General features: G+C 50.8%; 1 protein-coding gene, 3 long non-coding RNA genes and 11 other non-coding genes across 15 annotated transcripts; 10 read left to right on the forward strand and 5 right to left on the reverse strand.

The window, feature by feature from the left end:
* Positions 1-5,678: 5,678 nt before the first annotated feature.
* Positions 5,679-5,760, reverse strand: TRNAS-GCU. The gene has a single exon. It is a non-coding gene; the product is annotated as a tRNA-Ser (tRNA).
* A 4,054-nt stretch (positions 5,761-9,814) lies between these two features.
* TRNAS-UGA lies at positions 9,815-9,896 on the forward strand. The gene has a single exon. It is a non-coding gene; the product is annotated as a tRNA-Ser (tRNA).
* A 22,524-nt stretch (positions 9,897-32,420) lies between these two features.
* TRNAK-UUU lies at positions 32,421-32,493 on the reverse strand. The gene has a single exon. It is a non-coding gene; the product is annotated as a tRNA-Lys (tRNA).
* A 17,210-nt stretch (positions 32,494-49,703) lies between these two features.
* Positions 49,704-49,776, forward strand: TRNAR-UCU. The gene has a single exon. It is a non-coding gene; the product is annotated as a tRNA-Arg (tRNA).
* A 5,012-nt stretch (positions 49,777-54,788) lies between these two features.
* On the forward strand, positions 54,789-55,005 carry LOC120389509. Its single transcript, XR_005590981.1, has one exon. It is a non-coding gene; the product is annotated as a small nucleolar RNA U3 (small nucleolar RNA).
* Positions 55,006-57,534: 2,529 nt separating this feature from the next.
* Positions 57,535-57,607, forward strand: TRNAK-UUU. Its single transcript has one exon. It is a non-coding gene; the product is annotated as a tRNA-Lys (tRNA).
* A 2,423-nt stretch (positions 57,608-60,030) lies between these two features.
* Positions 60,031-60,103, forward strand: TRNAK-CUU. The gene has a single exon. It is a non-coding gene; the product is annotated as a tRNA-Lys (tRNA).
* Positions 60,104-73,628: 13,525 nt separating this feature from the next.
* TRNAN-GUU lies at positions 73,629-73,702 on the reverse strand. The gene has a single exon. It is a non-coding gene; the product is annotated as a tRNA-Asn (tRNA).
* Positions 73,703-76,133: 2,431 nt separating this feature from the next.
* TRNAN-GUU lies at positions 76,134-76,207 on the reverse strand. The gene has a single exon. It is a non-coding gene; the product is annotated as a tRNA-Asn (tRNA).
* A 3,607-nt stretch (positions 76,208-79,814) lies between these two features.
* On the forward strand, positions 79,815-79,908 carry TRNAI-UAU. Its single transcript has 2 exons — positions 79,815-79,852; positions 79,873-79,908. It is a non-coding gene; the product is annotated as a tRNA-Ile (tRNA).
* Positions 79,909-85,973: 6,065 nt separating this feature from the next.
* Positions 85,974-86,046, reverse strand: TRNAK-UUU. Its single transcript has one exon. It is a non-coding gene; the product is annotated as a tRNA-Lys (tRNA).
* A 19,858-nt stretch (positions 86,047-105,904) lies between these two features.
* On the forward strand, positions 105,905-110,022 carry LOC120389035. Its single transcript, XR_005590720.1, has 3 exons — positions 105,905-105,979; positions 108,934-109,001; positions 109,677-110,022. It is a non-coding gene; the product is annotated as an uncharacterized LOC120389035 (long non-coding RNA).
* A 1,294-nt stretch (positions 110,023-111,316) lies between these two features.
* On the forward strand, positions 111,317-112,204 carry LOC120389052. Its single transcript, XR_005590735.1, has 3 exons — positions 111,317-111,457; positions 111,635-111,706; positions 112,094-112,204. It is a non-coding gene; the product is annotated as an uncharacterized LOC120389052 (long non-coding RNA).
* A 47-nt stretch (positions 112,205-112,251) lies between these two features.
* On the forward strand, positions 112,252-113,497 carry LOC120389064. The gene is made up of 4 exons (XR_005590745.1): positions 112,252-112,326; positions 112,644-112,750; positions 112,968-113,136; positions 113,234-113,497. It is a non-coding gene; the product is annotated as an uncharacterized LOC120389064 (long non-coding RNA).
* A 254-nt stretch (positions 113,498-113,751) lies between these two features.
* LOC120389378 (putative ubiquitin-like-specific protease 1B) lies at positions 113,752-116,815 on the forward strand. The gene is made up of 8 exons (XM_039511907.1): positions 113,752-113,869; positions 114,032-114,147; positions 114,241-114,288; positions 114,749-114,817; positions 115,046-115,111; positions 115,420-115,508; positions 116,117-116,225; positions 116,741-116,815. The coding sequence occupies exons 1-8, from the start codon at positions 113,752-113,754 to the stop codon at positions 116,813-116,815; spliced, it is 690 nt and encodes a 229-aa protein (XP_039367841.1).
* Positions 116,816-141,878: the final 25,063 nt, after the last annotated feature.

Raw genomic sequence — 141,878 nt, forward strand, 5'->3', positions numbered from 1 at the left:
AGAGAAGCCTCCAGCTGCTATGATATTCCAGGCAGGACTGAATCTCCATTAGACAAAGCTTAAAGAAGAGAATTACCTGAGAATCATTCCCATTTTTGCCCAGGCACCCCCAACTGACCTCACCAAGACCTGCCAGGAGCACTCATGGGACAACGATGAGGGATATCAGCCCTACCATACCATCTAGAGAAGGGAAGGGGACACTGCTGTGTAGTGCTGCAGCACCACATCTGCCAGCACCATCCAGTAGACATACAGCGACATTGGAAAAAAAGGCAAGAAATGATTTTTTTCCCTTTGCTTTCATGGGGAGGGAGGGGGACAACATATACCCTGAACCACCTGCGACAATATTTTTGACCCTTCAGGCTTTGGGAACTCAGCCAAGAATTCAAATTGTTTTCGGAGAGTGCAGGAACTGTGGGACAGCTACAGACGTCAGTTGCCCCTCCCTCCATGAGCGTCCATTTCATTCTTTGGCTTTCTGGTACGCTTGTCTCAGCTCCTTAAGTTTCAGCACTGTGTTGAGTCCCTGCTGTGGCTTCTGTCTATCATGGCCTTGGAGATTTTTTCAAATGCTTTGGCATTTTGTCTTTTGGAACGGAGTTCTGATAGAACAGATTCATCTCCCCATACAGAGATCAGCTTCAGTATCTCCTGTACGGTCCATGCTGGAGCTCTCTTTTGATTCTGGGACTGCATGGTCACCTGTGCTGATCAGTGCTCCATGCTGGGCAAACAGGAAATTAAATTCAAAAGTTCACGAGGGTTTTCCTGTCAACCTGGCCAGTGCATCCGAGTTCAGATTGCTGTCCAGAGCGGTCACAATGGTGCACTGTGGGATAGCCCCCGGAGGCCAATACCATTGAATTGCGGCCACACTAACCCTAATCCGAAATAGCAGTACCGATTTCAGCGCTACTCCCCTCGTCGGGGAGGAGTACAGATACCGGTATTAAGAACCCTTTAAATCGATCTAAAGGGCTTCATTGTGTGGATTGGTGCAGGGTTAATGCGATTTAACGCTGCTAAATTTGATATAAAATCGTAGTATTGACCGGGCCAGAGAGAGCAGCAGGTTTCCCCTATTGTTTCCCGCTCTTGTTTTCTTGATTAGTTTCTCCTCTGCACCAACTTGTGTGGGCTCTTTCTCAGCCTGGCTAGCTCAGTTGGTAGCGCATCAGACTTTTATTCTGAGGGTCCAGAGTTCAAGTCTCTGGTCAGGTGAAAAACTACTCCCAAAGATCTTAAACTGTCTTTTTCATGTCCTCTTTGTTACTTTTTCTCTTCAGGATTTTCCCTTTCCTCAGAAGGGCCTTTTTGTGTGTGGGTTTGAAGGGGCAACTTCCTGACAGCCCCTCTGTCCTTGCAGCCTGGAGGAATAAAGGCCTCTGGGCATAGAGCATGTTCTTTCCCCCCCCCCCCCACACACACACCTGAAAATCCCTAAGGAATTAGAATCACCTGCTGCCTTCCCCTTTCCTGTTGGATCCCCAAACAAGGATGCTCTTCAGCCTAAACCCATGTCCCCTCTTTTCCCAGTGCCCCTCAATCCCAGCCCTCAGTCCCTCCTATGCTCACTGCTCCTCACTCCCAACCAGAGCCTGCTCCTCTTCACCCTTCTCCTCTGTCCCAACCCACAGCCCCCTCCTATTCCCAGTGCCCCTCAATCCCCATCCACAGGCCCTCCTCCTCATGCTGCTCCTCAATCCCAACCCACGGTTCCCTCCTTCCCTCCAGCAGCAGGTGCTTCAGACCCCCTCAGGAAGATTTTCTTGCAAGGTTTCGTGTAGGAGTCTGCATGTGGATTTTACAATATGTTGGAAATCTGTTCGGTTGCTTGCCGAAATGATCACTTTGGCTGGTGTTGGATTCCCAGTCTCCATGTTACAGGGGCAGGAGAAATAAAGGGTTTTTATCCTTGTTGTGTGAATCAAGGGCAGCACAACTGTGCTTGGCAGACCCCGATTGAGGGACTCACCCTCAATTCAATAGCACTTGCTAGGCAGGGGACAGGGGTTCCAAAGCCAAGTGGGCCAAGCTCTGGGTCTCAATACTAAAATTGAGGTGTCAGACCAACGTTAGGACAGGGTGGCTGTGGAGGGATGAGTGAGTCCCTAGACAACATAGTGAGTATGGAGCCTTCTTATTTCCCCCCTTTTCCACCCAGGATGGCAGGTGAACTCTACAGAGGCACCTCTGGGCTTGCACTGACTAAGGACAACAGCTGTGAGTGGGGTGCAGAGCGGGGATGGCTCATGTTAAAGGACTTTTGGTTGCTGGACTTACGAATCGTAGGGAGAAGGACACTGCCCAGCTTATTTGGGGGGGGGTGGGTCTTTCCCTCATGGTTTACGTTTATGTGTTGGGGCTGCTGACATGACTTCTGCTAACCCTGGGCTTACATTGCAGTGTAGACATACCCTGAGAGGGCATCTATACTGTGACAAAATCCCGCTGGCCCGGCTGGCCTGGATGAGCTGATTTGGGATCCTGGAGCTCATACTGGAGCCCAGGCTTGGAGACCCTCACCCCTTGTGGGGTCTCGGAGGCTGGGCTCAAGCCCAATTCTCTACACTGTAATTTTATAACCCTGCAGCACAAGCCGCACAAGCCTGAATCAACTGACCCAGGGCTTGAGAATAGTGACGTGGGTGTGTTAATGGCAGTGTAGACATAATGCTAGGCTATGTCCACACTGCAATGAAACACCCATGGCTGCCTCGTGCCAGTGCAGGCTCCCAGGCTAGGGCTGTGGGGTGGTAAATTTGCACTGTAGACATCTCAGATCAAGCTCAATACTGGGCTCTGGGACCCCACGAGGTTGGGAGGGAGTTTAGCAAGCAAAAAAGGTAAAATGTCAGTGGAGTATTACCCTGGACTCAATGGCAGTTCTCCATTGGTCTGTCTGCTTTGGGGCAGGGACAATAACACGTCCTGCTGCATTCGTTATTTCAAAGGGCGGTTTAGGATTTTCTTTCTCACACACGGTGCAGGAAGCAGGACTCAATCCTTGGTGTAAACTAAATGAGCCGCTCACAGATTCTGGCAGCCACAATGAGCATTTGCTGTGAGAGCCCAGACCTGCCCCTGTCCCAGAGGGAGGGGGGTCATCTGTGAGAAGCTGGACCACTGACCTATCAGCTCTTAACTCCCAAAATTTCAGTAATTCTGTTATCAGTGCTTGTGAGTATAATCTAAACAGCCATACTGGGCTGGACCAAAGGCCCATCTAGCTCTGTGTTTTGTCCTCTGACAGTAGCCAATACCAGGTGCCCCACGAGTTACACAACAAGTCACCACTGGGAGTTGAACCCAGGATTTCCTGTTTACAAGGCAGGCACTTTAGGCAGCTAAGCCATGGTGCCTGCCTGTGGCTAAACTACCGTGTCTGCCCACACCGGACTCCCTGCCATCCCCACCGGGGCCTGACAAGCTTTGCTTGTGTTTGGATTCTGCAAAGCAGAGGAGCAGGTGAGGTTTTCCTTGCAAGCTGTGTGTGTGTGTGTGTGTGTGTGTGTGTGTGTGTGTGTGTGTGTGTGTGTGTGTGAGAGAGAGAGAGAGAGAGAGAGAGAGAGGGAGGGAGAGATAATCTTTGGCTAGGTCTGCACTACAAAGTTATTTCAGCATCATTATATTGCTCAGGTGTGTGAAAAACACACAACGCTCCCTCGGTCAGCAGCTTGTGGCTGGTGCACACACTGCAATGCCACGTCTGGTGACAAAACTGCCCTCTTTTGGTGACAAAATAAAACCACCTTGACAAGAGGTCTAGAGCTTTTTGCAGCAAACTCAAAGTGACAAATTGTCAGTCTAAATGCTGCTGGTCATTATATCACCATAGCTGGCCTCCACCAGTATCCCACCATGCCTGCCGTGAAATCACCTGCCCTGCATTCCTGTTACAGAGGTTGGGTCCCTCCCCTTTCATAGCTCCAGAAAGTTCTGACAGCTGAGCTGCTATTTACACTGGAATTAGATTAATATAACTGCATTGTCAGCCTAAGTAATGTAATTACTCCAACCTAATTTTGTAGTGTAGACCTGTCCAAAGAATCACACACACACCTTGGGACCAAAACTTCACCTACTCCTCTGCTTTACAGAATCCAAACATGAGCAAAGCTTGTCAGGGCCCAGTGGGGATTGGCAGAGATTCAGGTGTGGGCAGACACAATGGCTTAAATAACCACAGGTGTCATAGTTTAGCTGATTAAAGCACCTGTCCTGTAAACAAAAGATTCTGGGTTCAACTCCCAGTGGTACCTTGAGGAGTGGCTTTTGGGGCACCTGGTATTGGCTACTGTCAGAAGACAAGATTCAGAGCTAGATGGACCTATGGCTTAAATTACACTCACAGGCACTGATAATAGAGTTACTGAAAGTTTGGGTGTTAAGAGCTGATAGGTCAGTGGTCCAGTTCCCTCAATGTGGTTTTACCATTTCCACTTACTAAACTCCCTCCCAACCTCTATAAAATTACAGTGCAGACATATGGGCTTGAGCCCAATCTCTGAGGCTCCATGAGGGTTTCTGAACCCAGGCTTCAGTGTGAACACAAATATCTGCACCACAGTTTTTAGCCCCTCAGCTTTAGCTCCAGGAGCCCAAGTCAGATGACCCAGGCCAGCCCTGCTGCCATCTTTATCCCAGGAGAGATGGACTCTACGGGTACGTCTCCACTGCAATGGAAGCCCAGGTGTGGCACGCTGTGCTCAAAGCAGCACCCTGCAAGCCCCATATTCACCACTCTCATATAATGATGGGATGGTTTGTACAAAGTCTGCCTGGTGAGGTGTCATTTCAAAAGTCTTGATCTGTTGAACATTAATATTGTGTTGGATTGTGTGTGCTAGCATTGGTTGGGAAGTTATGAAGTTTTGCTCTGTGTGTGTTACTGAGATATGTTATGAGGTTGGGAAATGCCCCCCACCAGCCTTTCAGGTGCGACAAGGGAGGAGCCAGACTCGCTGCTGGCCCATTGAAGGGATCCACACTCCCAAGGACTATCCCAGGAACCGTGTACAATGCAGACTTCTCCGAGATAGCACAGAGACAATAGACACGGCTTGAGTCACATTGTAGCAAAGGAGCTTCCTAGCAAGTTGGAAGAAACTATGAAAGGGAGGAAGAGACATCATGACTTGGCCTCTCTCCCCCACACCTCAATACCTGTAAACACATCTGGAGGACAAACACTGAACTGAGATGAATCAGAAGAGAATAATAATAATAGATTCAAATCAACGTCCCCAAACAGACTAGTATGGGTGTTTCAGCAGAAAATTTTCAGTCTGGGGAATTTTGTTTTCTCAGTCAGACCTTGCCAAGGGAAGCAGGGAGAAAATGTTTGAGTTGCCTCCTTCAGAACAGCTTGGTCTAGACACTAGCTCTGGTTCACTGCTCTGGCCTTGCTCGGGTTGAGGATATTTTAATAATTTGGGGAGGTGCCAGGGTGGTTGAGGGAGATGAGGAGGATGTTCCCTTTTGAGATAAAAACTAAGAAATACAGAACTAGAGAATTTTTTTTTTTTTTTTAGAAATCTGGGATTTAGACATTTTATTTAAAGAAAGGGCGTTCTGAGTTTCTGTTTGCAAGAAGTACCATTGTTTGATCTGTCATTGTACCAAATGGGGAGATGGTTGTCTATAAAGGATGGGTGAAGACTCAATGCATCCGATGAGGATGGGATTCAAACCCACGGGTGCAGAGCACAATGGATTAGCAGTCCATCACCTTAACCACTCGGCCACCTCATCAGAACTGTAAAGAAAAGGACAGGAGGAGAAATCTAAGGCCGGCAGAGACAGGGGCAATAAGGCATTTTTAAATACTAAGCGGAAGCAGGGGCTGAATGAGCTCCCTCCTCACATCTAGTGAGGAGCTGGGGGAAAGACTTCAGGAACAGACGATGTTTGCATAGACAAACCTACTCTGCCTAGATATGCAGCATGATGGGGCCACTTTCCCAAAAATGACCAGTTTTGGCTGGTGGCAGGTTACAAATCACTTTAGGATTGAGTGGAATGAAATTTTATTCAGGTTTCAGAGTAGCAGCCGTGTTAGTCTGTATCCGCAAAAAAAACAGGAGTACTTGTGGCACCTTAAAGACTAACAAATTTATTGTAGCATGAGCTTTCCGAAGAAGTGAGCTTTAGCTCACGAAAGCTCATGCTACAATAAATTTGTTAGTCTTTAAGGTGCCACAAGTACTCCTGTTTTTTTTGTGAAATTTTATTATCCTTCCTGCATGAGTGAAGGGCAGCAGAACATACCTAGTCGGTCCTGATGGAGGGGTAGGTGGGTGAGGAATAGCTTTTATTGGACTTCATAGAAGTGATTGAGAACATCACCCTAAACCAGTGGTCCCCAAACATTTCACACTGTGCCCTCTTATCCAGTTGGGGGAGGGCAAAACCAGAGCTTGAGGGATTCAGCCCTGGGTGGTGGGGCTTAGACTTTTGGCTTCAGCCCCAGGCCCTAAGAAGTCTAATGCCAGCCCTGGTGACCCCATTAAAACAGTGTTATGACCCACTTTGGGGTCCTGACTCACAGTTTGAGAACCACTGCTCTATGCTAAAGGGAGAGAGTTTTCCTGGGGGTGTAGTTAATCCACTTCCCCAAGAGATGGCAGGTATGTCAGTGGGAGAAGCTATATCGGTGGGTGTGCAAGCTGTGGTGTTTGCCACATTTAACAAGTTTAATCAAACCCCATTTTTTAAACCATCTGTAGCCTGGGAATGGCAAAGGACCTCGATGAAGGAGGGTCTGTCCTTTAAAGTCCTGGAGATCATGAGTCCATGCTTTTGCCATCATGGGAGTATAGCTGAGTGGTAAAGTGCTTGATTGCAGATCAAGTGGTCCTTGATTCAACCCCCAGTGTTTTCTTATAACCTTCTTTCTTTTTTTTAAAAAAAGGAAAACATTTTCATTTTCATTCTCCATTCTGTTCAGGAGCTCCACTGTACAGGGGTGCTTGATATGGATGTAAACACTCAACATTTCACTGTCCAAATGCATAAATACCTAGCAAAGCTGTCTATCAGCTGAAATCAGTTTCAGTCCTCAAAGTGTCAATTTATGTTTTCATCAATTAAACAAAGGTATCATATGAATGTACATTTGCAGATCCCTCTTCTCCAGGAGCTGTGCTGTGCAGAAGAACAAGAGTCACATCCAGCTGCAGTTCAGGAGTCTGATAACCAAAGAGCTGTTACCAGCTCAAAGAGCCTGAGGCGGAGCAACAGCAGGGTTCATTGCCCTGTGTGCGTAGCACTAATTGACACACCAGGGTGGAGAAGCAAAACCAGTTTTATTTGAGCCCAAATAAGGTGCCAGGGAGAAAAAGCATTCTCAAATCCTGCACACCCGTGCGCAGGCAGGGTCCCAGCATTTATACCCCACTTGTTTGTGTAAGCCTTTTGTTTGGTTTTCCCCCTCACCCCTCCCTTCCCAACAGCAGTTACTTTAAACATTACATTTCAGCGTGTTAGAAAAGTTCTCATTCGCATGCTTATCTATGGCCTTCACAGCACAAACACATACAGATTTTCCTCCCCCCTCTCCCCCTCCTCCCTGCCGCTTCTGCTGTTTTAAACTCCTGCATTTGCAAGCTGAGACAGCTGACAGTTACACATTTTGCTTGCTGTCTGTTAGCATCTTAGGCTGGTTAAAGTTCACAGCATGGAAGACCTCTGGTTCACTCAGGCCTGTAGTCACAACTTTGGTTTACTTAGGCCTAGTGACACCAACAGAGCCAATTAATGTTCTGAGGGCTAGAGAAAAATTCCTTCTAGTGAGCTATTGAACAAGCTCAACCTGTTTAGCTTATCAAAAGAAGATTGAAAGGTGACTTTATTGAAGTGTTGAGGGGCCTTAATTGAGAGAAAAGATTGGATATGAAAGGGCTCTTGAATCTAGCAGAGAAAGGCATAACAAGACCCAGTGGCTGGACGGTGAAAAAAGACAAATTCATATTACAAATAAGATGCAAATATTCAACAGCAAGGATGATTCACCACAGGAACAAGTTACCAAGGAAAGAGGTCGATTTGCCATCTCCTGATGTCATTTAATGAAGACTAGATGCCTTTCTGGAATGTGTTTGCCCCAAAGTAGCTCTTGTGTCATACAGGAGGCCTGTGATATGCAGGGGGTCAGATTAGATGCTCTAATGGTCTCTTCTGGCCATCAAGTCGACTAATTTCTGAAAAACTGAGTGTAGCATTGGGAGCAGCGTCTGATGTTTTCCTGTCTAGCCGGCTTGCTGCGTAGAACGAACGCTCCTTGAGTGGGGTGATCCACAGGGAGTAGCTCAAACCTCCAAAGTGCCTGGGCAAGGGCAGGACATTAGCACAGCAAGGGAGGGGTGTGGCAGTGACATCACAAAGGCTTTTTGCAGGACCTCAGACTATTGGTCAAAAGTGGTGGGGAGGTGGTGACCTCACAGAGAGATGCTGACATCAGCCAGGCAGGACATGGGTGAGGGGCCAGGAAACCTCAGAGACCCCTGTGGCTTTGCTTCAGCAAGTCTCCTTCTCCAGGTCTCTCTTTGAGGACTGAGAGAGTATTCGGGTTCACGTACGTGAGCGCCAGGAGGAACCTCTTTCGAGTTTTCTCCTTCCCTTTTAGTGATTTTACTAGAAAACAGACGTCCCAGTTTAGAAGGTAAGAGCCTCCTCGAGGTTTGAAACCTGTTCAGTCTGATCCATCTGGTGACAGTTGAATTCTAGGCATGGAAAACACGAACTTAAGGAGGCAGAATTTTATTTCGCACCTGGGATTTTGTCCCATAGAATCACTGTGGTCATTAGGGTTTATCCTTTTTGTTTCACCTTTTCCTCCATCCATCCCTTCCTCCTTTCTCTTTGTCTCTTGCTTCTTTTGTCCTTTCACCTGTTCCCCTCCCAACACCAGGAGGGGTGTGTGTGTGTGTGTGTGTGTGTGTGTTGCAGGGGAGTGCTCTGCAGCTCCCACTGTGGGAGGTCCACCCAAAAATGTGGGGCTGAAATAGTGCTCGGGCAGTGAACCCCACCAGTGACCTGGGCCATCCTTTGGGCTCTCTGGTGAGAACCCTCAGCCTCCCGTCCTCAGTCTCTACCCTGATTGGCTGAGCAGGGGGTTATTGACAGGGAGGAGACTCAGGTCCTTGTTCTCTTTTAAGACCAAGGAAATAAGTCAGAACCAGTCATACGTTTGACAAATTTTGCTGCTTCTCTTCATTAATGGTCTCTGAGCAGTTTATGATTCTCTCTAACATTGCAGTTCTCCTCAAATGCTTGCTGAATAATTACTGTGCACTGTTATTGGTCTGGAGCTCATCCGAGAGCACTTTATTCAGGTCATTCAATGTGTGAAATTCAAGGTCTGATGGTTAGTTTGAAAATCAGGGCTCTTGGGTCCTATTCCCAACTCTGCCACTGGCTGGCTGTGTGACCTAAGACAAGTTAATTCTCCTTTCTCAGCCTTAGCTTCTCCCTCTTTCAAGTAGGGATAATGATGATCCGCTCCTACCTACCTCACGGTGGGTGGAGGACGGGGATCCATTGGAGAGTGTCACTAGGAGTATCAGAGGGGCCGTGTTAGTCTGGATCTGTAAAAGCAGCAAAGAGTCCTGTGGCACCTTATAGACTAACAGACGTATTGGAGCATGAGCGACTGCACATGGCTAAGCAAAGAGAATAAACCCCAAATCCCCCCCTGTGCTTTGGGAGCCAGGTTTGCGGTGGGAATCCTGTAGTTCAGATGACTTCATACCTGGGCATTGTGATTCTTTACCAGTTTCTCTGGCATTGGGGCAGTTTTATGCTCAGGGCTGTGATGGCCGAGTGGTTAAGGCGTTGGAGTTGAAATCTAATAGAGTTCCCCTGCGCAGGTTCAAATCCTGCTCACAGCGAGGCCTGTGTTTTAGCCAGTCCCTCACCCGGGCAACACCTCTGTACAACCCCCTGAGACACTCTCAATTCTCTCCCCACCCCAAGTAAATCCTGTTCTGCTCCTTTCATAGAGATCCCTGGGACACCACCTCACCCTGTGTCCCTGAGGGGTCAGGCAAACTCTCAGTGCCTGAAGCCTTGCTGACAAGCTCTTTCTCTTCCCCTTCAGCGCCTCCCACTTGCCAGTGACCCACTGTTCAGTGGGGTGCAGGAGGCGCTGGGTGGGGAGGGGGAGGAGCAGGGAGAGGAAGAGGTGGGAGAGGGAGAGGAATGGGGCAGGAAGGTGCAGGACTGGAAGAGATGGGACAGGGGTGGGGGCTTGGGGGAAGGGGTGGAGTGGGGGAAGGGCCTGGGGAGAAAAGGGGGGGCTTTGTCACAGACCCCTCTAGGTCCGGCCCTGAAGGGAAGCACTGACTATCACAGTGACAATACAACTGACCAGCATTGCGGGGGAGGCTGAGGGAGATCTGCACTCACCAGGTCTCTTCTCTCCCCCATGGTGAGCCAGACACTGCTGTCTCCTGGCTCTCACTCTAGCAGCTGGACGCCAAGGAGCCATTTCCCTACAGGAAGCACATTGAGTGCCCCTGTGGTGCTGGGGGGCTGGCGCTGCTGCTGCCTGTGGGGCTGGCAGGGGGGCTGATGTCTGCACAGACTCTCAGCTGCCAGGCCGGAGGGGGCACTTGGGACCTTACCAGACTGGCTCAGTGAAGACGGGGGGTTGACAGAGCAATACAGACGCTCTCCAGAGCAGGGAGCAGCAGCCGCCCATGCAGCCAGGCAATGAGCACTTCCCACAGCCTGGAGCCGAGGGGGAGGCGGCAGCTGCTGTTCCAGCTGCTCGGGGACAGGCCCTGTCAGCCAACAGCCACTTCTTACTGACCACAGCTAAGGGTGTCGGGTTCCTCCGGTGGGGGTGTGGAGCAGCCGTTCGTTTTCCTGTCCTTTTTGTGTGCAACTGCTGACAAAAACATCCCAGACAGAGAAGCAACAGGCCAAAAAACTATTATGCAGCTGCTGAAGTAGCTCAGTTGGGAAACGTTAGACTGAAGATCTAAAGGTCCCTGGTTCAATCCCAGGCTTTGGCAGGCCCTTTCTTTGGTCTTTGTGCAGTGGTGCCTTGTTTTCTGGGAGCACAGCAGTGCCTGCACCCAAGGTGAGTCCCTGAGCTTGGGCTCTGCAGTAGGAAAACATAGAATGGGCTTCTGCCCCTAGTTGGCCCACCTGACCTTTAACAAGAAGAGATGGGAGCTGTCTTTCCCAACATGGCAGGAAGAGAGTGAGGCAGGAATGGTGCCAGAGGGCTGCTGGGCAGTGACAGGCAGGGATTGGGGATGGAAGCTCCTCTGCGCAGCTGAGCAAGGGCAGTACCAGGGAAGGGGCCATCTGTAAAAGTGACCCAGCAACACCTCTCCTCCTCTGGGCAGCTAGAGCAGAGGCGGCTGGTGCTGACAGCTCCAAGTGAAGGCTTAAAAGCTACAGAGCAACTGAGGGCAGGGCCAGAGGAGGGCAGGACCATGCCTATGCATGGCCACCAGACGGCCACAAAGACACCCAGCCAGCCTGCTCCCTGCCATGCCAAACCCCCACTGAAGACATGCTTAATCCACTTGCTGATCAGGAGGAAAACCTGTCAAAATCTGTGTGCAAGGAGAACACACTTGGCTTGGAAGGAGAGAGGAAAAAGAGCGAGTGAAAAAATAACCAGTGAGAGTGAGAGAGAGAGAGAGAGAGAGAGAGAAAAGAACGTGAAAGGCAGAGAAAGAAATTAAGGGAGAGAAAAAAAATTAGAAAAAGAAGGAAAGAAAGGAAGAGCATGAAAGGTAGAGGGGGAAAAAGAAAGCAAGAACATGCAAGCTAGAGAAGGAAAGGAATGAAAAAGAACGAATGAACCACAAGCGCTAGCTGAAGCTGGAATGGGAGAGTCAGAGAAAGGACAGACTGACCCGTTAAGTAAGGTTGCACCTGATTCTCCATGTTGGGGGCACAGTCCTCCCATTTCCGTCCTGGCCCTGCTTGGGTTGACCATCCATAGGTGTCTACTGGCACTTCCATGCTGCGAGGAGGGGACAAGCCCCCCCATACCCTCCCCTCGGGACACGGGCTCTCCCCAATCATGACTCCCTTCCTGCACGCTCCTGGGAATGGGGGAAGGTGGGGGGAAGCCGTGTGCTGAGCAGCACCGTGGGTGTGTCTCTCTGGGGCGAAGGAAGAGGATATTTTTAGTACCAGAAGGAAAGAGCAGGGGGCGGGGGCATTTGTGGAGCCGAAGCGCACACCAGAGAGAGGAACTGAACGCAGCCCAGCGTGAGCCCAGTGCCAGTTGGAGCCGAGACGCCCATACCTGGAGGACCATCTCCAGAACCTACCTTGATGGTGCCGTCCATCACTGCTCCCACACGGAGCTTCCCACCTAGACCTGCCTGGACGAGGTGAGGTGGTGCATTGGCAAAGGGGGCGGTTTGAGCAGGGTTCTGTGTGTGTGTGTGTGTGTCTAATTTTGGGAAGTGAAGTCACAAACTGCTTGGGCTGGTTTCCTATTGGTGTGACCGATTTTTGCAAAGCTTCCCCCCCCCCGCCCCACATCTTCTTTTGGCACTAGGGCTTTCTGCGCTGACGTTGACAAGGCAGAATCAAGGCCCCCGTTGGGCCAGGCGCTGCCCAGACACAGCAAGATACATGCCATGCCCCAGAGAGTTTACAGGCTCCATACCCAAAAAGTGGGAGGAGAAACAGACCCAGTGTCACACAGCAGCACTGAGAATAAAACCCAGGACTCCTGGCTCCTCCTGCTCTAACCACTAGACCCCACTCTGCTCCCAGAGTTGGGGCCAGAACCCCGGAGTCCTGGCTCCCCAAAAGGGGGGGAGTGGGGTCTAGTGGTTAGAGGAAAGGAAGATGGGTGTCAGGACTCCTAGGTTCCAGTCCCAGCACTGGGGTTAGAGTGGAGTCTCGTAGCTTAGCACAGGTGGGGCTGGAGCCAGGACTCCTGGGTTCTTCCCATCCCCCCTTCCCCCCCCCAAACCATCTTGCACAGCAGGAGGGAGCTGGGCAGGAAGTGGTGATGAGGTGAAAACTACCAAGAAATGCAAATCCTAAAAGGAGACTGTGCCAGGAACCGAGTGGTGCACAAACCATGGCCTCATCTCCACCTCTAACCCCGCCCCCCTTGGCTGGCACTGGATTGTGCCCCCTGTGCCCCCCCAATCCACCCCCTGAGAGCCCTGGGGGGCAGGGAATAGCCATGGTGCTGGGGCCCCCCATCCAATTGAAGTATTCAGTGTTGCAGTGACCCAAGGTGTGTGCACAGAATGGGGATGGAGTGTGTGTGTGTGTGTGTGTGTGTGTGGATGGATGGATTTGTGCATGTGTTTGTGTGGTTTTCTGTAAGGGTTTTGTGTGGGGGTGTTATTACAGCTGTGGGGGTTGTGTTTGTGGCTGTGCAAGTGTGTGTGTTCATGTGGCTGGATTTGTGCATGTGTTTGCATCTGTTAGCAGTTGTGTTGATGTTGGCTGGATTTGTGCGGGTGTTTGTGTATATTAGCAAGTGTGTGTATGTTTGTGTGGCTGGATTCATGCATGTGTTTGTGCATGTTTGCAAGTGTGTGTGTGTGTTTGTGCGCATGCTCTGCTGCCCTCTGCCAGTGCAACAACCGTTTCTCTATATGTCACAGCCCCCATACCGTCGACCCCGGTGGTGATTTCCCCATCTTACAAGGGCTGGCTGGCCTGACCCTTCTCCCCTCTGCGGAGTGTGGCAGGGGCTGCAGCTCACCCCCTGTGGTTCAGGAGTGCCCAGGTGCTGGGTGCTGGGCTCCGATGCACCTGGAGAGCAGCTCAGATGAGGTGGGGCAGGGCATGTGGTGTCCGTTCTGTGTTGCCTGGTGCTGGGCCATTGCACAATCCCCAGCCACGCCGCACAGCGCGCCCCGAGAGGGGGCAGGGGGCCAAGCAGACGATCCAGCACGAGGGGGAGAGGATGTGTGGTTGGGGGGAGGAAAAGCCTTGGGCTGCACTGGGGGAGTGCAGAGCAGGGGTGACACCCCTAAAACCTGCAGCAAAGGGATGGACAGGTGGGGTGGGTGGATAGAAGAGGCAGCGAGACTAAAATCTAAAAGGGGAGTGTGGGGTCTGGTGGTCAGAGCGGGGGAGGGGGGTTCGTGGTCAGAATTCCTGGGTTCTATCTCCAGCCCTGGGAGGGGAGTGGGGTCCAGTGGTTAGAGTGTGTGTCCGGGGGGGGGGGGGGAGCCAAGAATCCTGGGTTCTCTCCCTGGCTCTGACTCTCTCTTGTGCAATCCCTCGGCAGTTACCCAACTCGCCAGCTTGTGGGAGCGAGGGGCTGGGGCCTGGTTGTGACACAGCCCAGAGTCCCGTGCTGCCCCTTTGTTACCCACCCCGGGGCAGGGTGGGGGATGGCCTGGGAGACCCACTAAGAAAGGCGCTTCTGGTGGGTCTGTGTGTGGGTCACGCTGCCCCCGGCTGGATAGACCCCTCTAGGTCAGAACCAGTCTCAGCCCGGGTCAGACCCTGGGAGCCCAGCCCCCTCTGTCGCCACGGCCATGTCTATTGGTCTCCTGGAAAGGTCCGTTCTCATGGGTAGCTGTGTGTGTGCGCGTGTGCTCTGCTGCCCTCTTTCTGCGCAACAACCGTTTCTCTATATGTCACAGCCCCCATACCGTCGACCCCGGTGGTGATTTCCCCATGTTACAAGGGCTGGCTGGCCTGACCCTTCTCCCCTCTGCGGAGTGTGGCGGGGGCTGCAGCTCACCCCCTGTGGGGCAGGAGTGCCAAGGTGCGGGGCACTGGGCTCCGATGCACCTGGAGAGCAGCTCAGGTGAGGTGGGGCAGGGCGTGTGGTGTCCGTTCTGTGTTGCCTGGTGCTGGGCTGTTGCACAGTCCCCAGCCACGCCGCACAGCGCGCCCCGAGAGGGGGCAGGGGGCCAAGCAGATGATCCAGCACGAGGGGGAGAGGATGTGTGCTTGGGGGGACTCCAGTGACAGTGAGTTCCACAGGCCTCGGCGCAGGCTGCATGGGGCAGGAGGTCCTTGTGTTGGGAGCAGTGAGAGTGAACTGCGTGCAGTTGTGTCTCTGAGCATGATTGTGAATATTCTGGTGTGTGTGGCTGGAGGTGTGATTGTTTCTCTCTTTGGGGGTTGGGCTAGCATGTCCCTCTGGGTGTGTTGTGTGTGAGTGTTCTTGGGATTGTGTGAGTGTCTTTGTGCGTCAATATGTGTGTGTGTCACTTGCTGCAGGATACAAAATTCTGCAAAGCCGCCAACACACACACACACAGAGCGGGGCTCAGCCCCACCAGCAGGGGGCAGCAGGGACACACACGTCTCTCCTGGGCCATCTTGGACAATTTCCCATCACGACCCGGCACAGTGCTGGTGCCCCCACACGGGGGTGGGCAGTGACGGGGCGGGGGGGGGGAGGGGCAGATGTGCTGGATTCAAAAGGAAGCACTTTGGGAAAATCAGTCACGGCCCTTAGCAGAGCTGGGACACAGACCCAGTGACCCCTGCACCACCCTGGGAGAGGAGTGGGGTTTAGTGGTCAGAGCAGGGAGGGGGCTGGGCAGTAGGACCCCTGGGTTCTACCCCTGGTCCTGGGAGTGGAGGGGGTCTAGAGCAGGGGGACTGGGAGCCAGGACTCCTGGGTTCCATAGGGAGACTGTTTTTCTTGTGCTTCCCTCCTAGAGATCCCAGCCCAGCCCCCTAGTGGAGTGAGTGGGAGCCGGGGAAGTTGCTCTCCCACTTCAGAAACATGATACAACCTCCCCTCCACCATGGGCTGTGACATCATGGACCTCCCCCTTCCTCCCCAAGGCAGACAGTAGAAGCCCCGCCCACCACAGAAGGGGGAGTCAAATTGCACCCACAACAATCCCACTCATGGTTGCAAAGAAACCCCACCCAGCCCCCTGCTAGGACAGGATCTGCTACTCCCACCTTTTCGTTATCACCATGAGCTGCTCCCGGCCAGGCACCACACCCCAGTCACACGCCTTTGGTCACTATGTAGCTCAGTGGCAATCACTGCCCCGAAGTGACTCCGGCGCAGGCACCCACAGCACGAACTCCCCACACCGGATTCTGTCCACACGCAGAGAATTCTCTCCGCCGGGCTCCTTCGGTTCCTCTCGCTGCTCTCCGTCCTGCCGCCAGACACTGCTCATCTGCATAGCCCCGCCCATGGACACGTGACACCTTCTGTCGTTTTGGTCTCCAGTGAATGAGTTGCCCGCGGGGAGTGAGCCCGTCAGCGCACGTCACAGCCGCCGGGCGGGGATTGTCTGTGAGCCCCGCGCTGGGGGCGGGGCTTCAGGGAGAGACCCAGCCCCATAGACAGACTGGGGCAGGGAGACATTGGGGGAAGGGAGGAGGGGATGAGGGAATGGGGGGCGGGAGAGACCCACCCCCCATAGACCTGCAGGGGCAGGGAGATATTGGGATCAGGAGGGGAGAAGGGGGATTGGCAGAGACCCACCCTGGGGTGCAGGAGAAATGGGGTGGGGTGGAGGGAGACATGTCGGGTGGGGGTGGGGTGTGTGAAATGTTGGTCCAGGGAAACTGAGTCACTCCCAGGACATCGTGTGCAGGGGGGAGCACAGGGGCAGGGAGAGAGCCCCAGCCCCACAGAGCCCCAGAGGGATATTGCGGGCAGGGGAGGAGATGGAGGGGGGAGAGACCCAGCCCCATAGACCCCTAGAGGCAGCAGGATATGGGGGGGTAGGAGAAGGGATGGCAGAGGAGACACCCATCTCCTTAGACCCCTAGAGGCAGGAAATGAGGGGAGAAGGGGGAGGGAGGGATCCAGCCCTATAGACCTGTAGGGGCCGGGAGCTATTGGGGGCAGGAGGGGAGAAGGGGGGTTGGCAGAGACCCAGCCCGGGGTGCAGGGGAAATGGGGTGGTTTGGAAGGAACTGGGGAGGAGAAGAGACACAGGGCAGGACACATGTTGGGACAGGAAAACTGACTCACTCCGAATACATGCGGAGCAGGGCAGGGCGGAGGCAGATCATGCTGGTCCCAGGGTAATTTCGGGGGGTTCTGATTCCCCACTCAGACGGGGGGCTCCACTCTGGGCTGAGGAGCCCTGGGGTGGGGCGGGTGCAGGGGCTGTGTGTGTGTGTGTGTCAGGCTGGGGGAGCTGCCTGGGCAGAGGGGCTGGAACCAGGGGCGGCTCCAGGCACCAGCACCCCAAGTGCCTGGTTGGGGTAACAATCTGCAGGGGGGGGCTCTGCTGGTCACCGCGAGGGCAGCAGGCACCCCAGCCCCTCCCCCACTCTACTCTCCTCACCCCACTCCCCTCCCAGAGCTGGGGGAGAACCCAGGAGTCCTGGCTCCCAGCCCTGCCCCTCCCCCGTATTCCCATATGGCTCCATCCAACAGCCCCCCCTGCCCCTGAGTCGGGAGAGAGGAGGCCAAGGGAGAAGCAGGGGGGGGCGCTGGGACACACGAGTTCTGGTCAGGAGCCGGAGGGGGGCGGGGCCGGGGCTCTCTGGGGGCGGGGCGGGGATGAGGAGTTGCGTTAGGGGGGAGGTGTCAGGTTGACCCAGGGACCCGCCCTCACCTGGGCTGGAGAGGACGGAGGCGCCCCGGGGCAGGCTGGGAGTTGTAGTTCCTGGCTCGTCTCAGAGCGGAAGTGACGCGCAGGTTGCTCAGACAACGCGCCCCCTCCCGGTGCCCTCTGGAAAGCGTAGTTCTCTCTCTCTCTCTCTCTCTCTCTCTCACGCAGCCTCTAGTGGAGGAGGGGCCGTAGCTCGTCACTTCGCCGCGCCCCTCCCTGATTGGCGGAGAGAGCGCGGGACAGAGACTCGGCGCGTGGGGGGGAGGCCCTGGTTCCCTCGCCCCGAGGCTTCGCTGCCTCCCCCCCCGGCGCGCTGCTGCCGTTGGGATTCGAATCCCACGTGGGAGCCGGGCCGGTGGGGGGGGGTGCACAGGGCAGAGGCCTCCAACCCCGCCCCCAACCTGCCCCCGCAGTGCCCCCCCCTCCACTGTGACCCTCCCGCTCTCCGCTCTGCCTGGCTTTTCCCTTCCCCCCCCCCCTCCTCCTCCTTCTTCTTCCCGCTAGTGGAAAGTGCTGGGAGAATCCCCCAGCCAAAGCTGCTCTGACAGCGCTAAGCAGCATCTGACCATTCCAGGGCGGAGCGCACGGCCCAGGAGGGGGAGGGTTTGGCTCTGGGGTTTCACTTCAGCCCAGTCTAGAGAGAGGGGCCCAGCCATGGAGTTTGGCTCAAGAAGACCAAGTCTCCAATTTGTTAAGGGCGTTTTGAATTCCAGTCCTGTGCTCCAAAGTGCTTGGTGTCAGTTGCACATTTTAGCAGCCTGCTCTCCACTCCATCTTCCAAATCATTCATGAAAATATTGACTAGTACCGGACCCCGGACCGATCCCTGCCGGACCCACTAGGTGCACCCTCTCCGTTGGACAGCCAGACATAGAAAAGGGCTCTTGGAGTCTGGGCTTTCAACCAGCTCTGCCCCCACATGACACTGATTGCATCTAGACCGCATTTCCCTCCTTTGCTTGTGAGAATGTCCTACAGGACTGTGTCAAAAGCCTTAGTAACACCGAGATAGATCCCATCTACTGTTTACCCACCTCCACTAGGCCCGGAACCCTGCCGAAGAAGGAAAGCGGATTGGTTTGGAATGATTTGTTCTTGACAAATCCATGCTCACTTGTCCTAAGAACCAAAGTGTCCTGTAGGTGCTGCTGACAAAGTGATTGTTTAAGAATGTATTCCAGGATCTCTCCAGCTGTGGAAGTGAGGCTAGCTAGTCTGTAAGTCCCAGGGGTCTCTTTGTTCCCCTTTTAAAGATAGGTCCTGTCTTGTTCAAGGATGGGAAGATGTTCTTTTTCAGGGATCTCAGACGAGAACTGGGGCACAACGCCTGGTTTGTTAAGGCCACAAAAACAGAGGCAGGAACCTCTTCTCTCCTGCTGGCAAAGAACCCCAGGTACCTAAGAGACAGGGACTCACATCCCTGAATGAGCTTTAAAAAACGCAATGGTTAAAAAGTTTGGCTCTGACCATTTCTTGTTTCCACAGACTAGACATTTTAGCAAACTTTAGAATTCCTTGGTGCTAAACACCGAGAAACTCCCCTTTCTCCTTCACAGAGGGCTTTAACGCCCCTTATCTCACTCAGGCTCACGACTGCCCAGAGTTCGAGAATTGTCCCTGTTTCCATTGGACAGATGGGGAGGAGCCTGAGGTGCAGAGAAGGGAAGTGACCTACCCAAGGGCCTACACAGCAAGGCGGTGGCAGAGCCAGAAAGAGAAGCCACCAGTCCTGACTCCTGTTCTAACAAACAGCAAAACCCGCCAGAGGCAGGGATAGAGCCCAGGAATCGAGATGATGGGGAAATTTCATTGAAACCATTTCTGTCAGAAAATCCCATTCAGACTAAACGAGTTTGTTTCTCAAAATCATAACCAATGGGATGAAAGTTCTTAGCAAAAATATTTTGTTGCAAAACAAAAGCATCTCCTATTTGTCACAGTGTGTTAAATTGTCTTGTCGCACACAAAGAGGAGACACTTAGATCTCAAAAATAAGATAAGATGCTTCAGTCTGAGCTAAGTAGTTGCTACTCTTAACAATTTCAAAATAAAAAAATACAAATAAACTGGACGATTTCAGCTATTCTATTATGTCATAATCTGCTCTGAGTAAACGTGATAGGACACCTCAAATTACGCACTACTCCTAGTGACTCTCTCCAATGTATCCCCATCCTCCACCTACTGTGAGGTAGGTAGGAGCAGATCATTACTATGAAGCTAAGGCTGAGAAAGGAGAGGGAGAAGCTAAGGCTCAGAAAGGAGAATTCACTTGTCTTAGGTCACACAGCCAGCCAGGGGCAGAGTTGGGAGTAGGACCCAAGAGCCCTGATTTTCAAACTAAGCATCGGATTTTGAATTTCAGACACTGAATAAAGTGCTCTCAGATGAGCTCCAGACCAACAACAGTTCACAGTAATTATTCAGCAAGTATTTGAGGAGAACTGCAATGTTAGAGAGACAATTAATGCAGAGAAGCAGCAAAATTCATCAAATATATCAGTGGTTCTGACTTATTTCCTTGGGCTTAAAAGAGAACAACAAGGACCTGAATCTCCTCCCTGTCAATAACCCCCCTGCTCAGCTAATCAGGGTAGAGACTGAGGACGGGAGGCTGAGGGTTCTCACCAGAGAGCCCAAAGGATGGCCCAGGTCACCGTTGGGGATCACTGCCCAAGCACTATTTCAGCCTCACATTTTTGGGTGGACCTCCCACAGTGGGAGCTGCCGAGCACTCCCCTGCAACACACACACACACACTGCTCCTGGTGTTGGGAGGGGAACAGGTGAAAGGACAAAAGAAGCAAGAGACAAAGAGAAAGGAGGGGGGGGGAGGGATGGAGGAAAAGGTGAAATAAAAAGGACAAACCCCAATGTCTCCAGTGATTCTAAGGGACAAAATCCCAGGTGTGGAATAAAATTATGCCTCCTTAAGCTCGTGTTTTCCATGCCTAGAATTCAATGGTCACCAGATGGATCAGACTGAACAGGTTTCAAACCTCGAGGAGGCTCTTACCTTCTAAACAGGGACGGCTGTTTTCTAGTAAAATCACTAAGAGGGAAGGAGAAAACTCGAAAGAGGTTCCTCCTGGCGCTCACGTCCGTGAACCCGAATACTCTCTCAGTCCTCAAAGAGAGACCTGGAGAAGGAGACTTGCTGAAGCAAAGCCACAGGGTCTCTGAGGTTTCCCTGGCCCCTCGCCCCTGTCCTGCCTGGCTGATGTCAGCATCTCTCTGTGAGGTCACCACCTCCCCACCACCTTTGACCAATAGTCTGAGGTCCTGCAAAAGGCCTTTGTGATGTCACTGCCACACCCCTCCCTTGCTGTGCTAATGTCCTGCCCCTGGCCAGGCACTTTGGAGGTTTGAGCTACTCCCTGTGGATCACCCCACTCAAGGAGCATTCGTTCTAGGAAGCAAGCCGGCTAGACAGGAAAACATCAGATGCTGCTCCCAATGCTACACTCAGTTTTTCAGAAATTAGTCGACTTTATGGCCAGAAGAGACCATTAGAGCATCTAATCTGACCCCCTGCATATCACAGGCCTCCTGTATGACACAATAGCTACTTTTGGGGGTAACACATTCCAGAAAGGCGTCTAGTCTTCATTAAATGACATCAGGAGATGGTGAATCCACCACTTTCCTTGGTAGCTTGTTCCTGTGGTGATTCATCCTCGCTGTAGAATAAATGTGTCTTATTTGTAATATGAATTTGTCTCTTTTCACCTTCCAGCCATTGGGTCTTGTTAGGCCTTTCTCCGCTAGATTAAAGAGCCCTTTCATATCCAATATTTTCTCTCCATTAAGGCCCTTAAACACTTCAATGAAGTCACCTTTCAATCTTCTTTTGATAAGCGAAACAGGTTGAGCTCGTTCAATAGCTCACTAGAAGGCATTTTTCTCCAACCCTCAGAACATTTCGTGGCTCTTTGGTCATCAGACTTGTGAAGTGCAGCTGGATGTGGTTCTTGTTCTTCTGCACAGCACAGCCCTGGAGAAGAGGGATCTGCAAATGTACATTCCTGTGATACCTTTGTTTAATTGATGAAAACATAAACTAGACACTTAGAGGATTGGAACTGATTTCAGCCGATGGACAGCTTTGCTAGGTTTTTATGCATTTGGACAGCGAAATGTTGAGTGTTTACATTCATATCAAGCACCCCCGTATAGTGGAGCTCCTGAACAGAATGGAGAATGGAAATGAAAATATTTTCCTTTTTTTAAAAAAAAGAAAGAAGGTTATAAGAGAACACAGTGGTTTCAACCAAGGACCACTTAACTGGCTGGCAAGCACTCTACCACTGAGCTATACCCCCATGACAACAGGATTATAGAATTGTGATCTCCAGGACTTTGCAGGATAGACCCTGCTTCATCAAGCTCCTTTGCCATTCCCAGACCACAGGTGGTTTTAAAAATGGGGTTTGATTAAACGTCTTAAATGTGGCAAACACCACAGCTTGCGCACCCACCGATATAGCTTCTCCCACCGAAATAGCTGCCACCTCTTGGGAAGTGGATTAACTGCACCCACAGGAAAACTCTCTCCCCTCAGCATAGAGCAGTGGTTCTCAGAGTGTGAGTCAGGACCCCAAAGTGGGTCATAACCCTGATTTAATGGGGTTGGCAGGGCTGGCATTAGACTTGTTTGGGCCTGGGGCTGAAGCCAAAAGTCTGAACCCCACCACCCAGGGCTGAATCCCTCAAGCTCTGGTTTTGCCCTCCCCTCACTGGGGCAGGGCTCAGGCTTTGTCTCCCCTGCCTCTGCCCAGTGTGGAGGGGCTTGGTCCCTCTTTCCAGGGCCATGTAGTAAGGTTTTTTTTGGCAGAAGGGGGTTACAGCGAAAGGAAGTTTGAGAAACCCTGGCACAGAGCCTCTGAATATGTCTAGATTTGGCTCCCTGTGGGTGATCAGACACTGAAAGTGCAGCCATGGAGAAACCACACACCAGCCTTGCCTAGCAGGCAAGAATCAAACCTCCACAGAAAAACAGCTGTTGCTTTTTAACCCATCTCCCTAAGCCCTCAGCCACCACCACTTAATGAAGGGCCTTTTCTACACTATGGTTCTGGTCTCACTGAAGGGTCATTTCCAGTTGTTTGCTCAGACCAGCATTAGGGAAAATGGTGCCCTGGGCAAAGCTTGTACTTTGGCACTTCCCCATTGCCCCTGGACGATCCCCACTCCCCCTTTACCGCTAGCTCCTGCACTCCCAGCCACTCCTGCGCCTCCTTCACCCCTAACTCCTGCCCCCTCCTGTGCCCCCTTTGCCCTTAACTCCCTGGGCCACCAGCCATTGCCCCTCTCCTGCAGCCCCTGCACATGGCTCCAGCGCAGGGGCCCCGCACGTGTTCTCCCTTTCCCTGGGCTTTGGCATCACTAGCCCCTGCTTAGCGAGTAGGGTTCAGTGGTCCCCAAAATGTGGGGCATGACTCCTAGGGGGACACAGAGGAACATTCATGGGGGCACCTCAGGGCCTGAGCCAGCCCCCATGGAGGGAGCAGCACTCAGCCCCACACTGCCCCAGCTCTCTGCACGCATGGGTTCAAATCCCATCCTCATTGGATGTGTTTAGTTTTCACCCCTCCTTTGTAGACAACCATCTCCCCCTTTGGTACAATGACAGATCAAACAATGTTTCTTCTTGCAAACAAAAACCTTCTCAGAAACTCAGAACTCCCTTGCTTTAAATAAAATGTCTAAATCCCAGATTTCTTAAAAAAAGAAATTCTCTAGTGCTGTATTTCCTAGTTTTTATCTCAAAAGGGAACATCCTCATCTTCTCCCCCAAACACCCTGGGACCTGCCCAAATTATTAAAATACCCTCAACCCGAGCAAGGCCCGAGCAGTGAACCAGAGCTAGTGTCTAGGCCAAGCTGTTCTGAAGGAGGCAACTCAAACATTTTCTCCCTGCTTCCCTTGGCACAGTCTGACTGAGAAAACAAAATTCCCCAAACTGAAAATTTTCTGCTGAAAAACTAATACTAGTCTGTTTGGGGACTTTGGTTTGCAAGTATTATTGTTATTATTCTCTTCTGATTTCTGAGTCAGTTCAGTTCAGTCTTTGTCCTCCAGGTGTGTTTCCAGCTGCTGAGTTGTGGGGGAGAGAGGCCAAGTCATGATGTCTCTTCCCCTCTTTCATAGTTTCTTCCAACTTGCTAGGAAGCTCCTTTGCTACGATGTGAGTCAAGCAGTGTCCATTGTCGTTGTGCTATCTCGGAGAAGCCTGCATTGTACACGGTTCCTGGGCTAGTCCTTGGGAGTGTGGATACCTTCAATGGGCCAGCAGCGAGTCTGGCTCCTCCATTGTCGCACCTGAAAGGCTAGTGGGGGGCATTTCCCAACCTCATAACATATCTCAGTAACGCACACAGAGCAAAACTTCATAACTTCCCAACCAATGCTACACACACAATCCAACACAATATTAATGTTCAACAGATCAAGACTTTTGAAATGATACATCACAAGGCAGACTTTGAACAAACCATGTCATCATTATATGAGAGTGGTGAATATGGGGCTTCCAGGTGCTGCTCTGAGCACAGCGTGCCACACCTGGGCTTACACTGCAATGGAGACGTACCCTTAGAGTCCATCTCTCCTGGGATAAAGATGGCCCACACCTGACTCTCTGCCGATCCCCACTGGGCCCTGACAAGTGTTGTTCGTGTTTGTATTCTATAAAGCAGAGGAGCAGATGAAGTTTTGCTCCCAAGGTGTGTGTGTGTGATTCTTTGGACAGGTCTACACTACAAAATTAGGTTGGTGTAATTACATTACTTAGGCTGGCAATGCAGTTCTATCAAGCTAATCCCGGTATAGATAGTGGCTCAGCTGTCAGAACTTTCTGGAGCTATGAAAGGGGAGGGGCCCATGGCTCTGTAGCAAGAATGCAGGGCAGGTGAGTTCACGGCAGGCATGGTGGGATACTGGTGGAGGCCAGTTATGGTGATATAATGAACAGCAGCATTTACACTGACATTTGTCACTTTAAGTTTGCTGCAAAAAGCACTAGTCCTCGCTTCGAGGTGGTTTTATTTTGTCACCAAAACAGGGCAATTTTGTCGCCAGACGTGGTATTGCAGTGTGTGCACCAGCCAAAAACTGCTGACCGAGGGAGCGTTGTGTGTTTTTCACACATCCTAGCAATATAATGATGCTGAAGTAACCTTGTAGTGCAGACCTGGCCAAAGATTCTCTCTCTCACACACACACACACACACACACACACACACACACACACACACACACACACACACACACCTTGCAAGGAAAACCTCACCTGCTCCTCTGCTTTGCAGAATCCAAACACAAGCAAAGCTTGTCAGGCCCCAGTGGGGTTGGCAGGGAGTCAGGTGTGGGCAGACAGTGTGTTGCTACCACAGGCAGGCACCATGGCTTAGCTAGCTAAAGCACTTGTCTTGTAAACAGGAGATCCTGGGTTCAATTCCTAGTGGTGCCTTATTGACTAATCTTTGGGCAACCTGGTATTGGCTACTGTGGGAGGACAAAACACAGAGCTCTTTAGTCCAGCCCAGTATAGTTGTTTAAATTATACTCACAGGCACTGATAACAGACTTACTGAAAGTTTGGGAGTTAAGAGCTGATAGGTCAGTGTTCCAGCCTGTCACAGATGATCCTGCTTCCTCTGGGACAGGGGCAGGTCTGGGTTCTCACACCGAATGGCTCATTGTGGCTGGCAGAACCTGTGGGCGGCTCATTTAGTTTCCACCGAGGGTTGAGTCCTGCTAGGTGCACCGTGTGTGAGAATGAAAATCCAAAACCGCCCTTTGAAATAACAAATGCAGCAGGACGTGTTATTGTCCCTGCCCCAAAGCAGACAGACCAATGGAGAAATGCCATTGAGTCCAGGGTAATACTCCACTGCCATTTTACCTTGTTTGCTTGCTAAACTCCCTCCCAACCTTGAGGGCTCCCAGAGCCCGGTATTGAGCCTGAGCCGAGATGTCTATGCTGCAAATTTACCACCCCACGGCCCTAGCCTGGGAGCCTGCACTGGCATGGGACATCGCTGGGTGTTTCATTGCAGTGTGGACATAGCCCAGCATTATGTCTACACTGCCATTAACACACCCAAGTCACTATTCTCAAACCCTGGGTCAGTTGATTCAGGCTTGTGCTGCAGGGTTATAAAATTACAGCGTAGACACTTGGGCTTCAGCCCAGCCTCCGAGACCCCACGAGGGGTGAGGGTCTCCGAGCCTGGGCTCCAGTCTGAGCCCAGATGTCTACGCTGTAGTTTTTAGCTCCACAACCTGAGCCCCAGGAGCCCAAATCAGACCATCCAGGCCAGCCGGGCCAGCGGGATTTTGTCACAGTCTAGATGTCCTCTCAGGATATGTCTACGCTGCAATGTAAGCCCAGGGTTAGCAGAAGTCATGTCAGCAGCCCCAACACATAAACATAAACCACGAGGGAAAGACTCACCCCCCGCCCCCCAATAAGCTGGGCAGTGTCCTTCTCCCTACGGTTCATAAGTCCAGCAACCAAAAGTCCTTTAACATGAACCATCCCCGCTCTGCACCCCACTCACAGCTGTTGTCCTTAGTCAGTGCAAGCCCAGAGGTGCCTCTGTAGAGTTCACCTGCCATCCTGGGTGGAAAAGGGGGGAAAATAAGAAGGCTCCGTACTCACTGTGTTGTCTAGGGACTCACTCATCCCTCCACAGCCACCCTGTCCTAACGTTGGTCTAACACCTACATTTTAGTATTGGGACCCAGACCCCAGCACACTTGGCTTTGGAACCCCTGTCCCCTGCCTAGCAAGTGCTATTGAATTGAGGGTGAGTCCCTCAGTCGGGGTCTGCCAAGCACAGTTGTGCTGCCCTCGATTCACACAACAAGGATAAAAACCCTTTATTTCTCCTGCCCCTGTAACATGGAGACTGGGAATCCAACACCAGCCACAAGTGATCATTTCAGCCAGCAACCCAACCTATTTCCAACATACTGTAAAATCCACATGCAGACTCCTACACGAAACCTTGCAAGAAAATCTTCCTGAGGGGTCTGAAGCACCTGCTGCTGGAGGGAAGGAGGGAGCCGTGGATTGGGATTGAGGAGCAGCATGAGGAGAAGGAGCCTGTGGGTTGGGATAGAGGAGAAGGGTGGGAGTGAGGAGCACTGAGCATAGGAGGGACTGAGGGTTGGGTCTGAGGGGCACTGGGAAAAGAGGGGACATGGGTTTAGGCTGAAGAGCATCTTCATTTGGGGATCCAGCAGGACAGGGGAAGGCAGCAGGTGATTCTAATTCCTTAGGGATATTCTGTTTGTTTGTATGTGTGTGTGTGTGTGTGCAAGGGAGGAATATGCTCTATGCCCAGAGGCCTTTATTCCTCCAGGCTGCAAGGACAGAGGGGCTGTCAGGAAGTTGCCCCTTCAAACCCAACACAAAAAGGCCCTTCTGAGGAAAGGGAAAATCCTGAAGAGAAAAAGTAACATCAAAGAGGACTCCAGCAAGACAGTGTAAGATCTTGGGGAGTAGTTTATCACTTGACCAGGGACTTGAACCCTGGACCCTCAGATTAAAAGTTTGATGCTCTGCCCACTGAGCTAGCCAGGCTCACAAAGAAAAGCAGCAAGTTGGTGCAGAGGAGAAACTAGTCAAGAAAACAAGAGCGGGAAACAATAGGGGAAACCTGCTGCTCTCTCTGGCCTGGTCAACACTACGAGTTTATATCGAATTTAGCAGCATTAAATCGCATTAACCCTGCACCCGTCCACACAACGAAGCCCTTTATATCGATATAAAGGTCTCTTAATACCGGTATCTGTACTCCTCCCGACGAGGAGTAGCGCTGAAATCGGCATTGCCATGTCGGATTAGGGTTAATGTGGCCACAATTCGACGGTATTGGCCTCCGGGTGCTATCCCACAGTGCACCATTGTGACCGCTCTGGACAGCAATCTGAACTCGGATGCACTGGCCAGGTAAACAGAAAAAGCCCCATGAACTTTTGAATTTCATTTCCTGTTTGCCCGGCGTGGAGCGCCGATCAACACAGGTGACCATGCAGTCCCAGAATCAAAAAAGAGCTCCAGCATTGACTGTAGGGGAGATACTGAAGCTGATCTTTGTATGGGGAGATGAATCTGTTCTATCAGAACTCCGTTCCAAAAGACAAAATGCCAAAACATTTGAAAAAAATCTCCCAGGCTATGATGGACAGAGGCCACATCAGGGACTCAACACAGTGCTGAAACTTAAGGAGCTGAGATAAGCGTACCAGAAAGCCAAAGAATGAAATGGACACTCACGGAGGGAGGGGCAGCTGATGACTGTAGCTATCCCAGAGTTCCCGCACTCTCCAAAAACCATTTGAATTCTTGGCTGAGTTCCCAAAGCCTGAAGGGTCAAAAACATTGTCACGGGTGGTTCAGGGTATATGTCGTTGCTCCCCCTCCCCCGTGAAAGCAAAGGGAAAAAAATCATTTCTCGCCTTTTTTCAATGTCACCGTATGTCTACTGGATGCTGCTGTCAGACGCGGTGCTGCAGCGCTACACAGCAGCATCCCCTTCCCTTCCCTTCCCTTCCAGATGGCAGACGGTACAGTAGGACTGGTATCAGTCATCGTCGTCCCATGAGTGCTCCTGGCTGGCCTTGGTGAGGTCGCCCAGGGGCACTTGGGCAAAAATGTGAATGACTCCCAGGTCATTCTCTTCTTTAAGCTTTGTCTAATGGAGATTCAGTCCTGCCTGGAATATCATAGCAGCTGGAGGCTGCCCTCCCCTCCCCACATTGAACTCTACTTGCAGAGGCAATAAAGTCAGTGTTGTTTCAAATTCCTGCATTCTTTATTACTTCGTCACACAAATGGGGGGATAACTGCCACGGTAGCCCAGGAGGGGTGGGGGAGGAGGGAAGCAATGGGTGTGGTTGTTGCAGGGGCACCCCCTAGAATGGCATGCAGCCCATCATTTCTGCGGGATGTCTGGGGCTGTGACCCGGAGCGGCTGTTTGCCTCTCTGGTTCTTTAGTAGGCTTGCCTGATAGTCTAGACAGGACTGACTCTCCCTTTAGACAAAACGTAAAGAAGGGAATGACCGGGGGAGTCATTCCCATTTTTGTCCATGCGTCCCCGGCCGACTTCACCGAGGCCGGCCAGGAGCACCCATGACAGCAGCAGACAGTACATTATGACTGGTCACTGTCATTGTCAACTTGCAAAGCAGCAGACGGGACGGTATGGCTAGTAACTATCTTTGCTAACTTGCAGAAGGCAAGGGGATGCTGCTCTGTAGCGCTGCAGTACCGCGTCTGTCAGCACCATCCAGTAGACATACGGTGACAGTGAAAAAAGGCTGAACGGGCTCCATGGTTGCCGTGCTATGGCGTCTGCCCGGGCAATCCAGGGAAAAGGGCGCGAAATGATTGTCTGCCGTTTCTTTCACGGAGGGAGGATTGAGTGACGACATTTACCCAGAATCACCTATGACACTGTTTTTGCCCCATCAGGCATTGGGATCTCAACCCGGAATTCCAATGGGCAGGGGAGACTGCGGGAACTATGGGATAGCTATGGGATAGCTACCCACAATGCAACACTCTGGAAATTGACGCTAGCCTCGTACATGGATGCACACCACTTAATTAATGTGCTTAGTGTGGCCGCGTGCACTCGACTTTATACAATCTGTTTCCAAAAAACAGTTTCTGTAAAATTGGAATAATGCCGTAGTGTAGACATACCCTGTGATTAACAACTTTGCTGGCTAATTGAAAGGCTGATGGTTCAAACCCAAGTGAAGGTGGAGGTGTTTTTTTAGTGATGAGAATCCAGTACATTTTAACAGGCAGAAAAGTGCCTCAATGCTGCTCTAGCCTCATTAGGCAAGCATAAGTGGCACTTTTACTAGATGCATTGGTGGTATAGTGGTGAGCATAGCTGCCTTCCCAACAGTTGACGTGGGTTCAATTCCCAGCCAATGCAAGGATGTGACATTTTCTCTACTGGGAATTGGTTTTATTTCAGTCACGTTGTGTCAGTTTATCAATGAAATGAGAGAATCGATGTCCTGCAGGTCATTCAACACACAATGGAGGAAGAAAGGGGTGGGACTGTACAATGAGCTGTTGGAGTTATCTGGTATTACAATGTTTGGTTTATTTAAAAAAAAATCTTTACTTCCCTCTCCCTTTTAGACTCAAAGCCTTTAAGGTCAGAAGGGACCAGTGTGATCATCTAGTCCGACCTGCTGCACCTTGCAGGCCAAAAGACCCCACCCACCCACTCCTGTAATAGACCCGGGAGGGGAGGCAGCTCTGTGCTCTGCCCCTACCCCAGGCAGCACATGGAGGCCCTCTGCTCCCCTGCCCACATCAGTGTGCAGAGATGTGCCAGCAGCACTGAGGTGGCTCCCTGCCCACTCTGCCTCCGTCCCTCCGTGATGCTCCCAGATGTGGTTGGCACGTTCCAGCATCCCCTGGGGTGGGGGGAGTGTCTCCATTCACTGCCTCTGCCCTGAGTACCAACTCCGCAGTGCCCATTGGCCAGGAACTGCAGCCAATGGGAGCTCTGGGGGCGGCGCCTGCAGGCAGCGGCACACGGAGACCCCCCTGGCCCCGCCCACCTAGGAGCTGCTGCCAGAGGGTTGTGTGTACCAGTCACTTTGGGAGCTGCAGTGCCCAGGGTAAGCGCCACCCCTCCTGCACTCCAACCCCCTCCCCCAGCACAGAGCCCGCACCCCGCACCCAAATTTCCTGCCAGAGCTTTGCTTGTCATCCTTTCACCCAGAACTGTCCTTCTTCTCCTGGGCTGCAAGTAGCCATCCCTGGGAATCCAAGAGACAGGCCACAAGGCTTCAAAAGGTGACTGGCCAAGATCCTCTAGCTTTCCCCTGCTGATGCCAAGGCTTTTTCCTCAGCTCATTTCACCACCCTCTGCCATGCAGGGATTGGGGTTATCGCAGGTGTTACCCAAAATTGGGCCAGCTAGTCAGCGTAGGGAGGACTAATGACCCACCAGAGTTTGGCAGAAAGCAGCACGTTTGTTATAATGACAGCTAAGCTCAAAAGAAGAAGCGGGTGGGGGGGAGGTGTCACACTCACACTTGCATACTCACGCTCCCAGGACAGGCACAGCACTGGAGATGTCAGGATTCTGCAAGGTAAGTGTCCCACAGCGCAGCTATGGATGGTGTGATGAAGGTAAGTCTTTCTGAGGCACAATGAAATGCAACACAGAGAACCACTGGCCAGGCGGTCTGGGCAAAGGGCATTCACTGGAGGTACAAGCTTGTGAGTGCTCTCCTGAGCACAGGGCCCTTCCCCTTTTAAGGGCCTGCACCTCATGGCCTGCGACTAGAGATGACTTGGCTGCATCTGGTTGGTCACACTCCACCTTGGGCAGTGTCCATGCTCTGGGTGTGTGATCACTGCCTAATTAGAGTCCCAGACACCTTGTCTACCTGGGCGCTCTTCTGCTCTTCAACCAGAACATTCATCCCAGGAGCATTCCAGGAGGGAGCAGGATGGGAAAAGCTACTTCACAGGCATTCAGAGAGGGAGAGGAGACAAAAGTGGGAGCAGGGGAAGTATAACAGACCTTCTGAGCGTTGAAATCACTGCTGCTCCTACAACAACAGGGACAGGCCAGTAGGAGCTGGGACAATTAAACCCACATGTTTCTGCCTGGTTTTGAATGAGGGACCTTTTGCATGTTAGGCAAATGTGATAACCACTACACTACAGAAACTCTGTCCCAGTGTTCTGCCCCTCCCTTCATAAGACCATAAGAATGGCCATATTGGGTCAGACCAAAGGTCCATCCAACCTCACATCCTATCTGCTAACAGTGGCCAATGGCGGGTGCCCCAGAGGGACTGAACAGGTAATGATCAAGTGATCTCTCTCCTGCCATCCATCTCCACCCTCTGACAAACAGAGGCTAGGGACACCATTCCTTACCCATCCTGGCTAATAGCCATTCATGGACTTAACCTCCATTAATTTATCTGCAAAAAGAACAAGGAGTACTTGTGGCACCTTAGAAACTAACAAATTTATTTGAGCATAAGCTTTCCTGGGCTAAAACCAACTTCATTGGATGCATGCAGTGGAAAATACAGCAGGAAGATATATACATATACACACACAGAGAACATGAAAAATTGGGTGTTGCCATACACACTATAACGAGAGTGATCAGTTAAGGTGAGCTATTATCAGCAGGAGAAAAAAGCCATTTGTAGTGGCTTTCATGGCCTTTGAGAAAGCAAGACAGAGCCTTGGAAGGCCCCGCAGAGTTTGTGGCACAGGAATTGTTCTCAGATTCCACTGAGACTTCAACTCAGATTGCAGGATTCAAAGTCCTGAGTGCTGCCCTTACACCATGGGACCAGCAGAGCACGTGTTGATTACTGTCGACTTCCAGCAGGGAGGACTCTGTGGGCAGGGGCGGCTCTAGGCATTTTGCCACCCCAAGCACGGCAGACAGGTTGCCTTCGGCGGCTTGCCTGCGGGAGGTCTGCCGAAGTTGCAGGACCAGCAGACCCTTCGCAGGCATGCCGCCGAAGGCAGCCTGCCTGCCGCCCTCGGGGCGACCGGCAGAACACCCCCCGCGGCTTGCTGTCCCAAGCACGTGCGTGCTGGGGCCTGGAGCCGCCCCGGTCTGTGGGGACAATTTTTTCTGGCAGGGAGGACTCAGTGGGAACATGCCTCTGTGACCAGCCCTGCATTTGCTCAAAAAGTCAGCACACAGCACTTTGCTGCAGGCCCAGAGGCCTTTCTTCCTCCAGACTGTGAGGCCAGTGGACAGGTGAGCCAGTAGCACCTTCAGTCCCAGGCAGTAAACTGCCCTTCCTAGGAAAGGCCATGTCCTGAAAAGGAAAAACTAAACTAAAGGAAAGGAAAGGAAAGTCCTGGGGATAGTGTTTCTTTACCTGACCAGGGACTTGAACCCTGGACCCTCAGATTAAAAGTCTGATGCTCTGCCAACTGAGCTAGCCAGGCTCACATTTTAAAGAGGCAAATTTCATGCAGAAGAGAAACTAGTCAAGAAATATGAGGGCAGGAAACAATACAGAAAACCTGCTACTCTCACTCTCTTAGCAGTCCTAGCCCCAGCCTGCTCCTCCATCTGGAGCCCTGAGGCCATATTCTTTTTTTCGTTAAATATCAAATCCAGGAGAAAACACAGTTATACAAAGCAAAATGAAATCACAAACAGAAATGTCATTGGAAATACAGAAATAAAAAAGGAAAATGCAATCCCCATCACTTTATCATGTCGGGGCCATTCCTGTATCAAGAGCACCCGCGAAGGTCCCTGTGTGCTTACGAGAAACCTGGAGCAACTCATACCACAGCCTGAACATGAAACTCAACTGCTCCCAGGTGCCGCAGTAAAACCCTTTCCCTGCTGTGACCTTGCACTCCATAGGATTTTATGAAAATATGCTAATGAGTGTGAATATAAAGTGACTGGGCTATGCTTCATGCAAAAGGTCTCTTGTAAGGTATCATTACAAAGCTTATAATCTACTGTGTGTGTTCATCCTATTTGTATGAACCGATCATTCTTGGATCTGAAACTAGAAATATGAACTATAACTCTGAGGTCCTGTTGTAATGATGCAAAGTGTGGGCCATTAACAGTGGTTTGGACTCCTGATGGCTCCCATTAACCAGGACAATAGACTGTAGATGGCTCTGTCCTACACCATCTGTGAGTCAGGCCAGGAAGAATGAAGGCTTGGGGGTCTCACAGGACATGTGACCATGTCCCCCGGTACAGGAATCCATCTTAAACCTGGGGCTCTTCCCCAGGAGAGAGACAAAAGATTCCTGCCTTGTACCAAAGCTGTATAAGGGGGTGGAACTGAACAAAGGTGGCTGCAGTCATGAGACATCCCCTAGCTACCACCTGAGCTGGAACAAGGACTGTACCAGGTGAAAAGATTGGGTCCAGACAAGAAATAAGTCTAGTCTTTGCCTCTCAGTCTTTGCAGATGGGACCTTTCCCTCCAGTGCTGGAGGATTTGCCCTTCTCATCTACCCTTGTCCCAAGCAGCACAGCGGGTGGGAATCTTAAATGTACAGAGAAGACTTAGGAGCAGAAACCCCCCCAGACCTTCCATGCAATTAGCACTTGCCCCTCACTGAGCAGGGTTGAAACTCCTGCAGGGAGACTGCTGGGCCACATCCCCTCTGGGCATGAGCAAAGCAGCAGGGTGAAAAAGTGAAGCTGGAGATACAACCCAGGGCCTCATACATGCAAAGCATGTGCTCTACCACTGAGCTACGTCCCCAGATGGGCCATGTGTGCTATAGGTTACTCTCAGAGCCCTCCTGTTTCCAGAGCACCTAGTGGCCTAAAAGCAGCATGAGGGACACATTCCCTGCTCTGAGGCCAAAATAATACACTGATGATAATAAGAAGTATATAGAAAGATTTTGCTGTCACTATGGGCATAACTATGATGATTGTTTTGTGTTTCACTCTTAATATCTGGCACCACCACTGCCTTTCCCTTTAGTCTTGCAGTTAACAAAGGGTAAAACTAAACATCACTTCAGATACAAGGGAGTGTTTGTGTTCATTCCTGCTAGCTACACAGGGGTTTGATGTAGCTGCTTTCAATCCTCCAGCTCTGCTGGGATAAGTAACATTTCAGGCTGTCACTGAACTGAAGAGAGGAGATCACTTTTTGACAGGTTACGCCTCCTCTTAAGGGTGTTTGTCTGGCTGGCAGCACTGGTGCCCAGGTCTCTCCTGAGGGAAGAAAGTTTCTGTGCAAAATACTAAAACTTTTAAGAGAGTTGAGGGAAAGGCGATGGCCACATGATGGGGCCAGTATGTACCACAACATGGTTCTTCTATGTGGGATGACTCTGAACACTGACTGATCTCCACTCCCTTGTGTTTGAAGAGATGTTTAGTTGTGCACTTGGGAACCTATAAGGCTGAAGCAATTTTATGGATGGTGACACTACGATTGAAGGGTTATTTAATGTTGTAGAAATTGTTAAAAACACTGAGCTTAAACTGGAACTGCCTGTTATTAAAGGCTGGTTTCCCCACGTCAGTTCCATAAGCTCTGCTAGAAACACCCTGGGTTCTCTCCTGCCTCGGTGGGAACTGCAGGGAATCGTCCCCTGCTGCCCTTGGCTCCAGGCTGGTTTTTCTGGGGAGGGGGCGTGGAATTGATTTGTTTGCTGTTGAGAAGGGAGCCAGGCCAGTTCTCAGGGAACGAGAACTCCCAGCATCTTCCCAGCCCAACCCAGGCTGCTGCCCTGTCCCAGCCTCTGTTCCCCTGGGGGCCCTGCGTGTTTGACTCTAGAGCAGGCCGGGAGCAGCAGCTGAGGCAGAGGACAGCCTGGGCCGGGCAGATAAGAAGGAGTTTAGCAAGCAAAAAAGGTAAAATGGCAGGGGAGTATTACCTTGGACTCTACGGCATTTCTCCACTGGTCTGTCTGCTTTGGGGCGGGGACAATAACACATCCTGCTGCATTCGATATTTCAAATGGCAGTTTAGGATTTTCATTCTCACACACGGTGCACAAAGCAGGACTAAACCTTTGCTGTAAACTAAACAAGCTGCCCACAGATTCTGGCAGCCACAATGAGCATTTGGGTGAGAGCTCAGACCTGCCCCTGTCCCAGAGGGAGACAGGGGTCATCTGTGTGGGGACTGAACCACTGACCTACCCGCTCCTAACTCCCAAACATTCAGTAACTCTATTATCAGTGTCTGTGAGTGTTATTTAAACCATAAGAAAAACCACACTGGGCTAGACCAAAAGGCCCATCTAGCTCTGAATCTTGTCTTCTCACAGTAGCCAATACCAGCTGCCCCAACAACCAGTCAACCAGGCACCACTGGGAGTTGAATCTGGGAATCTCCTGTTTACGAAACAGAGGTTTTAACCAGCTACGCCATGGTGCCTGTGGGTAGCTATAACACACTGTCTGCCCACACCTGACTCCCTGCCATCGCCACCAGGGCCTGACAAGCTTTGCTTGTGTTTGGATTCTGCAAAGCAGAGGAGCAGGTCAGGTTTTCCTTGCAAGTTGTGTGTGTGTGTGTGTGTGTGTGTGTATATATATATATATATATATATATATATATATATATATCATTTGCTCAGGTGTGTGAAAAACACACAACGCTCTCTCGGTCGGTAGCTTGTGGCTGGTGTACACACTGCAATGCCCTGTCTGGCGACAAAAGTGCCCTGTTTTGCTGACAAAATAAAACGACTTCAATGAGAGGCCTAGAGCTTTTTGCAGCAAACTTAAAGTAACAGAGTAAATGCTGCTGTTGATTATATCACCATAATTGGCCTTCCCCAGTATCCCACAATGCCCGCGGTGAACTCGCCTGCCCTGCATTCCTGCTACAGAGCCATGGGCCCCTCCCCTTTCATCGCTCTGGGAAGTTCTCACAGCTGAGCCTGCTGCTCTGCTCCGGCAGCCAGGAGCAAATCACTGCCGTGGATGCTGCTCTCTCCCGCCCTGCGAACACAGAGCAGGGTGGCGGGAACTTCCTGACAGTGTAGGGGGGCCACTGGCATCTGAACTGTGACACGCCCATGACACCCCTTCCCTCGAGGAGGCTCTTACCTTCTAAACAGGGACATCTGTTTTCTAGAAGAACTGAACTGCAGCTGGATGTGGTTCTTGTTCTTCTGCACAGCACAGCTCCTGGAGAAGAGGGATCTGGAAATGTACATTCATATGATACCTTTGTTTAATTGATGAAAACATAAACTAGACACTTAGAGGACTGGAACTGATTTCAGCTGATGGACAGCTTTGCTAGGTTTTTATGCATTTGGACAGTGAAATGTTGAGTGTTTACATTCATATGAAGCATCCCCGTATAGTGGAGCTCCTGAACATAATGGAGAATGGAAATGAAAATGTTTTCCTTTTTTTTTAAAAAAAGAAAGGTTATAAGAGAACACGGGGGTTTGAACTGAGGACTACTTAAACTGCAGTCAAGCACTCTAACACTGAGCAATATCCCCATGACAACAGGACTATGGAAACATGATGTCCAGCACCTTGAAGGACAGACCCTGCTTCATCGAGGTCCTTTGCCATTCCCAGACCACAGGTGGTTTTAAAAATGGGGTTTGATTAAACTTCTTAAATGTGGCAAACACCACAGCTTGCACACCCACCGATATAGCTTCTCCCACTGACATAGCTGCCACCTTTTGGGAAGTGGATTAACTACACCCACAGGAAAACTCTCTCCCATCAGCCTAGAGCAGTGGTTCTCAAAATGTGAGTCAGGAACTCAAAGTGGGTCATAACCCTGTTTTAATGGGGTTGCCGGGGCTGGCATTAGACTTGTTGGGGCCAGGAGCTGAAGCCAAAAGTCTGAGCCCCACCACCCAGGGCTGAATCTCTCAAGCTCTGGTTTTGCCCTCCCCCAACTGGATAAGAGGGCACAGTGTGAAATGTTTGGGGACCACTCTTTTAGGATGACTTTCTCAATCACTTCTATGAAGTCCAATAAAAGCTATTCCTCACCCACCTACCCCTCCATCAGGACGGACTAGGTATGTTCTGCTGCCCTTCACTCATGCAGGAAGGATAATAACATTTCATTCCACTCAATCCTAAAGTGATTTGTAACCCGCCACCAGCCAAAACTGGTCATTTTGGGAATGTGGCCCCATCATGCTGCATAGCTAGGCAGAGTAGGTGTGTCTGTGCAAACACGGTCTGTTCCTGAAGTCTTTCCCCCAGCTCCTCACTAGATGTGAGCGGGGAGCTCATTCAGCCCCTGCTTCCGCTTAGTATTGAAAAACTCCTTATTGTCCCTAGCTCTGCTGGCCTTAGATTTCCCCTCCTGTCTTTTACTTAACAGTTCTGATGAGGTGGCTGAGTGCTTAAGATGATGAACTGCTAATCCATTGTGCTCTGCATGCATGGGTTGGAATCCCATTCTCGTCAGATGCATTTAGTCTTCGCCCCTCCTTTATAGACAACTATCTCCCCCTTTGGTACAATGACAGATCAAACAATGTTGTTTCTTGCAAACAAAAACCTTCTCAGAAACTCAGAACTCTCTTGCTTTAAATAAAATGTCTAAATCCCAGATTTCTTAAAAAAAAATTCTCTAGTGCTGTATTTCTTAGTTTTTATCTCAAAAGGGAACATCCTCATCATCTCCCCCAAACACTCTGGGACCTGCCCAAATTATTAAAATACCCTCAACCCGAGCAAGGCCAGAGCAGTGAACCAGAGCTAGTGTCTAGGCCAAGCTGCTCTGAAGGAGGCAACTCCAACATTTTCTCCCTGCTTCCCTTGGCAAGGTCTGACTGAGAAAACAAAATTCCCCAAACTGAAAAACCAATACTAGTCTGTATGGGGACTTCGGTTTGAAAGTATTATTGTTATTATTCTCTTCTGATTTCTGAATCAGTTCAGTTCAGTCTTTGTCCTCCAGGTGTGTTTCCAGCTGCTGAGTTGTGGGGGAGAGAGGCCAAGTCATGATGTCTCTTCCCCTCTTTCATAGCTTCTTCCAACTTGCTAGGAAGCTCCTTTGCTACCATGTGACTCAAGCAGTGTCCATTGTCGCTGTGCTATCTCAGAGAAGTCTGCATTGTACACGGTTCCTGGGATAGTCCTTGGGAGTGTGGATCCCGTCAATGGGCCAGCAGCGAGTCTGGCTCCTCCCTTGTCGCACCTGAAAGGCTGGTGGGGGGCATTTCCCAACCTCATAACATATCTCAGTAACACACACAGAGCAAAACTTCATAACTTCCCAACCAATGTGAGCACACAATCCAACCCGATATTAATGTTCAACAGATCAAGACTTTTGAAATGATACGTCACCAGGCAGACTTTGTACAAACCATCTCATCATTATATGAGAGTGGTGAATATGGGGCGTCCAGGTGCTGCTCTGAGCACAGCGTGCCACACCTGGGCTTACACTGCAATGGAGACGTACCCTTAGAGTCCATCTCTCCTAGGATAAAGATGGCAGCACGGCTGGCCTGGGTCATCTGTCTTGGGCTCATGGACATAAAGCTGAGGGGCTAAAAACTGTGGTGCAGATATTTGTGTTCACACTGAAGCCTGGGTTCAGAAACCCTCGCCCCTCGTGGGGCCTCAGAGGTTGGGCTCAAGCCCATTTGTCTGCACTGTAATTTTATAGTCTTGCAGCCCGAGCCCCATTACCGTGAGTCAGCTGAGCCGGGCTTTGGGACAGGTGCCCTGGGTGTGTTAATCACAGTGTAGACATAACATTAGGCTATGTCTCCAGTGCAATGAAACACCCTCGGCTGGCCCGGGTCACATTAATCAGGGCCATGCAGCTTGGTCTGGAGTAAAGTTGCAGTGTCCGTGTCTGGGCTCAGGCTCAGTCCCCTGCTCTAGGAGCCCAGAAGGGTGGGAGGGAGTTTAGCGAGTGGAAATGGTGAAACCGCATTGAGGGGACTGGACCACTGACCTACCAGCTCTTAACACCTAAACTTTCATCAACTCTATTATCAGTGCCTGTGAGTGTAATTTAAACCATAAGAAAAAACACACTGGGCCAGACCAAAGATCCAGCTAGCTCTGAATTTTGTCTTCTGACAGTAGCCAATGCCAGGTGCCCCAAAAGCCACTTAACAAAGCACCACTGGGAGTTGAACCCAGAATCTCCTGTTTACAAAGCAGGTGCTGTAATCAGCTGAGCCACAGTGCCTGCTGTTACTTAAAGCATCGTGTCTGCCCACACCTGACTCTCTGCCAATCCCCACTGAGCCCTGACAAGCTTTGCTCGTGTTTGGATTCTGTAAAGCAGAGGAGCAGGGGAAGGTTTACTCCCAAGGTGTGTGAGTGATTCTTTGCACAGGTCTACGCTACAAAATTAGGTCGGTGTAACTCCATTACTTAGAGGTGTAAAAAATGTACCCCCCTCCAGCAATGCAGTTCTATCAACCTAATCCTGGTGTAGATAGTGGCTCAGCTGTCAGAACTTTCTGGAGCGATGAAAGGGGAGGGGCCCAGCCTCTGTAGCAGGAATGCAGGGCAGGCGAGTTCACGGCAGGCATTGTGGGTTACTGGAGGCGGCCACTTATGGTGATATAATGAACAACAGCATTTACACTGACAATTTGTCGCTTGAAGTTTGCTGCAAAAAGCTCTAGGCCTCTCATCGAGGTTGGGATTGAGGGGCACTGGGAATAGGAGGGGCTGTGGGTTGGGACACAGGAGAAGAGGGCCGACTGAGGGAGTGTTGTGTGTTTTTCACACAACTGAGCAATATAATTCTGCTGAAATAACTTTGTAGTGCAGACCTGGCCAAAGATTCACACACACACAGCTTGCAAGGAAAACCTCACCTGCTTCTCTGCTTTGCAGAATCCAAACACATGGAAAGTTTGTCAGTCCCCACTGGGGATGGCAAAGAGTCAGGTGTGGGCAGAGATTATCCCTATCCACAGGCAGGTACCATGGCTTAGCTGTCTAAAGCACCTGTTTTGTAAACAGGAGATCCTGGGTTCAATTCCCAATAGTGCCTTGTTGAGTACCTCTTGGAGCACCTGGTATTGGCTACTGTCAGAGGACACAACAGAGAGCTAGATGGACCTTTGGTCCAGTCCAGTATGGTTTAAATTACACTCACAGGCACTGATAATAGAGTTGATGAAAGTTCAGGAGTTAAGACCTGATAGGTCAGTGTTCCAGCCTGTCACAGATGACCCCCCCCCCTCCCTCTGGGACAGGGGCAGGTCTGGGCTCTCACACCAAATGGCTCATTCTGGCTGCCAGAATCCATGGGCAGCTCATTTAGTTTACACCCAGGATTGAGTCCTGCTTTGTGCACCATGTGTGAGAATGAAAATCCTAAACCACACTTTGAAATAACGAATGCAGCAGGACGTGTTATTGTCCCTGCCCCAAAGCAGACAGACCAATGGAGAAATGCCATTGAGTCCAGGGTAATACTTCACCATTTCCACTCGCTAAACTCCCTCCCAATCTTCTGGGCTCCTAGAGCAGGGGACTGAGCCTGAGCTGAGACACATACACTGCAACTTTACAGCCCAAGCTGCATGACCCTGATTAATGTGACAGGAGTCAGCCGTGGGTGCTTCCTTATGTCTACACTGTGATTAACACACCCAGGGCACCTGTCTTAAAGCCCAGGTCAGCTGACCCAGGCTTATGGGGCTTGGGCTGCAAGACTAAAATTGCAGTGCAGACATATAGGCACTAGATTTGCCTTTTTCCAATCATCCAAGACCTCCCCCAATCGCCACGAGTTTTCAAAAAGAATGATCAATGGCTCTGCAGTCACATCTGCCAACTCCCTCCGGACCCTCAAATGCATTAGATCCAGAACCAAGGACTTGGTCATGTCCAGCTTTTCTAAATAGTCCTTAATTTGTTCTTTCACCACTGAGGGCTGCTCACCTCCTCCCCATACTATGCTGCCCGTGTCTGTGAAGACCGAGGCAAAAAAAAGCATTGAGCACTTCCGCTTTATCCACATCATCTGTCCCTAGGTTGCCTGCCCCATTCAATAAGGGTCCCACACTTTCCCTGACCACCTTCTTTTTGCTAACACACCTACGTAGAAATTGACTTTGAAGCTAATCAAAAGAAGTTCCATTTGAAATACAAATCATTCAAATCGATACTGGGTCAGTTTTCTCCTCTATTCTATTTCTCACACACATTCCCCCACCCCAACCTTTGGAGTGAGGTTTTACAGCCGGACATTTTAGGCCAAGGGGGGTAAATTACATCAAAGAAGCTTTTCAGGATTAGCCCCCATTTCCTACATTACTAACAAAAAGAAAAACAAGACAAGTTTTATTTCTCCAGTATAATTCAGTTGATCACACAATTAAGTCTCTTCTCCGTTAAAGAGTAACTTCATGTGTAATTTCATTTTCATTGGTAATAATAAATCCTCAACAATTAAAGAATTTTCTCATATATGGCAGTTTTCCTTTAATCCCCCTTTCCACCAGTGAACCCTTGAGTACAGTTGTGGTTAGGGATTAGATCGGGGTGGGCAAATTTTTTGGCCCGAGGGCCACATCTGGGTATGGAAATTGTATGGGGCCATGAATGCTCACGAAATTGGGGGCTGGGGTATGGGAGGGGGTGAGGGCTCTGCCTGGGGCAGTGGGCTCTGGGGTGGAGCCAGAAATGAGTTCAGGGTGTGGGAGAGGGCTCCAGGCTTGGACAGGGGATTGGGGTGGGGCGAGGGATGAGAGGTTGGGGGTGGAGGAGGGTGCTCCAGGCTGGGACTGAGGGGTTAGGAGAGTGGGAGGCTGGGGCAAGGGAGAGGGTCAGTCTCCGGTTGTCGCTTACCTCAAACAGCTCCTGGAAGCAGCAGCATGTCCCCGCTCTGGCTCCTACACAGAGGCATGGCCAGGCAGCTCCCAGTGGAATGCAGTTCCCGGACAATGGGAACCATGGAGGTGGTGCTTGGGGTGGGGGCAGTGTGTGGAGCCCCCTGGCTGCCCTTATGTGTAGGAGCTGGAGGGGGGACATGCCAGTGCTCCCAGGAGCCGCACGGAGCCACAGCACATGCGGAGCGGGGCAAGCCCCCGACCCGCTCCCCGGCTGGAGTGTCGGAATGTGGCAAGCCCTAGCGCCTGCTCCCCAGTGGCTGGATTAAAATGTCTGAAGGGCCAGATGCGGCCCCCTGGCCGTAGTTTGCCCACCCCTGGATTAGATACAGTCCTGGATCAGAATCTCTGTAAAATAACAGAGATGAGGTTCCTATTAAAAATGCAGCCATCTCACATACGACACTGATTTCGTCCTACACACAGTTCCATCACCCACAAATGGTGAGTTCAACAAAAACACCACTTCTGTTTCCTCCACATCTACATCATTATGGACAGTGTCATGGGGTTGATACATCCTGTCACAGGGTGTGTGGCCATGTACGGAAGAAGGCAGGGATTTGGGGGCGGGGCGGAGAAATCTGTCCCCTGGGTCAAGACAGCTTGTCTTCAGGTGGTGACTCCATCCAGTGGTGGGCGCAGTGTGGGGAAGAGGGACCTGGGACCACCCCACTCCACCAGGTCCTGACCCAGGGCCTTGAGGATCCAATACTCCTGTGTCCAGGGTTGATCTCTCACTGCAACAGTCCCGTTCCCTGAGTCACTTCCCACCCTTACGTCCAGAGTCGGTAATGTCCCGGCATCCAGCGTCGCATCCTTGGCGGTCAACTGGGTGTCTGCAGGGGCCTCAGGGTGGCTGGATGGTGCAGCCTGGGGGTCCAGCAGCTTCTGGCAGGAGCCCACAACATAGGCTGGTTCTCCTCCTCAGTCCACCCTGGCTGAGCTGAGCTGCTCCCTTTTATACTCCGTCTCCAGTCAGCGCATGCCCAGAGAGGGGGAGGGGGTGTGGCCTCTTCAGCCCACAGGGCACAGTTAACCCTAGCAGTGCCAGTTCAAGGTTGATACACCTCATCACAGACAGCATTTCCCAAATGTTGGGATTAGCTAGGAGATCTCTTCAGGAGTAACCTCCTGCAGGGACTGGGTCACAAATACCTTGGGAACCAAATACCTGGGCATTTTGCCTAGTTCCAAGTCACTTACTGTGGAATTCTATCCCTGGATCATCTGAGACAATATTGACTTAAACAATTGAACTACCCTGTGACCATGTGCACTTACTTCCATCAGTTGCACCATTTGGGGTCTTCTGCTGTTCACCTTTTCAGAGTGGAGATTTAAATACACAACTGTTTCTCTGATAATATGTCCAGCAGCTTGGAGTATTCTGTCCTGTTGACTGAACTGCATTTGAATTTTCTCCATGTCACCACGCAGGGATAGGGGAAAATCCCTTCCACCCCAGGGACCACCTGTTCCAAACCCCCCAGAGTGAACACACCCACCCACAGGAAAAGTACAATGGATATAACAAAGGAAGATATTTATTTACAGAGGGATGAGAGGAGAAAAACAACAAGGTGAAATATAGAGGGAGCAGTAGAACAGGGTTGCATTTAAACCCAGGTCCCACGGGCCCAGTGGGAGCACAGTCTGACAGGGCAGACACTGAGCAATGTGTCTGCGCACAGAGTTCACGAGTCCTGAGCAAAGTTCCAGTCCAGTGGTGAGTCTTGGGTGCTCCTGGTCATCTTCAGTGCCAGTGAACTCTCCCAAGCAAGCCCCGCCGGTGCCCTCTTCTGCCGCTCTCTGCAAAGCCCCAGAGAGCGACCCCCCTCCCCACTTAACTAGCTACAGCCTCCCTCCTTGTTCCCAATGCAGAGTCACCAGCCCCAGTACTCACAGCCCCATGCAGCTCTGGGCAGCCATGATACAGGGTCCGGCTCCGGCCTGTCCTTCTTCGGCGATTCCCCCCCTGGCACAGTGCACCTCCTGGCTCCTGTCCTGGGCTGTCCCCGACTGGGCCTGTCCTTCTCAGGCTTTACGCAGGTTTTTCCCCTTCCTTTTCCAGGGCCTGAAGACTGCCTTTCTCCTCCCTCCTTCTGGGAAAAAGATTTATAGGGGCCATGCTCTCTATACCCCAAAGGGGTTACACAAATAAGATGCAAATATTCAACAGTGAGGATGATTCACCACAGGGACAAGCTACCAAGGAATGTCATTTAATGAAGACTAGATGCCTTTCTGGAATGTGTTTGCCCCAAAAGTAGCTCTTGTGTCATACAGGAGGCATTTGATATGTAGGGGGTCAGACTAGATGCTCTAATGGTCTCTTCTGGCCATAAAGTCGACTAATTTCTGAAAAAACTGAGTGTAGCATTGGGAGCAGCGTCTGATTTTTTCCTGTCTAGCCAGATTGCCAGGGGCGGCTCTAGAAATTCCGCTGCCCCAAGCAGGGCGGCGCGCTGCACCGCTCGCGCTGCCCTTCCCCGGTCCCGCGGCCGGGGCAGAAGTGCCTGCGGACGGTCTCGTGGTCCCACGGCTCCGGTGGAGTATCGGCAGGCATGACTGCGGAAGGTCCGCCGGAGCCAAATGCCGCCCTGCCAGGACAATGCCGCCCCACACGCCTGCTTGGCGCACTGGGGTCTCGAGCCGGCCCTGCGGCTTGCTGCCTAGAACGAACGCTCCTTGAGTGGGGTGATCCACAGGGAGTAGCTCAAACCTCCACAGTGCTTGGCCAGGGGCAGGACATTAGCCCAGCAAGGGAGGGGTGTGGCAGTGACATCACAAAGGCCTTTTGCAGGACCTCAGACTATTGGTCAAAGGTGGTGGGGAGGTGGTGACCTCACAGAGAGATGCTGACATCAGCCAGGCAGGACAGGGGCGAGGGGCCAGGGAAACCTCAGAGACCCTGTGGCTTTGCTTCAGCAAGTCTCCTTCTCCAGGTCTCTCTTTGAGGACAGAGAGAGTATTCGGGTTCACGTACGTGAGCGCCAGGAGGAACCTCTTTCGAGTTTTCTCCTTCCCTTTTCCTGATTTTACTAGAAAACAGCCGTCCCTGTTTAGAAGGTAAGAGCCTCCTCGAGGTTTGAAACCTGTTCAGTCTGATCCATCTGGTGACAGTTGAATTTTAGGCATGGAAAACACGAGCTTAAGGAGGCAGAATTTTATTGCGCATCTGGGATTTTGTCCCTTAGAATCACAGGGGTCATTAGGGTTTGTCCTTTTTTTTCACCTTTTCCTCCATCCATCCCTTCCTCCTTTCTCTTTGTCTCTTGCTTCTTTTGTCCTTTCTCCTGTTCCCCTCCCAACAGCATGAGCGGTGTGTGTGTGTGTGTGTGTGTTGCGGGGGAGTGCTCGGCAGCTCGCACTGTGGGAGGTCCACCCGAAAATGTGAGGCTGAAATAGTGCTCGGGCAGTGATCCCCACCAGTGACCTGGGCCATCCTTTGGGATCTCTGGTGAGAACCCTCAGCCTCCCGTCCTCAGTCTCTACCCTGATTGGCTGAGCAGGGGGTTATTGACAGGGAGGAGATTCAGGTCCTTGTTGTTCTCTTTTAAGCCCAAGTAAATAAGTCATAACCAGTCATATGTTTGATGAATTTTGCTACTTCTCTGCATTAATTGTCTCTGAGCAGTTCATGATTCTCTCTAACATTGCAGTTCTCCTCAAATACTTGCTGACTAATTACTGTGCACTGTTGTTGGTCTGGAGTTCATCCGAGAGCACTTTATTCAGGTCATTCAATGTCTGAAATTCAAGATCTGATGGTTAGTTTGAAAATCAGGGCTCTTGGGTCCTATTCCCAACTCTGCCACTGGCTGGCTGTGTGACCTAAGACAAGTCAATTCTCCTTTCTCAGCCTTAGCTTCTCCCTCTTTCAAGTAGGGATAATAATGATCCGCTCCTGCCTACCTCACGGTGGGTGGAGGATGGGGGTCCATTGGAGAGTGTCACTAGGAGTATCAGAGGGGCCGTGTTAGTCTGGATCTGTAAAAGCAGCAAAGAGTCCTGTGGCACCTTATAGACTAACAGACGTATTGGAGCATGAGCTACTGCACATGGCTAAGCAAAGAGCACAAACCCCAAATCCCCCCTATGCTTTGGGAGCCAGGTTTGCGGTGGGAATTCTGTAGTTCAGATGACTTCAAGCCTGGACATTGTGATTCTTTACCAGTTTCTCTGGCATTGGGACAGTTTTGTGCTGATGGCCGAGTGGTTAAGGTGTTGGAGTCGAAATCCAATAGGGTTCCCCTGCGCAGGGTCAAATTCTGCTCACAGCTAGGCCTGTGTTTTAGCCAGTCCCTCACCCGGGCAATACCTCTGTACAACCCCCTGAGACACTCTCAATTCTCCCCCCACCCCAAGTAAATTCTCTTCTGCTCCTTTCATAGAGATCCCTGGGACACCACCTCACCCTGTGTCCCTGAGGGGTCAGGCAAACTCTCAGCACCTGAAGCCTCTGCCACTCACCTGGTGCCCCATAGATCAGCCATAGCCCTGGTTCTGCTCCTCTCTGTAGCGTGTGAAAGGAGCCGAGTCAGCGACTCCATGGGAGCTACGGGGCTGCAGAACCAACAGAGAAAAAATAGGTGCTCAGCGCCCACTGGCAGCCAGCTCCCCCCCCCCCCCCCGCCCACTACAGGCCTTGCTGACAAGCTCCTCCTCTTCCCCTTCAGCGCCTCCCACCTGCCAGTGATCAGCTGTTCAGTGGGGTGCAGGAGGCGCTGGGTGGGGAGGGGGAGGAGCAGGGACAGGAAGAGGTGGGGGAGGGAGAGGAATGGGGCAGGAAGGTGCAGGGCGGGAAGAGGTGGGACAGGGGTGGGGGCTTGGGGGAAGGGGTGGAGTGGGGACAGGGCCTGGGGTTGAAAGGGGGGGATTTGTCCTGGGCCCTGCACCCCTCTAGGGCCAGCCCTGAAGGGAAGCACTGACTATCACAGTGACAATACAACTGACCAGCATTGCGGGGGAGGCTGAGGGAGATCCGCACTCACCAGGTCTCTTCTCTCCCCCAGGGTGAGCCAGACACTGCTCTCTCCTGGCTCTCACTCTAGCAGCTGGATGCCAAGGAGCCATTTCCCCTCAGGAAGTGCATTGAGTGCCCCTGTGGTGCTGGGGGGCTGGCGCTGCTGCTGCCTGTGGGGCTGGCAGGGGGGCTGATGTCTGCACAGACTCTCAGCTGCCAGGCCGGAGGGGGCACTTGGGACCTTACCAGACCGGCTCAGTGAAGACGGGGGGTTGACAGAGCAATACAGACGCTCTCCAGAGCACGGAGCAGCAGCCGCCCATGCAGCCAGGCAATGAGCATTTCCCACAGCCTGGAGCCGAGGGGGAGGCGGCAGCTGCTGTTCCAGCTCCTCGGGGACAGGCCCTGTCAGCCAACAGCCACTTCTTACTCCCCACAGCTAAGGGCGTCGGGTTCCTCCGGTGGGGCTGTGGAGCAGCCGTTCGTTTTCCTGTTCGCACTCCTCTGAGGTGTGAAAATCGGGGAGGGGAGGCAGAAGCCCCACTTCCCTCCCGAAATGACGCCCAGTGGGGGAAGCCAGGACAACAGGGTGGGGCGGCAAGTGGTGGCCAGACTCTCACCGCCAGGGTCTAGTCTAGCTCAGGGTCCAGCTCAACTTCCTCCCCGCGCCACTGGCCCCCAGTCCCCTTCCACCACCAGGTCAACCCGGGCACTAGAGCAGGAACGGGGTGAGGCAGCAAGTCAAGCTGAGCAAGGCAGGCAAAAGCGAGTCTTGTCTTCATGGGCCGCTCACAATGACGTCCTTTTTGTGTGCAACTGCTGCAAAAACATCCCGGACAGAGAAGCAAAAGGCCAAAAGACTCCAACACAGCTTCCAAAGTAGCTCAGTTGGGAGAGCGTTAGACTGAAGATCTAAAAGCCCCTGGTTCAATCCCAGGCTTTGACAGGTCCTTTCATCCCTCCTTGTGCAGTGCTGGCCTGTTCTCTGGGAGCACAGTGGTGTCTGCACCCAAGATGAGCAGGGCTGCCCTAGGGGGTCTAGAATAAAGCAATTTTGGGGGGCCCTTCTATTAAAAAAATGTTGCAATGTATTCTCATGGGGCCCCTGCAGGGCCTGGGGCAAATTGCCCTGCTTGTCTCCCCTCTGGGTGGCACTGAAAGCGAGTCTCTGATCTTGGGCTCTGCAGTAGGAAAACATAGAAGGGGCTTCTGCCCCTAGTTGGCCCACCTGACCTTTAACAAGGCGAGATGGGAGCTGTCTTTCCCAACATGGCAGGAAGAGAGTGAGGCAGGGTGACCCTCAGGAATGGTGCCAGAGGGCTGCTGGGCAGTGACAGGCAGGGATTGGGGATGGAAACTCCTATGTGCAGCTGAGCGAGGGCAGTACCAGGGAAGGGGTATCTGTAAAAGTGGCCCTGTGGAAGGTGGCAGGGATTTGGGGGCCCAGGAGGAGGCGCTTGATGTTCAGTGCCTTGGAGCAGCTGGACTTGGCCATGGTGAGTGTTCAGGAAATGCACATTCATGACTTTAGGGTAGATCAATGGGCAGAGGGTGATTGGAGGAAGGGCCTCCTGGCCAGGGAAGAATGATGGGGCTGGAGTCTTGTTCTTCACATTCACGGTGTGAGTACAGAAGGTGGTGGAGCTCCGACCAGGGAGGGCATTGCTGGTGGGCTTTGTGCTCTGTGGCACTGGTTACTGCTATATTAGTGTGTATGGTCCACAGTTAAGGCATGAAAGGGAAGCTCAAAGGCTCCCTTCCTCTGGGCTGCATGATGTTTGTTGTTTGGGGGGGATTTTAATTGTGTCAGCCGGCCTGAGGCCCGCTGGTCCCGTTTTACCAACCATCAGAGGAAACATTTTTACAATGAGCACTACCTGGCGCAGGTCTGTAGTGAGGTCGGCTTAGAGGAGCTCACTCCAGCCACAGAGGGGGTTCACCTTTCTGCGGGGACAGACCAGGACTCGCATTGACCGGATTTATGCTCAGCTTTTGTGTCTTTAGCATGTTGCTTCTCAGATTCTTTCTTGGCCTGACTTGTTACACTTTGACACTTAACAGGCCAGAGTTTGTGCACCTCCTTATTATCCTCACTAGGATCTGATTTCCAAATTTTGAGGAATGACTTTTTGCCTCTAATGGCCTCCATTACTCTGCCATGTACCCAGAGTGGCGTTCTGCTGGTCGTCCTATTGTCGTTTTTGATTTAGGGCAAACGTTTCATCTGAGCCTCTAATTGCGGCGGTTTTAAACGCTCTGCATGCTGCTTGCAGGCACCTAACACTTGTGACAGCAGCTCCTTTTAATTCCCATCCAACCATCTATACTTATGCCGATAGGTCGACTTTAGGTCTTTAACTTTGAGCGGTAGCTGAGAAGATGGTAAATTGGGCAGAAACCCATTCAACAAACCTCTTCATTTCCTCGTTATTTCCTGACTTCTTCATTCATCCCCTTTTCCTTATTTCCTGGCTGAGGCGGCGGCCTGCCAGGGAGCTTCCCGGCACCTCTGGCTGCCTGGGCTGAAGGCAAGAGGCAGGCCTGGGCGTGGTGAGGGCCTCTTGTCCCGTAATGAGGCCGCAGTGCTTCCTGGTCCCCTTTTCCCACCCACACCGGCAGGCGGCTGCTGCGGGAGAACACGAGGGAGGCTCTCGGGATGCTAGGCAGCGCTGTGTGGCTGTCAGGGGAAAGAGCCTTCTTCTCTAAAGATGGCTGGCAGAAAGGTGGTGCTCAGCTCTGTAAGTGACCTGCCCAGTAGCCTCGCTGCCAGGGGATGCAGACATTTCTGTAAGGTACAGAAAGAGGTTATTTGGCTTCCAAGTTAATATGAGAAATATGCATTTAGGAAATGGAATTTCCATTCTTTCACAGGGCCCCAGTGGCCTAATGGACAAGGCAATGGCTTTCTAAGTCAGAGATTGTGGGTTCAAATCCCATTTGGGGTAAAAAGCTCCCTCTATATTGCAAGAAAATCTTGGCCTTATTTTCACCAAGGAAGCTGGGAGATGTTTGAACACAAAATACTGGCTCTTGGGAAAAATCCCCCAGAAATGGCATCTTGACAAATGCTTTCTAAACCCCTCAGTAACAAACAGTTAATACTAGTGTTTGTCTGAGACTAGCGGGAAGGGGAGTGTTTACTCTGACACCTCAGTGAGTGAAACAGACGGAAAGAGCAAGGCTGTCCTGAAAGAGAATGGATCTGTCTGGAGACAAAGCAGCCCCTGAGAATGAGCAACGGTGTGAAAAGAAGAGGTTGAAATGTGTGTTAGATGTTAGTTAGTGTTAGAGGGTTTATCCCTTCACCCTCCCATTACCGGGTCCTTCTTGCGTACACACAGAGCAGCAATACCCAAAGTGCGAAGGTGCAAACAATTAGCTGTTTATTGGATTGAACTTCCAGCAAGCAATGATTCCAGTTTCCTTCCTCAGTGTCCCCATCCCAGCCCTGACACCACAGAGCCTTGCCTGTGTCCCTGTTCCCATTCTCCCCCTTAGCAAAGCATAGGACATGTGGTGACACATGTCCTGATAGGGCCAGGCCTCAAGGTGGAAGGTGCTGATATTCCATTTGTCCCACTGCCCCATGCGTAGTGCAGTGCCCTGCACCTTCTCTCGTACGGGCTGCCACACCTGTTCCAATTAGTGTTCCAGACTTCCCACTATAGTGGGCCTGGGAAGGTTGGGTCCAGGTTGTCTAGTACAGGGGGGAGGGGCTTACTCCATTACTTCTAGGTTATTTCCATAGGCAACGTCACACAAGTATACTTAGCAATACACCAGCCACTGTAATAATCCACAGCAACACCGAGAGACCTGAGCACTGCCGCATGGTCCAGCATCCCGGCCACCACCGAAACACCTCCTCTCCTCCTTCGACGGGGTCAAGCTCTTAACATGCCCAGTTGCTGGCAGCTGCAATACGCTGCCGCTGCAGGTTTTCGTGCTTTTGTCCATATCATAAGTCCATTGACTGTCCACAGAGAAATGGGTTATTGTCAAAACCAACTTAACCTCATGGTGTGGAATCAGGTTGTATGCGCTGGTTCGATTATTCACAGCAGTAAGATTCACAGATCTATCTGTGCGTCAAAGCCCAGAGAGCAGTGTGTAGTGTGGAATTTGGTTAGGGGCTGGTGTAATTGTGCCCCCGGTAATATGTACATTTCCAGCAAAACACCTCATACACAGTACACCCAATTGTCCACCCCTTGCCACGGGCCACTGGGTGTGATCCTCCACGGCCATCAGGGAGGGGCACAGTCAGACATCTTCTCTGGATTTACACCATTTTACACACCCCTCCAGCGAGCAAATCCCCTTCTCATTATTCCCATAGGGCTTGTGGGGCCCACCTTAGCTGCCGATTCACTTCCAGATACCACGGTAGCTATTACACAGGTGCTGGCCTCCTTGTCGAGCATTTTGAATGTCCACACACATCTCCCCCCAGGTCAGCCTTTTGAAGCCATCCCCACCCATGTCATGAGGTTTTCTGTTCATTGAAACACAACAATGCTAACAACAAGACAAACACCACAGACAAACACCACAAAACATAGATTCATGGTATTCTGGGTTAGTCTTTTGCTGACACCAGCTAGTTTGTAGAGTGTCTTAAAAACAAAAGAAACAATTTCCACACACACCCCCGGTGGGGACAGATTAGTACTTAATAATAATAATACCACTTCCTTTTACAAATTTCCTTGCTAATTGCAGGAAAAACAGAAGAATTACCTCCAGGCTGTCTTTATTTTGTTCTATAGTCAGATAGTGAATTACCCCACTCGCTGGTCATTTATGAAATTCATGAGGTGGTGTGCCTCAGTTTCCCCTCTTGTACAACAGACCCAGTTTGCAATAGTTTCTCTGCTGTACCAAGCTTCAAGTTCATCCTCAGGTAATAGCTGAGAGACAGCTTTAGATTTAGCTTTAGCACTGTACATACACACACACATATTCCTTAGGGTTAACTGTCACCCTTATTTTCAGGCTTGACTTGTTTTTTCACCTCCCTTTCCTGGAGGACCACAATCTGAGTCTTCCAGTAGCTTGTTTGCTGACCAGATGTATTCATTATTTGCAGCTCCTTTGTGCTGCCACTGATGGGCAGTTCTCTCCTTCCCCCATCAGCTAGGTCATTTGCATTCACACCGGCTTTCGGGCTTGGCTTTTGGATCCAAAGCCATCAGCAGCTCAGAGACTGTCTTAAAAGGGACACAATCAACTTCCACCCGAGTTCTGATTACTTTCCACTTTCATCTTCTGCTTCAAAACACACAGATCTGAAAAAGAAACCTCAACCTATTGTGGCTCCCTTTGGAGCCCTAATAGGGTTTGAATTAAGTACCATGTTTTGTTTGCATTTCTTTTACGCCTTCTCCAATATACACTGCACACGTCCTGGGAAAACGCACATTCCTTCCATAGTTTAACCTTCATAACATTATATTACAAACCATAAGTCTCAGTTTAGGTTTTTAAAACCTTACACAATTACACACACCATTTTGTTTTATCTAACATCCCTTGCACTGCAATAATTTTTTTTACACAACTGAACGTCCATCTTGTACAACCAGAGCCAGCCAGGGGCAGGCAAGTTAAGTGCCAATAGAAACCCCTGACATTCCTTTAGTGATTTTGCTTACATTACCCAGGAGTCAAATCATTTTGATGAGATTATCTCCCCGCCTGCTGCCTGCAGCCGTCCCCTATAGACCATTTCTGTGGGCAAAGGGCCCATTTCCCCTCCGAATGGCTGTAAAGGCTTCTCGGGACAAAACATAGTAGTGGTAGCAGCCACTTTACCTGACCCTCTTGTATAATTTAATTACTAAGCTTCCATCCAACGTGAGTGCACAGAGCTGCACATACAGTTACATTTATATAACTGGGTTTTATTATTAAACCAAAAACTGCCCTTCTTGTAACACCACAACTGTTGCCTTTTACTATTTCCACAACTCACAAATGTTTACTTTCCTCCAAACTCTGTATTATTAATTGTTGCGAAACCCTGGGCGGCTGCACTGCAGTGCTGGGGTGACTCTGCAGGGGAGAAGCTGCTGTGGAGCAATGTAGAGCAGGTGCAGGAAGGAGCCGGGGTCACTGTTCACATTGTGAACTGCACAATTTTCCAAATTTGGGAATGTCCAAGAACAATTCTAAGGGGAAGGTGAATGCAGAGCAGTGACACTGGAGGTGCCCAGACCTCCAACGGGGGTGGTGTGGAAATTAATAATGGGAAGATCATTTGCAAAATTAGTCGTCACTGACAAGATTTGTCTCTTCTTATTTCCGGTTGCGGTGTTATTTAGCGGAATCAGGTCCATGGGGTCCCCTCGCTGCCCGTGGCAGCCGGGAGCTGGGGGGTCCCCTCGCTGCCCGTGGCATCCGTGGTCCGTGGGGTCCCCTCGCTGCCTGTGGTGGCCGGGGGCCATGGGGTCCCCTCGCTGCCCGTGGCGGCCGGGGGCTGTGGGGTCCCCTTGCTGCCCGTGGCGCCCGGGGTCCATGGGGTCCCCTCGCTTCCCGTGGTGGCTGGGGGCCATGGGGTCCCCTCGCTGCCTGTGGTGGCCATGGTCCGTGGGGTCCCGATGGCAGCTGGGGGCTCTGGCATCCACCTGCAGTGGCTGGGAGCTATGGGGCCATCTGCAATGGCATTTGGCTGAGGCTTCTCCTCACCCCCCATGGTGGCTGCGCACTCCAGGCTCTGCCAGCGGTGTCTGAGAGCTGGGGGCTCCCTCGCTTGCCTGTTGCAGCTGGGAGCTCCAAGGAGCTGCAGAGTCTATTAGCAATGACGTGGGGCTGCAGGGTCCTCACGCCATCAATGCCTGCTGGGAAATCCTGTGTCTGCTCACAGCGGCTGGGAGCTCTGGGGTCTACTTGTAGGAGCTGGGAGCTGCAGGGTCCATATACAGTGGTGTGGGGCTGTGGGGGCTCCCCCGCCACCCATGGCTGCAGAGGTAGTAAATATATTGTGTGAATGGTGCTCACATAACACAGAGAAAGTTGCCTATGCAGCTCACAATAGTAAATAGGGTCAGATCAGAAGTTCTCTTCTTTCCAAGTGGGAATTGTGGAGGGAGGAACAACAGACCTAGTGCAGCTGTGTTGCCACTGTCTACTAGCACTGAAATGGTTCACAATGCCTTGGGTCAAGTGGCACCAGTTCTAAATGTAAGGGTGATTTAGTGCTGTGGTTCTCAAACAGGGGTATCCAATGGTCTTCCAGGGGGTACAGCAAACTCATCTAGATATTTGCCTAGTTTTACAACAGACTACATAGAAAGCACTAGCAAATTTGTAACAAATTAAAATTCATACATTGATTTGTTTATACTGTTCTCTATATACACTGAAATGTAAGTACAATACTTATATTCAAGGGATTTATTTTTATAAATATTGCATCTGATTATGTAAGCAAGTAGTTTTTAAGTGAGGTAAAAAATGGGGGTATGCAAGAGAAATCAGACTCCTGAAAGGGGTACAGGTGTCTCTAAAGGTTGAGAGCCACTGATTTAGTGCAGGTACCACCGGTAACATAGAACCCTGCAAAAACTTCTAGTGCAGATGAATTTGAGAGCAAGCCAGAGAGAAACAGCTGCGGAGCATGCTAGATAAGGCTGACCCGTCCCGATTGTCTGTGCCTGACAGGCGGTCATGTGGTACGGAGGAGCCTGTGAGAGGTATGGCAAAGCAAGAGGGTTTGATTAGTTGCTAGGAGCTCCACATGCTAATCAGGAGGTGTGTGTCTGTAAATAGCGACATAAACATCTTCTAATGGACAGTGTTCTAAAGCTGTCTCAATTGTGCTTAATGAAATGGGAACCTGGTTTTAGATTTTTGGTCTTTAATTCTCTGGGGGTGAAACCTGTTGTATGAAAACATTCACCGTGGGAAGAAAGCTTGCGCACATTAGCCTGGGTGTGTAGCCGAGCACAGGTTTGTTAAGACTGTACTTTCAGGGATCATTTCTATAGTTTGTAACTAGAGAAGTGTGGTTGAAAGTGTCTGACCTTGCTAACCATGATGAGGAGTTAAAGTGTTCTCTTCTGAACATGAAGTGAGTGGATAGTGGTGCTTTAATGCATCTGCTATCTGCTATTGATGAGTGTTCTTGCCTTCCTTTTGGGAAGCTGAGGGGAAGAGAACACAGACTGAGTGGTTAGTCCTTATAAAACAAGTTTAAAAATAAATGTTTTGGGTTTTTTTCTGTTATCTGAATTTATTTAAAGCTTTTGTGCAGTTCTGTTTAGGGGCAAGTCTTAGTTTGTTTTGGTAGAATTTAGAAGAAAAGTAAAGGTAGTTTGAAAATGGTATTTTAAAGGTTTCTAATTCAATACTTACTGAAAGATTTTTTTAAAATTTCTTTATGCTGCTCTCTCTTTTTTTCTTGTAGTTTATTTAAGAATTTAGGTAGGGTCCTGTGTCTGCATGTTCTCTTCCTTTTCCACTTGCTTCTCTCTTCTTCCCTTCCCATTTTTCAGGAAGCCCCTATTTTTACTTCTCCTGCTCTGGCAGGGGGTACGCAGTTTGCTCTTGGCCCCAAGCCCATCAGACAATCCACACAGGATCTGAGAGTAGCTGTCTCTTGGCCGTATAGTGGGTAGAGGGTTCTAAAGCTGTCTCAGGGTATGTCTACACTATGGGATTATTCCGATTTTACAGAAACCAGTTTTTGGAAACAGATTATATAAAGTCAAGTGAACGTGGCCACACTAAACACATTAATTTGGCAGTGTGCGTCCATGTACCGAGGCTAGTATCAATTTCCGGAGCATTGCACTGTGGGTAGCTATCCCATAATTCCTGCAGTCTCACCCGCCCATTGGAATTCTGGGTTGAGATACCAGTGCATGATGGGGCAAAAACAGTGTCGCGGGTGATTCTGGGTAAATGTCGTCAGTCAATCCTCCCTCCGTGAAAGCAACGGCAGACAATCATTTTGTGCCCTTTTCCCTGGATTGCCCGGGCAGATGCCATAGCACGGCAATCATGGAGCCCGTTCAGCCTTTTTTCACCGTCACTGTATGTCTACTGGATGGTGCTGACAGACATGGTACTGCAGTGCTACACAGTAGCATCCCTTTGCCTTTTGCAAATTAGCAAAGATAGTTGATAGCCACATTGTTCTGTCTGCTGCTTTGCAAATTGACTGTACTATTAGCTGCTGTCATGGGTGCTCTCGGTCAGCCTCAGTGAGATCAGCTGGGGGTGCATGGCCAAAAATGGGAATGACTCCCCAGGTCATTCCCTTCTTTAAGTTTTGTCTAATGGAGAGTCAGTCCTGTCTAGACTATTAGACAAGCCAATTAAAGACCCAGACAGGCAAATGGTGGCTCCAGGTCAGAGCCCCAGACATCCAGCAGAAATGATGAGCTGCATGCCATTCTAGGGGGTGCCCCTGCAACAACCCCACTCATTGCTTCCCTCCTCCCCCACCCCTCCTGGGCTACCGTGGCAGTTATCCCCCCATTTGTGTGATGAAGTAATAAAGAATGCATGAATTTGAAACAACACTGACTTTATTGCCTCTGCAAGTAGAGCTCAAAGGGGGGAAGGGAGGGTAGTCTCCAGCTACTATGATATTCCAGGCAGGACTGAATCTCCAGGAGACAAAGATTAAAGAAGAGAATGACCTGGGAGTCATTCCCATTTTTGCCCTGGCATCCCTGGCTGACCTCACCAAGGCCAGCCAGGAGCACTCACGGGACAACGATGACAGATACCAGTCCTACTGTACCGTCTGCCGTCCGGAAGGGAAGGGGATGCTGCTGCACCGCATCTGCCAGCAGCATCCAGTAGACATACGTTGACATTGAAAAAAGGCGAGAAATACTTTTTTTCCATTTGCTTTCGGGCGGGGGGGGCGACATATACCCTGAACCACCCGCGACAATATTTTTGACCCTTCAGGCTTTGGGAACTCAGCCAAGAATTCAAATGGTTTTCGGAGAGTGCGGGAACTGTGGGAGAGCTACAGACGTCAGTTGCCCCTCCCTCCGTGAGCATCCATTTCATTCTTTGGCTTTCTGGTACGCTTGTCTCAGCTCCTTAAGTTTCAGCACTGTGTTGAGTCCCTGCTGTGGCTTCTGTCTATCATGGCCTTGGAGATTTTTTCAAATGCTTTGGCATTTTGTCTTTTGTAACGGAGTTCTGATAGAACAGATTCATCTCCCCATACAGAGATCAGCTTCAGTATCTCCCGTACGGTCCATGCTGGAGCTCTTTTTTGATTCTGGGACTGCATGGTCACCTGTGCTGATCAGCACTCCATGCTGGGCAAACAGGAAATGAAATTCAAAAGTAAATTCCAGTAAACCTGGCCAATGCATCTGAGTTCAGATTGCTGTCCAGAGCAGTCACAATGGTGCACTGTGGGATGGCGTCTGGAGGCCAATACCATTGAATTGTGGCCACACTAACCCTAATCCGACATGGCAATACCCGATTTCAGTGTTACTCCCCTCGTCGGGGAGGAGTACAGATACCGGTATTAAGAGCCCTTTATATCGATATAAAGGGCTTCGTTGTGTGGATTGGTGCAGGGTTAATGCGATTTAACGCTGCTAAATTTGATATAAACTCATAGTGTTTACTGGGCCAGAGAGAGCAGCAGGTTTCCACTGTTATTTACCGCTCTTGTTTTCTTGACTAGTTTCTCCTCTGCACCAACTTGGTGTTGTTCTTTGTGAGCCTGGCTAGCTCAGTTGGCAGAGCATCAGACTTTTAATCTGAGGGTCCAGGGTTCAAGTCCCTGGTCAGGTGATAAACTACTCACCAAGATTGTAAACTGTCTTTCTCAAGTCCTCTTTGATGTTACTTTTTCTCTGCAGGATTTTCCCTTTCCTCAGAAGGCCCGGGGGGGAGGGGTTTGAAGGGGCAACTTCCTGACAACCCCTCTGTCCTTGCAGCCTGGAGGAATAAAGGCCTCTGGGCATAGAGCATGTTCCTTCCCTGCACACACACACATACAAACACACAGAATATCCCTAAGGAATTAGAATCACCTGCTGCCTTCCCCTTTCCTGCTGGATCCCCAAACAAGGATGCTCTTCAGCCTAAACCCATGTCCCCTCTTTTCCCAGTGCCCCTCAGACCCAACCCTCAGTCCCTCCTATGCTCACTGCTCCTCACTCCCAACCAGAGCCTGCTCCTCTTCACCCTTCTCCTCTGTCCCAGCCCACAGCCCCCTCCTATTCCCAGTGCCCCTCAATCCCAACCCACAGGTCCTCCCTCCTCATGCTGCTCCTCAATCCCAACCCACAGCTCCCTCCTTCCCTCCAGCAGCAGGTGCTTCAGGCCCCCTCAGGAACATTTTCTTGCAAGGTTTCGTGTATGAGTCTGCATGTGGATTTTACAGTGTGTTGGAAATAGGTTGGGTTGCTTGCCAAAATGATCACTTTTGTCTGGTGTTGGATTCCCAGTCTCCATGTTACAGGAGCAGGAGAAATAAAGGGTTGTTATCCTTGTTGTGTGAATCGAGGTTGTGTGAATCTGCTACTGTGCTTGGCAGACCCCGATTGAGGGACTCACCCTCAATTCAATAGCACTTGCTAGGCAGGGGACAGGGGTTCCAAAGTCAAGTGGGCTGGGGTCTGGGGTTCAACACTAAAATTTAGCAAAAAGAACAGGAGTACTTGTGGCACCTTAAAGACTAACAAATTTATTTTAGCATAAGCTTTCGTGAGCTATAGCTCACTTCTTTGGATGCATAGAATGGAACATACAGACAGGAGATATTTATACATACGGAGAACATGAAAAGGTGGAAATATGCATACCAACAGGAAAAGTCTAATCAATTGAGATGAGCTATCATCAGCAGGAGGAAAAAAAACTTTTTGAAGTGATAATAAGATGGCCCATAGAAGGTGTGAGGAGAACTTAACATAGGGAAATAGATTCAATTAGTGTAATGACCCAACCATTCCCAGTCTCTGTTTAGGCCAGTGTTAATTGTATCTAATTTGCATATTAATTCAAGTTCAGCAGTTTCTCTTTGGAGTCTGTTTTTGAAGTTTTTTTGTTGCAAAACCGCCACCTTTAAGTCTGTCACTGAGTGGTTAGAGAGGTTGAAGTGTTCTCCCACTGGTTTTTGAATGTTATGATTCCTGATGCCAGATTTGTGTCCATTTATTCTTTTGCGTAGAGACTGTCCGGTTTGGCCAATGTACATGGCAGAGGGGCATTGCTGGCACATGATGGCATATATCACGTTGGTAGATGTGCAGGTGTACGAGCCCCTGATGGCGTGTCTGATGTGATTAGGCCCTATGAGAAACACCCACTGAAGGTCACCAGCATGTAGGGCGGCTGCTGATGCTCTGTGGCCAACATCACAAGATGGTAGGAAAGCAGGGCCAGCCCCATGGTGGGGCCTCTGACTGGTCCCACTCACGGTGCTCACTTTTGCAGTGGGGCAGGAGATTTAACCCCAAGAGGCTTTTCCGAGCTGGCGAGAAGCAGAGAAACACCCAGGCTCCGAAGACGCTATGTAGCAAGTACCCTCCAGCACAGGGACAGGCGCACATGCTAGCCCGGGCCGCCGCCCATTTTCTTTGGCAAGTCAGGAAGGGCAAAGGTGAGACTGGAAGCACCTGGGGCTCATGCCCCAGCCTTTGTGACTCCCACCCCACAACTTCTTCCCGGGGCTCTACCTGAAGCCAGAGCATTGGCCTGAGCGGCCAAGAAGAGTTTCTAGCCTTGAACGGAGCAGGATGTTCAGCACAACTGCAGAAACACAACCACCAAGGGACTCGAAACCTCAGTCTTCTGATCCACACTCAGACACCTTATCCATTAGGCCACCTGGTAACATGAGAAAAACCCCTCCAAGCCCTTCTTTGGAAAAGATGGACATTGTGTTTCTCAGGTCATCTGCTGAGGGGGGCCGAGACTCTCTGGGCACAAGAAGTCGAGTTCCCAGCGACACGTGAGACTTAATTCTCTGGAGCCAGGTGCAGGGTTTTGGCAGGGAGGCTCAGGCATGGGGGATTGGGGTGCAGCGGACGGACCGGCTGTCTAGGTGTGGAGATTTAGTCGCACTGAGGCACAGGAGGGAGGAGGAGGAGGAATCCTGCTGACAGGCAGTGGCTGTGCAGAAAGAGGAGGGGTTCTGGGGACTTTTTTTGCCTCTCATTTGCCGGCCTGCTCGCTCTTGTGCTGAACAGTGAAGGTGATCTCAACAAGCCCAGGTAGCTCAGTTGGTAGAGCATCAGGCTCTTAACCTGAGGGTCCAGGGTTCAAGCCCCTGGCTGGGTGCTCAGCTTTTAAGTTGCCTTGTGTGTCAGGAGCCAAATGATTCCTGGTGCTGCCCACCAGCCACATGCGGATTCCCAGAAGCCGTGGCCATTTCCTGGAAAGGTTCCTTTCCTCAGGAATCAGGAGAGAGGCGACATCCACAGGAGCAGGCCTAGAACACAGTCTCTGGCTGGCAGGAAACGCTGTGGGGCCAGGTGCTGAGAAAGCCCAGAGGGGGAGCAGCAGAGATGGGGGGAAGAGAGACAGAGAAGCAATGAGGACAGAGCACAAGTGTACAGGGGGTTCAGGTCTGGCTATTGTGGGGAACTTCCCTGGTTTATACACGACCCTGGTGCAATTGGCTGGAGAAAGGATCTGAGTCCCCACCCCCTTACCCAGAGGCTGCCTGACCCCAAGGAGGCTCTTTCTACTCTGGTGTGTGGCAGAGACCTCGTAACCCCGACAAGGCTGGGCCCAGGAATCCTGGGGGGTTTGATGACCCCCGACCTTGTCATGATCACTTGAACAGGGCTACAGTGTCTCCACTCTGGGCACTTCCCTGACCCACTCCTCATTGCATGTGCTTCAAGCAAACACCATTTATTACCCAGCAATCAATGTAAAACACAAGGAAAGATGGGAAAGGAAAACACGTCACCCTGTTCTGTGGCGCAGGGAGATCACAACCAGCGTCTCTGGAGGGTCAGGGCAGGTCACAGTCTCTCCCTCACATGTCCCAGGCCTCCTCCCCAGGCCCTGGCTGTGCTGCAGGGACACCACGGGCTGGACACTTGCTCTGGCAGTGGCCATGTGCTCTAGGTGACAGGCCCCTTGCTCCCAGTGTCAGCCCCCATGTAGGGGATATGATCCCCCCACCCCCAAAAGTCTGGCCTGCAAGGTCTCTTGACGGGTGGCATCTCCTTGCACTGGGCCTTCTGCCCAGGGTCCCCCTCGCTCTCCCACGCTGCTCACTGCACCCACCTCCAGCCCCAGTGCTGCTGCGGCTCTGCCTCCAGCTCCCTGGGCTGCTCCTCTGGCTCCGCTTGCTGCAGCTCTTCTCCTAGCACAGATCTGCTCCCTGGGCAGCTTCTACGGCTCGTGCTGCTGCGGCTCGGCTCCCAGCACAGATCTGCTCTGGTTCTCCCTGGCTGGTGCAGCTCTGCTCCCCGGCTCTTCTCCGGGCTCCTGCTCTCTCCTTAGCTCTGCCCCACTCTGGCCCAGGCAGTTCCAGCTCCCACGGAGGATGGGACCCCCTGGCCTGGTGACTCCCTCATTGCACTGCCTGGCTTGTCAGTGCGGCTAACATGGAGCTTTGGCCTCTCCCCATTGCCCCTGGGGACTGTCTGTCTCAGGGTCCTGATTTCCCATTGGCCCTTCCCCCTTCTATTGCTGCTGGGAACTAGCCAACCAAAAACCCCACTAAGTTTTAGTAAGGGGCCAACAGTCTCCTACTCGAGCCAGTCCCGTGACGGTCACCGATGTGCAGAGAAAGCAGCACAAGCTGGTACCATGGTGTAACGGGCAGCACTCAGGACTCTGAATCCTGCAGTCTGAGTCCAAATCTCAGTGGGACCTTGTGGTAAAGACCTGGAGCTCCCAGTGCTCAACTTCCCTGTCTCCAGTTGTGCAAGAGCCAATCTTTCCCCTCCTGCTGGGTGACTCACACCTCCTAGAGCCAGGTCTCTGGCTGGGGTGGCCACAATGGGTTGGGGTTCTAGAACTTGCTACCCTGGTGGTTGGGATTCTTGCTGCTTCACCTGATGCCCACAAGTTTGGCCCTGGTGCTTCCTGCCACACTTTTCCTCTGGCCCACATGGTGCTTGAAGAAAGGAGGGTCAGGGCCGGGATTGATAGTCAGGGCTTGGCAGGAGGGAGGAAGATTCCCAGGCTGGAGCCCCACACACCTTCCCTCCTCCTCTGGGCACCTAGAGCAGAGGCAGCCCAGCTCTGTCTGCTGGACACCTCGGCAGAGTAGGTGAGTTCATGTAAATACAGTCTGGTCCCAAAGCCTCCCCCAACCCTGGCTCGTCACTAGCTCTCAGGGCAGAGCTCATCCACACCTTGCTTCCAAATCATCATTTGAAATTCTGAGGTTGGCCAACGTTGCCGAAGCCAACGCACCGACATTGTCAGCAAACACAACAGCTGGGTGAGGAACCCGGCTTTGTCCAGACTTTTCAAACCTATTTTACTTTCTCAGGTACAAGTATTTTTCATAGGTTGGATCTGCTTTTAAAGTGTGTGTTAACGTTGCAATTTCCATTCAAATTTGCAACCAGTGACAACACTGGCAGCGCTGCATGTAACTACCTGACCACTGGGGGGGTGTTGGGGAAATTTGGGGAAGGGGATGCACAGCCCCCTGGCTGGGGGGCGTATAGGGAATGCCCGGTTTCACTGAATTGAGTCTCCTACTGCAGCACCTCAGTAGGTTACATCAGAGAGGAGCTGCAGTGTCTAGGCAGTGGGATGCCTGTGCCTTTAAGAGCCCAGCCCTGGGAAGCCCATGCTGAGAGGTGCTGCCTGTGGGAGGGGAAATAGAAAAGCCCCTCTGCTCCCCGCACCCTGTTTTTGCAAACACTGGAGTCTCAGCCCCCGGGGTAACTGTTACCCCTCTGCCCCTGCCTGTGCCGGGGTTTAACCCTCTGGCAGCGCCTCCCCCTGGGCTGAACTCTCGCTCCTTCCCCCCTCCCTGACTTTGCCCTTCAGCCCCTCTCCTAACTCTGCCTCCAGCTGCTTGACCCCCCGACCAGTCAATTTCCACCCCCTGCTCGGATCCTGGCCATCCCCCTCCTCTGATTTGCCCCCATTTGCCCCTCTTTAATCCCTGTAAAAAGTAAGGGGGGGGCTGGGTCCCATTCGGGGGGGGGGGGCTGGGCCCCTGGCCCCTGCCTGCCCAATGCTCAAAGCGCCCCCCCACGATCTTGCGGATGTTTGCCGAGAGCTGCAGGGTCACCTGCAGGGAGAGAGACACACGGTTAGGAGGTGATGCCGCCAAGGGTGCCTCACTCAACACTGAGATGCAGCCACTTCTGGGGTGGGTTGCACAAGTCAGCAAATGAATTTGGAACAGGAAACGCACTGAAAGGACCGAGGCAGTTGCAGGAGATGGAGAAAACCAGAAAAAGCAGGAGCCCTGGATCCCAGCCCTGCCCCTCCCCCACTCTACCCCCTAACCCCGACTCCCCTCCCACATTTGATGGGAGAACCCAGGAGTCCTGGTCCCCAGCCTTGCCCACCCCCATATTTCAATATGGCTCCATCCAACAGCTGCCCCCCCGCCCAATTGCAGGGCAGTGCCATGGGGCACACCAGGGCCTGCCTGTTTGCACAGGATGGGCGACAGCAGTGCCCCAGGGTGGGGAGAGATGATGCTAAGGGAGACGCAGGCAGCAGACACCCCCACGACAGAGAAAGAAGTGCTAGGGGGCGCCGTGCTGCAAGGAGTGAGGGGGGTTGGCAGGGAATGGGAGGATCACCCCTCACAGCGGGTGCATCTGTCTCCCCCACAATTCCTCCCCAGCCCTACCCCGGCCCAGGCTAATCCCGGCCCAGCTACCAGGGTTACATGTGGCCTGGATTCCCCAGCTGCTGGGGGAGGGGCGTGGGGCTGGGGGGCATGAGCCTCTACTCCCCCTTCCCCCGACACAGCTGCATGGGAACTGACCAGAGGAGCCTGCAGCACTGCTGCCTAGAGGAAACTGAGGCACCAGCCAGTGACAGACACATCATGGCTCTCCTCAGCCTCATCCTCTTTTCCATATACAACCCGGGGTGCGGGGGAGTAAACTCAGGGCAGTTGCATAGTTAACCTGTGGAGCTCCTTGCCAGAGGATGTCGTGAAGGCCAAGAGTATAACAGGGTTCAAAAAAGAACTAGATAAATGAACAGAGGACAGGTCCATCAGTGGCTATTAGCCAGGGTGGGCAGGGATGGTGCCTGTAGCCTCTGTTTGCCAGAAGCTGGGAATGGGCGGCAGGGGGTGGATCACTGGATGATTCCCTGCTCTGCTCAATCCCTCTGGGGCCCCTGGCACTGGCCGCTGGCAGGAGACAGGAGGATACTGGGCGAGATGGACTTTGCGTCTGACCCAGTCTGGCCGCTCTTATGTCTCCCTTGGCGCAGCAGCGACACCCAGTGGGCAGTCAGAGTAATGCACAGTAGGTGTTTTCCTTGGCGCAGCAGTGACACCTCGTGGTCATTCAGGGTAATGCACAGAAGGTGTTTCCCTTGGTACAGCAGTGACACCCAGTGGCCAGGTGGCGTAATGCACAGCGTGTGTTTCCCATGGAGCAGCAGTGACACCCAGTGACCAGCAGGGGTGGCATCAGACTCTTCTCGTTTGGTGGGGGACTGAGGTGGGCTAGACAAAAAAAAATTGGGGGGCAATGCCCCCCATCACCTGGCCCCAGCCTTCACGGGGGCCATGCCTCCTATGCCTCTGCTCCTTTTCAGTTAAAGGCCAGGCTCCTCTCCTCTCCCCCCGGCCAGGGGTTAGAGCAATACAACCTTTATTAAAATAAAAAAGTAAACAGGGTTTACTTTAAATAATCTATTGCTGTCCAAATTTTAGTATTAAATGCAAAGTTCTTGAATATCCCATCAATAACCAAAACCTAAATGAAAAATTGAAACCAAAACCAATGTTTAATTTAAAACCCAAACACTAAGAAAAACTTTGTTTTTAAAAAATAAAAACTAACAAATAGCATAAATTAATAATTTCAGCATTTTATCAAAAAGGTGTGCTACAGCAGGATGATAAAATAACCTAAAATAAATAAGCCTGACCACTAAAACCTCCTATAAAGGAATTGAATCCTTGAATACTGGCCAAATTTGTATAAAATATCAGGGCCGCCCAGAGAATTCCGGGGGCCCGGGGTCTTCGTCGGCGGGGGGCCCCCGCTCAGGGGCGGCTCTAGACCCCAGCGCGCCGAAGACCTGGGGGGCGGCATTTGGCTCCGGTTGAGCTCCCGCAGGCATGCCTGCGGCAGGTCGACCGAGCCCGGACGCAGTGACTGCGGCGGGTGCCGTGGTCCCGCGGCTCGCTTGACCTGCCGCAGTCATGCCTGCGGGAGGTCCAGCCGAGCCGGGGACGAGCGCCTCCGCAGTCATGCCTGCGGCAGGTCCACTCATCCCGGGCTCGGTGGACCTGCCGCAGGCATGCCTGCGAGCTCAAACTGAACCCGCAGGGGCCCCAGAAAACACTCGTGGGGGCCCCTGCGGGACGCGGGGCCTGGGGCAAATTGCCCCTCTTGCCCCCCCCTCTGGGCGGCCCTGTAAAATATGCAGACCTATGTCAAAACTGGTGTTGCAGGTCAGCCATTCGAATCCAGCAAATGTCAATTAAAAGCTCCATTCCAACTTAAAAAAAAAACAACCCAATAAACCCAAAGAGTCACAGCCTGAAACAAACCTACACAGAAGCAAAATTAAACCTGTGCCAACATTGGAACAAATGATGTAAATTTCTAATTCTAACTTCTTGTTTCTGCCAGGAGGAAAGTGTTTTGCACCCCAGTAACCAGGCTGTCACTGCAGCTTTCCTTTCACTAAATAAGATTTTTACCAAATATAATTTGCCCTCAGTTTTCTCTATGAGAAATTGAAATTGTATCTTTGTACTAATATCCCAAGTGTGCAAGTCCATCGCCTCAGAGCAGCCCCACCCCCTGAGCCCAGGGGAGAATCCCAACTGGTTTGTGCATTTGTAACCCTGGGGCCTGAAGCTGATGAGAGAAAGGGAAGTGTGTGATCTTGGAGCTTTCCGATACCACCTGCTGGGAGCAGAGGGAATTGACTGAGTGACGTCCTGGCTAATTTTCACCTTGTTCTCTGCCAGCAGGCTCAAGAGTGACTTGACCATGGCAGCACCCTATGTACATTTTGGAGCCATTGGGGTGAAATGTGAGTACTTTTGGGGTTGGGACCCACATGAGAAGGGATGTGGACAAACTGGAGAGAGTCCAGCACAGGGCAATCAAAATGATTAGGGGGTTGGGGCACATGACTTATGAGGACCTACAGGCCATATCCTGTATGTTAAGCTAAGGCAAAGTGAGCATCTCTATAGTGTGACCTTTTACTCAGAAAGGAAAATTGACCTTTATCTTGTTACTTAAATAGAGAAGTACCCACGCCTGTCTAAGGCCTTTACCTAGACCAATCGACAATGGAGAATGGCATAAGGGGTTTTTCAGTGTTGTACCCACAGAATTAACAGGTACACCACAAGGGAACTTATGTGCATATGTACATGTCATCAACACGCACAAACATACTAGCCTATGAAGTAAGCGTACCCTAATGTTTTGTGGGTAAGGAATGAAATTTGGGCATAGGAGGAAGGATTTCCGGCGATTGTGCCCTATAAAAGAGGTAACCCACCTCGCTAGAGCACATCGCTCTGTCATTCTGACTTACTTCCTCCACTCTCTATCCACTATCAGTAGGCTGTACTTGTTCTTAAACTTTAAGTTTCAAAGTAACTCGGCTAAGCTCGGTTTCCCTAAGTTTTTATTCTTTGTTTATTAGGATTTGATTTTAAGTTTAACTTAGTCAAGTAAACCCTAAGTAACATTAGCTTTTTCAAAGCACTGCATCTTTCACTCAAGAATTGAAAACCTGAACTGCAAGGCTGGTCCTGTGTCTCTTACCACCAGGTTATCAAGGAAGGGTGTGAGTATATTAACCAAAACTTTGTTGCATATAATGCCATATGTATCTTTTGAATAGCAGTAATGCAACTGTAACTTTATAACTCAATTAAATTAAATTAAATGTAAGCTAATAAATTACATTTTCATCATATTTTCCAAATTAATAAATCAGGCTACATGGGACAGAGAGTTGGAGTGCAGGGGCATGAGAGCACTGGCTAGGGGGTGCAGGCTTTGGGGTGGGGTTGGAATGAGAGGTTCAGGGTGCAGTAGAGGGCGCAACGTTAGGGCAGAGAATTGGGCTGTGAGGGCTCTGGAACAAGGCCAGGAAAAAGAGAATTGAGGCATGCAGGGCCGTCCTTAGGATTTATGGTGCCCTAGGTGAGATTATTAAACTGGTGCCCCTGTGCCTGATCTGCTCTTAGCAACAGAAATATAAGCATACAGTATTGGAAAACTTGCCACATTCACGTTATTAAAACCAGTTTAACTTAATGAAGCACACTGTAATGCTGATGCACTAGCACTAAAGAAGTAGCACTATAGAAAAAATTCTGATTTGACAGAATGATGCAAATAATATAATTTTTTTAATTTGTCAAAATTGTATTGGAAATTTATATGAAGAGGTATTGAAACAAAGATTTGTTTTTAATTAAAAGCAATCTTTCTGGCTTTTTTGGCTGCAAAATCAGTTTAATAAGCTGGGTTTCCAAACAGTGGGAAAATATAACCCTAGTTTTACTGCTAGGTAAAGCACAAAGTGACCAAAATGAAGTCAGCACAGAATCATCTCATCTAGATTAAGGTAGCACAGAAATGTTACAGAAGTCCTATTGTGCCTTATTTTGTTTGGAAAGACATTAGCAATAGCAGCACATTCATGTGATAAAATACATGATAAATCACTGCCTCTAAAGTTCCATCAAAAACTGACATTTTCACAGCTCTAGCATGAGCTGCTGTACAGATTCTTCACAAGGAAGTGTCCCTGGCCTTTTTAACTCATATTAACTATGTATTTACTTTATGAAAGTTGGAGAAAACATTGTGAAAACGTAAAACATTGGCTGCCCAACTTCTGGGCTGGCAAAAGCTATACTGACTCACAGGAAAAAAAAAAGCAGGAGAATCTTAGTACTACATATGGTCAGTCTATACCAGGGGTTGGCAACCTTTCAGAAGTGGTGTGCCAAGTTCACTGTAATTTAAGGTTTCTCATGCCAGTAATACATTTTAACGTTTGTAGAAGGTCTCTCTCTATGTGTATATTATATAAATAAACTATTGTTATTATCTGAGGTCCTACTCAGGCCACTGCCAGGTGAGTAAATGGAACCCCAGACCGGGTGCAGGCTGAGCGGGGCTGGTGGCTGGAACCCTAGACAAGGATCCCAGGCCCTGCTCAGCCCGCTGCTGGTCTGGGGTTCTGACCACCAACTCCTGCCAGCCAGGATCCCGGCCGCCAACCCCCCTCAGCCTGCTACCAGCCTGGGATTCTGCTCACCCAGGCTGGCAGGAGGCAGACAGGGGCCGGCGGCTGGGCTCCTGACTGGCAAGGGGCCGGCAGCCGGAACCCCGGAGTAGCAGTAGGCTGAGTGCTGCCGGCACCCCAGACTGGCAGCAGACTGAGCCACTCAACCCCCCACCAGCCCTGCTCAGCCTGCCACCAGCCCACTCAGCCCGCTGCCGGCTGAGTGAATGGAACCCCAGGCTGACAGCAGGTTGAGCGGTTCTGCCGGCCTGCTCAGCCCGCTGCCAGCCTGGGGTTCCTTGGGGGTCCCCAGGCCAGCAGCAGGTGCTGAGAGGGGCCGATGGCCGGTATCCCAGCTGGTAATAGGGCAGCAGCCGGAACTCCAGAGCAGTGATGGGCTGAGCCACTCAGCCTGCCGCTGCGTACCATCAAAAATCAGCTCACCTGCCACCTTTGGCATGTGTGCCATAGGTTGCCGACCCCTGCTTTATACACTAGTAAGGAGATGAGCATATTACAGTTGTTGGAGGGCTCTTATCAGGAGTAACAGGCTATAGGAAAGTCAGTTAACATTTTTTGTTTCTCTGATGAAAACTGGCCCACTCCCTGCCTCAAACCAAACCTGTCACTAATAATTGTCAACAACTTAATTTTCTGTTTTTGGCTAAGAGATTGACTTTTTTTTTTTAAATATTGAAATTGGATTCAGGATTGTTAGCAAGAATTTTTGGCAAACAAAGTTGTTAAATGACAATCTAAATGGCAACACAGTACTGCTTTCATACTGCTGGTCCAACAGCTGCAGTAGACCCCAAAATCCACCTCTTGGGGTGCAGAGTGGCAACAGCAGCAGCAAACCCTCAGGTCCAATCACATGCCAATGGGCACCACCACCAGCCTTACGGACCATGGTGAAGTTAGCACAGCATCTGATCTCAGGGACAGGTCACCCATGGAGCCACAGCAGCTCATCCTGCCCTGTACAGCTCCCCCCGGATGAGATGGATCGCTGGCAGCTGCCAGCCTGGGGGGAGGCGCTCCCCAGCTAGGTTGACCAGATCCAGATGTCCTGATTTTATAGGGCCAGTCCCGATATTTGGGGCTTTGTCTTATATAGGCACCAATTACCCCCACCCAGAGTGACCAGACAGCAAGTGTGAAAAATCAGGACAGGGGGTGGGGGTGGGGGGTAAAAGGAGCCTATATAAGAAAAAGACCCCAAAATTGGGACTGGCCCTATAAAATAGGGATATCTGCTCACCCTATCCCAACCCCCTGTCCTGAGTTTTCACACATCTGGCTAACCCCAGCCCAGCCCCATGTGACATTCCAATCCTGGCTCACTGCCCAGGAAGTGAGTTACTTTCACTTTAATTCCTCAGCAGGCAGGGAGCCAGCCTCCTCCCCCCACCTACCCCCCCAGCACCTCACCCAACCCATCTCCTCCCCGTTGGGAGGGAGGAGAGAGAGAGGGATGCTCCTGGGGAGGAGGGAGAAAGGAGGGGGTGCTCCATGGGGCAGGGTGGGAGAAGAATGGATGTTATGGGGGACAACAGAGGATACTGGTTCCAGAGCCGCAGGGCCTGCCTCACCTCACCTCAGCCGGGGGAAAGAGTCACACTCACAGGTGAGCTCCCTCCCCAACCCCTCCCCTTCCCAGAGACCCCAGCAGCCAATCCCCTCCCTCAGACTGTGCTGCATTCAGCTCTCTCTAGGACCCAGCAGCCCTGCTCTTACATGCTCCACTGCTTCCCGTCTGTCCAGGCTCCCAGCAGAGCAGTGCCCCCAGACCTAGTGGTGCCCTAGGCAGCTGGCTATGGGTAAGGACGGCCCTGGACACATAAGAGAGAGATCAGGCTAGAGCAGAAAATGGTTAGGGGTGGGGGTGGAGAATTTGAAATGTAAGGAGAAGAAAAATCTTTCTTCTGCTCCCTCTCATCAGAGCATCTAAAAACCAGGTGAGAAATACCTCTCCCCCACTGCAACATCAACTCTGGTGGGCTTGGGCTGAGGAAGGAACTTCTCTCCCCAGCAGCTCCAGCTCACCTGGGCTGGGCCATGGACATCTGCCCCCACAGATCTGGTACGCCTGGCCTGGGACAGGGGAGGGGCTCCTCTCCTCTCCATTGGGGACATGGCGGGATGAGAGATGTGACAGGGCTTTACGGGAAATCATTATTTGCCTGATTCATGTGCCAGTCCTAGTCCTTGCTGACCAAACAAACAGTATCCTGCATGCTGATGCCAGTTTGGAGGGTCTGGGAGCACTCTCCTACCAGGAAGTGGAAGGTAAATGTAAATCTGTAGCCTTTGCCAGCTGAGGACTGTCTGATAGCGAAACTCACTATCCCATCCACCAGCTGCAGTTCTTAGCCTTGAAATGGGCCATCATTGAGAAATTTCGAGACTACTTGTCTGGTGCTCAGTTTCAGGTATGCACAGAGAACAATCCACTGACTTATGTGTTAACAAGGGCTAAGCTGGATGCCACAGGGCAGAGATGGGTGGCTACTTTTGCTAGCCATAACTTCAGCATTCAATATCAATGAGCTGGTATAATAGGGAGTGTGATTTATCAGGACCACCAACTCTTGGCTGTGGGGAGGATGTAAGCAAGGTCAGAATGAACTCTACCCTGCCATCTGTTGGTGATGTGTTGTAAAGGCCTTTGGTCGCTGATGTGCATGGTCACACCCACGCCGCATTGCATGATGGGGGTGCTTGTCCAAATGGTGATTTTGGCTGCTGTCGGATCCCCAAACACTTTCTTAATAGGGCAGGAGTAATAAAGTGTAGTAATCCTGGTCATATGAATCAAAAACAGTAGAACGGTACTTAGCAGTTCATGATTTCGGGACTCACCCGAACCTACATAAAAATCGTTAGACAAGGGACATGGGTTCCAAAGAATAGCAATTTAAGAGCGATTGAAAATATATGTGTTTAACATCATGAGATTCTGCTGAATTCTCTAAATTCACATTTTATGGTTTTCTTCTCTCTTTAGTTGAAAAAATAGAATTATTATTCCACTACAAATAATGTGTTAAAGCATACACTTAAAATCTTAGATAAGTGAAAAATTGAGTTATACTGAAGGAGAAGGAACGTGATGCTATTTAAAAGCTTAAGTTCATAGGAATACAGTTTGGAATGAGAACCTGGCAGAAAAGTTTTGTTGGAAGAGTTAGCAGAGCGAGATTGTTAGTCACAGGTGAGTGGGTGGGTTTATGCAAATCCTGGACTCTTGGGCAGGGGCGGGGGGGATCAACACGACTTCTGTGGCACATGCACCACCTCTGCAACTACGTTTGCTACCTCACTCCCTAACAACACACCTTTTACCTCTCAGGACCAAAATACACCGTGAAAGAGATCTAACGGCATAAGCTTAGGGTGAGCAACTGCAGCACTCACAACAATTTGAGGAGATTCAAAACCACCTCTGCCTCTGTCTTTCCACACCAGGGACAGCAGAAAGGACACCAGCAGCACCTGCGAGACACCAACAAACATCCATTGCTACCTCCCTCCACGCGCTGCCGTTAGGAACCCCTACCCCTTAATGGTGAGTACTTTTCAGGCGAGGGTGACGCTCTCAGGCCTCAAATGCCAGGTACAGTTACTCTGTCCTTGATCCAAAACCAACAGGAAAATACACTGGATTACTCCTGCCCCAATAACAAAGACACTGGGGATCCCGCAGCAGCTGAAATGACCGTTTGGACAAGCACTCCCATCATGCAATCTGGGGTGGGTGTAACCATGCAAATGACATCAGCCCCAAAAGGCCTTGACGACAGATCACCAACAGATGGCAGGGTAGACTTCATACTGACCCTGCTTCAACTAGATTGTGGCAAAGATTCCAAAACACCGAACGTTAAAACTCACCTAACGCGGGTCAATCCATCCTCATCGTCGTAACCGCTCGTTATACTCCACACCCGAACGTAGCCCTCATATGGACAACATACCCTCCTAACTCAGTGTCTGTACGTTAACCTTTTACCCCCCGTCAGGGCTATTGCAGATTATGTATTCCTTACGCCACCCCATTTTAAACCGAACTTTGCACCCCTTGGGTAAGCTGTACGTTGTTCCCTGAGCACCAGAAACTTCTACGCCAAAACTCTGTACTGTACACTTTTTTTTTCTTTGAACCTCATCTTAATAAAATGCTGACTTTTGTTCGAGATCCCGGCTCCTCTTCCTTTGCAAGGCGTGTGCGTTCGCTCCGCGTTTTAGTCTGCTAATACGGCGGGGGGCGATTGAGCCAGAGGTGCTTGCCTGCTGCAGACACGGATCCAAGGCTGACCCTCGTCCCCCACAAGTGTAACTGAAAACAGTTTAAGAAGTGCTCCCGTCGCTGGCACTCAGCTACCCAGCTCCCAATGGGGTCCAAACCCCAAATAGATCCTTTTTACCCTGTAGAAGCTAGCTGTAAAATCCTGTGACCAGGGCAGCTGCCTAGCAGCCAGCGCATCTGCCTGCCAGAGCGAGGGCATGTAAGGCACTAATCCGGATAGTGGCAGATAGGTGACAGGGGGAGAGTGTGAAGAAGCAGCAGAGTGGCGCTGGGGGAGCGTGCTGGGCCCATAACCCAGTGGTCGATGGATCGAAACCATCCTCTGCTACGCGTGCGCTTGTTTTTTTTCCCTCTGGGCCTTCAAGCGAGCCGGTGACCAGCAGAGCCCCAAGAGCCTAGGCCATGAGGCAAGAGGTGGCTGAGGCGAAGCGGCGGCCTGCCAGGGAGCTCCCTGGCACCTCTGGCTGCCTGGGCTGAAGGCAAGAGGCAGGCCTGGGCGTGGCGAGGGCCTCCTGTCCCGGAATGAGGCTGCAGTGCTTCCTGGTCCCCTTTTCCCACCCACACCGGCAGGCGGCTGCTGCGGGAGAACACGAGGGAGGCTCTGGGGGCGCTAGGCAGCGCTGTGTGTGTGGCTGTCAGGGGAAAGAGCCGAGGCTCCCGACTCGACCTGCCATTGACTCGCGTGGCTCTGCGCGCCATCAGCCGGGGCGGGGTGGGCCAGGCCGCGGACGTGACTCAGGCTTGGGCCGCATGGCCGTGCTTTCCTGACGAGGCATGAGGCAGGCCAAGAGCTTTGCACAGCGTACAGGGAAGTGGGAGGGAGGTGTCTTTGAGCCGGCCTGTCTCCTCCGCTTCTCCCTTGCCGCTTGGGCGGAGGCGGGAAGGGAGTGAAATGTTCCCGGCTGAAAGTTTTTGTGCTCGGCTTTGAGGATTAAGCCTGAGCCTCCGGCACGGCTGCTGGCAGATGGGTTTCTGAATGGCATCCAGCCCGCTCTTTGGACCACCAGCTGAAAGCACTGAGGCCAAGAGGCAGCAAAATGGGACCTTTGAGGCTCCCCATACAGGCCTCGGGAAAGCAAGGCAGTAGCACGGGCTTAGCGCCATCCCTGGGTGGGCTCGAACCACCATCCTTTCGGTTAACAGCCGAACACGCTGAGCCATTGCGCCACAGAGACACGGAAGGGCAAGGCTGTATTGAGCACAAAAGCCGGGAATCAGCTCAGGGTACGGTATAGCACATGCATGCAGTGGTTAGCCAAGCAACAGCAAGGAACTGGATTGCTATGGAAGGAAAGTTCTGTGGGAAGGAACCGAAAAGAGCACCGGGGGCTGTGGTACAGCGCTCGCATACACTTTCTTTGGTCTGTTTTGCTGGAAGAGTTAGCAGAGCGAGATTGTTAGTCACAGGTGAGTGGGTGGGTTTATGCAAATCTTGGACTCTTGGACAGGAGCAGGGACGGGGGGCATCAACAGGACTTCTGTGGCACATGCACCACCTCTGCAACTAACGTTTGCTACCTCACTCCCTAACAACACACCTTTTACCTCTCAGGACCAAAATACACCGTGAAAGAGATCTAACGGCATAAGCTTAGGATGAGCAACTGCAGCACTAACAACAATTTGAAGAGATTCAAAACCACCTCTGCCTCTGTCTTTCCACACCAGGTACAGCAGAAAGGACATCAACAGCACCTGCAAGACACCAACAAACATCCATTGCTACCTCCCTCCACGCGCTGCCGTTAGGAACCCCTACCCCTTAATGGTGAGTACTTTTCAGGCGAGGGTGACGCTCTCAGGCCTCAAATGCCAGGTACAGTTACTCTGTCCTTGATCCAAAACCAACAGGAAAATACACTGGATTACTCCTGCCCCAATAACAAAGACACTGGGGATCCATGAGCAGCTGAAATGACCGTTTGGACAAGCACTCCCATCATGCAATCTGGGGTGGGTGTAACCATGCAAATGACATCAGCCCCAAAAGGCCTTGACGACAGATCACCAACAGATGGCAGGGTAGACTTCATACTGACCCTGCTTCAACTAGATTGTGGCAAAGATTCCAAAACACCGAACGTTAAAACTCACCTAACGCGGGTCAATCCATCCTCATCGTCGTAACCGCTCGTTATACTCCACACCCGAACGTAGCCCTCATATGGACAACATACCCTCCTAACTCAGTGTCTGTACGTTAACCTTTTACCCCCCGTCAGGGCTATTGCAGATTATGTATTCCTTACGCCACCCCATTTTAAACCGAACTTTGCACCCCTTGGGTAAGCTGTACGTTGTTCCCTGAGCACCAGAAACTTCTACGCCAAAACTCTGTACTGTACACTTTTTTTTTCTTTGAACCTCATCTTAATAAAATGCTGACTTTTGTTCGAGATCCCGGCTCCTCTTCCTTTGCAAGGCGTGTGCGTTCGCTCCGCGTTTTAGTCTGCTAATACGGCGGGGGGCGATTGAGCCAGAGGTGCTTGCCTGCTGCAGACACGGATCCAAGGCTGACCCTCGTCCCCCACAAGTGTAACTGAAAACAGTTTAAGAAGTGCTCCCGTCGCTGGCACTCAGCTACCCAGCTCCCAATGGGGTCCAAACCCCAAATAGATCCTTTTTACCCTGTAGAAGCTAGCTGTAAAATCCTGTGACCAGGGCAGCTGCCTAGCAGCCAGCGCATCTGCCTGCCAGAGCGAGGGCATGTAAGGCACTAATCCGGATAGTGGCAGATAGGTGACAGGGGGAGAGTGTGAAGAAGCAGCAGAGTGGCGCAGCGGGAGCGTGCTGGGCCCATAACCCAGAGGTCGATGGATCGAAACCATCCTCTGCTACGCGTGCGCTTGTTTTTTTTCCCTCTGGGCCTTCAAGCGAGCCGGTGACCAGCAGAGCCCCAAGAGCCTAGGCCATGAGGCAAGAGGTGGCTGAGGCGAAGCGGCGGCCTGCCAGGGAGCTCCCTGGCACCTCTGGCTGCCTGGGCTGAAGGCAAGAGGCAGGCCTGGGCGTGGCGAGGGCCTCCTGTCCCGGAATGAGGCTGCAGTGCTTCCTGGTCCCCTTTTCCCACCCACACCGGCAGGCGGCTGCTGCGGGAGAACACGAGGAGGCTCTGGGGCGCTAGGCAGCGCTGTGTGTGTGGCTGTCAGGAAAGAGCCGAGGCTCCCGACTCGACCTGCCATTGACTCGCGTGGCTCTGCGCGCCATCAGCCGGGGCGGGGTGGGCCAGGCCGCGGACGTGACTCAGGCTTGGGCCGCATGGCCGTGCTTTCCTGACGAGGCATGAGGCAGGCCAAGAGCTTTGCACAGCGTACAGGGAAGTGGGAGGGAGGTGTCTTTGAGCCGGCCTGTCTCCTCCGCTTCTCCCTTGCCGCTTGGGCGGAGGCGGGAAGGGAGTGAAATGTTCCCGGCTGAAAGTTTTTGTGCTCGGCTTTGAGGATTAAGCCTGAGCCTCCGGCACGGCTGCTGGCAGATGGGTTTCTGAATGGCATCCAGCCCGCTCTTTGGACCACCAGCTGAAAGCACTGAGGCCAAGAGGCAGCAAAATGGGACCTTTGAGGCTCCCCATACAGGCCTCGGGAAAGCAAGGCAGTAGCACGGGCTTAGCGCCATCCCTGGGTGGGCTCGAACCACCATCCTTTCGGTTAACAGCCGAACACGCTGAGCCATTGCGCCACAGAGACACGGAAGGGCAAGGCTGTATTGAGCACAAAAGCCGGGAATCAGCTCAGGGTACGGTATAGCACATGCATGCAGTGGTTAGCCAAGCAACAGCAAGGAACTGGATTGCTATGGAAGGAAAGTTCTGTGGGAAGGAACCGAAAAGAGCACCGGGGGCTGTGGTACAGCGCTCGCATACACTTTCTTTGGTCTGTTTTGCTGGAAGAGTTAGCAGAGCGAGATTGTTAGTCACAGGTGAGTGGGTGGGTTTATGCAAATCTTGGACTCTTGGACAGGAGCAGGGACGGGGGGCATCAACAGGACTTCTGTGGCACATGCACCACCTCTGCAACTAACGTTTGCTACCTCACTCCCTAACAACACACCTTTTACCTCTCAGGACCAAAATACACCGTGAAAGAGATCTAACGGCATAAGCTTAGGATGAGCAACTGCAGCACTAACAACAATTTGAAGAGATTCAAAACCACCTCTGCCTCTGTCTTTCCACACCAGGTACAGCAGAAAGGACATCAACAGCACCTGCAAGACACCAACAAACATCCATTGCTACCTCCCTCCACGCGCTGCCGTTAGGAACCCCTACCCCTTAATGGTGAGTACTTTTCAGGCGAGGGTGACGCTCTCAGGCCTCAAATGCCAGGTACAGTTACTCTGTCCTTGATCCAAAACCAACAGGAAAATACACTGGATTACTCCTGCCCCAATAACAAAGACACTGGGGATCCCGCAGCAGCTGAAATGACCGTTTGGACAAGCACTCCCATCATGCAATCTGGGGTGGGTGTAACCATGCAAATGACATCAGCCCCAAAAGGCCTTGACGACAGATCACCAACAGATGGCAGGGTAGACTTCATACTGACCCTGCTTCAACTAGATTGTGGCAAAGATTCCAAAACACCGAACGTTAAAACTCACCTAACGCGGGTCAATCCATCCTCATCGTCGTAACCGCTCGTTATACTCCACACCCGAACGTAGCCCTCATATGGACAACATACCCTCCTAACTCAGTGTCTGTACGTTAACCTTTTACCCCCCAGTCAGGGCTATTGCAAATTATGTATTCCTTACGCCACCCCATTTTAAACCGAACTTTGCACCCCTTGGGTAAGCTGTACGTTGTTCCCTGAGCACCAGAAACTTCTACGCCAAAACTCTGCACCGTACACTTTTTTTTTCTTTGAACCTCATCTTAATAAAATGCTGACTTTTGTTCGAGATCCCGGCTCCTCTTCCTTGGCAAGGCGTGTGCGTTCGCTCCGCGTTTTAGTCTGCTAATACGGCGGGGGGCGATTGAGCCAGAGGTGCTTGCCTGCTGCAGACACGGATCCAAGGCTGACCCTCGTCCCCCACAAGTGTAACTGAAAACAGTTTAAGAAGTGCTCCCGTCTCTGGCACTCAGCTACCCAGCTCCCAATGGGGTCCAAACCCCAAATAGATCCTTTTTACCCTGTAGAAGCTAGCTGTAAAATCCTGTGACCAGGGCAGCTGCCTAGCAGCCAGCGCATCTGCCTGCCAGAGCGAGGGCATGTAAGGCACTAATCCGGATAGTGGCAGATAGGTGACAGGGGGAGAGTGTGAAGAAGCAGCAGAGTGGCGCAGCGGGAGCGTGCTGGGCCCATAACCCAGAGGTCGATGGATCAAAACCATCCTCTGCTACGCGTGCGCTTGTTTCTTTTCCCCCTGGGCCTTCAAGCGAGCCGGTGACCAGCAGAGCACCAAGAGCCTAGGCCATGAGGCAAGAGGTGGCTGAGGCAAAGCGGCGGCCTGCCAGGGAGCTCCCTGGCACCTCTGGCTGCCTGGGCTGAAGGCAAGAGGCAGGCCTAGGCGTGGTGAGGGCCTCCTGTCCCGGAATGAGGCTGCAGTGCTTCCTGGTCCCCTTTTCCCACCACCCCGGCAGGCGGCTGCTGCGGGAGAACACGAGGGAGGCTCTGGGGGCGCTAGGCAGCGCTGTGTGTGTGGCTGTCAGGGGAAAGAGCCGAGGCTCCCGACTCGACCTGCCATTGACTCGCGTGGCTCTGCGCGCCGTCAGCCGGGGCGGGGTGGGCCAGGCCGCGGACGTGACTCAGGCTTGGGCCGCATGGCCGTGCTTTCCTGACGAGGCATGAGGCAGGCCAAGAGCTTTGCACAGCGTACAGGGAAGTGGGAGGGAGGTGTCTTTGAGCCGGCCTGTCTCCTCCGCTTCTCCCTTGCCGCTTGGGCGGAGGCGGGAAGGGAGCGAAATGTTCCCGGCTGAAAGTTTTTGTGCTCGGCTTTGAGGATTAAGCCTGAGCCTCTGGCACGGCTGCTGGCAGATGGGTTTCTGAATGGCATCCAGCCCGCTCTTTGGACCACCAGCTGAAAGCACTGAGGCCAAGAGGCAGCAAAATGGGACCTTTGAGGCTCCCCATACAGGCCTCGGGAAAGCAAGGCAGTAGCACGGGCTTAGCGCCATCCCTGGGTGGGCTCGAACCACCCTCCTTTCTGTTAACAGCCGAACACGCTGACCCATTGCGCCACAGAGGGGCAAGGCTGTATTGAGCACAAAAGCCGGGCATCAGCTCAGGGTACGGTATAGCACATGCATGCAGTGGATAGACAAGCAACAGCAAGGAACTGGACTGGTATGGAGGGTTTTTTGCCCCACTTGCCCCCCCCGGGTGTCCCTGCCTAAACGTGGCGGCCACCAGAGCCCAAGCAGTAGCCCCACCCCTTCCACTTGAGGCCACGCCCCTGCACCACCCCCTCCCCAAGGCCCCGCTCCTACACTGCCTCATACCCCAAGATCAGGGGCGGCTCTAGACACCAGCGCGCGGCAGGCGCTTCCGGGGCGGCATTTGACTCGGTGGAGCTCCTGCGGCATGCCTGCGGCAGGTCCACCGGAGCCGGACGAGCGACCTGCCGCAGGCGCATGACTGCCCGCGGGTCCCGCTTCCAGCGGCTCCGTTGAGCTCCCGCAGGCATGACGCGGCAGGTCCGCGGCCGGGTCCGGTGGACCTGCCGGCAGGCATGCAGGAGCTCAACCGGAGCCGCGGGAAGAGGGGACCCGCCGCGGGACCGGGGAAGGGCGGCGCAGTGCTCCGTGCTGCTTGGGGCAGCCCGATTTCTAGAGCCGCCCCTGCCCAAGATCCTTCCTCCCGCTCACTGCTCTCCGTCCCCTCCCCACCCTCACTCACCCTTACGGTCATTACAAAGTGGCAAGGCAGAGCCCTCCCATTTTTTAAAGTCCTGGGGTGTTGTTCCCCCCTGTTCAGGCCCCCCTGGGGCCCTGCACTTCACACAGCTCTCCCTGATTTCAGCTGTTAGTGAGGGAGCCTCACTGCTAGCGCAGACTGGGCAGTTCCTTGCATGAGAGACACTGTCCCAAAGCAGGACTAATGCTTAGAGCTGGTTATCAGTGATTTCAGATCTGTTGGGCTGCAGCAAGACTCTCCATTGAGCCTTAACCAGCTCTGTTATTACCCAGGGAAGAACAAAAGGGTCAAATGGGGCCTGGAACCCTTAAGAAGAATCCACCCCACCGAGTACAACACTTGTCGCCACCTGCTCTCAGCCCCACTGACAATGTTTTGGGGTCACTCCTTGCCTGTATCAACCTAGGGGTTTTAGAGAGTTGCAGCAGGTGCTCCAGTGGCGCAATTGGTTAGTGCACAGTACTTATAGGGCAGTGCTGAGAGGAGTTATGCTGAGGTTGTGAGTTCAAACCTCACCTGGAGCACTGGTTTTCATTAACCAAGTGGCATCACCCCCTCATTTTCCCCTGCGTAATGTAGACTTCCAGCCCTGGGGACACTGAGGAGGGGAGCTGTCAAAAATTCCCCCTTCATTTATTACCTCCTCTCCAGGGTGCAGATGAGAATCTACCATCCTTTCTCCCCCACCAGCCCCTGTGCCAGGATCCCTCAAGCAGAGCCTGGAGTCCTGCCCATCCTTGACCCCTGAGCCTGGAGGGAGAGGAGCAAGGAGCCATTGTTACAGGGCTTTCCCTTCCCCTGCCCACTTCCCTGGCCCTTGTCACGCAGGCAGCAAGCAGCAAAAGACCAGAAGTCGGAAGCGCAGACAAAGGGATGTTTACTGGGGTTAGTTTCCAAGCAGGCAGATTCCGAAGCCCTTCACACCAGTCGGGCTTATCTCTATAGACCGACAGAGTCTGTTCCCCAGTGTCCCCTTTCCCAGCTCTGACACCACAGAGCGTTTACCCCACATCCCTACAGACAATTCTTTCCTGGGTGTCTGGCTGCTGAGTCCTGCCCACATGCTAAGGGTTTAGCTGATCGCCATACTTGGGGTCGGGAAGGAATTTTCCTCCAGGGCAGGTTGGCAGAGACCCTGAGGGGTTTCACCTTCCTCTGCAGCATGGGGCACGGGTCACTTGCTGGAGGATTCTCTGACCTTGAAGTTTTTAAACAACGAGTTGAGGACTTCGCTAGCTCAGACATAGGCCAGGGGTTTGTTACAGGAGTGGGTGGGTGAGAGTCTGTGGCCTGCGTTGTGCAGGAGGTCAGACTAGACGATCACAATGGTGCCTTCTGACCTTAAAGTCGATGAGTCTATGAGCTCTGACACTGCAGAGTGTTAACCCCACATCCCCCTTCCCAGCTGTGACACCGCAGAGCCTTGTCTGTGTCCCTGTTCCCTATTCCCATCCCCCCGTTAGCATGATTCCAATTTCCTCTTCCACTTCCTGTCTGACCCCAGTTTATACAGTAATATTCTCAGCTAGACCTTAACCAGTCATTGTAACTAACCAATTCTAACCTATTGTAACAGAATTCTCTAACCAATTACATCCCACTCCCCTAATTAACTTACACCCAGCAAAATTAATTCTGCAGCAGACAGAAACAATTAGCGAACCAGACAGATTGACAATAGAAAAGTGGGGGCCAGAAAGCTAAACCCTACAGAAATGAGGGTTTCACAACCACAACCATTGAGAAGGGATTTCTTGCCAGACCGGATGCTCCCTTAAGATCTGTTTCGTTATCTGGTGGTGATGGGCACTATCGGGACAGGATCGTCTTCCTAACAGCCCAACCCCACCTTAGTTCAGTGTGACGGGTTTGGGAGGTGAGGATGGGACCGTTCGCTTCCCAGCTTATGGCTGCCCCTGCTGCTTAGCCAAAGGCCTTCGCCTACAAACAAGGCTCAGACTCTCCGAGGGAGAGAAGGCCCAGACACAGGCAGACTGGGATTTTGGGTCTTTCTTTTATAGCCCTGTCACTAGCTAAGTGATAAAAATACACCTGAGTTCTTAAAGTCTAGGCCTGTACAGGCAGCCTGAATATCTCTAGTCTAACAGCCATTGGTCCCTGTGGAAAAATGATCTATTCAGGGTTGTCCCTAGACATTTTGGTGCCCTACACAGCACCCCCGTCCCTCAGCCCGAGCTGGCAGAGCGGAGCAGGCTGGGGCCAGGTCACTCCACTTCCCGCTGCCCGGTAATTGCAGGGCAGGCCCGACCCCACATTCACGGGGCGTCGGGAAGTGGAGTGATCCGGCCCCAGCCTGCTGCACTCTGCTCCCAGCCTTGGAACTTGGTGGAGTGGGGGAAATGCCCCCCCAGCACTCACCAGTGGCGCGGCTGGGAGAGAGTGGAGCAGAGCAGGCTGGGGCCAGGTCGTTCCACTTCCCACTGCCCGGTGAGTGCCGGGTGCACCTGATCCCTCCTGCCGTCCACCGGGATGTAGCTCAGGGAAGGGGCGGAGTGGGGATGGGGTGGAGCAGGGGTGGGAAGAGGGGGTGGGGGCAGACCAGGGGTGGGGGCTGTGGGAAGAGGTGGAGCAGGGGCAGGGGCAGCTTTCCTGGCCGGCTCAGCCAGCCGGGGGATCGGGTTCCCCGCTGGAGCAGTACGCAGCTGCGCAGGGCACCGGGAAATTTGGGGCAATTTGGTGCCTCCACATCCCTTAACCAGGCAGCGTCCCTGTGGTGTGGGCTGTCTGCATAGGCCCTTTCTCAATCTTTCTCACCCTCTTGTCTCCAGTCTCCTGTGTCTCTGCTTTCTAAGCACAGACTCACTCTGGCTGTTCAGAGGAGGGCAGGACCATGCCTATGCGTGGCCAGCAGACAGCGACAAAGACCCCCCAGCCAGCCTGCTCCCTGCCACGCCAAACACCCACTGAAGGCCACCCACAGACCAGCATGCGGGGCGGCTGCTGATGCTCTGTGGCCAACATCAGACGATGGTAGGAAAGCAGGGCCAGCCCCCCCGGTGGGGCCTCTTACCGTTCCCACTCCAGGTGCTCACTTTGGCAGTGGGGCAGGAGATTTTACCCCGAGAGGCTTTTCCCCAGCTGGCGAGAAGCAGAGAAACACCCAGGCTCCCAAGGGGCTATGTAGCAACCCCCCTCCAGCACAGGGACAGGCGCACACTTGGAAGAGGGAAACTGCTCCACACTGTAGCCCGGGCAGCCGCCCAGTTTCTTTGGCAAGTCAGGAATGGCAAAGGCGAGACTGGAAGTACCTGGGGCTCATGCCCCAGCCTTTCTGACGCCCACCCCCCAACTCCTTCCCGGGGCTCTAGCTGAAGCCAGAGCATTGGCCTGAGTGACCAAAAAGAGGTTCTAGCCCTGAAGGGAGCAGGACGTTCAGCCCAAAGGTAAAACTGCACAAGCACAAAGGGACTTGAACTCTCAACTGCCTGATTTAAAGTCAGACACCTTATCCATTAGGCCACGTGGTCACACTAGAAAATACTCTCCAAGTACTTCTTTAGAGAAGACGGACACTGTGTTTCTCAGACACGTCATCTACTGAGGGGGGTTGAGACTCTCTGGGCACAGAAGTCAAGTTCCCTGCGAGATGTGAGACTTAATTCTATGGAGCCGGGTGCAGGGCTTTGGCAGGGAGGCTCAGGCATGGGGGATTGGGGTGCAGCGGATGGACCGGCTGTCTAGGTGCGGAGATTTAGTTGCACTGAGGCACAGGAGGGAGGAGGAATCCCGCTGATGGTCAGTGGCTGTGCAGAAAAAAGGGTGTTGATTCCCCCATCCTAAATGGGCTGGTTGGCTTGACTCTTCTCTCTGCTGCAGAGCATGGTGGGGACTGCAGCTCACCCCTCGTGGGGCAGGAGAGCACAGATGCAAGGTGCTGGGCTCAAATGCACCTGGAGGGCAGCTCCGGTGGGGTGGGGCAGGGCCTGTGGTTTACGTTCTGCGTTGCCTGGTGCTGGGCCATTGCACAATCCCCAGCCACGCCGCACAGCGCACCCCGAGAGGGGGCAGGGGGCCAAGCAGATGATCCAGCATGAGGGGGAGAGGATGTGTGGTTGGGGGAAAAAAGGCCTGTGGCTGCACTGGGGGAGTGCAGAGCAGGGGTGACACCCCAGAAACCTGCAGCAAAGGGATGGACAGGTGGGGTGGGTGGATAGAAATGGCAGTGAGCCTAAAAGGGGAGTGGGGGTCAGTGGTCAGAACAGGGAGGGGGCTGGGTGCTAGGACCTCTGGATTCTATTCCTGGCTCTGGGAGCAGAGGTGGGTCTAGAGGTGGGAGCAAGGGGACTGGGAGCATCTTCCTAATTCACAGGGTAGTTCTCGTCCCAGCTCGTGCGAGGGCGGGAAGCGCCACCAGCCCCATTTCCTGGACGGGAGAAGAGAGGCTGAGTGATGTGCCCAAGGACACTCGGGAAGTCTGTGGCAGAGCACAGCATGTTTCTCCCCCTCCCCTGCCGGGGTCTGGCCTGTTAGTGGGTGGTGCAGGGGCGGGGTCTCAGGAGAAGGAGCAGTGGGAGGGCGGGGTCTCAGGGCAATGTGAGGGCGGGGTCTCGGGTGAATGGGTGGTGCAGGGGTGGGGTCATAGGGGCAGTGTGGGGGCAGGGACTCAGGGGGAAATGGGCAGTGTGGCATTGGGGACTTGGGGGAAGAGGCGCTGTGAGGGCAGGGTCTCGGGGCAAAGGGGAAGCATGTGGGTGGGGTCTCGGGGCAAGGGGCAATGCAGGGGCAGGGATTAGAGGGAACAGGTGCTGCAGGGGTGGGGTCTAGCGGGAATGTGAGGGCAGGGTCCCAGGTGAATGGGCGGTGCAGGCGCAGGGTCCCAGGGGGAAGGGGCAGGGTCCCAGGGGAAGGGGCTGTGCAGGGCGGGGTCCCAGGGAAGGGGCGGTGCAGGGTCTCAGGGGAAGGGGTGGTGCAGGCATGTGGTTCCAGGGGAAGGGGCGGTGCAGGGGCGGGGTCTCGAGGAGAACGGGACGCTCACGGGCGGGAACTCGGGGGAAGGGGCCATGTGGGGGTGGGTCCTTGGGGAAAGGGTGCAGGGAGGGGTGTATTGGGGGCAATGTGGGAGTGGGGAGTCGGGGAAGGGGCAGAGTGAGGGTGGGGTGCTGGGGAAAAGGGGCAATGCGAGGGTGGTGCCTTGGAGGAAGGGACGGGCGGGCAGGACTTCAGGGAAAGGGGCAGGGATTAGGGGAACAGGCGATGTGAGGGGGACCTCGGGGTTAGGGGCAGCGTGAGGGCACGACCTTGGGGGGTGGGGCAGGTCTTTGGGGAAAGGGCAGAGTGAGGGGGCAGGAGCAGGGTTTTGGGGTGGGGGGGGCAGGACCTCAGGGAAGGGGGCAGGGGCAGGGCTTTGGGGAAAGGGGTTTGGCAGGGGCAGGGCTTTGGGGAAGGGCACAGCGGGGCAGGGCTTTGGGGAAGGGTGGAGCGAGGGGGGGCGGGGGCAGGGCTTTGGGCTTTGACCTGCTCTCCAGCTGAGCCACCACTGAAAATTGAAAAACAAAACAGTAGAACCGTACAAGGCTTCAAAGCCCACCAGGCCCAACCCCTCTTCTAATACAGCAGAAAAGCCGCACTTCTCCTGACTAGGTGGGGACGTCCTATTGCCCCACAAGAGGTGGAAGGCCATCGTGTTCGGTCTCAGTAGCACTCGTGGAGCAGGGGGAAATACATGGCTGAGGAAATTCCCCACAGATGGGTCTTGAGCATGACAACCTTGTAGGTAATGACAAGGTCCACTTACGCCACCGGCTGAGCCACTCCTCACAGGCCAGCAACCATTTCTCCCAGTTCGCGTTCCCCACCTCAACCCCAACCGAATGCTAGAAGGCACAGCCATCAACCTGCCCACTCTTGCAGCCCTCCCCTTCCGCCCTGACTGATAGGGGGGAGTATTGAGCCTCCCTCCCTTAGGCCCTTCAGCATCCCTGGGGAACACCAACACCGCCCAAGTGACTTTGGGCCAGTAGGTGAACCAACAGGGCTGCCTGCTAGGCCAGACTGCAGCCCAGCTTCAGGCCTGAGAGGAAATGGAGCTCGCATCCCTACCTACAGGACTCCAGGCATGGCCAGGCTTCTGGATCAAACATCCCCTCTTGTGCTCAAGTCACAACAGCTAGCGGGCAAAAGACAGGCATTCATGGCATTGGAGAGAGCAAGATAGAGCCTTGGAAGACCCAGCAGGGTTTGTGGCATAGGAATTGTCCTCAGATCCTAACGAGACTTCAGCTCAGATTGCAGGATTCAAAGTCCCGAGTGCTGCCCTTACACCATGGGACCAATAGGGAACCCCCAGACCTCTGCTGAGCTCTGGTGTGGATGACCCTGTGCGGGCAGCCCTGCCTTTGCTCACCAAGTTGTCATGCAGCAGTTTGCTGCAGCTCCCAGAGGCCTTTCTTAATCCAGACTGGGAAAGGCCAGTGGGCATGTGAGGAAGTTTCCCCTTCAGTCCCAGGCAGTACATGGCCCTTCCTAGTGAAAGGTGAATTCCTGGGGGAAAAAAGTGATTCAAATAACATCCTGGAGAGATGCCTTCATCAGTTCTGGGGGAAATATCCAACAGGGAAAGGTTACTTTTCACCTGACCAGGGACTTGAACCCTGGACCCTCAGATTAAAAGTCTGATGCTCTGCCCACTGAGCTAGCCAGGCTCATGTTTCAAAGAAGCAAATTCCATGCAGAAGAGAAACTAATCAAGAAAATGAGAGCAGGAAACAGTACAGAAAACTTGCTACTCTGGCTCTCTTAGCAGTCCTAGCCCTAGCCTGCTCCTCCATCCGGTGCCCTGAGGCCTTATTCTTTTTTTAGTTAAATAACAAATCCAGGAGAAAACACAGTTATACAAAGCAAAACAAAATCACAAACAGAAATGTCATTGGAAATACAAAAATAAAAAAGGAAAATGCAAACTACATCACTTTATCATGTCTGGGCCATTCCTGTATCGAGAGTACCCGCTAAGGTCCCTGTGTGCTTACGAGAAACCTGGAGGAACTCATACCACAGCCTGAACATGCAACTCAACTGCTCCCAAGTGCCGCAGTAAAACCCTTTCCCTGCTGTGACATTGCACTCCATAGGATTTTATGAATATATGCTAATGAGTGTGAATATGATGTAACTGGAACATGCTTCATGCAAAAGGTCTCTTGTGCAGTATCATTACAAAGCTTATAATCTACTGAGTGTGTTCATCCTATTTGTATGACTCGATCATTCTTGTATCTGAAACTAGAAATATGAACTATAACTCTGAGGTCCTGTTGTAATGATGCAAAGTGAGGGCCATTAATAGTGGTTTGGACTCTTGATGGCTCCCATTAACCAGAACAATTGACTGGAGATGGCTCTGTCCTGCACCATCTGTGAGTCAGGCCAGGAAGAATGAAGGCTTGGGGGTCTCACAGGACATGTGACCATGTTACCTGGTACAGGAATCCATCTTAAACCTGGGGCTTTTCCCCAGGAGAGAAACAAAAGATTCCTGCCTTGTACCAAAGCTGTATAAGGGGGTGGAACTGAACAAAGGTGGCTGCAGTCATGAGACATCCCCTAGCTACCACCTGAGCTGGAACAAGGGCTATACCAGGTGAAAAGGTTGGGCCCAGACAAGTGTAACCCTTCTGCCCCTCTGAGCTGGCAGCAACAAGGGCCGGGTTCAGTATCCAGGGGTTCCGTTTCAATAACACAATGCAAAACTGGCTCAAGCCCCCACCCAGTGATGTGGGACAATTACCTACCAACCCCCCCCCCCCCCGGGCGGCTCTAGGAGGCAATACTTTCCCCACTCGCAAGCACAGAGTCCGAGTGTAGCAAAATCCTTTTAATAAAGGAGGGAAACAATGCGGCATCACGTTGGAGAGACACCACAACCAGGACTATACACAAACCATAAGCAAAAAAACCCACCTCCAAGCACATTTGGCCCTGTCCTTTCCCCCTTAGAGTCTTACGTCCAATCACCCCAAAGTCCAACAACCCAAGAGTCTCTCTCTCTGGTCAGTGCCACCCCAGAGTTCAAAAGTTTATCTGCAGAGTTTTACCCCCCCCCCCCCAGCCTGGGTGGAAATGGTGGGGGCACACACAGGGTGTTAAGGGACACCTTACATGGGCCAGGGCCGACTGCCCCGCTTCTCCGTGGAGTTCTGCTGCAGCCTTCACCACGACTGGCTCCACTCCACCAGCTGTGCCGCTCCTCCAACCAACCCGTGAACCGCATCAGCCGTCCACGCGAACCACTCCACACTGCTCACTGTTCCACGGGCTGCGCCAACATGCTGCAGACTGCTCCGCTCTGCCAGCTGCTTAGCGATCGATCTTCAGGCTCCCCCACTCAGTGATCTCAGCTCAGTAAGCTTAGCTCTTTTAGTGATTTCAGCTCTTAGTGGTTTCAACTTGTAGTAGAGGAGCACCAGTACCACCTTGGCCCAACGTGAATTCAGATCAGCAGCCTCCAGATGGACTCCTAAAGGATTCAAAATTAGCTCTGCTCTTTAACAGTGGACAAAGGAGGATGTACAATTGGTGTTCCAGGCCCTCAAAAGGGGCCCATACCATCAGGTACACACACCAGTCCCCAACCTCTCTCCCTTCACTGGGTTTTGGAACCCATGTCCCTTGTCTAGCAAGTACTATTTAATGTAGGTTGAGTCATTTCTGTCATAAAGCAGTCTCATAGTTCCTCATTCACCTAATTAAGGTAACAGCACTTTTTTTTCCTTCCTGCCCCAATAACAAAGAAATTGGGGATTCCACAGTGTGAAAATAACCATCCCATGCTGCTGTGTGTTATGCTAAGTGGAGTGGGTTTACCAATGCAAATGCACATTCCTAAAATTCCTTTGCCCACTCCTCATAATGTACCACCAGATGTCAGGGTAGATCTCATCCTGACTCTGCTTACACAAGAAATAAGTCTAGTCTGCAAAAGAAGCTTATTGGAAGATCTCTGAGGGTGAGATTTGATCTGTATTGAGTTTTGTACTGTATTAGGCTTAGACTTGCATGTTTTTGGTTTATTTTGCTCTATGGAGAATACAAACTGCACAGAGAAGGAAAAGTTAATGCCTTGGAAAAGCCTCTGTGTGTTAGATGGGTGGGAGGGTGTCTAAAAACCACTTTCCTCTACTTTCTTTTCTCTGAATTCCTTTAGAAAATCCAAAGCAGGAAACAGAACCATTTCTTTCTCTGAGGCTTGAGCTTCGAGACTTTCAAATTATGAGACTGACACGCTGCCCACTGTGCTAAGGCGGCCCAGTGAAATGTTTAGGTTCAGTGCATATAGGATCCTCCTGCAGCAGTGACTGGGGCAGGGAAGGAGCCAGGGGCGTGCTGGAAAAAGCAGGGAGCTCTGCTGCCCACAGACCTGTCCTGGCGGCTTTCACAGGAGCAAATAAATCAATTCTCCCTGCCAGTGAATAATGTACTGGAGCTAATGGCAGCACAGGGGGGATGTTTCCAAGTTGTACACCCACTGCCACATGTTAAAACTCAATCTCCTTTCCCTATGCATTGGGCAAAGCAAGCTGGGGAAACTACATGGATAATGAACCCCAGTGCTTTAGACAAGGCTTGAACTCATAACCCCAGCAGTAGCCCCCTTTATACCAACCAATTGCACCACTGCAGGTGCTTTTCAGAGCAAGCTGGGAAGCAGGCAGTTATCAGTCTCTGGGGTTCACACCTTTGCCTGGTAATTGAAAGGCTGATGCATCAAACCTAACTCAAGACGCAGCTTTTCAGTGATGAGACTCCAGGACATTTTAACAGGAAGAAAATCTCCTCGATTCTGGTTTAGTCCCATTTGACTCCTGCCCGTCTTCTCCCCCCGCCTCCCCGCCCTGCCCCACCCCTTCTCTTTCCTTCTCCACTGGGGCTGTGCAGAGAGGAGCCCCAGTCAGTCTCTGTCACAGAGAGTCTGTATCCCATCAAGGGAGGGAGGGGTCGCTCCAAAACACTGATAATGGGGAGGGGAGGGGTGTCTGTGATTAGGAGGAGAAAGGATGGAGAACTAACAGTGGGGCCCAGAGAGATTCCCCCAGATTGGGGAGATCCCCTGCTGCCCCCCATCAGCCAGCTGTGGGAAGAACAACTTGGGATTGCTTGGGGAAGCCACCTTTAAAAACACAAGTGTAACATGCTAGTTACATTTTAATAAGACCAAAGCCTCCTCAAACCCACGGTCACAATCACTGCAATGATTTTGGCTTGATATTTTACCGGCCACAGATACAAAGTGAGTCAAATTACAGTTTCCGTTTGGAGTCAGTGCACACACAAGAATCCGGAGGCTTTTAATTCCTTAGGTTCTGCTGCCATTTCATTTCTGTCCTGTTCCAAGATTTATTGTTGTGCAAAGCAACGTTAGGCCCTTGGGAGTGTCCCCCCTGGTCCTGCCTGCTGCCCCGGCCAAGTTAAAAGAGCCGGAGGACCCCTGCCACCACCAGCACCAGCGGGCTAAGGCGGTTTCCTGTCCACTCTCGCTCCATGTGGCACGCCACTCCCGGAAGCGGCTGGCACGTCCCTGCGGCCCCTGGGGTGGGGGGTGGGGTCTCCACGTGCTGCCCCTGCCCCGAGAGCCAACTCTGAGAACTGTGGCAATGGGAGCTTCAGGGGTGGAGTCTGCGGGCAGCCATGCTCAGAGACGCCCCTGCCCTCCCACTTAGGGGCTGCTGCCAGAAGGGGGTGCGGGTTGATTTCGGGAGATGCCTGAGGTAAAGGTTGCACCCCTCACCCTCTCCTGCACCCCCAACCCAGACCCCACACCTGCACCCAAACTCTCTCCAAGACCCTGCCCCCCACACACCCTGCTGCAGCACAATCCCCTGACTGAGATCAGACCCTGCACCCAAACTCTCTCCTAGAGCCCAATCCCTCTCCCTCCCACAACCAAACTCCCCCCCCAGAGCCTTACAAAGCTGTGGGGTGGGGCAGGACTTAGTCCCATTCTGGGAACGACCAAAAATTATACAAACCTGCCTCCCCGTCCAGCCCAACCTTCTGCTGACGCACCTCAGCCCACACCCATGCAGGGTTTGAAGCTTCCATTGCTTAAATTCCAGGACACTGAGGGATTTCAGCTCCCCTTTGCCCACAGGGAACCTTCACCCCACTCCCAGCCAGGTTCTTGTCCATGGGATCACTGTAGGGGGGCTGGGTCCCTCCGTGTCTTTTCTCTCTCTGACAGGCCAGGGTGCAATAATTGGGGCATCTGAGCACCCAGGACCTTCTGTGGGGCTGCCATTCCCCTTCCCCTTCTGTGGTCTCATCAGTCATTGACTCCAGCCTTTTTTCTGTCCATCGTCAGCACCATCCCAAGCAAACTGCACTCGCCTCAAAAAGACAAAGAGTCCTGTGGCACCTTACAGAGTAACAGACATATTGGAGCATAAGCTTTCTTGGGTGAATCCCCACTTTGTCAGATGAATGTCATGGAAATTTGCAGGGGCAGGTATAAATATGCAGGTAAGAATCAGTCTAGAGATAAGGCGGTTAGTTCAATCAGGGAGGATGAGGCCCTCTTCTAGCAGTTGAGGTGTGAGCATCAAGGGAGGAGAAATTGCTTTTGTAGTTGGCTAGCCAGGCACAGAATTCCCACTCCATTCATCTGACGAAGTGGGGATTCACCCACGAAAGCTTATGCTCCTGTACGTCAGTCAGTCTATAAGGTGCCACAGGACTCTTTGTTGCTTTTTACAGATCCAGACTAACACAGCTACCCCTGTGATACTCAAAAAGACAGTGTCCCCTGTTGGGTGTAAATCACTGACCTCTCTCCTCTCTGAGCACTGACTGCCCCTCTGTTTCCTTGCCTCTCACTCTGTGCAGATGGGACCTTTCCCTCCAGTGCTGGAGGATTCGCCCTTCTCATCTACCCTTGTCCCAAGCAACACAGCGGGTGGGAATCTTACATGTACCGAGGTGACTTAGGAGCAGAAACCCCCCCAGACCTTCCATGCAATTGGCACTTGCCCCTCACTGAGCAGGATTAAAACTCCTGCAGGGAGACTGCTGGGCCACATTCCAGCTGGGCATGAGCAAAGCAGCAGCGTGAAAAGAACCTGGAGATGCTGGGGACTGAACACAGGACCTTATACATGTAAAACATACGCTCTACCACTGAGCTACATCTTCAGATGGGCCATGTGTGCTATAAGTTGCACTCAGAGCCCTCCTGTTTCCAGAGCACCTAGTGGCCTAAAAGCAGCATAGGGGACGCATTCCCTGCTCTGAGGGCCAAACCTGCTGTCCTGGAGGCTGCTGCTTCTTAGGGTCACTTTGCAGCAGGGCCAGATTCTATGTGTGGGGCAGAGAGAGTGGATGCCCTGGACTCAGGGTGCAGAGATACACTCAGCCCTCTCCCCTGCATTGGGTGGGGGGTGCTGCCACCCCCTGCTGGAAGGTAATGGGAGGGGAGGGGCGCTGTGAGTCACTCAGCACCTGACCCTGGTGGCAGAAGTGCTGTGGGGAGCTCTAGGTGTTTCTAGGATCTGCTCTTTCCACCTGCCTGTGAAGTCCAGCTTTCCTCAGCACATTCACTGCGGTGCAATTGGGTCACTGTTTCCATGGCTGCACAGCAAAGAATCACTCCCAGTTTCCCTTCTATCTGCGGCAGGATTAGCCTGTGTCAGTGGTTAATGAGGTGGATCTAGTTGTAAATTGTTATTCATTCCCCACCTTGATAATTCAACCAGTCCCTTTCCCATGCAGATTCCCAGCACCTCAGTGATCCTGGTAGCAGGGGTTGGGGCCTGAGATTTTCAGGGTCCTTTTTCCCCTCCACCTGGAGTGAACTCAGCTTTTCCCCCATCCCAGACAATCCATGAAATAACAACAGGGGCATAAAGAAAGAGGGGAGGGAACATCTCACGGCCAGGGCTGGATGTGCCCAGGGCCCCCTGCTTGTCCATTGTTTCCATGGAATTTGGCCCCCTGCTTTGCACAAGGGACAGAGAAAGATCTTGCTGTTCCTGTGTCTGTGCAAGGAAAATTGTGCTTCCCTAGGAAAGAGAGGAGGGAAATGGCCCCATGGTGGGACAATATCCTCAGGATTAAGACCTAAGGACTCAGGCTGAGAACTGATTTAACTCCACTCATCTGGGATTTAACAAATTGTCTTCCATGGAGCAGGGCCAGTTCCAGTGTTTTTGCCACCCCAAGTGGAAAAAAATAAATAAAAAAGCTGCAGTCAGCGGCAGCTCTACCTCTGCCACTTTTGGCAGCAAGTCCTTCCCTCCGAGAGGGACTGAGAAGGCTGAAGCCTCCCCTTTCCATTGACAGCCCCAGGGACCTGCTTGCTGTGCTGGTGCCTGGAGCCAGCCCTGCCATGGAGACACTGGGAAGATGGGGGGAATCAGGAAAATGCTACGGATTTGTTTACACTGCAAGTGAAGAATAACTGGAGTATTTTTGGTTAAAGTCACTTTTCCCTGACTGGGGATTGAACCCAGGCCTTGGCAGTAAAAGTGCCAAATCCTAACCACGAGGGAGCAGGGAGGTGATGATACTGTTTTTCTTTTCACTTATGTTACACTTTCTTAGGCTACTTTCTATCCAATTTCTGAAGCTGCTCCATTGTCCACTCCCTGAGGGGCTAAGAGCAGAAAGTGCAGGAATCCCTGTACTCAGGGTCACAACCTGAGACCAACCCAAGCCACTGAAACAAACATAAATGATGCTTCCTCCAGCAGGATCACAGAGCAACACAAAGAAAACCCATGAGGAACAATCCTCCTCTGCCTTCATTTACCCCATTGCAACCCTCTCAGCAGCCAACTCCTGTGGGAAGGACACTGAGCTGATAGGAGCTCTGGCACAGAGACCAAGGGAGGGGTGTTGCACCCCCTGGGTGTGAGCTGATCACATTCTGACTCTGGAGGAGGAGGGAAAGGCGATGGCCACATGATGGGGCCAGTATGTACCACAACATGGTTCTTTTATGTGGGATGACTCTGAACATTGACTGATCTCCACTCCCTTGGATTTGAAGAGATGTTTAGTTTTGCACTTGGGAACCTGTAAGGCTGAAGCAATTTTATGGATGGTGACACTATGAATAAAGGGTTATTTAATGTTGTAGAAATTGTTAAAAACACTGAGCTTAAACTGGAACTGCCTGTTATTAAAGGCTGGTTTCCCCACGTCAGTTCCATAAGCTCTGCTAGAAACACCCTGGCTTCTCTCCTGCCTCGGTGGGAACTGCAGGGAATCGTCCCCTGCTGCCCTTGGCTCCAGGCTGGTTTTTCTGGGGAGGGGGCGTGGAATTGATTTGTTTGCTGTTGAGAAGGGAGCCAGGCCAGTTCTCAGGGAACGAGAACTCCCAGCATCTTCCCAGCCCAGCCCAGGCTGCTGCCCTGTCCCAGCCTCTGTTCCCCAGGGGGCCCCGCGCGTTTGACTCTAGAGCAGGCCGGGAGCAGCAGCTGCGGCAGAGGACAGCCTGGGCTGGGCAGATAAGAAGGAGTTTAGCAAACAAAAAAGGTAAAATGGCAGTGGAGTATCACCTTGGACTCGATGGCATTTCTCCATTGGTCTGTCTGCTTGGGGGCAGGGACAATAACACGTCCTGCTGCATTCGTTATTTCAAAGGGCGGTTTAGGATTTTCATTCTCACACACGATGCACAAAGCAGGACTCAACCCTCAGCATAAACTAAATGAGCTGCCCACAGATTCTGGCAGCCACAATGAGCATTTGGTGCGAGAGCTCAGACCTGCCCCTGTCCCAGAGGGAGGGGGGTCATCTGGGAGGGGACTGGACCACTGACCTATCAGCTCTTAAGTCCCAAACTTTCAGTAACTCTATTATCAGTGCCTGTGAGTGTAATTTAAACCATAAGAAAAGCCACACTGGGCCAGACCAATAGTCCATCTAGCTCTGAATCTTGTTTTCTGACAGTAGCCAATGCTAGGTGCCCCAAAAGCCACTCCCTAAGGTACCAGGGGGAGTTGAACCCAGGATCTCTTGTTACTAAACAGGTGCTTTAATCAGCTAAGCCATGGTGCCTGCTGTTAGTCAAAGCATCCTGTCTGCCCAAACCTGACTGTCTGCCAACCCCCACTGGGGCCTGACAAGCTTTGCTTGTGTTTGGTTCTGTAAAGCAGAGGAGCAGGTGAAGTTTTGCTCCCAAGGTGGGTGTGTGATTCTTTGCACAGGTCTATGCTGCAAAATTAGGTCAGTTTAACTACATTACTCAGGGGTGTAAAAAATTGTACACTCCCCCCCCCCCAAGCAATGCAATTCTATCAACCTAACCCATGTGCAGACAGCGCTGTGTCAACAGGAGGGCTTCTCCCATCAACAGAGCTTGGGGAGGGACTTGGTTAGTGATGACCCAGAGAACAGGTGGCCCATGACTCTTGCATGTCGGGAGGCTGGGCATGAGCGCTGGAAGCTCCCTAGAAGTTAGTCCACCTCTTGCTCGCTCCTCTCCTCCCTCCTCCTTACCTGCTGCTCGTGCCTCTACACCCTCTGCCCCAAGGTCTGCCCACCACCCACACCTCTCTGCCCCTCCCCTGAGACCCGCCCTGCCCACCACCCACACCTCTCTGCCCCTCCCCTGAGACCTGCCCTGCTCACCACCCACACCTCACTGCCCCGCCGGTGACACCCCTCCTATCCACCACCCACACCTCTCTGCCCCTCCTGTGACACCCATCCTATCCACCACCCACACCTCTCTGCCCCTCCTGTGACACCCATCCTGCCTGCCACCCACACCTCTCTGCCCCTCCTGTGACACCCATCCTATCCACCACCCACACCTCTCTGCCCCTCCTGTGACACCCATCCTATCCACCACCCACACCTCTCTGCCCCTCCTGTGACACCCATCCTATCCACCACCCACACCTCTCTGCAGGGCCGCCCAGAGGGGGGGGCAAGAGGGGCAATTTGCCCCAGGCCCCGCGTCCCGCAGGGGCCCCCATGAGTGTTTTCTGGGGCCCCTGCGGGACCGGTTGAGCTCCCGCAGGCATGCCTGCGGCAGGTCCACCGGAGCCCGGGATGAGTGGACCTGCCGCAGGCATGACTGCGGAGGGGCGCTCCCCAGCGGCTCGGCTGGACCTCCGCAGGCATGACTGCGGCAGGTCAGCGGAGCCGTGGGACCACGGCACCCGCGGCAGTCACTCGTCCCGGGCTCCGGTCGACCTGCCGCAGGCATGCCTGCGGGAGCTCAACCGGAGCCAAATGCCGCCCCCCAGGTCTTCGGCGCGCTGGGGTCTAGAGCCGCCCCTGAGCGGGGGCCCCCCGCCGACGAAGACCCCGGGCCCCCGGAATTCTCTGGGCGGCCCTGCCTGCAGGATGTAGTCACAGCGCAGCTCCCGAGCTGTGCCCTGGCGAGCGGTGCCCAGGGGATTTAGACGCTTTAGCGGCAGGTGATTGACACGCGCTGGGTCCCACCCCCAGCGCTGAACTGACCCGCGCTCGCTGCATTCTCCGCCGGTGTACCATCAGAAACATGAACCTATCCCGATTTGCTACTTTGGCTGCACTGAGCATGCGCAGCCGAACTGAGCATGCCCAGTAACCTGCGCTGTCGCCACTGCCCTCTCTCTGCCCTCACTTCTACTCACCATTTGCTGCCTGCTCTTTGGGGGCGTTTAAAATGCTCAAGGGGGCAAATCGCAGCGGGGGGGCTGCCAGGGTCTGAGCGGGGGACACAAATTTACTGGACAGAAGGGTTCAAGCTGCTGTAGGCAGCGGCAGGAGAGAGACTGAAGGGGAAAAATCGGGGCTGGGGGGTGGTTGCCGCGGTTAAGCCCGGGGGGGAGACGCTGCCAGACCCTGTGCGGGGACAAAACCCCCGTTTAGGGAGGGGGTGGGGGGGTGGACAGTGGCCCCTCGGGATGAGCCACCTGCTGGGCTCGCAGATCTGGGGGTGTCGGGGCTGGGGGGGGGGGGGCACAGGCTGTTTTCAGTTGTGCCCCGTGTCAGCCCTGGAGCAGGGGGCGGGTTCCTGGGGCTGGGTCTTAAAGGCACAGGCAGCTCGATTCCTACACTGTCAAAGCGTAGACAGCGCAGCTCCTCTATCTTATATAAGTGCTGCAGGGCTCTTACTGCTCCAGCCAGGAGACTGAATGTGGGGAAATATTGTACAGACGCCCCCTCCCTCCCTCCCTCAAACTCTGCCTCTCACATTTTGACTATGTAAAAGTCTCTTCTATCATTTTCTATTTCTATATGAAATCCCTGCAGCTCCTTTCTCTTATACAACGTGCTGATTTGGGAACTCCCTCCCAGAGCCCACATGTCTGTACCCCCTCCTGTACCCGAATCCCCTGCCCCAGGTCAGAGCCTGCACCTGTCACTCAAACTCCCCATAGCCTGCAACCCTCCTGCACCCCCAACTCCATCCCAGAGCCTGCACCCCAAACAGGGCTGGATTAACCTGTTGTGGGCGGTGCTAAACATATTTGTGGGTCCCCATGGGGAAATGGGGACATGAGGCATGGGGCAGAGTCCTCAGAGCGAGGGGCTGACTTGGGGCAATGGGATATGAGTCATGGTACGGCAGGGACAGCCCCACTCCACCCAGCCCAGTACAAGGGCAATGTTTACAAACCAGGAGCTGCCAGACCCATGCTGTCCAGCCCAGCCCTGCACTGCCATTGTGCTTCTTCCCTTGGGGTGGGCCCATGCTGCACCATGCTACCCCTGCTCAGCACCCTCTGGCTCCCTACGCGCAGTGCCACACCACCCAGAGACACCCACAAACCCCCTGCTCAGCACCCCTCCGACTCCCTATGCCCAGTGCCACACCACCCAGAGACCCCCACAAACCCCCTGCCCAGCACCCCTCCGACTCCCTATGCCCAGTGCCACACCACCCAGAGACCCCACAAACCCCTGCTCAGCACCCTCCGACTCCCTATGCCCAGTGCCACACCACCCAGAGACCCCACAAATCCCCTGCCCTGAACCCCTCTGACTCCCTTCACTCAGTGCTGCACCATCTAGAGACCCCACAAACCCCTGCCCAGTGCACTCCCAGATCACTCCCCACCCACTCAGAACCCCCACAGATCCTCTCACTGACCAGTGCCCCCAGCTGAAGACCCCCACAGCCCTCCCACAACTGCACAGTGCCCACACCTTCCCACCCAGAGCCCCCTACAGATCCCCTCACTGTCCAGTGCCCCACCACCACAACTGCAGTGACCCGCACAGACCCCACACTTCCCAGCACCCACACATACACAGATCTCCCCCACTGACAGGCCCCCAACACATAGATCTCCCCCCCCAGTGCCCAGCACCTACCCAGACCCCCTAGAGACCTACTCTCCCAAACCCTAGCCCCCAGCCACAGTAGCCGGCCCTGATGGGAGGTGACTGTGGCTGCGAGGCTGAGATGGCAGCGCAGCCAGAACTGGTCCTGGGGCAGGAGAACTCTGGCCTCTTGGGAGTGGTGGAAGCAGCCAGGCTGGAGCAGGAGCAGAGCCTACCGGGGCCAGGCTCTCTCAGGACCCAGCTGAGCCTCCCCCCTCCCCAACTGTTCCCTGTGAGTGGCTGAGACTGGCGCAGCCTCTGCACCAGTCCCAGGTGGCTCTTCCCCCGGGGAGGCAGGTGGGGCCCCACAGGTCCCAGGCAGTGGAGACAGCTCATAGCTGGAGCAGTGCTGGGTAGCGGGGCAGATCCCTGAGATATGACTCCCGCGATCCTACCCAGCCCACCCACACCCATTGGCCCCGTGGCCAGCAGCCTTGCAGAGCACACACCTCTCTCTCTCCCTGCTTTCCTATCACCAGTTATGTTACTACAGGAATGAAATTGAGACATCCCATAAAACAGCTAGTTCCGCATTGTTCTTCAAACCTCAGATCATTGAAATGTAGCTTTGCATTTGAGATACTATATGACTGTAGTACATTTTGCACCGCCTGCATCTACACTGACATCAGGAGAGGAGAAGAGGACAAGACTGTCCCTAGCATATAAGATTTTAAAGAAAGGAGAGACACACACACCCACTATCAATACAACAAGAAGGGAGAACAGTAGCTGGTGCCAAGAGAGACGATGCAATGAAACCCTTCTGTACCCACAACTGATGTCTGAAAAGCGTCAGTCACTCTGCAGATCAAAGAAAGAAAGAGCAGCCAGTTTCAGACAGATAGGATCCTTATGACCTATATAGGAGAAGTGTACTTCCCTATAGCAGTTTCCCACCATAATAAATAAATCCATAAGAAAATTAACCAAAAATTAAGATTAGGAGTCTGATTGAAATTATGTACATTTTCAGCATTAGTTTAGTATGAAAATATTGCAGCTACTTTTCTTTTACTCCTGTCTTCATAAAAAGCAACAGAGTTATAACATATAATTACAAAGACTAAAGTGCATGCTTTACTATAATTAGGACCAGGCAATCCAAGATGAAAACTACACCGTGGCAGAGTCCTACAACCAGGTCTTTGAGGCCAATCCCTTTATCAATACAATCCTCAACTAAAATATGAGGAAGGAGACGAGTCACCCTCAAACTTTTGACAATAGCTCAAGGTCAGACACCCAGAAGACCAGCGCCATTCGTATTCTGGTTTTGGATAAAATACTTGATCTTGCCTACATCATAGAAACCTTCCTCTCTCCAAGTCTACACCCCACTACACCCTTTAGCGATAAAGTAACCATTAAAGAAGTTCTGAATCAGTCGTCTTTCTTCCCAATTTAGGTTTAACAATAAAGCTGCAGCCTAAGTAGCTATGGGAGATGACAGTGCAACTACTAGGTATTGGTGGGGGAAAAGTGTGCTACTAATGTCCTGGATATACTGGCAGGGCCGGCTTTAGGCTAATTCAACTAATTCCCCTGAATCGGGCCCTGCCCCAAGAGGGTCCCGTGCCCAAGCCCGGTTCGGTGTATTGGCAAGAGTCAGTGCACTGTACCGGGTGGCCCGCTTCTCCAGGGGACAATTTAAAGGGCCTGGGTGCCCTTTAAATTGCCACCACTGCCACACTGCTGGAGCCATGGGGTAGGGCTGTTGGGATCTGTGGGCTACTTAAAAAGTCCATCGCCCCCATTGCTTCTATTGCCCTAGTCCTTTAAATAGCCACTGGAGCCCCGCCGCTCCCCCAGGGCTCCGGCAGCTGTGTACATGGCCAGGGCTGTGGAAGCAGGGGAGCCCCAGGTGGCTGCTGTTACTCTGGTGGGGGAGGGAGGAGGAGGAGGGAGCACTTACCATACCGGGTGGTCTGTACCCCCTGTACCTGCACCCCCTGCCCTGTCTCCAGCCAACCCCTGCTGCACCCCCCCTGCCTGAAGCCAGCCATTCCTGCACTCCTCTGTCTTCAGCCCTGCCAACCCCTGCCGCACTGCCAATCTATGCCGCACCCCCCTATGGCCCTGCTTGAAGCCAGCCAGCCCACCCCATCCCACCCCACACACCCCTGTCTCCAGCCATTGCTGCACCCCTTGCCCTGCCTGCAGCCAGCCCCATGCCCACTGGTGCCCTGCAATTCCCTGGGCAGTAACCCTGCATACCTGCTTCAATGATGGGAGAAGAGAGCAGCTGGTACCCACACATGTGCACACCCTAGGGTGACTAGACAGCAAGTGTGAAAAATCAGGATGGGGTGGAGGTTAATAGGATCCTATATAAGAAAAAGACCCCAAGATTGGGATTGTCTCTATAAAATCGGGACATCTGGTCACCCTAGCACACTCCCAGGGAGTGGCGGGGACCAGGGGCGGCTCTATACCCCAGCACGTGGGGCGGCCCTTTCCTGGGGGGGCGGCATTTGGCTCCGGTGGACCTGCCGCAGGCTCCCCATCGGAGCCCGGGACGAGCGGACCTGCCGCAGTCATGCCAAGCAGTCACGTGGGGCGGCCCTTTCCCGGGGGGGCGGCATTTGGCTCCGGTGGCCTGCGGGAGCTCAACCGGAGCCGCGGGAAGAGGGGACCCGCCGCGGGACCGGGGAAGGGCGGCGCAGCGCACCGCGCTGCTTGGGGCAGCCTGATTTCTAGAGCCGCCCCTGGCGGGGACCCACACATGTGAAGCGGAGTTCATTTCTAGTTCAGGCCCATCTTTTTAAAAAAGAACTGTAGGTAGTGTTAACATACAGCCATATTTTCCTGGACATGTCAGACTTTTTGGTTTTTAAATTCCTGTTCGGGAGGAATTTTTAAATCTGGAAATATAGTAACCCTATTGGTACCAGAAATACATATTCTGGCACATCCCTTAAATCAGAACTTTTCATAGGGAGCCGGTTGCTAAGAAAGGAAAGGCTTTTTTCCCCCACCTTTTTTTCCTTTTTTTTAAAGTCATCCCTGCTGGGGCCCCGCCGAAAATGTTTGAATTGGGTGGGCCCCAAACTTCCTAAAGCCGGCCCTAACTAGTCTGTTCAGTGTTATAGCTTTTAATATGCTACTGCAAATACTGTAATAGAGCATTAATGTCCCAATGTACTGTAGCTTGTTTTAACTTACCGTAATACTAGAAGTGGTGCATGTGAACATTGCCGTAACGAGGGCAAGGCGAGTGAGGCATTTGCCTCGGACACGGAAAGTGAGGGGCTCAGAAAGTCTCTCCTTCAGCGGCAATTCGGCAGCAAGTCTTTCCCTCTGAGAGGGACTGTGGTACTCGTTGCCAAAGTGCCGCTGTTCGTCTTCAATGGAGAGGGGCAGCGCATACGGCTCTATTGCAGAAATTCGTCGGTGGATCCTTCCCTCTAATAGGGAAGAGCCGGACATGCTGCCTCTGTTCCTTGCCTTATGTGCCAAAAATCCCTACTGACGGCTCTGCATGTGAAGCTCTCTTAAAAGCTGACACTACAGTAGTGATATTCCCTAGCCAGCATGCATAGGGCTGGGTGTGGGGAAGGGGAGTGAATTTAGGTATAAGTAACATCTCTCACACCAAACAGGAACTTTTACAAAGTTCATTATTATGCCTTGTCTTACAAACACCAAAAACTATTATTACATATGCAGAAAGGTCAATAATCACCCCCTCCCCATATATACAGAGTTGTGCTTCTGCATATAGTATCTATGTCAGATTAATATTGAGTTACCAGCTGTTCAGGAATCAGTAAAGAGTCAGCTGCCAAGCCACATGTTGATTCCTATTGCAAACTGTATGGGTGACCCTTGAGGCATTCTGAAGCAAGAGATTACTGTAACACTGTAAATAAGACATAGAAAGAATAAAATTTTCCTAGGTTTTGTTTGTCAGATTTATTGTATTATGTATAGTAGGTGTTTAATATAAAAACCAGGTAGTATGGTTTACAATGTTTTAACAAGAGATTATTCTATTACCATTATCCAGTCAACTTGCACACTATTTTGAAGTAGTGATAATTCACAGAGAGAGAAAGAAGAAAGCTGAATTTAGATAATTATTAACCAGATTCCTGGTTATTCACCAGCCACTTTGCTTCAGTCCATGGCATAAAGCATCATAAACCCAGGACAGTATTGACAAGATAATATTCACCTCGAATTTGCATCTGCTACACTCCCCGCCCCCGCCTCATTCCCAGTCACAATATTCAGGATATAGCCTACTGAGAAAGTGGCCTGGCTGAAGCATGTAGCTGCCAACTGAAAACTAGTACTGAATACAATAGCCTTGAGAACATTGCTTAATTCTGAGCACTGTGTCTGCAGTGAGATGCAGGGTGGCCCCTGGTGCCATGGCACCATTGTAAAGTCGATACTGACTGTAATCCCATAGGCGGCAGGTTTGTATAATTTTTGGTGGTGCCCAAAATGGTGGTCTATCTCCCCGCTCTCGCTCTGTAAGCCGATATAAAATTAAGCTACAACGCATCAGAAACACACGATTACAAGGGTCATTTAAAAGTGGAAAGTGAGAAGCAGCACTTGCCTGCTTCAATATACGGTATTAAATTTTGTTACACCTGTTGTGCCAAATTGGGAATGTTCTGAATGTTTTCTCTGAATACTGTGTGGATGCCTCAGTTTCCCCTGCAAGGTGCCAACTGAAGGTGTTGGGGACAAAGAGATCAGGTGGCCTCCTTGTCCAGAAGAGATACAAAGGCTAGAGGAGGGAGTGTCACTTTGGAGCTGGCTGGGGAAATGGGGAGAGGCCCAGAACTTGGGTCTAGGCTCCCCACCCTCCAAGATGGACCTGACTGAGGGGTCATTTTCTGTACCTACAAGCTCTGTTTAATCTGTGTTCCTGTTGTCTAACAAAACTTCTATTTTACCGGCTGGCTGAGAGTCACGTCTGACTGCAGAGTTGGGGTGCAGGGACCGCTGGTTGCCCCATGACCTGCCTGGGCACACTCGCTGCAGAAAGTGCACGGTGTGGAAAGAGCTGAATGCTCCAAGGTCAGACCCAGGAAGGTGTAAGCTTCTTATCCTGGAGACAGTACGCTCAGAGAGAGGAGTCTCTCGCAGAGTCCTGACTGGCTTTGTATGGAGTAGTTCCAAAGCATCACAGCATCCCCTTCCACACCATGGGCTTCCCGGAAGTCCGCACAGGCACTGACACTCCCTCCTCTGCCCTCTCTCTCTTTTCCAGGCATTAGGAGGCCATCTGATCTCTTTGTTCTCCAACACCTTCAATTGGCAGCTTGCAGGAGAGTGGCCCAGGCCATCCAGTGCCCGGAGACAGGGTTTCGGCCATTCTCTGTGCAGACAGCATCACACTGGCCCTCCAGGGCTCTACAACAATCACACCCCCTTATCCCACCATCTAGATCCTTGAGAAATGCATATGGGAAACTGAGGCACCCACACAGTCTTCAGAGAAAACATTAAGAACATTGCCACTTTGTAACACCTGTATACAACTACTTATATACTTTAAAGGGGTGTAAAATAATCAAGTATTGTGCTAAACACAATGATACTGCAAACTGACCACCACATTTCAGTTGCACATTTTTCCTCCTTAGGTGAGGGCTCTGGGGTGGGGCAGGGGATGAGGGGTTCACAGTGCAGGAGGGTGCTCAGGTTTGTGGTGCTGGCGGTGCAGGCTCTGGGGTGGGGCAGGGCTGGGGATAAGTAACTTGGGATGCAGACAGGCTGCCCCAGGTCTAGGACCAGAGAGGACTCTCCCCTCCCCCCCATTATCAGCAGCAGCAAGCTCCAGTGGAGGGATCCCTCCTCTCCCCCCACAGCACACTCACTCTGCAACACAGTCACTGCACATGCTCCTAGGGACTCTCTCAGGTCCAGAAAGCCCACTCGCCTCCCCTGCGGTGGGTATTGGGTGGCACAGAGTCCCTGGGCGATGCTCTGGAACTGCTCCCAACCAAGCCAGTCAGGACTTTTGGGAGCCTCCTCTCCCTTGGAGCAGACTTTTCCAGGGCAAGAACCTCACACATCTTCATCTCCTGGGTCTCTCCTTAGTGCATTCAGCATCCTCTGCCCCTCCATGTGCTTCCCACAGTGATCCCACCCCAGCGGTGTTCAAGGGAAAGCCACAGGGTCCTGCACCCCCAGTTTGCAGTCAGATGTGACTCTCAGCCAGCCAGTAAAACAGAGGTTTGTTCGGTGACAGGAACACAGTCTAAAACAGAGCTTGTAGGTACAGCAAACAAGATCCCACAGCTGGGTCCATTCTGGGGGCAGTGAGCCAGATCCCCATATGCACTTCCCTCATTATCCCCAGCCAGCTCCAGACTCCCAAACCCCCTCCAGCCCCTCCTCTCTGCTCAGTTCTTTTCCTGGGCCAGGAGGTCACCTGACCTCTTTGTCTCCAACACCTTCAGCTGGCACCTTTGCAGAGGAGGGGCCCAGGCCATCAGTTGCTAGGAGACAGAGTGCCAGGCATTTAGGTGCACTGGCCCTTTGCTCTGTAGCAATCACATACCTTGATCCACCACCTAGATACTTTAGAACGGCATAGGAGACACTGAGGCACCAACACAGTATTCAGAGAAAACATTAAGAACATTCCCAGCTCGTCACACCGGGGTGGGGGGCTGCCATCATGTGTGGCCTCCCCACCCCTGCTATTCCCCCTGAGTGCGGGGGGGGGGGAAGAGAGCTCCGAAGCACCTGAGTGCCTCCTGTCTCCTCCTCTCTCCCTCTTCCCCTCCCCCTCCCCCGGTGCTCCAAGAGGCTGCCAGCCGCTGATCTCTATATCCGTAGGCAGAAACAGCACAAAGAAAGGAGAGAGGCACTGGCTGTTTTCTTTCAGGCAGGGAAGCTCTGCGGCGGGGGCAGGGGAGAAACACCGCTCCAAATATTGGTGGAGCAGAGCCCTCAGCCTTGAAGATTACTGGTGCTTAAGCACCTCGAGCCCATATAAGCTGCGGCCCCTGTCATCCCCCTTCAACAGGAAAACTCCCTTGGACCGTTTCTGGATGCCACTAAAAATATAAAAATCTGCTTCCCTGCTGTTAATTTACTGCTACAGGAGACTTGATGCAGTGACATACTTTCCCTATATTCCATCAAACTCTGCATCACATCTCTTGAGTATTTAAAAGAGTATCTCATATTTGTCTATGTAAAGTATCAGAACTGTTTACAAATTTTAGGATTGCCTTTTGCTGCATTACTCTTGCCTGTGAATCCAGCTCTTACAGTCCCATGTGCACACATCATTGCTTATGTGTAGAAGATGATTCACAAATATTCAGTAAGTGTATTATATGGTCTCACCCTACATTGTTCCCAAGGGCAGAAATCTTCTGCAACAATGAAGGCTTGGGCTGATGACCAGTGGCTGCAGAATTATTGGATGTATCTTTGTGCAAAACTCGCCAAAATGAAAGCTGGACTGACAGTGGAGAAGAAAAAACAATTGCACTATGGGGATCTGCAACACCTTATTACTTTCTGTCAATCAGTGCTCTCTCTCCTAAACTAAGGTGAATGGATTTCTTTAATGTAAGTAGTCACAACATATGGTTAAATATTTTATTATCAATATCCTGTTATGAACTCAGTGGTCACAGATAATACCTGTCTTCTTTTGCAACCAGGGCACATTATCCAGTCTTTTCCCGCACCCCCACACAACCAAAACTGATCAGAGAAAAACCTTGCATAAAGCAGTTAATGGAGGTGCGAGACATACCTACTTCTTTGGTGACAAGCTGTAGGCAACACCCCTATCCTTATTCACACCCATAGCAGTAGGACAGACTTCTAGTAGTGAAACTCTTACTGATATCCAAAATACGAAGCTGACAAATTACTTGTCAGCCACCTGAAGGGACACCACCCATAGTAAGAGGTGATCAGTTCCTATTATCTAGCCTAAATAAATTCCTTCAGTCCTCAGTTTACCCATAAAGAAATCTAGTGTTTTCCCATCAACCAATTCCATATTTTCTCTACCAAACCATTTCCTCACTGTCAATTAAGAATTCTCATGTGTGCATAGACCCAAAGTATGCCTGATTTAGAATCATAGAATAGAATCATAGAATGTCAGGGTTGGAAGGGACCTCATGAGGTCATCTAGTCCACCCCCCTGCTCAAAGCAGGACCAATCCCCACATAAATCATCCCAGCCAGGGCTTTCAGAAGCCTGAGCTTAAAAATCTTGGAGATTCCACCACTTCCTAGGTAACAACATCTACTCCTGACAGAATCAAGATTCTGAGTTAAGAACAACAATGCAGACTCACGAGTTCAAGCTTCCTGGAGTGGGTGAGTTCCCTCATTTTATCTCTCTGTTTCCTTTTCTACCACAGGTATTAATCTTTAAGAATATAATTTCTTTTAGTTTGGCTCTCCTTATGATGTAAGGGTGATGACAGGGACATGCTAACTGTGGGACAAATAAGGGTGTCAGCTTGAAAGTGCTGTTTGAATCATTCCAGTGGGCACACAACCAGTACATTGATAGATTTACACAACTTACCCCCACCCCCCGAAGAGGAGAAATATCAAGGAAAACCAAGACAAGTAACCACACTAAATGAGCATATCCCAAGTAATGGGCAACTCTGTTAAAAGTACCCAAATAATAAGGGTCTTCCTGGCTAACTGCATGAATAATAAAGAATCTTCAGAATGTAGTCATTTCTTAAATGGTTTGCAAGCCTGTAATCATGGTGATTTCTTTATTGCTACCAATTTCTATATTGTTTCTCTGTGCATGGTCTGTTTTTTTTATGTGTCTTTGGCTGACATATAAGTAATTTTGCTTGGTTTAAAACAATTTAGATGGTGGGATCTAATTGGTAAGATAATCAAGTAACAGTATGTTAGGGTTGATTACTTAAATTATATTACAATTATTGACTAAAGGCATTGATGAGAATGAGGCATGGCCACACAGAGGTGGGGTGCAAGTGGGGCAATATGGCCCAAGCCCTGGGCTCTGCAGGGCCCCCCCAAGAGAACGTGTGAGGTCTCCACCCCTCTTCTGGAGCCTCAGCGGATCCAGTAGTGCCTCAGAGCAGCTGCAGCTGGGTGTGGCCTGACCACCTCCCTTTTCAGAGACACGTGGTAAGGGGGTGGGGCTGCGAGCTCCAGCGGGGCTGCGTTCCCAGCCCCACCCTTTACCACGTGACTCTGAGCGTGGCGTAGCTCAAGAGCCACGCTGCAGCGATTCAGGGAGACTGTTGGAAACGACGCGCTGGGGCTCCGTGTGAGCGGGGCTCCAGGGGTAATTGGCCGGGGTTAAGGGGCTATGGCTGGGGGGGCTGGCTAAGGGGTAGGAAGGCCTGGGGACCGGGAGGGGGCAGAGGTGGGGTGAAGTCAGGGTACAGGGAACTTTGGGGTTGTATTGTGGGTGTTCTGGGGTGTCTGTCAGGACTCAGCAGGAGGGTGGATGGGGGTGGGTCAATCAGGAGACAGGGAGCAGGGCTTGGGTCATGGGGTGGTGGTGGGAGGTGGGGGGTGGTGAGGGGACAAGAAGCAGGAAGGGTTCAGTGATTCTGAGTTGGGGTGGGCAGTTGGGGGGCAGGAAGTGGGTGGGGGTCAGATGGGGGCAGGGCCAGGCTGTTTGGGAGGCACAGCCTTCCCTACCCTAAAGCTCATTTTGCAGTTTGAAGCTTGCAGAAGAGCCAAGCTGTTAGCTTTTCCATTAGGGCTACCATCCCTTTCACTTCTCAAATGCCAAATTACAGTATATATTTAATTTCAGGGGAGGGTAGCTTCATTTAAAATTAGCCACTTGAGGGAATCACATGAGAAGAGCAATATCCTACACCGCCTACCTTCTTCCCCACCTTACCAAGGGAGACACCCCCCTCCCCTACATTCCCTGAGGCTTCAGAGGGGTTAATTCAGTGGCTCTCAAACTTTTTTTGTCCTGGCGAACCCTTTCACATAGCAAACCTCTGACTGTGACCCCCAACCCCATACATTGAAAATACTTTTTGATATATTTTACACTACTATAAATGCTGGAGGCAAAGCGGGCTTTGAGGTGGAGGCTGACAGCTCGTGACCCCCCCCCACAACCTTGTGACCTCCTGAGGTGTCCCGACGCCAGTTGGAGAACTCCTGGGTTAATTGAATTTTAGCGACCAGTGTCCATGCACATGCATGTGCATTTCTAAGCATGTCAGTTTTCACAACATAGGCTTATCCCAGATTCTGGAACAAGCACAAATGATCAGTTTGTGGAGTATGTACATAGTCTATACTAAAGACAAATCCACCATAACCGTCTCCGGTTTGTAGTGGACCCCATGGAGCCAGTCTCTAGGAAAAACATAAATGCATAGAGGTTAAGTCCGTAAATGGCTATTAGCCAGGATGGGTAAGGAATGGTGTCCCTAGCCTCTCTTTGTCAGAGGGTAGAGATGGATGGCAGGGGAGAGATCACTTGATCATTACCTCTTACGTTCACTCCCTCTGGTGCACTTGGCATGGGCCACTGTCGGTAGGCAAGATTCTGTGCTGGATGGACTGTTGGTCGACCCGGTATGGCTGCTCTTATGTTCTACCCTAAATGAGCCCAAAGTTATGGAGACCCATATGAGTCAAGTAAGCCAGCAGAGTATCAGAAACCTGGAAAAAACCTCTGACTGGGTGGGCTCAGGCATTTGGTCACAAGCTGAGGTGGTTCAAAAGTTTTTGATTTTTTTCAAGCAGAACTTTTTGTTTCTTAACACAATCAAACACAGCAAGCATCAAATATTTTGAAACGTACTTATGAAACCCAAACCATATTTAGGTTTTGGCTGATTACTTTCAGCTTTTCTATTACCAAAAAATAAAAAATTTTTTCGAAGGAAAGCAGAAATTGTCCGTGAATTTCTTCTGCTGTTTTAAAAACCCCTAGTTTTTGATCCAAAAAACCCACTGACGGAAATAATTTGTCCAACCGTTTTAATGAGCCTTACTGCCTTTTACCATTACCTGATTCTGAGAACCAGTGATACCTCCTAAGGAAGTTTTCTCTAAAGTGGGTTTGTGCTGCGATGCGGAAGGTTTCTTTTTCCAAGGGCCACCCGTGGGGGAGATCAAGTGGTGCAATTTTCCTGGGCCGCTGAGGCCCCCACGAGAATATAGTATTGCAATTTTTTTATTGAACGGGACCCCAAAATTGCTTTGTCACAGGGCCCCTAAATCCTCTGGGCAGCCATGGAATGATGTGATAATGATATGTGTATGTTACAGGATTGTCTCTTTTTCATAATCTTCAGATTTACAGAAAAGTATTTTCTCCAAAAAAAGTTGCACCAAGCAGAAAATTAACTCAACATAATGGCAAGTAAGTAGAAATTTTTCATATGTACCCACGGGGGTAGGGGTAGCTCAGTGGTTTGAGCATTGGCCTGCCAAATCCAGGTTTGTGAGGACAGTCCGTAAGGGTACCATTTAGGGATCAGGGCTCCAAAAAAAAGATGTGGCTTGGGAAAAACTGCCAGGGACAGTACATTGTCCTGCTACTGAAGGAAAGGGACTGGACTTGATAACCTTTCAAGGTTCCTTCTAGTTATATGACATAAGAATATCACCATATATTGTTAATTAGTTTATTATTTATTCTTTATTTTCCAGATCCCCTTACTTTCAAGAAAATCCGCTTGTTTTACTTTTTTAAGGACATATTTATGCTGTCACATTTACGGTCCTGAGTCAATATGTCTATACATGGTTACAATCTTGTAGTGATCTCTTCATCTCTGATGACATTCACTCTGCATTGGGCGAATATGGCCATAATTTCCAATTAACAAGTATTTTAAAATTATGCACAAGCCTGACATTTTTTTATGTATGTCTTCTGTTTGGCCTATGACTGATGCATCGTTGATTTTGGTTTACCCTGCTTATAGGTCAGCAATCTACATCTCATACCTTGTAACTCAACTTTAAGTCTTATATGCATTGATATGCCATGTTTGTGGTTAAGTAACTGTTTTCTCTTGTAAATGATTCTCAGGGAAGTCTTTTGAAGAAAAAATAGCAAATGTCTTGGCATACTTAAAGACAGGCAGATATCCTGAAGGAATGAATAAAGCTGGCAGACTGAACCTGCGTCGATATGCTGTCAACTTTTCATTGGAAGGAAAGGAATCCTTTTTTTTTTAATACAGTACTGACACATTTACAGGCTGAAGTTTCCTATGTAATGATGGCCCTGATGTCCCAACACTGGGATTGTGTCGAGTGTTACTATTATCTTTCATGGGCCCGGAATTGGTATCTCTACTTTTCTTTAAATTATCCAGAAAATCAATGTATACCAGTGGTGCAACAAACGCAGTGTGATGTACAGTTATGTGATAAATGACTATGACTTTGAAAAAAAAATTTTTTTTTCATTTCTTAATTATGTTATCCAGTCTGCTGCAAGCACCACCAGCAATCACTATATGTAAAATTAGCAAAAATTTCTAGCTAAACACCAGGGCCGCCAAGAGGATTCCAGGGGCCTAGCGTCTTCAGCGGCGGAGGCCCACGCTTCGGTGGTAATTCGTCGGCGTAGGGTCCTTCCGCTATGGGACCTACGTCAAAAGTGCCCCGAAGACCCATGGTGGGGGCCGAATTACCGCCGAAGCGGGGCCCACCACCAAATGGCAGCCGGGTCTTCTGCGGGAATTCGGCAGCAGGAGCCCTCAGCAGGTCTTCTGGGCACTTCGGCGGCGGGTCCCGGAGCAGAAGAACCCCCGCCCCCCCCGGCTGCTGAATTACCATCAAAGACACGGCTGCACTTTGGCGGCGGGTCCCGCTTTGGCGGTGGGGGGACCTTCCTCCGGGGCATAAGGACCCCACGGCGGCGAAGACCAGGAGTGGAAGAAGCTCCGGTGGCCCAGGCCCTGAGAGAGTGTCCCGGGGCCACCCGGAGCGAGTGAAGGTCCCCGCTCCAGGGGCCACAAAACCTCGTGGGGGCCTGCGGCCCGGAGCAAATTGCCCCACTTCCCACCCCCAGTCTTCGCAGCCCTGCTATACAGTGAAATTTCCCCCTTGTACTCAAGGTATTATGATTCATAGTGTACATAGATGTCTTTGATAGGCATACACCTTATAATTAATAATTTTTTTGCAAGTAACCAGTTACAGATTAAGTGAAACATGTTGCCCCCACCACAGCCCTGGCAGAAGCCACAGGGCTGCAGGGAAGCCCATATGCCCAACCTCATCTCCAGGATACATGCCTGGTGGGGCAGGAGAATCCACAGCACCCTGCTCCTGGTCCCCTAAAGAACCACAGCATCAAAAACCCCACTGCAGCCCTGGGACTGGAGGAGCTCTCAGTTCCTGGTACAGCCATGACATAGGAATAGAGCTTCTCCAGTCCCAGTGCTGTGTGGGAGAGCGGGGTGGTTAGGAAATGAGACAAGGAGTTCTGGGGCAGGCAAAATGGTGGGGAGCCTAGGTGGAACATGGCTGAGATCCCGGTGAAGAGGACGCAAGGGACAGGGCCATAGGTGTTGCTGCGGGTGGACAGGGTGGGTACAGGGAGAACAATTGCTGTGGCCCAGGGCCACGATAAACCTTAATCATCCTCCGTGCTCCGTCTTCTATGATCAACAGAGGAAATTGTTCCATTCAGCAAAAGGAAGAAAGGTGGCCGTTGTGCATACCATGAAAGAAGCCCTGCGACTCTTTGAAATGTTTCATGACAGTGCAGTGGGTGGACATCTTGGAATACTCAAAACGAGGAACGTGCTGACATCAAAACACTATTGGCCAGGGATGACAAAAGACATTACCAATTGGGTATGTACAGTAATGAAACGAAATCCTGAGGAATGCTATTTAAAAGTGAAGTAGAAGTTCACAATGAAGAAAAGGAATATAAAATTATATTTGGTGGGCAAATCTTAACTGTGTTCCTTTGGAATACTATTTCCATAACAAAATGTTCATGTCATCATTTTGTTCTATCAAAACCAGGTTGCACAATGCCTGACTTGCCAGAAACAGGGAAAGCAATCAAATCTGGATACCACCTTGAAAAGCATAAAGGTTAATTTTTGATCAAGACACATTATTGTTTATCATTATCCATTGTTATTTCTGAAATGCAATGAGGGTTTCTTTTTGAAACGAGTCCAATGCATACAAGTGGTACAGCATAGTGCAGCAATTACTTGTCATGCGACATCTCAGTGGCTGGGGATACTTCTACAGCTTTACTGTAGTATTGTTTTCTATATCCCATTCCTGTACTTCTGTTGGTTTGTTTTCCCTTTCTTTCTTTTCCTTTATCATTTAAAAGTGGGCTTTCATTCGGATTCTATGGCTGTTGTAACCATATTACATTCTGTACTCTCCCTATGACATACGGGTTTTTTGAGAACATTTAGTAATAAACATGTGTAGTATGTCTGTAACTAGTACCCTTGTATGTAGGTCACGCGGATCTGGGAATTGTTGGGAATGGATTTAATAGGACCATTACCAACAACAAAGGATGGATACAAGTATATACTGACAGTCATAGATTATCTGTCAAGATGGGTGGAAGGCTTTCCACTTAGAAGTAAGTCAGCATTCAAGTGACTATGAACATACACAAAGTGATTCTTCGACGTGGATGCCCATATCGGATACTGACAGATCTTGGTTCAGAATTCAATAATAAGGTAATGGCCTTTTTTTTTCTGGTTATTTGTAATATGCAGTAAAACTCACTATGAGGTCACCCATTGATCTCCAACAATCACCATCCTTTATTAATTTTTTTTCCCAAACTGCTGTTGGTCACCATCAGTATTCCTATACCATTATTATTCTTCATATCTAACATAGAAATGCAAAACTACTGGTTTAAAAAACAAATATCAAAAGATAGTCTATTCCTGTTGCTAATAAAAACATAAAAGTAGAGGCAAATATGCAATGGAACAGTCCTCAACAGAAGCCTATATGCAAGGTAACGGTGTAACTTCTTTTCTTTCAGTTTAACTTGTTTTTTTGTGAAAAATTGGGAATAGAACGTAGCTTCACCAGTCCGTACCACCCACAGACCAATGGCTTGGCTGAGAACGCTAATAGATCCATAAAAAGGTAAGTGATTTTTTGGGAATATTATAGTACTAATGGCAAGTAGACTGTGTTATGCTAGAAGATAGAATTCACAGAAAAATCTCCAAAGGAATTGTTACATGGAAAGTCTTTTTCATTCTGTATTACACCTTTTTTATTATGTATGATCTGTTTTAAACAAGACCGTACATGTGACTTTCTTTTTTTAAGCAATCAAATCAATGTCCCTTTTTTACAGAGCACTGCGGAAGATGGTTGATGAAAGTGGGACTAACTGGGATCAATTTCTTGATCCCATTTTGTTTTCTTTGCGAACAAAAGCACACGCAACAACAAAAATTTCACCTTTTCGTCTAATGTTTACTGAAGAACCAGTGTTTCCAACAGACGTCCCAGAGAATTACCCGGTAAGTGTGTGTTTTTTTCCAGCACCTGTCATGTAGACATGGCATTCAGTGTGTCTTCATTTTACAAATACAACCCCTTCTCCATTTGTTTACAAAGATCCCAGATATTAATACATTCGTGGAAGAGTTCTGCAAAGAGTACAGCATAGATATGACGTCAAGACATGATGCTGACATTGCACTGGCCCTAGGTAACATTGCCAAAGCACAGGAGAAACAACAAAGACTTTATGCTAAAAGAAAGAAATCTAAATACGGGGAAATAGCATTTGATGTCGGGGACTCTGTTCTATTACTGAACGCTAGAAAGAGAACCAGAAAAGGTGGAGTACTGGAATCTAACTATCGGGGACCTTACAAAATTATGAGAATTGAAGGTAAGAGAGTGAAATTACAAACCCTCTCAGGAAACAGTTACAAAGCATGTACAGTATTGCACACTTAAAACCATTAAAAGAGCCACCAACATTAGCTGCTGAAAGCAAATTAGAGGGAAAAATTGGAACTGAAACTGCAGTTGGTGAGACTGAACCAGAAACACCCACGGAATGGATTAGAAACGTGGATGGCACTGGATCTCCCGACAGCACAGTGGAAGACACAGAGGTGACAGCAATGGAAGAAGAGGAGTCTAGAGGGCAAAATGTTTCATACAATGATACAAGTGATGCTGATGACAGTTTTGATGACATGTTTACGGAGAATTTGGAAGACAGCCAATGGCTTCAGAAAGGTAATTGGTTCCAGCACCTTTCTTACACAGATTAACATACTTCATAACTGGAACAATATTATAGGTTTTCATGTACAAGGTGGCGGCTTTGAGGGTAGTAAAACAGAGGATAAGTAAAGTATATTACCATGCATATAATATGCGTAATTCTTTTTCCCCTAGTCAAATTGGTAATGACCAGCAAACACACAGAGAGACTGGAGGCCAAAGTGAGAAACATTAAATTATATGGCTCCTCCTTTCATTGCCTGAAACCTAAAAGCTGGATAACTGATGAGGTACAGTTAAGTACCAGTAAACAAGTATTTTGTAATGGGATTGACTAATCAAATGTCATTGAAATTGTGCTTTTCTTTCATCATGTGTTGTAGGTTATTGATGCATATTTGAGCTGTGTAGTTGAGAAAGCAGATGGAAAGGTAGGCTACTTACTGTGATGATACATGACAATATACATTGATTCAATAAGTGAACAATCACGGTAATGTGGCACAACATATTTAAGTCCAAATCCCCTTGAAATATCAACAGACACCGGTTATCGCAACATTTGTTTGTATTTTATGCTTAAAAAAATTTAGTATCAGGTATTTGGAGGTGCATATTGGACATGCAATAGAGGGCCCCATTAGTTTTGCTGTACAGTTCATTGGGTCCATTAATTGTACACAAGTATGCAAACAGCTTAGTCACATTTTTAAATTAAGTAAGACAGAGCACATTGATTACAAATCATTTACTTTTTATAGGACACTCTTACATATACATATCTGATTTGTAAAACGAAGGATCCCTTGCATGCCTGTCTATGTTAAATTAACTTTGTGCTTGACATGCCACAATTATTAATGCATTAATAACTTTGTTGACTGTCAACAGGTAGAAGCCATCTCAGCAGTAGTTTCCACTGTCATTCTCTCAGGAAGAGCTACTCAAATGAAAGTGAAGGTAAATGCTGACACACTGTAATACATAGTATGAGAAAAGCTCAGTTTCATTCAGTGAGTAAAATACAGGTTGAAGCAGAAAATACAGTGGTATGTTTGATGTGGCGGAGTAGTCTAATAGTAAGACATGTAATGATTTTGGGAAATACAGTATAACGTACATTTAATGGTTTGCTTCACTGGAAACTATAATTGAAATACTAATTTTTTGATTTTTAAATAAATACAGAGTGAATTACTTCAAAATGATATATTATTGCTTCCTTACCACACACCAGGTCATTGGGTTATTGCGGTAAGATGTTTTATATTGTACTACAATTTCCCTTGTTGCGGGTTTTCACTGTGTTCAGTGCATGCTAAGGAAAGAGGAATGTGAATGTTATAAAAAATGGCAACTGTCACTTTACATTGTTCATGTATCCTGGAAGAATACATTCTGTAAAGAATTAATTGATTTCACAATATGCTTATATCTTATGTCTTACTGAGACATTACAAACAACAATATGTTAGTAGCATAATGCTTGTTGATAATTCAATAGAAAGTTTTTGAAAACCTCTCATGACCAATAAAATTTGTGAATATATTGAAACTTACAGATAGCCTTGATGGAAAAAAAGGAATTGTTAATAATTGACCCCTTGTGTGATGAGATCAGATATGAAAGGACATGCCTGAGGAATTGGAGGTGATTTCTTAGATGCTTGCTTTTACATTGGACATTAAGTTTTCCATTGACATTTTTTTAAAGGGAATGTAACAACACTGAGACTAACATCTTCCTGTTAACGACAAGTAAAAATTGAAACAGCATGCACTTCTACTGAATATGCTTAATGATGGACTTTGAGTGAACTTGTGTGATTGGTATCAGAGGGGTAGCCGTGTTAGTCTGGTTCTGTAGAAGCAGCAAAGACTTCTGTGTCACCTTATAGACTAACAGACGTTTTGCAGCATGAGCTTTCGTGGGTGAATACCCACTTCTTCGGATGCAAGTAGTGATTTGATTCTGGGGAAAGACTTAACATAATGTGGACACGAAATAGTAGCATGTTGCATGTTTGAGAATGTGTTATTATCAACATGGGGCACAGCAAATCAGGTGAGACATTGTGTAAAGTGTGAGACAATAATATGAAAACAAGTGTGTATGTATGTGAGCAGTAAGTCATTCCAATTACTAATTGAAAAGAGAGAGAATGGATTTTTATCTATGTCGAGAAACCAGAGGGGGTGGGGGAAGGGAAAGCAGAGCTCATTTATGCAGTCTGCTAATGTACTCTCTAAAAATTTCAGAAACTTCATAAAACGATTAACTAGTAAATCCTCATCTGATTGGAACAGTAAAATTGTTCCGCATCCAAGACAAAGTGATGGCCACAACTGCGGACCACTCATCTTAAAGGTATTGAATAGCAAATTGCCATTAATATTATGTATGTTTACTTATCCATGTTGAAAGTAAATGACAGAGATTACCAGTGGGCACTGCACCGGTGTCCTTGCCAGGGTGTATGGGGTGCGCTTCTGGCCCCAAGAAGGAATGGGGTCTCCAGTGGAAGGTGCGGTGCTGGGGGGACCAGATTGTACCAGCCAGCCCTTCGTGACATCTGCTGCTGCAGTGGCCAGGAGCACCAGGTGCTTGTAAATCACCATAACCCAGAGGCCCTTTTGGTCACCCACCGTAGGCAGCCCTGCCAGGAGCGTTCAACAGCATTGCCGGACCCTATGGCTGGGCCACTGATGCGGGGCAGATGGGATAAAGGGGGCAGCGCCGTTAAAGCATAAAGCACTGCCACAGCGGTAGTGTAATGTCAGCCATGTACGGGAAGGAACCAGTGGGCAGTTCTTAACGGTACACTAGACTGGCCAACTTTCACCTCTGTTACTTATGTGTATTCTAAATATCTGTGTTGCTAGTTTGCAGAAACGTATTTGCAGCACAAAGACTTCAGTCTTGGTAGAAACAACCCAAGGGGCTACTACTGCATTTAGAAGACATATAGCAATTCTTCTAATGAAGGAGTCAGGTAATTACTTTCTTGCGTGTATTGTGGACTCATTAGGCACATGCGACGATAACATGAAGAGTGGAACTTTGTCACATAGTAGACAGTTATCGTAACACCCCTAAAGTGGGATATCTCACAGGTTTGGTTCTCTAATGGTGACTACGAATCAATAATATCTTTAAGTACACAAAAATTTGAAGGGGGTGAATGATTGCTATTGATCAGTTAAATGAAATTTGCATTTTTAGATACAGGTGCAGTAAAGTAAAAATTTGAGAAATTATGATTCCCAAAAAATAAAAAAAAGTTAAAACCATTGACTGCATTAAAATATTGACAAGTAATAAATCAAGGTTTGCATTTTCAGTGTTGGTCATACCATATTGATCATTTCATAACGCTATAATTATTTTTAGAAAGCGTGGAGGACTACTGTATATACTGCAACTGTATCAACTGTGAAAAAGAAAATGAGGATTGCACGATGGTAAGATAAATAATATTGAATGAGAAATATATGCCATAAACTGGTTAAGGAGCATGATTTCTGTAAAAATTCCACAGCAGTAATCGTTTTCTTCATGCTGATTATCATATATTAGGTAATGCTCCCATGTGGAAGGAATAGCATGAGTGAATGCTAAGTATGTGTAACATTATAACTTCTGTGATTTCATTTCTTAATTGTTACTTATCAAAGGTCCAGTGTGATTCTTGCAAGAGGTGGGCACATATACCCTGCATTGCAGAAGGAACCAATCAAGAAAACCTGAAAGATGAGAAGAAAGAGTACAACTGCAAGAAATGTGCATAGTTCACTTCATTACCCCCCAAAAAACCCCAATAGAGAAACCCCTAGTTTAAATGCCTCTTGTTCAAAACATAAAACTATATTTCGTTGGGTTGCATTATGTATAATCAGAATTTAATAAAACATGTTTTTACTTGAAAAATTTATTCTCTGTATTTGTGTCCATATATATAATGCAAAGTATAAAATTATAAAAATATATTTAAAAAGAAAGTGGTCTCATCATAGGCGTTCTCCATACCCCAAACCTTACCTCCCTTTTCACGTATTCACACTTAAAAAGTGGAAGCGCGCCTCAATCATCCAATAGGTCAATTTGGCACATTAGCCAGGAGGAAGTAGATCGTGAGCGTTTTTACAGCAAAGGCCATCCCTCCAGATTTGCAACCATCCCTGGACTGGTGACAGGTGCATAGGAGCCAAGTCATTGGAAATAATCAAGGAGGAAGCCAGTGGAAAAAATGAATGGGGCCACTCTGGTTATCACCTTGGGGTCAGGGGCGTCCTCTGTACCCCCAAACCTTACCTCCCTTTTCAGTTATTCACACCGTGACGAGGCAGTTCTGGCGGTACCAAACTGAGAGTGCCAATTCAGGACAAATTGCTCAAACAGGGCAGTTACAGCCCTCGGCTGGGGGTTTTCCACCTCTAAGGCAACCCAAACCAGCCAGACAAAAAGGACTTTGGTTTCACCGCACTGGGGAACACAAGTCACACAAACAATGTCCTTAGACACTCCAGTCTCCCAGTATCACCACCAGACCCACTCATCCTGGGGATGAATGGTTATGAAAACCAACACCCCAATGAAAGAAAACGGTTCTCTCGATCCCAAAGGACCAAGCCCCAGTCCCAGATCAATATACACATCTGATCCTACCCACAAATCACGCTGTTGCCAATCCTTTAGAATCTAAAATCTAAAGGCTTATTCATAAAGGCACAAAGGTAGAGATGAGAGCTAGCATTGGTTAAATGGAATCAGTTACATAGAGTAATGACAAAGTTCTTAGTTCAGGCTTGTAACAGTGATGGAGTAAACTGCAGGTTCAAATCAAGTCTCTGGAGAACATCCCCCGCTGGGATGGGTCACTAGTCCCTTGCGTAGAGCTTCATTTCCTAGCAAAATCCCTCCAGAGGTAAGAAGCAGGACTGAAGACAAGATGGAGATGAGGCATTAGCCTTATATAGGCTTTTCCAGGTGTAAGAACCTTTGTCCTTACTGTGGAAAATTACAGCAAAATGGAGACTAGAGTCACATGGGCAAGTCCCTGCATACTTTGCTCAGTTACAAGGCGTATCAGCCTTCTCTGCATGGGTCGATTGTGTAGCTGATGGTCCTTAATAGGCCATCAAACGAACTTATCAGAGCTAACACCAACTTGTCTGCAGTGTCACCCAGAAGCAGAGCACAAATACAAAATACAGACAGTACAGAGCCAATACTTATAACTTCAACTACAAAATGATACACAGACATACAGACAGCATAATCATAACCTGGTCTTAGCCACCGTATATGACCACCTTTACCTAAGATTTGGTGCCACTACAGGACCTTGGTTGCAAACCATGTTCTATATGGTCCCAGTTTATATCAATAATGTCACACACAAACAAATGAGTGGAAGCGTGCGTGCGCGTCATTCATCCAATAGGTCAATTTGTCACATTAGCCAGGAGGAAGCAAATCGTGAGCGTTTTCAACCACAAACCCCATCCCTCCAGATTTGCAACCATCACTGGACCAGTGACAGGGGCACAGCCATCCCTGGACCAGTGACACATGCATAACCATCCCTGGACCAGTGACAGGTGCATAGGCAGCCAAGTCACTGGAAATAATCAAGGAGGAAGCCAGTGGAAAAAATGAATGGGGCCACTCTGGCTACCACCTTGGGGTCTGGGGTGTGCTCTGTACCCCCAAACCTTACCTCCCCTTTTCACGTATTCACACACAAAACAGTGAAAGAGCGCACCTCAATCATCCAATAGGTCAATTTGTCACATTAGCCAGGAGGAAGCAAATCGTGAGCGTTTTCAACCACAAACCCCATCTCTCCAGATTTGCAACCATCCCCGGACCAGTGACAGGTGCATAGGCAGCCAAATCATTGGAAATAATCAAGGAGGAAGTCAGTGGAAAAAATGAATGGGACCACTCTGGTTATTACCTTGGGGTCAGGCGAGTGCTCTGTACCCACAACCCTTACCTCCCTATTCACGTATTCACACATAAAAAAGTGAAAGAGCATGCCTCAAGCATCCAAAAGATCAGGGTTCAGCAACCTTTCAGAAGAGCTGTGCCGAGTCTTCATTTAGTCTCTCTGATTCAAGGTTTCACATGCCAGTAATACATTTTAATATTTTTAGAAGGTCTCTTTTTATGGCTATAATATATAACTAAACTATTGTTGTATATAAAGTATACAAGTTTTTTAACATGCTTAAAACGCTTCATTTAAAATAAAATTAAAATGCAGAAACCCCCAGAACCCTGCAATAGGTCAATTTGGCACATTAGCCAGGAGGAAGCAGAATGTGAGTGTTTTTGACCACAAACTTTGTCCATCCTGATTTGCAACCCCATTTGGCACATTAGCCAGGAGGAAGCAGAATGTGAGCGTTTTCGACCGCAAACACCATCCCTCCAGATTTGCAACCATCCCTGGACCAGTAACAGGTGCATAGGGAGCCAAGTCAATGGAAATAATCATGGAGGAAGCCAGTGGAAAAAATGAATGGGGCCACTCTGGTTACCACCTTGGGGTCAGGGGAGTGCGCTGTACCCACAAACGTTACCTCCCTTTTCACGTATTCACACTCAAAAAAGTGGGAGTGCGCGCCTCACTCATCCAATAGGTCAATTTGTCACATTAGCCAGGAGGAAGCAAATCGTGAGCGTTTTCGACCGCAAACACCATCCCTCCAGATTTGCAACCATCCCTGGACCAGTGACAGGTGCATAGGGAGCCAAGTCAATGGAAATAATCATGGAGGAAGCCAGTGGAAAAAATGAATGGGGCCACTCTGGTTACCACCTTGGGGTCAGGGGAGTGCGCTGTACCCACAAACGTTACCTCCCTTTTCACGTATTCACACTCAAAAAAGTGGAAGTGCGCCTCACTCATCCAATAGGTCAATTTGGCACATTAGCCAGGAGGAAGCAAATCGTGGCGTTTCGGCCGCAAACACCATCCCTCAGATTTGCAACCATCCCTGGACCAGTGACAGGTGCATAGGGAGCCAAGTCAATGGAAATAATCATGGAGGAAGCCAGTGGAAAAAATGAATGGGGCCACTCTGGTTACCACCTTGGGGTCAGGGGAGTGCGCTGTACCCACAAACGTTACCTCCCTTTTCACGTATTCACACTCAAAAAAGTGGAAGTGCGCGCCTCACTCATCCAATAGGTCAATTTGGCACATTAGCCAGGAGGAAGCAAATCGTGAGCGTTTTCGACCGCAAACACCTTCCCTCCAGATTTGCAACCATCCCTGGACCAGTGACAGGTGCATAGGGAGCCAAGTCAATGGAAATAATCATGGAGGAAGCCAGTGGAGAAAATGAATGGGGCCACTCTGGTTAGAACCTTGGGTCAGGGAGTGCGCTGTACCCACGACGTTACCTCCTTTTCACGTATTCACACTCAAAAAGTGGAAGTGCGCCTCACTCATCCAATAGGTCAATTTGGCACATTAGCCAGGAAGAAGCAAATCGTGGCGTTTCGACCGCAAACACCTTCCCTCCAGATTTGCAACCATCCCTGGACCAGTGACAGGTGCATAGGGAGCCAAGTCAATAGAAATAATCATGGAGGAAGCCAGTGGAGAAAATGAATGGGGCCACTCTGGTTACAACCTTGGGTAAGGGGAGTGCGCTGTTCCCACAAGCGTTACCTCCTTTTCACGTATTCACACTCAAAAAGTGGAAGTGCGCCTCACTCATCCAATAGGTCAATTTGGCACATTAGCCAGGAGGAAGCAAATCGTGAGCGTTTTCGACCGCAAACACCTTCCCTCCAGATTTGCAACCATCCCTGGACAAGTGACAGGAGCAGAGCGATCCAAGGACCAGTTAAAGGTGTGTCGGGAGCCAAGTCAATTGAAATAATCATGGAGGAAGCCATTGTATAAAATGAATGGGGCCACTCTGGTTATTACCTTGGGGTCAGGGGAGTGCTCTGTACCCACAAACCTTACCTCCCTTTTCATATATTCACACACAAAAAAGTGAAAGAGCATGCCTCAAGCATCCAAACGATCAGCGTTCGGCAACATTTCAGAAGAGCTGTGCCGAGTCTTCATTTAGTCTCTCTGATTTAAGGTTTCTCATGCCAGTAATACATTGGAATATTTTAGAAGGTCTCTTTTATGGCTATAATATATAACTAAACTGTTGTTGTATATAAAGTATATACGTTTTTAACATGCTTAAAACGCTTCATTTAAAATAAAATTAAAATGCAGAAACCCCCAGAACCCTGCAATAGGTCAATTTGGCACATTAGCCAGGAGGAAGCAGAATGTGAGTGTTTTTGACCACAAACTCTGTCCATCCTGATTTGCAACCCCATTTGGCACATTAGCCAGGAGGAAGCAGAATGTGAGTGTTTTTGACCAAAAACTCTGTCCCTCCTGATTTGCAACCCCATGGATCAGGCGGCAGCAAGTCCTGAGCAGGAACCCAGATGGTTATGCTGTGCGGCAGAAACTGCTACTAGTAGCAAAACGGGATGGTTTCGAAATGTGATGGTACAGCGGCAGCGTCTGGTCTCTCCGGAGCTGCCGGGGGCTGATGCTCCCGGTTCTGTGCGCTCCCGGCTCCGGCCTCCTTCCTCCCGCGTCCCCCACAGCCCCAGCCCCGACCTGTGGCCGGCAACCCCCCCCCCCCCCGGCTGCAGCCGCGCGGATCCAGCAGACCCCTCTGCTGAGCCGGGCAGCGAAGGGGCGGGGGGTGGAGCTGCTACACCAGCCCCGCCCCCGCTTTTCCCCTGGGGAGACCCCGCCCCTCTCCTGCCCCCTCCGGGCTGAGGCGGGTCCCGCTTCCCCGCGGGTCCCAACCCCCCTGCGAGGGGGCCGGGGGCGGGGCCAGGCCCGGGGAGGAGCCGCCCCTTCCTGCCCCCCCCGGCCCCGCCCCTGTGTGCGGCAGCGGGGCCATGGCCGGGGCCGGGAGCGCAGCGCGTGGGCCGGGGACACGCGTGGGGCGGACACGCTCCTGCCGGGCGGGGTCGGGGCCGGGGGCTGTTCGGGGCCGGTGTGCAGGGTCACGAGGCCCCCGGCTCTGCCGCTCCCGGGAACAGGCGGGGGTCTGAGAGGCACCGGCTGGGAGGGGCGGGGCCGGGAAGGAGGAGCGGTGGGGGGAGGGTCCGGCTGGCCCCGGGGACCTCCCTTCCCTGGGCTGGGGAGGGCGGAAGCGCCCCCGGGGCAGGCTGGGAAATGTAGTTCATCGCGCTCCCTGGACCGGAAGTGACGTTGGCGAGGGAGGCGGGGCCGGACCGCGAACGCGCGCGGGGCCGTTGGCGCCTCTCCCGGAGCCGGAGAAGAGTTTTGTGTCTCCCGGCTCTGGGCATGCGCAGATCGGGGGCGGGGCGGAGTGTGATCAGCTGCTGGGTGAGCGCCGCGCGCTGCTCCACTGTGAGCCGGGAGCCCGGGCGGGGCAGCGGGGTCCCGGGGCCCGTGCCCCCGGGCTGGGAAAGGGACGGGGAAGTGTCGGTGCAGCCCGGACATGGCCGGGAGCCAGTGACCCCGGGGAGCGGGGAGAGAAGGGGGCTGAGACCCCTCAGATTTACCGCTGCCCCCGTGGGGACCCCGCCCCCTTTCTCCCTAGAGCCACGAGCAGCCCCAGGGTGACCCCCAACCCTGAGAAGTTCCCTGCCCCGATTGTGCCCCATTTTATCACCCCGTAGCCAGTGTCCAGCTCTCCCTGGGGCTGGTGGGGGCTGTGGGGGTGTCTGGGGCCCCTGGGGGCCAGGGAAGATCTGGCAGGACCCTGGCTGGGGCTGTGGGGGTGTCTGGGACCTGGGCACTGGGGGGTGTCTGGGGGCTGCTACTAACCCTGATCCTGCTTCCGGATCACTTTGTGCCACAATCCTGGCTCCAAGCGCGGCCAGGCAGCCCCCAGCCAGGCCCACTCACCCTGGTAACTTTCTATCCACTTACCAAACACTGTCAGGTGAAATCACAGATTTTTCTTTTCTCCCCTCTTGAAAACTGCAGGAACTTCTGGTATATTCATGCTCTTCTCCCCCCCACCCCCCCGTCTTTGTCCTAGATCTGGGGGTTGCGGCAGGTGGGAAGGGGGCTAGAAATGCCACACGATGGTCTCTTCCACAGCGTTCTGGACTCCTTCTTCCTGAAATCTGGTTTCATTGAGACCATTATTAATCCAGAGTCACTGCATGGAAAGACAAGGAGTGACTCCAGATGGACAGTGGGGCAAATGAGATCAGCAGTCCTCCCTGTGAGGAGGGGCTCTCATTAGCTGCTCTCCCAGAGAGCTAAAGGAGGAAGCTGCTCAAACGCTCTGTCCCTCTCTGCCCGGGATATTGGGGTTCAGCTTCCTGGGTCAGACGCTGCAGCCTCCACTGTGATCTGGGAGACCAGGCTTAGCAGCTGCTGCTCCCCCAGCGGGGCTCTGTGCTGGGATGTGACCTTAATTAAAGCTGCTTCTCTGCCCGGCCCAGGTGATGACTTTCTCCAGCTGGTCCTAGCCCCTTGGGGCAGCCCTGGGCCCTGTTAATACAAATTCTACCACAGACTCCAAGTAACTGAAAGTCCTCTGGGAAAGTGCTGGGGACTGGCAAGAAAGTGACTCTGCACAAACAGCCTCTCCTCCCATTACCAATTGCCAGGAGCAAATCCAGCCATGGGAGAGCAAAGTCCCCAGGAATGGGACTGTCCCAGCCAGAGGAGCAGGGAGAGAGGATAGGGGAAGGAGAGACTGAAAGGGGCAGTGGGAGAAATGAGGGGGGGGGAGAGATTTCCAGCTCTCGAGTCCACCCAGACACATGTATTGCAGCATCCTGGGCAGAACCACTTTCCAGTGATCAAGAAAGGATCAGACAGAGGAAAAGCTGGTTCTTGACTCCATATTCCCCTGCTGGGGTGTGACTGCCGGGGTCAGTGTCGAGGAATCCCCACAGTGACTCCTTTGGTTCTGCTCTTTTCTAGCCTTGTGTTCAGAGACTTAGTTATGAGATTGGGGGAGGGAGAAGGAAGGTTAAAAATCTCTCTCTGGGCTTAGCCTGGCAGGAGGGGCCAGGTCTACACTGTAATACAGAGATTGAGCATTTTCCCAGGATGGGAGAATCTAGGATGTCTGTCTGCAGGGAAAGGGCCTGGGAGAATCGTCCTGTGAAATTAACTAAAGCCTCTTCTGTAACCCCCACAACTGCCCTTCTCACCCTCCCACGCTGCAGAATGACGTCCGTGTTTCACTCCAGCTCATCCCATCCTGCCATGGGACAGGGGAGAGAAATGGCTGCAGAGGAGCCTGTTCAGGTAGGGATTGTCGGGGGGTAGCTGGTGGGTTCCTGCAGGAGGGAGAGGGACAGCAAATACACCGGAGATGGGAAGATTTGCACAGTCTGGTTTGGAGCCGGGCAGGAAATGCACAGGGTGGGGAAGGGAGGAGGACAGCTTGTGACATTCCTGCTGGGGGGGAGTTTAATGAATGGCCCAGATTCTAGGAACAGACCCATGAGATTAGGAGGTGGAAATACCCCAATTTGTGAAACAGAAAATAACCCTCCTACATGGGGCTAGGAAAACTGACCAGACTCCCAGTGCTGGAGCCTGACCTGACTGACCAGCGGCTGCTGTGAGATATGAAGGGGCACCCATCAGTGAGGTTTAGGGAGATTCCCTCCCTTCATATCCAGCTCCTCACAATGGGGAGGGTGTTGGGCTTCCTACAAGGGAGCTCTCCTGGTCCCTGCTAGGGCTCCATCTCCTGTATCGGTCTGTGGCTAGTAGGTGTGTGATGGATCTGCTGGGAGAGAAAAGGGGCTCTCTTTCATCCCCTTAACCTGGTGTTTCCAGGATGCTCTGAGTGGGGTGGAGGTGGGACTCTGACTGTGATCCACCCAGAGCTTGCATTTGATTGACTTCTCTCCCCCACAAATAGTGGGGCTGTGAGTGGGGCAGCAGGTACTGAGTGTTGGACTCTTGGTCTTTCAGGGGCCAGTGACCTTCAAGGAGGTGGCTGTGTATTTCACCAGGGAAGAGTGGCCTCTGCTGGACTCTGCTCAGAGAGCCCTCTACAGAGACGTCATGCAGGAGAACTATGAGAATGTGACCTCGCTGGGTAAGGATTCCTGTCCCCTCAGTTCTTGGAAGGGGAAATGAAGAATACGGTTCATGCCAGTCCCACAATGCTACCTCTGCTCTGTCCTGTCTCTGCATCACCCCAATCGCCAGTGACCAACACACTGCCACAGACCCTCCTGCTGCAGAACACAGGAACAATATTGCACAGTGTCAAATATCTCCTGTTTGCATAAGTAAACTTCTTTGAGATGGGGCAACCACATCTGAGCAGTGTTATGCTCCTACAAAGCACACGGGATCTTTATAGAGGAACACACACACACTCTCCCTCTCCCTCTGCCAGAGCAGTTCATAGTTACCAGTCTGTTGTAGCTCGAGTCAATCTAATGGCCAATTACACTGAGCACGAATGTGGAGCTGGGCTCTTGTCGGTCGCAATCCAATGCTCCGGGAGTGTGGCAAGATGAACCCAAACTCCCATGGCCAAGCACCCTGGTTCTTATAGGGTTTTTTCCTTTGTTGAAGTCTATGCATTTTGCTGTATCAGTTTGTGATCGGTTACTTCTTAACTGGTGTAAACATTCCAGTGCACCTCTGAGAGGGTCAGCCTGTCCTTTGTTCTCATTTAATCAATTGTCCTCAGGGTGCCAGCCTTTACCTCAAGTCATCAATCTGCCCTTCGTTATGGATGGGCGTTGATGATTCTTTGATGTCCTTTAAGTCTCTTGACTCCTTCTTCCTTGACTCTGGCTATAACAATGGCCTTTACACCTTCTCTTTCCTGATGCATACATCCTCATTCACACAAACCCACTGCGAATACAAACAGTAGTATTTTATATCGAGCAAAAAGGCATTGCAAATGAAACCTTGCCTTCAATGTTTCTCTAATCTACTTAACATAGACACAATAGTGAATCCTGTCTCTTATTTACTAAACCTTAAAACAAAGACATGTAGATTTAACTAGAGTGCCTAATTTGTAATACATAGAGGAAACCATAGTAGACAGTGTAACTTATCCTAAAACAAAGGTGACCATAATCAGTCAGAAGGATTGTTCTGGTCTGTCATTCCTTTCTGCTATTCAAACAGGGTGGCTGACAGGATGAAATCAAATCATACATTAAATTCTCACAGTACATTATAAAATCCAGCTCCTACAGCCGTATTCGAGATGTGGGTGCACCATAGATTATATACAGGCAATATGATATTTTCTGTCTTTTCTATCCCTTGCTTAATGATTCCCAGCATTCCATTCGCTTTTTGACTGCTGCTGCACATTGAGTGGATGTTTTCTGAGAACTATCCATGACTCCAAGATCTCTCTTGAGTGGAAACAGCTAATTTAGACCTCATCATTTTATATGTCTAGTTGGGATTATGTTTTCCAATGGGCTGCACTATGTGCTATCCTGACATCTAGTACTGCTGAGATCCTGCATTCAGTACTATCCCTGCCCTTCCTGTTCCCTTTCTCCACTGAACCCCACCAGCCCATGGTTACTGTCCCCAGCCTCCCCAGGACTCTCTCATTGTCTCTGGACCTCTCTGTCAGCAAGAAGCAGTGGCAGGGAGACTTGCCCTCTCTCTGGAGTCTTGGATTTCTGGGACATGGATTTACTTTCTCTGTGTTTTAGGATCCTCTTTGAAATTGAGTGTCTGTGACATTAACCACAGTGCAGTCTGGAGTGTTGAACAGCTGTGTCCCCTCAGTTCCCCAGGCTGAGGTGACTTTTACACTGTTTTACTGTGAGAGCAGCCACTCCTGGGCAGTTAACACACAGTCTCCAGCATGTAACTCGCTCCCAGCTACACAGTATTGAGTGCTGCTAGTCAGCGACTCATGAGTTACAGTGCAGCACAGGAAAACCCCAGAAAAGTCTCTGTTCCCAGACTTCCCCCAGAATTGTGCATCTTTCCCTGTCCAGCACACTACTGAACACTGCAAGCTCATATGACGTCTGTCATTTCATCAGTGGAAAATGACATGCACCAGCCTTGTTATCCCATGTAGATGAGTGGACTCATCCCTGCGGCACCCCCTGCTGGTGACTTCTGGGAATTAGCTCATTCCAGCTCTAGCGCACCCTCTGTAGGCCGGTGATCCGCCTGTCCTCTGACCCCCGTGTCCCTCCCTGGACCTGGTGCCCCTTTTACCTGGGGTGCTGCCCTCTGGCAGTAACCCCTCAGTCTTAGAGTCTCCCCTCCCCAGGGAACTCCCACCCTCTATGTTTATGTATTGGACTGTAATATAAAATCCAATCAAACAGTCCCCCTTTTCCCTCTAGTTATTCAATAGCTGCCCAGCCCAGGTGATGACTTTCTGCAGCTGGTACTAGCCCCTTGGGGCAGCCTGAGCCCGTTAATACAAATTCTACCAGAGTCCAGGTAACTGAAAGACCTCTGAGAAAGTGCTGGGGACTGGCAAGAAAGTGACTCTACACAAACAGCCTCTCCTCCCATTAGCAATTGCCAGGAGCAAATCCAGCCCTGGGAGAGCAAAGCCCCCATGAATGGGAGTGTCCCAGCCAGAGGGACAGGGAGAGAGGACAGGGGAAGGAGAGACTGAAAGGGGCAGTGGGAGAAATGAGTGGGGGGAGATATTTCCAGCTCTCTAGTCCACCCAGACACATGTATTGCAGCATCCTGGGCAGAACCACTTTCCAGTGAACAAGAAAGGATCAGACAGAGGAAAAGCCAGTTCTTGACTCCATATTCCCCTGCTGGGGTGTGACTGCCGGGGTCAGTGTCGAGGAATCCCCACAGTGACTCCTTTGGTTCTGCTCTTTTCCAGCCTTGTGTTCAGAGACTTTGTTATCCGATTGGGGAGGGAGAAGGAAGGTTAACAATCTCTCTCTGGGCTTAGCCTGGCAGGAGGGCCAGCTCCACGCTGTAATAAAGAGATTGAGCATTTTCCCAGGATGGCAGAATCTAGGATGTCTATCTGCAGGGAAAGGGCCTTGGAGAATCGTCCTGTGAAATTAACTAAAGCCTGTTCTGTAACCCCCACAACTGCCCTTCTCACCCTCCCAGGCTGCAGAATGACGTCCGTGTTTCACTCCAGCTCATCACATCCTGCCATGGGACAGGGGAGAGAAATGGCTGCAGAGGAGGCTGTTCAGGTAGGGATTGTCGGGGGGTTGCTGGTGGGTTCCTGCAGGAGGGGAGAGGGACAGCAAATACACCGGAGATGGGAAGATTTGCACAGTCTGGTTTGGAGCAGGGCAGGACATGCACAAGGTGGGAAGGGAGGAGGACAGCTTGTGACAGTCCTGCTGGGGGTAGTTTAATAAATGGCCCAGATTCTAGGAACAGACCCATGAGATTAGGAGGTGGAAATACCCCAATTTGTGAAACAGAAAATAACCCTCCTACATGGGGCTAGGAAAACTGACCAGACTCCCAGTGCTGGAGCCTCACCTGACCAACCAATGGCTGCTGTTAGATATGAATGGGGCACCCACTAGTGAGGTTTAGGAGATTCCCCTCCTTTCGTATCAGCTCTGCACAATGAGGAGGGTGTTGGGCTTCCTACCAGAGATCTCTCCTGATCCCTGCTAGGGCTCCATCTCCTTTATCCGTCTGTGGCTAGTAGGAGTGTGATGGATCTGCTGGGAGAGAAAATGGACTCTCTATTCATCCCCTTAACTTGGTTTTCCAGGATGCTCTGAGTGGGGTGGAGGTGGGACTCTGACTGTGATCCACCCAAAGCTTGCATTTGATTGGCTTCTCTCCCCCACAAATAGTGGGGCTGTGAGTGGGGCAGCAGGTACTGAGTATTGGACTCTTGGTCTTTCAGAGGCCAGTGACCTTGAGGAGGTGGCTGTGTATTTCACCAGGGAAGAGTGGGCTCTGCTGGACTCTGCTCAGAGAGCCCTCTACAGAGACGTCATGCAGGAGAACTATGAGACTGTGACCTCGCTGGGTAAGGATTCCTGTCCCCTCAGTTCTTGGAAGGGGAAATGAAGAGATATGGTTCATGCCAGCCCCACAATGCCACCTCTGCTCTGTCCTGTCTCTGCATCACCCCAATATGCCAGGGACCCACACACTGCCACAGACCCTCCCCTGCTGCAGAACACAGGAACAATATTGCACAGTGTCAAATATCTCCTGTTTGCATAAGTAAACTTCTTTGAGATGGGGCAACCACATCTGCATGCAGTGTTATGCTCCTACAAAGCACACGGGATCTTTATAGAGGAAGGTAAATACACAGCATTTATTGAGAATATAACAGTTAACATATGCTTTTTACACACACTCACTCACTCACTCTCTCTCTCTCTCTCTCACTCACTCACTCCATAGTTACTGGTCTGTTGTAGCTGAAGTCAATCTAATGGCCAGTTAGATTGAGCACAAGTGTGGGGCTGGGCTCTTGTCGGTCGCAATCCAGTGCTCCGGGAGTGTGGCAAGATGAACCCAAACTCCCATGGCCAAGCACCCTGGTTCTTATAGGGTTTTTTCCTTTGTTGAAGTCTATGGATTTTGCTGTATCTGTTTGTGATCGGTTACTTCTTAACTTGTGTAAACATTCCAGTGCACCTCCGAGAGGGTCAGCCTGTCCTTTTGTTCTCATTTAATCAATTGTCCTCAGGGGTGCCAGCCTTGACCTCAGGGTCATCAATCTGCCCTTCATTATGGATGCGCGTTGTTGATTCTTTGATGTCCTTTAAGTCTCTTGACTCCTTCTTCCTTGACTCTGGCTATAACAATGGCCTTTACACCTTCTCTTTTCCTGATGCATACATCCTCATTCACACAAACCCACTGAGAATACAAACAGTAGTGTTTTATATCGAGCAAAAGGCATTGCAAATGAAACCTTGCCTTCAATGTTTCTCTAATCTACTTAACGTAGACACAATAGAGAATCCTGTCTCTAACTTACTAAACCTTAAAACAAAGACATGTAGATTTAACTAGAGTGCCTAATTTGTAATACATAGAGGAAACCATAGTAGACAGTGTAACTTATCCTAAAACAAAAGGTGACCATAATCAGTCAGAAGGATTGTTCTGGTCTGTCATTCCTTTCTGCTATTCAAACAGGGTGGCTGACAGGATGAAATCAAATCATACATTAAATTCTCCCAGTACATTTTAAAATCCAGCTCCTACAGCCGTATTCGAGATGTGGGTGCACCATAGATTTGTATACAGGCAATATGATATTTTCTGTCTTTTCTATCCCTTGCTTAATGATTCCCAGCATTCCGTTCGCTTTTTGACTGCTGCTGCACATTGAGTGGATGTTTTCAGAGAACTATCCATGACTCCAAGATCTCTCTCTTAAGTGGAAACTGCTAATTTAGACCTCATCATTTTATATGTCTAGTTGGGATTATGTTTTCCAATGGGCTGCACTATGTGCTATCCTGACATCTAGTACTGCTGACATCCTGCATTCAGTACTGTCCCTGCCCTTCCTGTTCCCTTTCTCCACTGAACCCCACCAGCCCATGCTTCCTGTTCCCAGCTTCCCCAGGACTCTCTCATTGTCTCTGGACCTCTCCGTCAGCAAGAAGCAGTGGCAGGGAGACTTGCCCTCTCTCTGGAGTCTTGGATTTCTGGGACATGGATTTACTTTCTCTGTGTTTTGGGAGCCTCTTTGAAATTGAGTGTCTGTGACATTAACCACAGTGCAATCTGGAGTGTTGAACAGCTGTGTCCCCTCAGTTCTCCAGGCTGAGGTGACTTTTACACTGTTTTACTGTGAGAGCAGCCGCTCCTGGGCAGTTAACACACAGTCTCCAGCATGTAACTCACTCCCAGCTACACAGTATTTAGTGCTGCTAGTCAGCGACCCAGGAGTTACAGTGCAGCACAGGAAAACCCCAGAAAAGTCTCTGTTCCCAGACTTCCCCCAGAAATGTGCATCTTTCCCTGTCCAGCACACTACTGAACAAGGCAAGCTCATATGAAGTCTGTCATTTCATCAGTGGAAACTGACATGCACCAGCCTTGTTATCCCATGTAGATGAGTGGACTCATCCCTGCGGCACCCCCTGCTGGTGACTTCTGGGAATTAGCTCATTCCAGCTCCCGCACACCCTCTGCAGGCCAGTGATCCGCCTGTCCTCTGGCCCCCCGTGTCCCTCCCTGGACCTGGTGCCCCTTTTACCTGGGGTGCTGCCCTCTGGCAGTAACCCCTCAGTCTTGGGGTCTCCCCTCCCCAGGGAACTCCCACCAACTATTCCCACCTGGGCTCAGTATAAGGCCAGTCATCATCTAGCCCCACCCCCTGGGGCAGGCTGCAGGATCAGCCACTCATCACTGGCAAGGAGGTTTGGACCCGCTGCCTTTGCCTACCACTGGGCTGCCCTCTGCAACCCCAGTACCTATTGCCTTCTGCTAGGCGCAGCCTGGGGCTTTCCAGGCTGGGCTCCCAGCTCCTCTGCATTTCCCCAGCCCTGCTCCCCTCCGGTACCCTGTGTCTAGCTCCCTGCAGCCAGGCCCATCTCCCTCTACAAACAGAGAGAGATTCTATCTGCCCCTGGCTTCTGTGCCTTTATAGGGCAGCTGAGTCTGCTTGGGGCGTGGCCCCAGCTGCAGCCACTTCCCCCAAGCAGCCCAGCCTAAAGCTGCTTTCTCCAGCCACAGCCCCTCCCAGGGCTGTTTTAACCCTTCAAAGCAGGAGCGGACGTCCACCCGCTACATCCCAAATGCAGTTTCCAACACGCTGTAATCCAAACACGCTAGTTGGATAAAACAATAAAACAAGATTGTTAATTACCAAAAAAAAAAGATTTTAAGTGACTACAGGTAACAAGTCATAAAAGTCAGAATTGTTTACAAAAGAAATGCAAGATAAACCACAAATAAATTCATTAGTCTCTAAGGTGCCACAAGTACTCCTGTTCTTTTTACAAACTAACGTGTAAGTCAGGGGTGGGTAAACTACGGCCCGCAGGCCACATCCGGCCCCTGAGCTCCCGGCCGGGGAGACTCCCCTGTCCCCTCCCCTCCTCTCCCCTGCTGTCCCCTCGCCCCCGCTGTCCCCCTGCAGCCTCAACATGCCGCGCCACCAGCGCTCTGGCCCACCGCTCCTGGGCAATGCTGCAGCGGTGGGGCTGCGAGCTCCTACTGCTCTGAGTGGCATGGTAAGGGGGCTGGTCTGCGCTCTCCTGAGGGACCTCGAATCTAGCTCCGGCGAGCCGCGTGGCTGTGGTAAGGGGGCTGGTCTGCGCGTTCCTGAGGGACCCCGTGTCTAGCTGCAGCAGGCCGCGTGGCTGTGGTAAGGGGGCCAGGGCCAGGGGGTTGGATAAGGGGCAGAGAGCCCTGGGGGGCAGTCAGGGGACAGGGAGCAGGGGACAGTTGGGCGGGCGGTCAGGGGAGGGGGAACTGGGGGGTTGGATCGGCGTCGGAGTCCCGGGGTCTGTCAGGGGGCGGGGGTGTGGATATGGGTTCATATCCAGGACCCCACCCCCTACCCAACCCCGCTGCTACCTGTCCCTTGACTGCCCGGACCTCTACCCACCCCCCGGCCCACGGACAGACCCTTGGGACTCCACACCTATCAGCCCCGTCCTCCCAGAACCTCCGCCCCATCCAACTGTCCCCTGACTGCCCCTGGGACTCCTGCCCCTTATCCAACGCCCCGACCCCCTTACCATGCCGCTCAGAGCAGCGTGTCTGGCAGCCACTTGGACCACGCAGAGCCAGACACACTGCCCAGCAGGAGCGCACAGCCCGCCCGCCCAGGGCACTGCCAGCGTGGTGGCGTGGCTGTGGGGAGAGCTAGCCTCCCAGCCGGGAGCTCAGGGTCCGGGCAGGGCGGTCCTGTCGGCTGGATGTGGCCCGTGGGCCGTAATTTGCCCATCCTGATCAAGGGCATAAACCTATTGAGTCAGCAAGACATGCAGGGGTATGTCTGTGTGCTGAGACTTCGAGGCTTTTCCATGCCCTGTGCTGTGAAGCTTGTGTTTGGGACACAGGAAGTACAAGCCACATGGCAAAGGGAATATAAAGGGCAACTGCATCGTCTCCATTTTGTCTTCAATCCCTCTTCCTACCTCTGGAGCAACTTCTCTACAAATTGAAGCCTGGAACAAAGGACTGAAAGACCCATCGAACTTGTGGATGTGTTCCAGACGGACTTTCAAGCCAGCAGCTCAACAATACTGCTAATAACCTGATATATAGATTTTGGAATGCATCTCACTGCTTTTCCATTTAACAACTTTTTTTGTGTCGTGTCCTGTCTTGTCTTTCCATGCTAAAGGATTGGCTGGCAGTGTGGTCTTTTGGGTAAGATCCAAACCTATAGTGTTTGTAATGTGGCTGACCTTTTGGGGTCAGAAAAACATTTTGTATATGAGCAGAGTTTTTAAATAACCTCTCACTGTACTGGACCTAGGTGCTGATTGGAATTCGGAGAACTGGAATGCAATAAAGGGGCCGTGTGATTTCTTTTTTCAGCTTCTCGATAACCCGTGTGTGGGATGAGAAGCACAGTTTGTGACTGGTCGTTGAGTTTAACTTCAGTGTTAACCACCAGTTTTGGGAGCATCTGCTCTCCCTTTTTCATCCTGCCCTGACCCTGGCATTTTCAGTGTGGACTGCCCCAGGCACACCCGTCACAGTAAGCACTGAAGTTAAATTAATAGAATGTTTTTTATGACAAAGTTATGAAATCAAGTGACCTCCTTTGTTTTCTTTCATCTGAGCAGGGTTTCCAATTTCCCAACCTGATGTGATCTCCCAGCTGGAACAAGGGGAAGAGCCATGGGTCCCAGACCTCCAGGGTTCAGAGGAAAGAGAGACCCTGAGAGCTCCCAGCACAGGTGAGGAAATATTAAACCAACTCAGAATCTGTAAGTGCCTGAAGGAAACATCTGGGATGCCCTACAATGCCCTTGGAAGGTCTCTCAGTTCAATATTGTCCCTAGCAGGGGTCGTATCCTTAGGGTAAATATAGCTCATGGCTTCCTGTAGACCCTAGCAGACACCAGGCAGTAGTTTCCTCCCTTCTCCCTGTGAATTTGGATGGGATGTGAAGCCTGAATTGATCCCCTTCTCTCTCCTGTTTGGGGAAGAACTTGGGGGAGATCAGTTCCTGATTTTATTTGACCTCTCTCCAGTACTTGTATTGGTTTGGCCTTCCCCTTTCCATCCCTGTTTGAGGTTTCTGTCTCTATCACAGCAGGTGGCGCAATGGTATCTGAGAAAGAGGAGCAGAATTCTCAGCAGGAAAATGTTGAGCAAGTGGATAAACAGAGAGCATTATCACAAAGATCGAAAAGGAATGTGTCCTGGAGTCATAAGCAGGAAAAATCCCATGACATTCAGCACAGACCAGAAGGAGAGCAGGGAAAGCAGCCAGGGGAGAAAGTGGGTAAATGTATTTCCTGTCAGGAAACTCAGAAGGACCTCAAGGAAACCACAACACAACAGGAAATCCTCAGCAGAAAGAGAAAAAATACATGCAGTGAGTTTGGGGAAAACGTATGTGATTACTCCATCCTTATAAAGCATCACAGAATCCACACAGGAAGAGGCCCTATGAATGCACTGAGTGTGGAAAATGCTTCCCTAGCAGCTCAGCCCTTTCTCAACATCAGAGAATCCACACAGGGGAGAGGCCCTATGAATGCAGTGAGTGTGGGAAAACCTTCAGTCACAGTTCACACCTTATTAGGCATCAGAGAATCCACACAGGGAAGAGGCCCTATGAATGCAGTGAATGTGGGGGAAAATTCAATCGCAGCTCAGACCTTCTTACCCATCAGAGAATCCACACAGGGGAGAGGCCCTATGAATGCAGTGAGTGTGGGAAAACCTTCAATTGCAGCTCAAACCTTCTTACTCATCAGAGAATCCACACAGGGGAGAGGCCCTATGAATGCAGTGAGTGTGGAAAATGCTTCACTAGCAGCTCAGCCCTTTCTAAACATCAGAGAATCCACACAGGGGAGAGGCCCTATGAATGCAGTGAGTGTGGAAAATGCTTCACTAGCAGCTCAGCCCTTTCTCAACATCAGAGAATCCACACAGGGGAGAGGCCCTATGAATGCAGTGAATGTGGGCGAAAATTCACTCGCAGCTCAGTCCTTATTAGACACCAGAGAATCCACACAGGGAAGCGGCCCTATGAATGCAGTGAGTGTGGAAAATGCTTCACTAGCAGATCAGACCTTATTAGACATCAGAGAATCCACACAGGGGAGAGGCCCTATGAATGCAGTGAATGTGGGGGAAAATTCAATCGCAGCTCAGACCTTATTACACATCAGAGAATCCACACAGGGAAGAGGCCCTATGAATGCAGTGAGTGTGGCAAAAACTTCACTAACAGCTCAAACCTTCTTGCCCATCAGAGAATCCACACAGGGAAGAGGCCCTATGAATGCAGTGAGTGTGGAAAATGCTTCACTAGCAGCTCAGGCCTTTATCAACATCAGAGAATCCACACAGGGGAGAGGCCCTATGAATGCAGTGAGTGTAGAAAATGCTTCACTGACAGCTCAGCCCTTTCTCAACATCAGAGAATCCACACAGGGGAGAGGCCCTATGAATGCAGTGAGTGTGGGGGAAAATTCAATCGCAGCTCAAACCTTCTTGCCCATCAGAGAATCCACACAGGGGAGAGGCCCTATGAATGCAGTGAGTGTGGGAAAACCTTCAGTCACAGTTCACACCTTATTAGGCATCAGAGAATCCACACAGGGAAGAGGCCCTATGAATGCAGTGAGTGCGGGAAAACCTTCTGTGGGCACTTAGCCCATGTTAGTCATCAGAGAATCTGCAAGGAAGATCAACAATATAAACACCTCTAGGGCTATCAATACTTTTTTTTCTCTAATAATTTTCCTGATTCCCACATAGTAACTTTTAAAGCTGTTTGAACTGTTTGCAGCATGGTTATCCCTCAGTTTGACCAGATGAGGGGCCCATTTTTGCCTTTTGCAGTTTGCCCTGTTTTGAGGTGGACCCATTTGTCCTTTCTATCACCTCCATTATCCCATGAGTAATTCTAGTGTGCCCTTCCTATCAGGAACCAGGGAGCATCACATTCATACTATTCTTCCTATTTCAAAGTTATTGTTAGTCACCAGTGATACAGATTGTATCATTGCCACTTGTTCTCAGGTTGCTCTGGGTTGTGCTGAAGAGCAGATATAATGGGAATTTTTCAAATTATATTTAAATGAAGAGGAGCAGGGGCAGGAAAAAAGGCGTAATTTCAGCCTCTGACACTGGAAGAAGATGTGGAGACTCAGAGATTCCCTCCTTCCCCATCACTGCAGAACTGTTACCTTTTGTCTGAGCCATGCAGAGGTTATCATCATCACATTCTATCCATCCACTTCTCAAAGTGTCCTGTGAGGAAGAGTTCTCAGTTGTCTGTGCTTGGAGATGATGCTTTGACTTCTTTAATCCTATATCAGAGTTGTTATGACTGGAGATGAAAGTGTTAAAGACCTGGAAGGGGAATTCAAATGGATCCCAAACACAGTGTGATCATTGGGAGTTTAAATCGCAGGTTCCATCTATTGGTAAAGCCACTTCTGGCAAGGTGAGTGGTTTGTCCCCCATTATGGCAATGCTCGGATACTAAAAATTTTGTAAATAACATAACTGGCTATTGAGACAGTGCTGAGTGAAGTATGTTTGAATGGATCAGAGGAGAATGTGATGGGAGAATCTCTTGTCCTGATTCTGAATAATCAGATGTAACCTGCTCTGGAATTTCACTTCACACTTTCATTGCCATGTATTCTAGCTCTCTGTGATGTGGGTTTCTATCTTTCCTGAAGGCTGTTTGGTCACTCAGTTGGATAGTAGTTCAGTTTGATAGGATGTAAGCGCAGATTTATTGGAGAATTTAAGACAAATGACTATTTGCTAAAGTCATCATTTCTCACTTCAGCTTTGCTTTTTCCCCATCCCTGCATGATGTCATGGAGAAAGGTTGAAGTGCAGTTCTGTCAGCATTAGAGAACTCTCAATGTACTGGACAGGCTAACAAAGAAACAGCAGTGATTTAAAATCTCTACTCAGAAATGGTGAACAACAGCAGAACCCCAACTAACTGAAGGAAGTGCATATGATCACAGTGTAGTTCAATTGTTTAAGTCAATATTGTCCCAGATGTTCTGGGAGAAAAATCCATGCTAAGTGATTTTGAACTAGGCACAATGCCCATGTATTTGGTTCCAAAGCCTTTGTAACCCAGGCCCTACAGAAGTTCTTTCCTAGCTAATCTTATTGTATCGGAGATGCTGCCTTCATGATGCAGATGTTGAGGAAATAGAAGTGGAGTTTTGTTGAAATTATCCTTTGTAGGTGCTAAAAATGTATATCGAATCAAATCAGTTTTGGAAATCTAATAGCTGCAGAAAAATAGCTATTTTTGAATAGAAACTCCAACTCTGGTCACTAATGAAGATTGTGATCCAGCCCTGTATCAGTCCCTTGCCTGGAACTGTGCCACCAAATTAAAGAAAAGCTGGGTATGTTTTGGTAAGCCTCCATGTTTTGGTAAGCCTCACTAACACTGCTGAGATTTGGAGTGGTTTTGTAAAGGATTCTACTTTGGAGAAGTGTAAATTTACCTAACCAAGACCAAGGATTTGGAAAGAGCTGGGGCTGAAAGAGTCCACACCCAGTTCTTTGTTTCCACCACAGTAAAGGAAGCTGTGGTGACCAATGACAAGGAAAATTGTTTGTACAACTCCATTTCCTAGTTCAGTGTCACTGATTACAGTTCCAAAGGATGCCAGGTTACATTGAGAACAATCATCCTTTACCATTTGGATCCAAAGAGAGAGCTTCAAAGGACCTTCCTTCCCCGTGGATCCCAAACTGGCTGCCTGATTGGGTAACAAGGACTTCAAGGCTGTAGAAATGATGGTAACCAATGAGGCAATGAATGTATCAGGCTCCAATTTCAGACTTCCGGATACTCGCATGTTGAGTTCTGATTCTATGGTTTTGTGTCTGATGCTATGGCTACACAATAAAGCTGATGTTGGTGCAGCTGCACCAATGTAGCTGCGCTGCTGTAGTGCTGCTATTACAGACGCTTTCAGCCAATGGGAGAGATTTCTCTCATCGGACTTGATTAGTCTAACCCTCGCAAGCGGCAGTGGCTCTTTTGGCAGGAGAAGTTCTGCTGCTGATGTATAGCTATCTACACAGGGGGTTAGGGCTGTGTAACTACATTGCTCAGTGGTGTGGATTTTTCACACATCGGAGTAATATAGTTAACCGATAAATGTCTTTAGTGTAGACCAGACAGTTCTCTCTTGTGTTTTATGCATTTACATCACTTCATAGAATCATAGAATCATAGAATTCAAGATCAGAAGGGACCATTATGATCATCTAGTCTGACCTCCTGCAAGATGCAGGCCACATAAGCCGATCCACCCACTCCTTAGCAAGTGAACCCTGCCCCATGCCTCGGAGGAAGGCGAAAAACCTCAGGGCCATAGCCAATCTTCCCTGGAGGAAAATTCCTTCCCGACCCCAAATATGGCGGTCAGCTGAACCCCGAGCATGCGGGCAAGACTCTCCAGCCAAACCCTCTGGAAAGGTTATATCATACCAGGCACATAATTGACCTATTGACTAAGCCCGTTATCCTATCATACCATCCCCTCCATAAACTTATCTAGCTTAATCTTAAAGTCATGGAGGTCCTTACTTCCACTGTTTCCCTCGGTAGACTGTTCCAGTATTGCACTCCTGATGGTTAGAAACCTTCGTCTAATTTCAAGCCTGAATTTCCTGACTGACAGTTTATATCCGTTCGTCCTCGTGTCCACATTAGCACTGAGCTGAAATAATTCTTCTCCTTCCTGGTATTTATCCCTCTGATATATTTAAAGAGTGTAATCATATCTCCTCTCATCCTTCTTTTGGTTAAGGAAAACAAACCGAGCTCCTCAAGTCTCCTTTCATACGAAAGGCCTTCCATTCCTCGGATCATTCTAGTGGCCCTTCTTTGTACCTGTTCTAGTTTGAATTCATCCTTCTTAAACATGGGAGACCAAAACTGCACACAATACTCCAAATGAGGTCTCACCAGCGCCTTATATAGCAGGACTAGCACCTCCTTATCCCTACTAGAAATACCTCGCCTAATGCAACCCAAGACCGCATTAGCCTTTTAACAACCACATCACATTGCCTACTCATAGTCATCTTGCGATCAACCAGGACTCCTAGGTCCTTCTCCTCCTCCGTTACTTCCAACTGAGTGCGTCCCAGCTTATAACTAAAGTTCTTGTTAGACATCCTAAATGCATAACCTTACACTTCTCACTATTGAATTTCATCCTGTTACTAATACTCCAGTTTACAAGGTCATCTAAATCTCCCTGGAGAATATCGATCCTCTTCGAATTGACAATACCCCCAACTTGGTGTCATCCATAAACTTTATCAGCCCACTCCTACTCTTGGTTCCCAGGTCAGCAATAAATAGATTGAATAAAATCGGACCCAAAACCGAGCCTTGAGGAACTCCACTGGTAACCCCTCCAACCGGACAGTTCCCCTTCAATACTACCCTCTGCAGTCTCCTTTAACCAGCTCCTTATCCACCTCTGGATTTTCACTTGATCCCCATCTTTTCCAATTTAACCAGTAATTCTTCATGCGGTACCGTATCAAGCGCCTTACTGAAATCCAGATATATGAGATCCACCGCATTTCCCTTGTCTAAAAATCTGTTACTCTCTCAAAGAAGGAGATCAAGTTGGTTTGGCACGATCTACCTTTCGTAAATCCATGCTGTAATCTATCCCAGTTGCCATCGACCTCATGCTCGGAACCACTCTCTCTTTTAAGATTTTTCCATGACTTTGCATACTACAGATGTTAGACTAACAGGCCTATAATTCCCGGGTCACTTTTTTCCCCTTCTTGAATATAGGAACTACATTAGCTAATCTCCAGTCAGTCGGTACAATCCCGAATTTAGGATTTATTAAAGATTATAAGCTAACAGACTGTAATATCCCTCGCCAATTCCCTTAATATTCTAGGATGAAGATTATCCGGGCCCCCCGATTTACTTCCGTTAAGCTGTTCCAGTTTGGCTTCTACCTCAACTACCGTAATGTCTACCCCCATATCTTCATTCCCATCGGTCCCTCTATCGCTATTCCTTAGCCCTTCATTAGCCTCATTAAAGACCGAGGCAAAGTATTCGTTCAGATATTGTGCCATTCCAAGATTATCCTAATCTCCACTCCATTTAAAGTATTAAGCGGTCCACTTCATCTTTCTTGGTTTTCTTCCTATTTATATGGCTAAAAAACCGTTTGCTATTGGTTTTAATCCCCTTCGCTAGATCCATCTCCACTCGTCGCTTTGCCTTTCTCACAGCTTCCCTGCACCCTCTGACCTCAATAAGGTAGGTTTCCTTGCTGATCCCTCCCATTTTCCACTCCCGGTCGCTTTCTGCTTTTCTTAATGACCCTCTAAGGCGCTTGCTCATCAGCTCGGTCTAAAACTGCTACCTACGAGCCGTTTCCCCCTTCTCGGGATACATGCCTCTGACAACTCCTGCAGCTTCAACTTGAAGTAACCCCAGGCGTCATCTGCCCTTAGATCCCTAAATATGTTAGCCCAGTCCACTTCCCTAACTAGTCGCCTTAATTTAGTAAAATTAGCCCTTTTGAAATCATACACCCTAGTCTCAGATGCACTATTGATTATCCTCCCATTTATTTGGAAACGAATTAGCTCATGATCACTCGAGCCAAGGTTGTCCCCTACAACAATGTCCTCAACAAGGTCCTCGTTACTCACCAAAATCAAATCTAAAATGGCATCCCCCCTCGTCGGTTCAGCAACCACTTGATGAAGGAATTCATTAGCTATCACGTCTAGGAAAAGCTGAGCCCTATTATTATTACTAGCATTTGTTTCCCAATCTATATCCGGGAAGTTAAAGTCCCCCATGATCAAGCAGTTCCTATTAGTGTTTACCTCCTTAAAAA

The sequence above is a fragment of the Mauremys reevesii genome, linkage group 23, assembly GCF_016161935.1.
Source record: "Mauremys reevesii isolate NIE-2019 linkage group 23, ASM1616193v1, whole genome shotgun sequence".
Classification (NCBI taxonomy): Eukaryota; Metazoa; Chordata; order Testudines; family Geoemydidae; genus Mauremys; species Mauremys reevesii.

Coding starts and splice junctions, on each gene's coding strand:
- LOC120389378 (XM_039511907.1), top strand. CDS start 113,752: ATGGAAGAAGAGGAGTCTAGAGGGCAAAATGTTTCATACAATGATACA. Junction 115,112..115,419: donor CAGGTCATTGGGTTATTGCG/GTAAGATGTTTT, acceptor TGAAACTTACAG/ATAGCCTTGATGGAAAAAAA. Junction 116,226..116,740: donor GCGGACCACTCATCTTAAAG/GTATTGAATAGC, acceptor CTGTGTTGCTAG/TTTGCAGAAACGTATTTGCA.